This window comes from Magallana gigas, chromosome 3 (assembly GCF_963853765.1).
Source record: "Magallana gigas chromosome 3, xbMagGiga1.1, whole genome shotgun sequence".
Taxonomy (NCBI): Eukaryota; Metazoa; Mollusca; class Bivalvia; order Ostreida; family Ostreidae; genus Magallana; species Magallana gigas.
In genome coordinates, this window is record NC_088855.1 from 8,039,632 (window position 1) to 8,148,451 (window position 108,820).

At 33.5% G+C, this 108,820-nt stretch overlaps 8 protein-coding genes and 6 non-coding genes across 21 annotated transcripts; 9 read left to right on the plus strand and 5 right to left on the minus strand.

Annotated features, from left to right (window-relative positions):
• Window positions 1-7,282: 7,282 nt before the first annotated feature.
• LOC105345379 (large ribosomal subunit protein eL22) lies at window positions 7,283-9,398 on the minus strand. Its single transcript, XM_011453508.4, has 4 exons — window positions 9,254-9,398; window positions 7,990-8,112; window positions 7,609-7,730; window positions 7,283-7,479 (listed from the first exon to the last, which is right to left on the minus strand). Exons 1-4 carry the CDS (start codon window positions 9,260-9,262, stop codon window positions 7,335-7,337), a joined length of 399 nt encoding a protein of 132 aa, XP_011451810.1. The 5' UTR covers window positions 9,263-9,398; the 3' UTR covers window positions 7,283-7,334.
• A 53-nt stretch (window positions 9,399-9,451) lies between these two features.
• LOC105345381 (AP-2 complex subunit mu) lies at window positions 9,452-14,597 on the plus strand. Of its 3 annotated transcripts, none has more exons than XM_011453509.4 (11): window positions 9,452-9,568; window positions 11,155-11,248; window positions 11,492-11,757; window positions 11,952-12,034; window positions 12,126-12,261; window positions 12,485-12,632; window positions 12,727-12,855; window positions 13,044-13,179; window positions 13,315-13,412; window positions 13,560-13,671; window positions 13,777-14,597. In XM_011453509.4, the coding sequence occupies exons 2-11, from the start codon at window positions 11,175-11,177 to the stop codon at window positions 13,909-13,911; spliced, it is 1,317 nt and encodes a 438-aa protein (XP_011451811.1). In that variant the 5' UTR covers window positions 9,452-9,568; window positions 11,155-11,174; the 3' UTR covers window positions 13,912-14,597. The 3 variants fall into 3 exon arrangements, with proteins under 3 accessions (XP_011451811.1, XP_011451812.1, XP_011451813.1); XM_011453510.4 differs by having other exon boundaries at window positions 9,539-9,568; window positions 11,142-11,248; XM_011453511.4 differs by lacking the exon at window positions 9,452-9,568 and adding an exon at window positions 9,607-9,634.
• Window positions 14,598-15,912: 1,315 nt separating this feature from the next.
• On the minus strand, window positions 15,913-18,482 carry LOC105345378 (uncharacterized). The gene is made up of 6 exons (XM_011453507.4): window positions 18,242-18,482; window positions 17,781-17,846; window positions 17,217-17,302; window positions 16,858-16,975; window positions 16,578-16,636; window positions 15,913-16,353 (listed from the first exon to the last, which is right to left on the minus strand). The coding sequence occupies exons 1-6, from the start codon at window positions 18,440-18,442 to the stop codon at window positions 16,248-16,250; spliced, it is 636 nt and encodes a 211-aa protein (XP_011451809.1). The 5' UTR covers window positions 18,443-18,482; the 3' UTR covers window positions 15,913-16,247.
• A 12,096-nt stretch (window positions 18,483-30,578) lies between these two features.
• On the plus strand, window positions 30,579-40,986 carry LOC105345377 (transcription factor hamlet). 4 transcript variants are annotated; one of them, XM_011453503.4, is made up of 4 exons: window positions 30,579-30,809; window positions 34,973-35,075; window positions 38,603-38,672; window positions 38,887-40,986. In XM_011453503.4, exons 1-4 carry the CDS (start codon window positions 30,740-30,742, stop codon window positions 40,750-40,752), a joined length of 2,109 nt encoding a protein of 702 aa, XP_011451805.3. In that variant the 5' UTR covers window positions 30,579-30,739; the 3' UTR covers window positions 40,753-40,986. The 4 variants fall into 4 exon arrangements, with proteins under 4 accessions (XP_011451805.3, XP_011451807.3, XP_011451806.3 ...); XM_011453505.4 differs by lacking the exon at window positions 30,579-30,809 and adding an exon at window positions 31,456-31,593; XM_011453504.4 differs by lacking the exon at window positions 30,579-30,809 and adding an exon at window positions 32,709-33,180.
• Window positions 40,987-49,878: 8,892 nt separating this feature from the next.
• On the plus strand, window positions 49,879-49,950 carry Trnah-gug (transfer RNA histidin (anticodon GUG)). The gene has a single exon. It is a non-coding gene; the product is annotated as a tRNA-His (tRNA).
• Window positions 49,951-50,280: 330 nt separating this feature from the next.
• Window positions 50,281-54,237, plus strand: LOC105345375 (complement C1q-like protein 4). Of its 2 annotated transcripts, XM_034483422.2 has the most exons (4): window positions 50,281-50,397; window positions 53,353-53,397; window positions 53,498-53,602; window positions 53,750-54,237. In XM_034483422.2, exons 1-4 carry the CDS (start codon window positions 50,307-50,309, stop codon window positions 54,184-54,186), a joined length of 678 nt encoding a protein of 225 aa, XP_034339313.2. In that variant the 5' UTR covers window positions 50,281-50,306; the 3' UTR covers window positions 54,187-54,237. The 2 variants fall into 2 exon arrangements, with proteins under 2 accessions (XP_034339313.2, XP_034339315.2); XM_034483424.2 differs by lacking the exons at window positions 53,353-53,397; window positions 53,498-53,602; window positions 53,750-54,237 and adding exons at window positions 50,493-50,597; window positions 50,745-51,207.
• Window positions 54,238-56,330: 2,093 nt separating this feature from the next.
• LOC105345373 (serine dehydratase-like) lies at window positions 56,331-60,200 on the minus strand. Of its 2 annotated transcripts, none has more exons than XM_034483426.2 (8): window positions 59,986-60,200; window positions 59,468-59,671; window positions 58,931-59,083; window positions 58,778-58,853; window positions 58,249-58,288; window positions 57,817-58,044; window positions 57,408-57,532; window positions 56,331-57,090 (listed from the first exon to the last, which is right to left on the minus strand). In XM_034483426.2, the coding sequence occupies exons 2-8, from the start codon at window positions 59,639-59,641 to the stop codon at window positions 56,903-56,905; spliced, it is 984 nt and encodes a 327-aa protein (XP_034339317.1). In that variant the 5' UTR covers window positions 59,642-59,671; window positions 59,986-60,200; the 3' UTR covers window positions 56,331-56,902. The 2 variants fall into 2 exon arrangements, with proteins under 2 accessions (XP_034339317.1, XP_034339316.1); XM_034483425.2 differs by having other exon boundaries at window positions 56,332-57,090; window positions 59,468-59,663; window positions 59,986-60,199.
• Window positions 60,201-63,510: 3,310 nt separating this feature from the next.
• Window positions 63,511-63,582, plus strand: Trnah-gug (transfer RNA histidin (anticodon GUG)). The gene has a single exon. It is a non-coding gene; the product is annotated as a tRNA-His (tRNA).
• A 6,181-nt stretch (window positions 63,583-69,763) lies between these two features.
• Trnah-gug (transfer RNA histidin (anticodon GUG)) lies at window positions 69,764-69,835 on the plus strand. Its single transcript has one exon. It is a non-coding gene; the product is annotated as a tRNA-His (tRNA).
• Window positions 69,836-72,368: 2,533 nt separating this feature from the next.
• Trnah-gug (transfer RNA histidin (anticodon GUG)) lies at window positions 72,369-72,440 on the plus strand. Its single transcript has one exon. It is a non-coding gene; the product is annotated as a tRNA-His (tRNA).
• A 3,602-nt stretch (window positions 72,441-76,042) lies between these two features.
• Window positions 76,043-79,865, minus strand: LOC105345374 (serine dehydratase-like). The gene is made up of 8 exons (XM_011453500.4): window positions 79,759-79,865; window positions 79,260-79,452; window positions 78,948-79,100; window positions 77,998-78,073; window positions 77,849-77,888; window positions 77,379-77,606; window positions 76,684-76,808; window positions 76,043-76,419 (listed from the first exon to the last, which is right to left on the minus strand). Exons 2-8 carry the CDS (start codon window positions 79,437-79,439, stop codon window positions 76,232-76,234), a joined length of 990 nt encoding a protein of 329 aa, XP_011451802.3. The 5' UTR covers window positions 79,440-79,452; window positions 79,759-79,865; the 3' UTR covers window positions 76,043-76,231.
• A 4,256-nt stretch (window positions 79,866-84,121) lies between these two features.
• On the minus strand, window positions 84,122-84,199 carry Trnaq-cug (transfer RNA glutamine (anticodon CUG)). The gene has a single exon. It is a non-coding gene; the product is annotated as a tRNA-Gln (tRNA).
• A 105-nt stretch (window positions 84,200-84,304) lies between these two features.
• Window positions 84,305-84,376, plus strand: Trnad-guc (transfer RNA aspartic acid (anticodon GUC)). Its single transcript has one exon. It is a non-coding gene; the product is annotated as a tRNA-Asp (tRNA).
• A 6,161-nt stretch (window positions 84,377-90,537) lies between these two features.
• LOC105345372 (protein unc-93 homolog A) lies at window positions 90,538-101,614 on the plus strand. The gene is made up of 4 exons (XM_011453497.4): window positions 90,538-91,121; window positions 94,696-95,789; window positions 99,099-99,369; window positions 99,879-101,614. The coding sequence occupies exons 2-4, from the start codon at window positions 94,710-94,712 to the stop codon at window positions 100,106-100,108; spliced, it is 1,581 nt and encodes a 526-aa protein (XP_011451799.3). The 5' UTR covers window positions 90,538-91,121; window positions 94,696-94,709; the 3' UTR covers window positions 100,109-101,614.
• Window positions 101,615-108,820: the final 7,206 nt, after the last annotated feature.

Here is a 108,820-nt window from a genome sequence, read left to right on the forward strand (position 1 = left end):
AACTTGTTTACAAATGGAGCACTTTGTTTAAAATCTGATCAACAAGGCTGGTTTTCACTTGGAGTGCAAGACATCGGGACATCCCTTCCCTTTCTCTCATGTACATTTTGTCAAATTAGTTATATAGGCCATAAATTCATATGGGTAGCGTGTTAATGAGTGACATAATCGGTTTCTGTCAGATTTTATTTGTTGGGTAAAATTTGCGATGTCCATACAAACATGCATACGATGGCGTCGGAAGCAAATTGAAAGGGGGGGGGGGGGGTTGACTAATCATCAGAAATCTTGACAAGCAAAAACAACCCAACAAAACCTATTTTCCAAAATCATAAAATCCATGTGTGTGTGTGTGGGGGGGGGGGGGGGGGGGAGTATACCTTAAACTCCAAAAAAAAACCCACAAAATTTTACCTACCATAAATTTTTCCATAATATGATGAAATTCCTATTCCGTTGGGGGGGGGGGGGAGAGGGAGGGCTGGTATAATTTTACATTTTCAAGAATACTATTTATATTTCATTCTTTTTAAGGTAAATCCAGGAACAATTATGTTTGCTGGTAGAAAAAGTAGAGGGCTAGCTCCTCCCGGATGCTATACATATGTGTCTAATGGTTAGGTTTAATTAACCCCCACCCCCCCCCCCCCCGGTTCCGACGCCTTTGCATAGATTGCCACTGATTGCTACATGCAGATGCACACGTTTGCACCTTACGACGGCGGGAGTTGTGGCACAATGCAAGACAGTCTCGAGTCCTCGTTCTGAAGGGCGTTTCAATCACTTAGTTATGGTCGTAAAACTGTTTTATCGCATAGATTCACAGTCGATTTACAACACAGAGGTCATCTGATGAGTCTTTCGCCTCATCCTAGTTTTAAAACGCTGTGGAGATGCGTCTCTATCTTTAAAATTCCACAGTGCCATGACCACCCCAATCACACCTATATACTAATAGGTGCATTAAATTGTTTTAACATTCTTCTGGATGATGGCCATGAATTGGGTCTATTTTTATCATTCGTCGGTGTTCTTTACGTTTCCTTATTGCACCTGGAAGTTAGTATTGAATGGATTTATCGTGACCTTAATTTATTTTTAACTTCCAGTATTAAAAATGTTCCTGCATTCTTGAAAAAAAATGCAGACTGTTGGCGATATCGATGGGTATGCGGAAATATATCTGACTCATTAATAAATAGTAGTGCATAAAGATCATTCCCGTTTGCCGATGGGGCCTTTTTGTTTCATAATTATATTCACTCCCAACGTCAGTCTTGTGCAGCTACACGAGCATAACGGGGCTTCATATATAACAAGTAGGTCACACATGTCAAGTATCGAGCGGAAAGACAGGAACTCTATCAATGAAAACAGAAGCATCAGCCTACTACTATCAGTATGTCTTGCATGCTGTAGCCTTTATGTTATAATTTTCTTTTGTCTGTCATTTGATTTCATTTTGACTGTATGCCAACATGGTGATATCAATAAACCATTAAATATCAACAGGTTTAAATGATATAGTAAATTACGAGTATTTCTTTACCCAGTAAGAAAGACAACTCTTATAACAAAATTCATTTTGACCAAAGGTGGAATGTTACAGTAACAACATCTTTATTTTATGGCTCGTTAAGCTCTTATTTCTGAAACATAATATACTTGTCAATGAAGATTTGTTCGCACTTTAAAAAAAAAAAATTCATGTAAAATAATTGAAAGCAAGTATTCTTCTTTGAACAACAGAAACATGCCAGTTCAGAAATAATGGAATTGAATTGAACATATTTTATTGATTAAATCAAATGGATAAGACACAAGTTCTAAATAACTTAGATAGTCTTCTCAGAAATGATACTTAAACAATGCGTTAAAGCATTCCACCTTAAAACTGTATATAGTTATAATTTATAAATGTAATATAGAGTAGAGCGGATAATATGCAGCTTTGATGCAATTCCAATTTGTTGGGGGTAAAATAAAATCATTCTTTCATGTATTTATGCCCCCCCCCCCCCTTCAGCTATGGGGTCCATGGTTGCAACTTACATGTAACTATGTTCTTCACAATTCTTTCAATTTTCAGGAAATATTGTAGCCCTTGAAGAATAAATTCGCAGTATCAAATAATGAATGTCATTAATACTGAATTGAACAATAAATACCGGTACTGTACCGGGTAATCATTGTCTAATGTGCAGTATAAAAAGAAAAAAATCATGTATATCATATGATAGACCATTGCTTAAAAAAATGCATACACGGGGACTTGACGTCATATTTTTATTAAAGCTGACATGAATTCATTTATACGCATTATTTCCCTTTTATCTCCGACTACCGCCATATTAGTAGTCGATATCTATTGTTCTGCTCATCGCTATACACCTTCTATATAAAGCTGAGAGCACTATTCATGCTTCACCGCATTCAGGTATTTCATACACCCGAACACGTTATCTTGGACGAAAAGACGTGTAGAAACGCGTTTTGAAGAAAGATAAAATGACAACCACTGCACTGACAAGATCTATCCAATAAACGACGAAACTAGACAGACTGAAATCCAGGCGCAGATACTTATAAAATTTCTCGGTAATTGTGGACCGTTTTCCTGTGTATGTTATGTGTTAATCGCACATGCGCAAGCAACACACTGTGGCAGATCGAGCAGTCAATGATCATAGGTTTTAGAAACGGAGCGCTTTTGTAGGAAGGGGTGGAAACGATGTTACGTTGTTACTTTCTTGGATTTACTATCATGTATTGACTGTGTTGGATGTAGTGCCGCCGGGGTTTTCAAAAAGACGCAGACGTTATTCACTCTGTATGAACGACACACGTGTTCGATGTGAATGCGAAGTAAGGCAGCACTGTCTGTGCAAAATAATAGATATTTCTGGGAAATCCGTTCACAGAATAAATATATTTTGTATTTCATTGATTGTTGTTTTCTTTATTATTTGCTACAAACATTTTACTACAATGTGTAAGTCTTGCATTTAGAAGTCCGTGCAACCTGAATGCAACCGACCGTAACTTTCTGAACCGGTATATATACCCCAGTGGCAGTAGAGGAGCGTTCGAAACTAATATGGCGACCAAATGCTTTTATGAATTCATGTCAGCTTTAAGCTCGTGCCTCGTTTTTGTTTACACATTTGAATATGCTGACATAAGCTGTTCTCCCTGAGTTTTCTAACTGCAAGTTTTATGACCATATTTCAGCAGTGTTTAGTGTGTTCACTTCTTGCTTTGTTTAAAATAATGTATTTTTCCTTCAGTAACTTAGATGTAAACAACTTTGTTTACACATCAAAGAATATTACAAGCTATGTATTTTGCTTACAGATCGAACTTTGTCAACCGGTGTTAAATGTTGATTGACCATTGGTAATACTTTTGCTAATCGATGTAAATGTTAACACTGGAAAAGTAAAATTATTACGAAATCCTGACAAGGCCCCTTAAATGTATCTCACACGACAGGTGAAATAGTAGAACCATTTTAACTTAAAGCTGACATGAATTCATAAATACGCATTACTTCCCTTTTATCTCCGACTACCGCCATATTAGTTGTCGATTTCTATTGTTCTGCTCATCGCTACACACCCCCTATATAAGGCCGTGAGCCCTCGTCATGCTTCACCGCATTCAGGAATTTCATACACCCGAACACGTTACCTTGGACGAAAAGACTTGTAAAAACGCGTTTTGAACAAAAATAATATGTCAACCACTTCACTGGCAAGATATATCCAATAAACGACGAAACAAGACAGGCGCAGATACTTAAGAAATTCCTCAATAATTGTAGACCGTTTTCCTGTGTATGTTATAACATCGCACATGCGCAAACCACACATTGTGGCAGATAAAGCAATGTCATTATCGCATGGATTTTATAAACGGGGAGTTTTTGTAGGAACGGAGAGAAACGTTTTTTCCTTCTTGGATTTACTATCATTTAGCAACTGTGTTGGATGTAGTGTCGCCATGGTTTTCAAAAAGATGCAGACGTTATGCACTATGTATGAACGACACACGTGTTCGATGTGCATGCGAAGTAAGGCAGCACTGTCTGTGCAAAATAATACAGATACCTTGGACATCCTTTCAAAGAATAAATATATTTTGTATTTAATTGATTGTTGTTTTCTTTATTCTTTATTACTACATTTTACTACATGTACGATGTGTAGTCCATGCATTTAGAAGTCCGTGCAATGTGAATGCCTCGATTGGAAAGCAACCGACCGTAACTTTCTCAACCGGTATATATACCCCAGTGGCAGTAGAGGAGCGATCGAAACTAATATGGCGACCAAATGCTTTTATGAATTCATGTCAGCTTTAAGGTAGTTGTGTCAAACAGCAATGTGACCTAGGCATGTCTACTCTATTTCAATAACTATTCAGCCATACCTCTTTCACCCCTGCGACAATAGCAACTTCTCGGGCCTTTCCGGCAAGCTCGGAAAAACACCTCGAATGTATTACCTAAGTGTCCATGACAACCCCTCCTTTTTATAAAATTTGATATTAATACAACACATTTTACGATCTGTTGAGATGTAAGCTAGACTTCATTAAAGTAAATAATTTACCCTAAAATATAACACAGAAGCGACTTATAAGGATTTCTCGCCGATACTTATTTTAATGGGAAGCGACTCCATTTTGTATAAAATTCTAACATCCGTTATGTTAATACATTCGAGGTTTTTTTTCAAGCTTGCCGGAAAGGCCCGAGAAGTTGCGATTGCCCCTGCGAATGTATTTGGAATGTTGTCTTTATCGTTGCTAAGTATGTAATAAATCCAGAGGTGCTCGAATGAAAGTTCCCGAGACTTCACCGAGATTCGTTCAGTTCCTGTGAAATTTCGAGCGGAAGTATAAGTGTTCATTTTCAAGGAGCATTCTGCATAAAATAGTATAATCTGTTTCACTACTGATGCTATTTCTAGGTCAGGCGCGGATCGAAAATTAATCCTATGGGGGATCTCTATTAAGGCATATTAACTGTTGCAACAGCAGACAAAAACTATTTTTTTTGTATTGTCACATTTATTTCTAAAACACATTTTATCCACCAATTAATGAAGATAAAGTTTAAAATCAATAAACCTCCATGTTTATGAGAAGCGTAGTGTAGCGGAGATGTAAACCTATAGATTTTATACTTGCTTACAAATACCTAGATTCTATGAAATAGACTATAAACACGAGGCATGATTTATACTGCGAAACTGAAAGGGTCAAATGAAACCACGTGGTCTAAAATTTAAATGACAGTAACATTCGCAGGGGTGTCTTTGATATCAAGATTTGTCCGACGTTTGAGCCAAGACTACGCAATCGGTGCATGTTTCGCTTGAAACCGCGTCATTTTCAACCTGCTTTGACGCAAGAAATAACCACGTTTTACCCACAGGGGCTTGGTTGTTGGATATTGAATTTCCTAATTATTTGTTCCCGAAGAAAAAAATTATTAAAATTTGTAATCTTATGTGTATTTCTGTGTATAGCAGTAGATAAATTCACTGAAACCCCCCGTTTCAGTCATGTTAAAAAAGTGTATTCAATGTACATTAAGGAGGCTGGGGGGTCAAAATATAATATAATATAAAACCATCAGATTTATTTGAAAATCTTATATGCGATTTCTAAAGCTATTAACTACTATTTGATAAAGAATATTTTCATTTATATGGATATAAAATTTCATCATTTCCATAATCTTTATATGGAGCTCTTCTTTTAAAGGAGATCAATATTGTCTAAAATGGCAGCCACCCCCAGCCCCCTTAAAAAAGGTAAAGGGACGACACTCGCCATCTTGGATTTATAGGGGGTCCTCGTTTCAAGCTATGTTTTAAACAAGTTCTTTCATTTCTCCAACGATTTCTGACAAGATCTAGATTGGAAAATATTCAGATGACTTATTCCTATCGTCTGACTACATCTGTATGCTGCATAATAAACACATCGTTCCGAAATGTACTATATACTTGACAAACTTATCGAAAGCAACTGAAGTTTACTTTTGAGTGACGTAAATTCTCTATATAATCACTGAGATGTTCCGAAAATGTAAGATAAATCTAGAGAGAGCAAAAATTCCGCGAAAAGATATTCCTCTTGGTTTATCCAATGCTTTCGGATCTCCTCAGTGATTACATAGAGAGTTAGCATCAACTTCCGTTGCTTTCGATAAGTTTGGCGAGTATCTAGTACATTTCGGAACGATGTGTTTATTATGCAGCGTACAGATGTAGTCAGACGATGGGAATAAGTCATTTTAACATTTTACAACCTAGATCTCGTCAGAAATCGTTGGAGAAACGGAACTTGTTTAAAACATAGCTTGAAACGAGGACCCCCTATAAATCCAAGATGGCGAGATGCATCTAAGATTACCAATCTTCATAAATTTTTTCTTCGGGAACAAATACAAATTAAGAACTTCACTATCCAACAACAAGCCCCTGTGGTTTTACCGAGAGTCCAAGGTCTTGTAAAAATGATTTTATTACAAACAGAAAATTCAATTCGGGCAATTTCTCGTATGATCATTAATTTTCCGACTGGATTTTTAATCATATTATACAGGGATGTTTTAAAATTCAAATATTATAGAATATCATTCCGTTGTGCTATGAATTTTACTATCCTGTAGAAAAAAATGTTTCCCCTATAGAAAATGAAGATTTAATAATTGATGAAGCAAGATATCATAATTTTAAGTGATTGGCTGTTTCATCACATTTTCAAATAGTGTTTAACACATGTGCAAATTGTCAGACTTTACTATGCAATAGTAAAAAATTTTTAAAGGGGGACAAAATTGTGTCTGCAGACAGACGGATGGACAATGTTATTCCAATACACCCCCCGTTACTTCGTTTTCAGGGGTATATAAATGTTTCCCCTATAGAAAATAAGGATTAAGTAATTGATGGAGTAAGATATAATAATTTTAAGTGATTGTTTTATTACACTGTCAATTATTGATCTAGAAGGCCCTAACGACATCATTTTGTTTCTTTTTGGCAATTAGCATGTTTAGAATAAAAATTCTGGGAAATATACATCTGTGATTGTCACGTTGCACTGATTTGTATAAGCTTTATACTGCTCTGCGCCTTGTGACATTGAAATAATACAGCATGTGCATAGACTTTTCTTTTAGCATTAGACATTTAAGTAGCATCATCTTTGTTATGCCACCTTCTCAAGCTCACTTTTTATACACATATATATAGAAATACACAAGTAAAAGCTGACTATATTTTATTGTACCAACTATGTACAACATATAATGCAGCCTATTCATCTTCATCTTCCTCCTCATCCTCATTGTTAATCTGGAAGTACCTGAGCTCGTAAGACTCCTTGTTGTTGGCAACTACTCGAAGCCAATCTCTCAGGTTGTTCTTTTTCAGGTATTTCTTGGTCATGTATTTTAGGTACCTGTAATAAAAAATCACCAATACAATCAATTTCCATCTTCATATTTTTTAATTTCAAAATCACTTTTAACTTCAGCTGGATTCAAAAGTAATGGTCAAACAACATTCAATGGGTTCCGTTAATGTTTACCTCTTGGAGAAAGGAATATCAGAAGTGAGATTAATCTTGTTCTTATTCCTCTCTAGAGCCACATTATTTCCAAAGTTTCCAGTCTTTCCATTTACTTTGATCCTTTCCTGGAGGAACTTTTCCTGTGAACGACGAAAAGCAAATCCCACTGGATTAGGGAAGGTAACCCTAACCCTGACTAGGGAAGAAAACCCTAGTCCTACTTGTATAAGTACATCTCAAAGCAAAAGTAAACCATTATTTCAGGAACTTGATTTTGCTGTCTGTACAAGTTTAACAAACAACTCAAAACAAATTCATAGTCGATCTCTAAACATAAAACTATGAAATTTAATTCCAAAATCGTTCCTTTTAATTTGTTGCAAAGAAATTGATACATACAAAGTTGCCAACATCCATTATTCCATCTTCCACTGGATGAGTGCAGTCAATGGTGTAACGCAGACTGGTCTTCTTCTTTTTGCCCTTTCCTGCAGGCTTGGGCTTGCCAGATCTCTTGACGTTCTACAACATAAAATATACCACTAAAATAAATTGTTTAAATAATATCTTATAAAAATACAGTTCTTGCAAGAAAAGTGGGGTGGGGTTTCAATATTTCAAATTTATTATTTCATCCTGCCAAGAGATGTCAGATCCCCATTAATAGTACAAATTCTTAATACTACTTGAATGATAATTGTTATTTCTTGTTGTTGATAATATAGGCTTGCTTTAAAGTTATTCCTTGACCGGCACTGTCTGCACAATTACTGTGTCAAGTCTGGTACAATTACTAGATTTAGCTACGTAACTTGATTTACCTACATAGCTTTATTTACCTACCTAAAGAAAGTTTAATTAGCTACCTTTGTGCAATTTTGCTTTTTAAGTAAAACAGACAAAAAGTCGCAAGGAACTATCAACGTATATTAGTACTATGTAGTTTTATAAAAGCAACCTAGAGCAAAAAAAGTTACAAGATTGCTGCTTTTGAGCAATTTTAAAAAATACATGCATTTCTATTGTTTGAGTAATTGTATGGCACCTTCTGTGCGATGAGGCTTGGATAAGCGTGATTACTTCACATTGTGCTGAATAGTTACCAATCAATTATCATGTTAACCAGAACTGTTCTTCTTTGTTATTTCTTTTAAGAAGTAGCTTCTTCTTTGTTATTCCATTTAAGAAGTACTGAAGTAGCTGTTTGGAAACACATAAACAGTTCCACATAGCTCCAAAACATTTTGAACTTTGACAGCATTTGCGCAAAAAGAACAACATTTGAAAGTAATTTTATATGAATTGTTTTCAGATCTGTTCAAAGTTTAAATCTATTGCTGCACTCAGGTGGAACTTTTTCTATAAAAATGCTCATTTATGTCAAAAGTATGATTGAGTAGCTAAATAAACCTACTTAAGGTAGGTAAATAAAGCTATGTAGGTAAATCAAGCTACGTAGCTAAATCTATAGTGATCGTACCAGACCTGTACATAAACGGGTAATTTTTCATTAAGGTTTGATAAAATATATTGTCCTTTCCTGACAATCACAGTCATACAAATCAATAATAAACGTTTTGAAATAATTTTACAAAGAAAATTGACATTAAAATGGACAGGAAAAGAAAAATAGTTGATAATTCTTCGTAAGCTGATTTAGCACCTGCGGCATGGCGGAGACCTCGTGTAAGAAAGAACGAAACCGAGACAAAGCGGAAAATCGGAACAAATCCTATAATTTAGAACCAAGCCTAGATTCCTAGTTTTCCTACATAGAACCGAGAAAAAAGTGTTTACTTGTATTTAAAAGGCATTTTTATGAAATAATATCGTCGAAAAACTTTGATAAGATTTCCATATTATAAAATTATAGACGAAACAAAATATTTTAACAATGTCCGGAATCTCCGGTCATGTTTTTCTTTTAGAATCACTCATTATTCAAAACGGAAGTGTATCACCGGATATTGATGAAAAGGTGAGACAGGCCGCAATAATTTTCTAGTTTTAATAAATTTTGGGATATATGATGCATGCCTTTGAAGTAAGGTGTAATGTTGTGGTTGATTATGAGCTTTTAAAATTGTCCTACAAATAGTTTTGATCTTTCTGCACGATAATTGATATGTATGTGTGCTATTAATTTGTTAATGGGGGCGTTGCTCAGTGTATATATTTTATTTTCTTGTAAATTGTATTTCATATCCTTACGTTATTAAACAAACAAATGAAGATATCTGTTGGTAAATGTTGTCTTATGATAATAAAAACCCAATTGTCCCAACTGGAAAGAAGACTATTATAATATCTGTATTTGTATTAGTCGAGCTATAATCTGATAATTTTGTGAGTGAAAATCATTTGCATATGGAACGGGGTTTGTGTTACAAAAAGCACAATTTAAATGGTGGATACTTTGGGAAAAAAAGCTTGAATGCCATTTTGGATACTGCTTTGCTTTATCAGTGAAATTTTCATTTAAATTGTAAAACTAGACATATGTGCTGTTTCACCATTAAAATAGTAGGTTAAGGTACCTTGGGAAAAAAAACCCAGGGAGGATGCCATATTGGATATGGCCTTGCTTTATCAACGAAGTTCTCATTTAAATTGTTAAACTAAACATATGTGCTGTTTCATATTCCTTTATAAATTATTCTTCTTTAAGATCTCACCTCCAGTTTAATTCATTAACAAACTTTATCTATTTCTCACATAAACATCCAAAATTAACAACACCTTGGCTTTTCTCATAACCATCAAATTGTGTAATAGAGATCTCACAAGCCGTATTTCCAGTTCTGTAGGAGCCAAGGAGTTGTCAATTTATTTTGTGGAGATAAATACTTGGAAATGTTTGGATTCCATGTCTATCTCCTACATGTTTTGATTTATTTAATCATTTTGCTCTTTTTCTTGAACAACAGATTAAAAAGATATATGAAATCCTCTTTTAAAAAAATTTCCCTCTAGTATCACCTCTTGCTTAATATTTTGATATTCATAAACATATTTGAATCCAATCTACCTGCTTTCACTAGAATGAAAAGGAACAGAAATCCTCTTTTGAAACTATCACTTCCGATTTCATTACACAGCTAAAAATGAAAAATTTATGTGGACTTGCATTGCAAATAAAATTAATGTACCTGAATGATGTTGAAAAAATATTGTTTGATGTGTCATGAGAACTTCCAAATAGATTAAAAGATGTCAGATTTTCCCATGATAAATCTTTGTAAGAAATTTGTTTTTCTCGGTATTAAACAAAGACATCAATTTCAAGTGTTCTTTTATGAAAGGTCTGGGCTTTTAAGAAAATCAACAAAATGTGATGTTAATTGGAACCTGGGATAAACTATATATAAACATCCATTAATCATACTTTATTTGCCTTGAGTTAATTAATCCAATTGATGCATCTGTTATTCCACTGAAACGCTAAAAGGAGCTCAGAACATATGAATTATTTATTGCAAGTCATGTGATTATTATAATTTCTTCTTCATTTATTATTATGAATTATTTTGTTTAATCTTTTCTTATTTTAGTAATTTATTGTAGGAAGCAAAGAAGATGACGAAATGATCGGAGGGTTGTTTATATACAACCACAAGGGGGAGGTCCTCATCTCCCGCGTGTACAGGGATGACATAGGGTAAATCATTTCTTCATATCCATAAACTGTATATTGATTTAAAATTCTTTTTGTACCAGTTGTTATTTCTAAGAAAAAATTGAATTACATATAGTACCTAACAGATGTAAGACATCACAATAAATTTATCTTTTTGAATATTATACATCCTGTGTATAAAAATCATACAACTGAGTATTTATGTACTGGTTGTCATATTTACTGTTTAGTAACATAGAAATGTCACTTATTTTTTCATTTTAGGAGAAATGCAGTAGATGCTTTCAGAGTGAATGTCATTCATGCACGTCAGCAAGTGCGATCCCCTGTCACTAACATTGCACGCACCAGCTTCTTCCACATCAAGCGTTCCAACATCTGGCTAGCTGCTGTCACCAAGCAAAATGTCAATGCTGCCATGGTCTTTGAGTTCCTGCTCAAAATGGTTGAGGTCATGCAGTCTTATTTTGGGAAGATCACAGAAGAGAATGTCAAAAATAACTTTGTGCTGATCTATGAAATATTAGATGGTAATTGAAGCTTTAAATAATGATAAACCCATAAAATCAAATTGTCTATAATATATGATGAAAAATGAAGTGAATTGACATTGAAATTATGAATATTTAAAGATGTGCTTAAATGAATGAAAGTGATTTTCTACAGAAAGTTACGGTACAAGCAATTTGCAGACATATGATCAGTACTTTTATTTGCCTTATAGAAATTTTAGACTTTGGATATCCACAAAACACTGACACAGGCATACTGAAAACCTTCATCACACAACAAGGAGTCAAATCTCAGGTATAGAAAAAACAGATTAAATGAACTGGAATTTGATTGAACCAGCTGTTGCTTTTTTTTTTAATGGAAAAGTCTGTTTTGCTTTCAAAAGAGTAAGGAGGAGACCAGTCAAATTACATCACAGGTTACAGGACAGATCGGCTGGAGAAGGGAGGGAATCAAATACCGTCGTAATGAACTCTTTCTGGACGTTCTGGAGTCTGTCAACCTGCTTATGTCTCCTCAAGGTTTGTCTTCCACATGTACACTATGAATAGAGGAATATGGAAAAATACATGTACAAGTATAGAAAAGATATCATGCTTATTGTATTCATCTCAGATTATGATTATGTGTTCATTTTATCTAAAATGTATTGATGATAAAATATTTATTTTCAAGTTGAAACAAAAAGTCAAATCAAAGAGCCTTGATTCAATTGGTCATTTGTTTATATCTGGTACCTTATAGGTCAGGTCTTGAGTGCCCATGTAGCTGGAAGGATTGTCATGAAGAGTTACCTTAGCGGGATGCCAGAGTGCAAGTTTGGCATCAACGATAAAGTGCTAATGGATACTAGAGGACGAAGCAATATGGATGAATCTTCTTCCAGAACTGGGTAAGCTTAATTGCATGGAATTTGCCTGTGACTGTGTCAAAGCCAGCTTATCCCTAAATTCTCCACTGAATTGTTTTTATTTTTTATCTCGCAGAGCAACCAGTGGAAAAAGCTCCATAGCTATAGATGACTGCCAGTTTCACCAGTGTGTTAAGCTCAGTAAGTTTGAGACTGAGCATAGCATCAGCTTCATTCCACCAGATGGAGAGTTTGAACTCATGAAGTATGTATTTTTAACTTGCAGTTCTTTTATTTTAAAGAACTTTGTGTCTTTGGTGTCAAGAAATGTCAATTTTTTTTTTTAAAACAGAGAGATACAAAAATAAGTTAGTGTATGAAATAATTTTGTGTTGAATTGTGAATTCTTTATACATGTAACTCATCCACCTCCATCTCTGTATTTAATAACAGGTACAGAACTACAAAGGACATTAGTCTGCCATTCCGTGTTATACCATTGGTGCGGGAGGTTGGACGTTCCAAAATGGAAGTCAAGGTCGTAGTCAAATCCAACTTCAAACCCTCGCTACTGGCACAAAAAGTAGAGGTAAAACTCATATTGAAGAAAAGGGATCAATCAGATTATTGAAAAAAATTGAAGTAATAGATTGTTGTTAATGCTGAACAGAAACTATATAAAACTTGTAGATTACATTGACTATTCATAAGATTCATTCTGTAGGTACGCATTCCAACTCCATTGAACACCAGTGGTGTACAAGTGATCTGTATGAAGGGACGTGCAAAGTACAAGGCTAGTGAGAACGCTATTGTGTGGAAGTAAGTGTTATGTTTCTTTCAACAGTCAGCGCTATTGCATTTTCATAAAGGTTTGAAAACACATTATTCATTCTGTATAAATACACACATAGGAAATTTCAAAATTTACATTTACATTGTGAAGTGCATGAAAATACTTTAATTCAGAATTAAAAGAATGGGTGGGATGAAGGAATGCCAACTGAGTGCTGAAATTGAGCTTCTGAACACCAGTGATAAGAAGAAGTGGACCAGGCCCCCCATCTCTATGAACTTTGAGGTAATGCTGAAACAATCACTGGTGTTTTTCACCTCTTAATACGATACTCTTTATTAAAAAAAATCCTCGGTCAGATTTTACAGAGTTTTGTTTCAAATTTTAAAGGTTCCTTTTGCTCCTTCTGGATTCAAAGTTCGCTACCTGAAAGTATTTGAACCCAAACTGAACTACAGTGACCATGATGTGATCAAGTGGGTCAGATACATTGGACGCAGTGGACACTATGAAACCAGATGCTGACCAAAGACTGTCCACACACACAGATTGGTCAACTTTGTCGCTATCAATAAATACATACATAGGTAGACGGATGATTGCTGAACTGTATCTATTATCAAGGGAACTGATGTTGTCATGCTTATTTTTAGACTGAGATTATGTTTAAATGAATATTGTATGGTTGTAGAGAATTTCTCCAGATAGTGGTGACTTGGTTACATCCCTTTAAAAAACTATTATTAACATTTTGGTTTTTGAAACATGAATGAATTGAATTTGAAACATTTGCATATTCCCTCTTAAAGTAAAATATGTCTGTGTATTAGAAAGAAGATTCAGTGTAATAGATATATTATGTTTTGTAACTGATCTATCTATAGGAAATGTTATATTCATGTGTATTTTAAAGTGGGTTTCAACAAGGAAGCAGTTTTTCTGTATAGAAATCAAGGTATTAAAATTTGTTCCTCTATTTGTCTATTGGTAGAAAAAAAACTGTTAACTGTCAGTCATTATTCAATTTAAATTAGAACTGCTTTACAGAATTGTTGCGGAGCATAATGATGATAAGGAAATATTGTAAAAAACAAGATTCTTACTAGAGCAATGCTGTTGTTTGGCAACTTTGAAAATTGTGCATATTATGAGTTGCGGTATCTATAGAAGTGAAATTCTGAATCATTATTAAATAAAAGTTGATTCCCAAATTTTCTCTTATTTTGATCTTGCCTTAACTTCAAGGAATGTGGTCTCTAGTTTGTTTTTAAGTTTTGATAGAATATAGCTTTAAAAATATGTATAGCCTAGAGACTTTAAGGCTCTGAATGTATGAAAGGTATCAAAATATGTTTGTCAACTGCAAGCAAGGACACATACAAAAAGCAGACAAGCTCAACCTAATGCTGGAGTCAACCCCAGCTTAAATTGCTGATAAGGATCAACTATTGAAATTTTTGGGGTGTTTTTGCTTAAAGTGATCCCTTCATCTGTGTTTGAGGTTTGCTTTACATACTTAAAAATGAACAGATATTAAAACTTGTAGCAGCCATTAGAAACCTTGAAGTAACAAGTACATGTATATGGACAATGGCAACACCCTAGTGCCGCAACACCTGACACAGGTCTCCAATCTCCATTTTGGAAGAAGGCTTCATGGACATGAAACACTTTTTTTTTTACTCAAGTATAAGAATGGGAGTAAAAAAAAAATGATTTTTGAAAATTTTGCTTTTTTAATGTTGCCCTATCATAAAGGGTTGTAATGATTTAGATTCCTCTTAATCTTGACATGTTTAGAACCAAAAAAGGTAATAATTGGCTTGGAAGTTCAAACTGTTAAAATTTTAATGGTTGTCACAGGACAGCAGACGAAGACCAATTGCCCGAGTGACTCGGGTGACCTAAAGTTGCAAGTTAAATATAAGTTTAGGAGTTAGCAAAGTTTCCAAAAATCTGTGCACAAGTTTCTTTTGACATGTCCAAACAAGACTAACAGAACTAACAAAACTAACCATTGATAGACATTGGTGGTTTCAATATGCACCAAATGGGACATAATTCTTAGTTGGTACATTGTATGTAGTGATTCAGCACATCAAATCCTGGAATTTAAAAATAAACTCACCACTGACCACTCACCACAATGAAGTGTAGTTTAAATGAAACAAGAGATGTTTGTAAAACACTTATACAGTGTATATCCCCCCCCCCCCCCCCCCACCTTCCCTTTGAGACCTCTGCGAAGATAATGAACGGAAACTGCAAAATATTGAAATTTTTCAAAGTCCAAGGGGCTTTATTATATATATATATTAAACTCTGTCAAGAATTGCTCGATTGGACATAAAATCAAATTTGACCTAGATATTATTATGATTAATCTGTATATCAAGACAAATTTCATTAGAATTTACAACATCTGCAAAGTAAATGGATGGAAACTGTTGGTGGACCGACAGACAGCAGCAAAGCAATATGGCCTCTGTTCTTCAAAGGGAGGCGATAAAAAAGTAAAATTTAAACACATGTAACAAAAATATTTTTATTTTAGAAATATATTTACCAAATATAACATGCATATTGTATTTAATTTTTTCTTGTTTAAATATTATCTTGCATGTTTTAAACATTCAAAATAAAAGTATCTTAAAATGTTCAGCATACATGTAAAGTAACAACATGTATACATTCACTATATATACAAAGTCATGTTAAATCTATATATCAAAGATAAAGTAGTAGCTCACAAGAACTTTACTTCTCAGAAGTGGACACCCTTGTGAATTAGCATGATGTAGGTACATGTTTAGAAAAACACTTTCAGATTGTCTTATGATGAAGGTGGAACCCCAGCTCTGTCAAACAGGCAAGGTTTTCTGTACTGTCTTGGTTGCTACTGAGTAAAATACTTTGGAGAAGAACTTGAGTCCTGTCTGACCACCAGGGATATAACTCACAATGTACCTATCAAGTTAAACCATTTGATGATACATTAAGATAATATATGATATTATAATAAGCATTATTTAATCAGAAATTTATTAAAACATAATCATTGAAATAATATCTTTTTTAAAATAATTAAGCAAAAAAAATATCAATGGAAGAAAGTTTGCATTGAAAATTGACTTCTGTTGGATTAAATTGTATTGCTTCATGTTTCTTATGATGAACACTTATTCACTCACCAAACTAAAGTGATTACTTGGCATATTGCACATACTACAGTCAAGATAGTGCTTTTTACCTAAAACAACAGATTAATAAGATGATATGCATTTGTTCTGCATTAAGTTTTCTTAAAAAGATGAGCTTGCATAAAATGGGATATTCCTATGTAGAGCAACATTATACTGATGAAGATATTTAATCAATATCAAATAAGGAACAAATCCAAAAAGTTTTACTTTATGTATTGATCTATGTAAGAGGATCAAAGTTTTTAATATGATTGCTACATGTATTTACCCATAATGAGAAGTATAATGTGGCTAGTATTGTTCCAATGTAAGCTGTTGTAAATGGTAACCGTGGAACTGAGAACAGGTGCTTTATGTGGTTCATCGGTCCCCAGAGGAAGGAAAAACTGAAAGAAATGTTTAACAGTTCTAATAATTGTATGATTCTTAAAAAAAAAAAAAACAATGATTCAGAATTAAATTCATTTTATAGTATTTTGATTTATTTCATCTTCAAATCTTTTATTCATCAATTACAATTTAGTTTCACTGTAAAATTATAAAGGCTACAGAGATACAGAAATAATCATATACACTATTATCCTTTTGCTTTATAAGAACATATACCAGGTACATAGATAAATTTACCTTGAAATAGCAAATAAACTTCCAAGAGTGTAAAGTGTTGCAAATTTTTTAGGCCTGATAATCATCACAGGAATATAAAGACTAGCCTGAAAATGACAACCAATTTTTACATGTAATTCAATAGGCTGAAAGTAAATACATGTATCATAAAACTATGGCTCTCCAAGAAAGACTTATAATTTCTAGGCTTCATTGAGGGTGAAAATCTTAATGTTTTCATCTTGACAATGGTCAAATAACCTCATGTCAGGATCAGGTGTCAAAATTTGCCTGAAAGATCTACATAAGATTACAGCTGATTCTATTACCAGCTAATATACCCCACCCACTTTCCAAAAAAATGTTTGGAGGTGGGAGGGTGTTACGATCATCTGTCTCAATTAACACCATTCAGTGGAACAAACCATTCTGATACTGGTAGTTAACATCCATGTAGGCATGCTAAAAAGTGCATATCTGAGTACAAGTTGTATCTATTTCATTTATATTTTGTATTTGAAACCATAAAATTCATTTAGTTTTCTTTCCTAAAACAAATTATTTTAAGAGAACACTTATATTCACCATTGAAAAACAGAAGGTTCCCATCAGTAAAAACATCACAAAGCCCAGAATTCTCTGTTTCTTGGACTGAAAAAGAATATCATTTCCTCATTTAATACCATTAAACATGTTATGAACTACAGGTACATCCGTACATTATAATTTTATTAGACTGTTGTATAATTAATCCATTTCTTGAGAACAGCTCCAAACCATGCAGGCACGTAGCATCGGGGGGAGGGGGGCCCTGCCCCCCCCCCCCCTCCCCCCTACTTTCTTGCACAGCAAAGATTTTTCTTAAATTTACATTAAAAAAATTGAATAAACATGGAGTTGCCCCCCCCCCCCACACTTTTAGGTGACCATGTAAAATTGAATTGAAAATAAGGAAATAATCAGTGAAATTGAAGTTAAAGATATACTTAACCAAATGATCTCACTGTAATACATTTTAATATGGTACATGTTTCTGTGTATCTTACCAAACTCGGCATACACGGGTCTGCTTTCGCCTGGGTAAACCAGCCGTTTGCCACGTCATTTGACTCTGAGACATCATCTGGGGTTTGGTTCTTCTTCTGGAAAAAGTTAAGTTTTCCTAAATTAAATTTACCAAATCCCGATCCGCTATTTTGGTCCCCCTTTGATAAATAGCTTTGAAGATTCGTATTTAGATCTGTCATTTTTTGGTGGCGAACACACGCAGGATAATCTTTTAGAACAGTAAAAGAAAAAATTGAACTGGCACGCAATAGAAGAATCCGGGATGTTCCTAACCATTTCTTATTATCTGCATGTACACCATGCTCAGTTATACTTTTCATTGTTACATGTGAAAAAATAAAATAAAAAATGATAAATAAATGTAAATTTTGGTACCATTCTAAATGCTATACAATGTACACGTAGGGAATTTCTGCGTTTGAAATCACTATAAATTAAAGTTTTCAAGTCAATGTTCACACGAATATAAAACTAAGTATTGCAAGTTTTGCTTAGAACATATTCTGTTGATTGCTCAAAAGGATCAGAAACAAGTTCTAACAACTTACTAGTTCTTTTCCTTAAATATAACAATAATTGTCATGCATATATATATAAATTTAGAACAATAGAAAATTATATATTATAATATTGATATACACAAACAAATTATTTAAATCTCAAATATTCGTCTATAAACTTAAAATTATGCACAGAAACAATTAACAATGCTTTTTTTTTAAACTATGTAAATGTAGGTTGTCGTTACCATATAAAAGTAAATTAGTGTCAATATTGAAATCTACATGTAGCATACATGTAAATAATTGATCAAACACGTTGTTTCTCGCTCTAGATAGAGATCTTAGCGATGTTGCGTCTGGTTAAACAAGTGTACTTTCTTATTTTGGATCCCTCTATATACTCACTCAATTTACGCTTGTTCTTATTTTATAAAATTTGTTGAGAATATCTTCGGAAACCTACGAATTAACTGGCTCGCATGTACATGTATCTACAAATTTACATATTAAGACGAAAAAAATACAGCGATTCATCACGTCATCACATTAATTACAATTAATCTACCTCTGCGCTATAAAATTCTAATTTATTTGTAATTTATGTACACTAGACTGGTATCCTATATTTAAAAAACCCTGTTAAGTTCCGGAAAGCATTGCATATGTAATATATGTCAATTTTAACACATTTACTCTACAGAAGTCTCTCTACATTTTAAATGTATTTCATAAATCAAAATTTGCATGTACCTTCCTTTTGATTAAAAAAAAAACCAAAACATTTTTTTTAAATGTGTATACATGTACTTTGATTTTCCTTGGGTAAAAAAGTTCAGTTTTTAATAAAAAATGCTTGAGAAACTAAATCCACATGTTTACATTGTATCTTTATTTAATTATATATTTAAAAAAAAAGCCATAAAAAAACAAAAACAACGAACCATGATCTTTCATCAAAGTGTAATAAGAATTCTTTAGTTGTTTTTGTGGGGTTTTTTTTTTTGGGGGGGGGGGGTGTTTTGTTTTTGTTTTTATGGTTGTCCTGCATATGTTACATGCAAAAGATAATGACATCCCCTAACCAATAAAAACCATTTTGTACAATAATACAAATTCTGTATAGCAACTTAATCTTAGCATATGTAGCGTAGAATTGCTTGCCCAGACATTTCCGATCGAGTTTATCGGAGCTCCGCGGATGGCTCTCCAACGCCGCACGTGTCGATGTTTAATGACTTGGTGAATAAAACTGTTTATGACTTTCAAACAAATCACCAAAGAGAGAAAACACAAACTAATTGACATCAATTTGTGCGTTTCCCTTATCATAGTTTTTGACACAGGTAGGAAAATGTGATTACGGACGCATGAGTGACAAATTCAAACCTAGATCTCCCAAACAGATAAAAGTTTATCAATTCCTATCAAAACATACACCTTTTAAATTCTGTAGATCCTTATCTAAAAAGCGATGGAGATAAATGAATCATATATTTTTCATTAAACTATATTCAGGCTCAATCTTACTTTTGAATTCTAGAATTTACATTAATATCCGTTTGAAAGAACTATTTGAAATAGACTTTCAGAGAGAGAGGACAATGTTAATTATACACCTATGTATATATAAATGCATTGGAAGGCTTTATATCTTTACTATACCATTTCACTACATATCAATTTCATCCACTCAATTCATATATATTCCAGAAGATACAATCTAATTTTCATTATTAAAAAAATCAGCGATTTGTTTCATGCCTTTCTACAGGTCTCTAATACATGTATATCAATTCAGTTTGAGGCTGGAGAAAGACCGTTTGTCATATCTTCAACATACAGAACTAAACCCACCCTCGTCGAGTCTATACCCTGGCTGCAGGTCCTGCTAATGACAGGGAGAAACCGTCAGGATTTGACCCTATTTCTCTGTATTGTGTCTCTGTTGAATAACGTGTAAACAGTTTATCCTGCGGAATGTCGATGTCTCTATCAGGAAAATGTCACCTGTCTCTCAAGGCCGGTTTCTGTGCATCGGAGGCCCCCGACAATCCCCGGGACCACCCAACCGGGTCACAGATTCGACAGAGCCCAAATGTCATATCTTAACACGCATTTGTAGTCATCCTAAACATCTCCTTATCTGTGACAAGATCCGAGTCTAAAGAAATCAAAAATGTTTAGAATTGGACGCAATTAAACTTTGGTAATCCTACGTTGGTTAACGATGCCTCTATTTAAAATGAATGCAATTATACATGTTTGGTTAAGATCCGAGCAGATATCGGCAGTAAGATGGCACGGAATGAGAATTGAATAAGCGTCATTTTGTGATCACGAATCAATCTGTCTTGTGGGTTGTCATCTTTCCGTCGAGGTAGGGACCTCTCTGACAGAGAATTCAACTCCTATCTAGTTCAACGGGGTGCTGTCTGTCACAACCCTGATGATCGGGGTGGTGTGTGTAAACCGTCCCCCCATAAATCACCAATTTGAGGCAAGCTTTGGAACTGACAAAATGAAATGAACTGACTTTTACTTTTATGTTAAGAACTGTGCATACTAACATCTTGAAATCGCCATCACTTTGCACCCGTGTATATTTCAAAATTTCTGCGAAATGCTTGCAATTAAAGTATAGATTTTCTTTACAAATCAATTAGTACAATTATACCCTGAGTTTCAATTCAATATAATTACCGGAAAATACAACTATTTAAAAAAAATGACTGAAAACCAAAAGTCCAAAATTGACAGGATTGTCATACTATTTTAGTCTGTCCCAAGTTATTGCTTCCACCACCTTTTGATGATTTTTAATAAAAATTCACATACCTGTGAAAGAAATATAGTTGAAATCGATAAAAGGGAATATATACAAGATATCTTCATTGAACAATTATTATTTTTTCACCCATAAAAGTTCACAGGAACGAAAACAAATTTCTTACGGAGATTTATAATGGGAAATGTTTACATCTTTTCTCCATTCGGAAGTACTCGGGACACCTCGCGCAATTTTTCAACGTTATCATCCGGGCTTATTAATGGCTGATGCATTGCAAAATCCCCGTAGACTTTCTATTTTGGGATGTGTATTAAAACCTGAAGCGGTAGAGCTAGGGGGCGTTTCAAAACAGATAATCTGGGCATTTTTCATATTAGTGGATAAACTTAGTTTGAGCGCAAAGGTAAATTTCTGATTATCGATATATCAAGCAAAAAGTGGTGGAAGCAAAAAATCGGGACAGAGTATAGATTATAAATCGTCAAGCTAGACATATAATAATATAGAATTAATATAGCGTGTTTGTTTTCACAAGTAAAATATAATATATTTCGGTAACTTTCAAATTAATTACATAACCTTATTATGTATATATAGAATATATGTAACGAGGACCCCATCCGTCCGGTGAAACAAAACTAAATTTTGCTATGAATGATCAACGCCAAATTATAAGAATAATTTCTACTATATACATGTACAATGTACTAGTATACCCCCAGATAGCATGACTTTGTTGGGCCAACGTTGGCCCAACAAAACCAGTTACATTGGCCCAATGTTGGCAAAAGATGTTGGCCCAATGTAATTTTGCTAATCGGCCCAACATTGGCCCAACATGTTGGACCGACATCGGCACAATGCCACATTTGTCATCTTCTGATATTGGCCCAACAGTGGGCCAACGTACGTAACATATGACCAACACTGGCCCAACGGTGGGCCAAGGTATGTAACATATGACCGACACTGGCCCAACGGTGGGCCAATGTACGTAACATATAACCAACACTGGCCCAACAGTGGGCCAATGTACGTAACATATGACCAACACTGGCCCAACGGTGGGCCAAGATATGTAACATATGACCAACACTGGCACAATGTTGGGTCAATGTTGTTCCAATATAGGTGCAACAATACAAATGCAACAATATATCACAATTTAAATGATGGATTTATTTTGAATCCAGAGTGCACAAACCATGATAAAAATAATCCTTGAAATTAAATGACGGCCGTCCTTTATTTAGCTAGCATATGTTCACAGGGTAAATCTATATCCACACTTTTTAAACTTAGTTACTCCAAAATAGAATAAAGTAATAATTCACTCTCTTCTGTTTGTTTTGCTTCATTTATATCTTCATCTGTTCATAGTCATCCAAATAAAACACTGGTTTTCAAAAACATCAAATTTCAAAGTCAGTTGAAAGTTCGTCAGACTGGAAGGGGGCAGCTTGCACATATTCCCTTAAAAAAAAATACAAATATTCAAAAAATGAAAGAAACATTTATTGAGACGTTAATGAAATTGGCTTAATAAATATCTGCAGTTATTTGAGATAAATATAATACTTACATTTCTGTTTTATTCGCTTGACTGTGGCTATACATTGAGCAGACTGTTTAGATCTGTCCTACAAAATGCTAAATGGGAGCAGGTTTGGCCATCCCAACAGATCAGATATCACAATAACCATGGAAACTGGCCAGCCTCACGCTGAGAAAAGTCTGTCTTAATTGCTTGGTCAGTGAATGTGCTATCTCTTATCTCAGGATCGGCAAATTAAATTCTACACTTTAGAACAATTATGCAGCTGAATATATTTGCAGAATTTCTTCATTTTAATTTTGGGTTTTCACAATTTTAAGCTTCTTTAAAAGAATAAAAATTAAACTTGCATATTTTAACATGAGAGTATGTACATGTAACTATTGACTGTATATTTAGCTTTTAGTAATGATTCTTTCTCAAAACATGGTAAAAAGAAATAATAAAAAGACATGTATAAACATAAAACCACTGTTGAAAAGTTTATAATGTGTGTTTTGATAAATTTAATCGACCAACAAACTAATCAGGAAATAAAAAATGTAATTAACAGACGTTGGATCGTTGTTGGGCCGATATCATGTCTCACTGGCATTGATTGTAAATTTACAACATTGACCCAATATGTTGGCCCAAAGTTGTGTTCCCAACTAACATTGACTCTCAAGTTAGTTGTGTCAAGTGTACATTGGTCCAATGTTGGCCCAACGCTGTCTTCCCAACTAACATGACACTCAAGTTAGTTGTGTCAAGTGTACATTGGCCCAATGTTGGCCCAACGCTGTCTTCCCAACTAACATTGACTCTCAAGTTAGTTGTGTCAAGTGTACATTGGCCCAATGTTGGCCCAACGCTGTCTTCCCAATTAACATTGACACTCAAGTTAGATGTGTCAAGTGTACATTGGCCCAATGTTGGCCCAACGTTGTTAAGCCAACGCCAACCTTACAACCTACAGCCAATGTTGGCCCAACAAAGTCATGCTATCTGGGCCTGGCAAAATAAATTGATGTTTCGGCTAGAGATGGAAGGATACTCTTAAAATATTTTTTAGTTTCTAATTGATTTCTATCAGCTGCTTCAACTCTGTAATTTGGGTTGTTTTGGGGGGGGGGGGGTTTGGTTTTTTTTTGGGGGGGGGGGGGGGGGTGGTAGTTTTTTAATTTGTTTTACCAAGAAATTGATAAATTTACGAGGCGCTGTCTGACAGAAGGAATTATTAATACCAGCTGCAGTCTTTTTCTAGCCTTTCAATACTCTTAGCAATGCAAGTTACATGAAAAATCAAAATCTATTAACATGTCTCTTCGAATTCTTTTTAATTAGAAAGAACTGCCAATAGTTGCAAATGTACGTATACAGTGTGCAAGTAAGACAATTTCACAATAAGCCAGCCTAAATACACATGCTTCACAATGAAAAGAAAAATCTAGGTGGGCGGGATTACAATGCATCATTTTGATTTATTCCTAAACTAATTGACTGTACATATATTTGGTAATTAAACACACAAACTATCGTCTGTTTTGGTTGTGGCAGTATTTCGGTGCTGTGATTTGGCGGGGGATGACAAACCGTGGAGGGGGTTATCTAGCCCATCTGACATCCCGAACCCGATAACAAATAATCCTCAACAATAGACTAATGACGGGTCGGAGCTCTGACAGGCAGGTCGCGGCAAAAACTTACCCAGAATGTAACTCGATCCCGCGTGTTACCCAAGTCAGGCTTGTGACGGGGTAGATTGATGCCTTTATCAAATTCCATGTGTTGTTTAATTTCTTATTTATCTATAAGTATTATCACCGGCCTTTAGTAATATTCACATCTAGGGATTCTTACTTGAGGAAATGCAAGGTGCGATATATCCGCTCCTTTTTTTGTGTGCAAGGGACTCGGAAGTGACTCCATTCCACAAAATTTGTAATCTGTACAATGTACTGGCATCAAAATGTGTATTTAGTTTTGAAACTTGGTGACATGTAATGTACCCCATTAGCAACCAATTTTTAACAGAAAAGATGAAATTATCTTGTCAGTGAAGATTTTTCTTTTGATCATATGAAGTGTCATTTGGACCTTGATAGCGATGTTAGAATAGATAGTAAGTTGTTTCTCGTATATAATTGGGAATGGACTCCTCACGCCGGCGAGTGGGCTCCAATTTGTGTGGACAAGATGTCCAGCTAGTCAGTCTCTTGTCCAGTTTCTGTCCTCATTAACACTTAATTAATTGTCACATAATGTCACCCTACCCATCACTCCGAATATCGCTCCAAGACTGAAATCTGGAATACTGGAACAATTCCAAGAATGGCGTTCGTAACATACATGTATGTAGCAGTAGCATATATAATTTAAAGCTATTATCAGCACTTATGCTAGTAATTATTCTATTGGTCTTGAGTCCTGAAACATCCAGGAAGATCTCATCAGTGTCTGATTTTAGCATTTTCTTTGGTAAATGTTTAAGAAAATTTGGAAAGCACCATGTCTCTGAGTGTTTCCAGCAAAACATTTGAAATAACACACTTCAATTCCAAACCAAGATTTGATAGATTTTAATGTTCACTAAACGATTATAAACTTTTTTAAGTTTTAGGCCGAAAAGATCAATTTTGTTGTTGACTGTGATGCCTGATTCAAAATCTACAACAACGATCTTGGTCTTTTCGGTCCATTGGGTGGGCGATGGTGAATTATGAAATATAACATTTCCACATTGAGCAGCTGTTGAGGTGTAAACAATGATTTCTTTAGCCATAAACCATTTGTTTTTAATATTTTCATATATATCACTAGGCAAAACTTTCTGTTTCCAGGAAGTCAAAATAGAGTCTGAAATGGTGAACAATCTACCATTTTGAAATTTACAAATTATTTTGTCACAAAAGGTCTGACCTTATGGAGAATACTAACAGCAACTTTAGTCCGGTCTTTAGTGGTCGTGTATTATGGGTAGGACTGACACCTGCTAGAGATTACAAATTACCTCCATTGTTTAAGGTATAATGCCACATTGATTTAGCACCATTGCCCTATTCGTTTTCTGTTGCCTGGAAACGTTTTGTGTAGTATTTGGAGGGTCAAGACCTTGATAACATTGTAAGCTGTTGTGACAAGCGTCCTCTCCGTAAAACTAATTATATTTACTTTGATAGTGTAACTTTGCATTCATTAACTCAATCATTTTGTCGTATCGTCTTTTGCTTGATGATTGAAAACTACAGTATTTTTTTATGATAATGGTAATTCACTAAAAAGAACGATATAAACTTTTTTGTGCACATATGTATACCGGTAAACAAGTAATGCACAATTTATTTGATTTTCTGAAAATTTTTTAGTAAACAGTTACAGAATTCATGTAATTCACATCTAACAATTTGATAACGTTTTCAAGTAATGATAAAAGGAAAACCGATGCCCGGTGTACCAACTGATCTTAATTTGATTGCAAAAATAGGGAAACACTAGTCAACTCTTTCCTTCATACCAGAAAAAAATAAAATCTATTAAAAAACAATAAAAAGACCAATTTGTCGTAATGAAAAGGAAGATAGTTTTTAGATGAAAGAAAAATTATGAAGAGCAAGTCTCTTCTCGCGCGAACCATGGGTTTCTAAGTTACAGGAAGTGAAGAAACGCCATCACCACCCTGACCTAGTCCACTTCCGGTAAGATGTTTTTGCGGATCTTCCATAAAATGTCGGTGTACAAGCCCCCTCCTATTTCTGTCTCGACTTGTACTTTACTGTCGGTGTTCAGTAGAATGACGATAACCTACAAGAATGCAGTGGTGCTTCTAAGTGTGGTAAAAATACGTAAGAGCAGAGAGCAACATATAGTATTTCATCTGTTCTTAGAAATACACTCATCCCACAATTAAATAATGCTTGAAGATACTTTAATCTATTTATTTCCCGGTATGTTGAACTTAAGAGGTATATCATGATTTATGAATGATGACATTCTTTTAGACGAATAAGCTTCTTCTGTCAACCCATTGACCACTGCTCATTTGCAGCGTCGCTCACCTGTAATCACATGATACCAAACAATATTAACATTCTTCGCTACCCGTCATTTGATATTCTTCCATTACAGGTATTTACCACGCCCTTTCTTATATGACTCAATATTTGTTCTTCTTCATTTAGTCACTTTAACGTCTCTTTATAAGTTACGAGGTTTTCCTGTACAATAATATTAGCATTATGGCAAAATATAGTGCATACTTTCGCCTCCCTAAAATTATTTTAATATTTCAAAATTAAGCAAGATGGGTATTAAACCTCCATACAGTTAAGCAGCAGTAAGTTTTCTTTAATTTTTAATTCGAAGATGATAGAGTATGGTTGGAGTTTACCCGACTTTGGCCTTTTGATGTGAATTGAGCAACGGGTGTATGATCTAGGTCCCGTTCTTTACCAGAATCAATTAAGACGCCATATTTCAATGACAATATCAAGTCTGTGATGATTTTATGGGAAAACAACACGAATAGCCAAATGTGGAAAGATTGAAGTCCATCACGGTTTATGATTTTGTAAATGTTTATAGAAATTTGAATAGGAAGGCAGAGATTGAGCCCAGACAAATTTCGCCGGCGGTATTTCCCTTTCTTAAGAGATGAGGGGGTAATACCACTTTCCCCTCCCTCTTCATTCACCTGGGTCCTGTCTGATATCTCCAGGAACAGATAGACAGATGTTTTTCTTTGTTGAAGAGGAGAATTAAGTGCTCATTTATGGACAGAAGTAATCGTCTCTGAATCAGTTTATCAGTGAAAAGTCAACATGGCTAGGGCTCCCGTGTTGACACATCTCTAATAACACCTGAAAAAGATTCTACCTGATAGCTTTGTACATTTGATTGGAATATTTCATTGTCGATTTCGGTGATTATTGGGACCAGATATGAGAAGTCCTAATGATTTTCATTGTCACTAACAAACAAAACCAGACCGATGCTAATTTGCAAGATAAATATCGCATCACTGTGCAAATTTGGGATGAAGCTGGATAAAAAGAAAACTCACCGAATCTTTTAAGTTATGATTCTGATCGCAAGTGGTCGTGAGTTAGGAATGAAAATACCCCCGCTTCCTCCTTACTTCTTTATGGCCCACTTGAATAAGATTCCCGCAATAAACACGGATATCTCTGATGTCTTAATATACCATCCCATAAGGACAAATATATCCGCCAAAAACACGTGATATCAATTTACATAAAAACAATAAAAACATTATTACCCACAATTAGAAACATTTTTATGCTGTTATTTTGTTATTCATTTACTAAACAGTTTTTGGAAAAATTAAACGAACGGATGTCTTCAACGCATTTTATTTTCAAGTCCAAATTACTACATATATAGCATCTGGTTGACGTTAACATATCTGATTTTTTTCACTTTCCCCCCTTTTTGTCTGGCAATAGAATTTTTTTTTCCTCAATGATAATATTCTAAAATTGGCTTCATGCATTTCCTGAACAAGCCAGTTCCTGCGCTGTAAGAATTTTCTGTTTACTTGGCTCATTAAAAAAAAGGAACCAGTGTCAGAAATCTCGTTTATATATCGTCTTTCAAAATTACCTCCCGTAACCTGCCTAATGTTCCATGTTGACATGCTCTACCGTTGTGGCATGTTTTTTTTTTTTACAGTGGCCATTGTATTTAGTTTTTCAGATACATTACTTCTATTCGTCGATGGAATCTCGCACGAATCAATATCATTTTCAGTGAAGAAAATAGTCCCACTATTACTTTCCTTTTGAAATTAAATTTTGCCAATGCGTTTCAAATATCACCAGTTGAAAAAATACCACGAAACAGTTACGTCAAGTAGTTGTAGTATTTCTACTATGAATATAAAGAAATAACAAGAAGCATTTATAGAAATTTCAGATACACTACTGTGACCCCTCTTATCAAAGTGCGTGATCTATGAGTAGAGATGAGAAAGTGTGTTATTACTGAGATCTAGAGTTATATAGTACTATATGCATTCATGAACAGGTCACAAAACATATTGTACTTTAACTCCCCCTTTATTTAAAAAAAAAATAAATAAATAAAAAATGAAATGTCCCTCTCAAGACAACTACGTAACAATCACCAACCAAGGATAAATTTCCCTATCTGTCAGCAGGACCCATGAACATAGCTAATATTTCCTAATTAATCCATTTATTGTTTCCCAGTTTACCATGCTCGGCAGACCGGAAGCTGTCCACTTAATTTTAAGGATATAAAGACTTAATTCATGGTACCAGAATACAGGAACCGTCACTGCAAGTATCAGCAATTAGCTGACCAGTTCAAGGAAATACTTTTGGCACCATAGAGAGATATCCATTTTTTATGAATCGTATTAGATATCACGAGATATCACGAACGAGAGAGAGAGAGAGAGAGAGAGAGAGAGAGAGAGAGAGAGAGATTTACCTTTTTAAAGTTTCTGTGATACTTTATTTTTAATGTGTATTGAACACTGTCATAAATCAATGCTGTTTGAATATCGACATAGAACAAGGTTCATTTCATTATTCTAGCTACATGCAATAACAATGTTCAAGGCGTGTATCCAGAACCGGCCCTACTTCCGTTTGAATATTACCTGTAATACAAAATTTTCCAGCATTTTTTCATACTTTTTTGGTCAACGACTGTCTCTTTCTCTCTCTCTCTCTCTCTCTCTCTCTCTCTCTCTCTCTCTCTCTCTCTCTCTCTCTCTCTCTCTCCTGATATAATTTACATTTTGCAAAAAGATATATTTACAAAATCGAGCAAAATATATTATTTACAAAAAGGCATGTTTAATATCATATTCTTCAAAGAACTCAATAAACTGGGTTTAACGTGTATATTTTGTACTCGTGTAATATATCGAAATAATAACATAAAACATATGTTTACTATTGTAAATATATTAAACAGAGCAAATTATACTTGATAATGCGTCTACGGAGGGAATTATATATTTTTCATCATAATGGTTGAAAGTAAAAAAAAAACAAAAACAAAAAACGCAGTCATATTGTAAGTTTTACGAATTTGTCTAATAAAGGAGAAAAGGGTTAATTACAAATCTAACCAATTAGATACACATTTCTAAATTTGATATATGCTTTTTCTGATTATAAACATAATTCATTTAGCACGTCTTCTTTTTTACATATATATAAATATGACATAATTTAATAATTAGAATTTCTTGAATGTAAGAGGTTTCATTCGTCAAAACCTGACAATACAATTTGTAGAAATTTGGTACTTATACATCAAATCTGCGCTGAGTTAATTTTAATCACAGTTTTGCAGAAATGTCCCGTTGTCGGATGGAGTTAATCTTTGAAGTCGTGTCATCCACGGACGACACTGATTGGATGATTACATTGTCAATCAAACTCCGGTGAGATGTTGTCTATAACTGGATCTTTTGTCCCATGTGACAGAAGATCGTAATCACAGAACCGTAACCAGTAAGCGCGAACTCTCCGGATAGTGGGGCGATTATTCACTTACCCCTCTCCTGTAGAGCCAATCAACATGCACGCTGACCAATGATAACGGGACAGTGTTTTTTTTTTTTATTTTGCAAGATAACATTGTCGTCTGAATTATGGTTTTAGATCATTTCGACGGTAGAAAACCAACAGAACAAATTACGACACCATCCGGAGATAAGTTTGGTAAGTGATGTTTTATAGATTATTTATTACGACAAAGGATCTAGATAAACAGATACCAGACTTACATGTAAATAACCTGCGATTGCTTATTCTAAAACGTACGGTCATGTTTTTCAAATTTTCATGTTAATAACGAGTGTCTTTTGCATGAAATACGTATATTTCTTGTAAAATGAATAACGGTATATTGAATAAATCTAAACAACTCTCTAGAATGGATATGATCGAACACACTGAACTTAGGAAGCATCATAATATCCTGAAATCAATGTGTTTACACTTATTTGTACCTGCATATTAAACAAAAAAAGTATGGATATTTTGGGTATAAGCTGAAAGAGTGAACTTAAATTTTAGGAAGCGTTTAGAAACGAAACTTTGAAATATGTGATGAAATTTAAAAAATAAAATTTATTTTGAAAAATAACATTTAAAACTCCGAACCTTTCCGCTAAACGGTATTGTGTGTGACAGCGTATGATAGCGATGGTAAAGTTTTCCTGGGGCCCCCTCATCACCGGTCGCGAGGACTTCCTCATTATCTCAATTCATTAACAAGGATACCACTAATCAGTTCAAACTGACAAACTTCATGTCTAATTGAGATCTAATTACTTAATGATTTTGATTAACTGTTACCAATTATGTCTAATTATGAAGTGAATTCTGTTCACGATTGACACAAACATTTCACGGTGTAAAAACACAGCGGGATTTAAGTTTTTAGCTCAGTCCTGTCCAGTTGTTTCACCTGACCTAATCAACACTGTCAACTGTGCTCCTGGTAAGTCACAGAATAATTACAATTAACATCAAATATGTAAATATCTATATCTTTTCTAAACGATTTTATGGGAATGAAATATTTTCAATCATCTTTTTTGGTCGTATTATATTACCAATACCTTAAGGTCTACCCGATTATTTATCGTTTTATGCATAAACAATTATTATAAATTCATGGTTTAACGAGTATCGGAACACTTGTACCAATTCCGTTAGATTCAATTCAAGGATAAATTATTAGAAAGTTTAAGATAAAAATAAAAGGATTCTTCATTTTGAGATTGAACCAAAAAAAAAAAGATTTTTAGGTTTTAAAATATCATTAAAATAAGATAAATTCTAAAAGACAATGTAGACCTTGCAGCAGCAGCTGTTTGGGCTGTAGGGTCAGCATCTGTCCGGGTCATTCTGACCGGTCCGGTCGTGCGACCCTATCTTTTTTACACGACTTCTTTTTTCTTTTTTATAAATCAGATCCCACCGCGGTGCATCAAGGGACGTGCACAAAGCTTAATCGCTCAATAATTGCCGGTCATCTTCGGTCAACTTGACTTGTTCCGTAGAAATGTTATTTGCAGATCACCTGTCAAAAAAAATGAAATATTTTTTTCCATGCAGCGAAATGCACTAAAAAAACTCCATAGACGGAAATGCCACTGAAACTTAATAAACAGCAAGCCTGAATTGGTTGCTCATGTACTGTATTTTGGCCAAGATGAAAGTCAATTGAGTTTTTAATTAAGATTTCAATTTATAAAAGAACATGTATACTGTAAATAACTGTATACAAAACTCTGAAAAAGGAAATGAACTTTGATATATATTTTTTTCTGATATGCTGTTGAGTAAATATGAGGGTCAGAGGGAGATTTGGGGTCATGGGATGGACATCTCGGGTCATGGGAAGGGTCATTTAATGCCGATCTCCTCATACTGACCATTCACTGATCTCATTCCGAGTTCATTGAAAGACGGCGATTTATCCTATTAACTGTCATCGTAAATACAATTTAAACTCACTGCGACAAATCAAAATGATTTAATTTTCTTCATCTTTTTTTTTAATTCACGAAGTCTGTTGTGTGATACAAATACAATTGTCCATGTGTTGATATCAATTCTAAAAAGTGCTCTGAAGTAATGACAATGCTGAAAATTATACACACTTACTCCCCCGTAAAAATAGAATACAAAACAAAACCTAACCTTCTTGAGTACATATTTAGGCAATGACATAAACATGGGAGATCTTTTAAGCCTTAAACATTATAGTCAATTAAGAGAAAGGGGTTTTCCGGTTGCATCGCAAGAAAAAGAGCCTTGCAACTTCACATTGCTGAGACGTTACTCAAAGGACGTACACAATTGAAATCCACTTGACGACAGGCCAAATTTACGCCCTCTAGGAGTTAAGATACCAACGTTAAACAACGGTATTGAAGTCAAAATATTAAACAAGAGCTTCTTGACGCTTCACAGTGTCAACTCCCCATTCCGTAGAATTTACAGTCTGATATCATGAGGCTACTTGACAGATTCGCTTTGTTTGAGAATGAGAGCCAAGACAAACGCTATCTCCCAAAAGGTAAGTCTCTTCGGGTACCTGTACTTCATTCTGCCCAGGGTAACAGATCTCCCACTTTTTCTCGGTTCCCAGAGTTAGGTATCTAAACAAAAATTGACAATTGAAATCGAGGAGAGGGGTGTGTTCGAAAGTTTTGTTCACAGTGGAATTACATTAAAAGAAATACTAAAAATACATGTCTACAATAGAAAACAATTAGAAAATTTACAAACGGATTTCGTAAGTGAAATATCGTATTTACTCACGGGCAATAAATTCCAGATCTCGAGAGCAGATGGCTCTCTACAATAAAATTTACAACTCTTTAATGTTTTTTCATGTCAACAGCTATTCTTATATTTCACGAACGAAAGAGAGAACAGTTTGAATTGATAAGCTGATGTGATAAGATGCGCGCAATCTTAAATAGACCAAATGCAAATCCGGAAAACCTAAAGCAGGTGTGGGTTTGGTTCTGATTGTTATGCAAACTGCGGGTTGGTGCATCTTCAGCCATTATTATGCATAACAAGAGATGGGTCTCGTTAGTGTAACTCTTCCCCATTTAGCTGATCCTGTCCGCATCTGTCTCTACAATTAACGATTGAATTTCCCTAAAACTGAAAAACCCACATTGTAATCAAAACGACATCTCTAAGTTACCGCCATGCATATCTATTGCTCCAACTAATAATTATTCTTTTCATTCAGAAGATAATATTTTTTTGAATGAAATATCAATTTAGTAAAAGTTTGATCATTGACTTTAAAATATGGAATTATGGTTTAAAAGACATTAAACTTTACTAGCCTTGTTGTTAACCATTGCAATATGACTGGTGCCGCCGCATACTCCATACTTTCTCTTCTGCCGTATGGGGAGAACTGTAAGGATCTAATGTATAAATTATAGAAAGAAAATCAGGAAATACAATACAATTTGAATCGAACGAAAGACTCCAGCATTTGGCATCACCATTTGAAGGTTGACGAACTTTGATATTTCCATCACAATCGTGCGCTGATGTTGTGCATTGATAGACTTAATGATGGGTTATGGACAAAACAAGTTTTTTTTTAATATGGTGGGAGCAACTTTGCATTATAAAACAATGAACAAAACTAAAAAAAACAACTCGAAACACCCAAACGATGTTTTTGTATGGTAACAGGAAACAAAGAGCGAAAGTGAAAATATAGGTGGAAATGAAAAAGATGGGAAATGCTTGTCAACAAATGCACATAAATTAGTCATCAATTTCTATTGTCCGAATTTGTTTAATTTATTGATTAGAATTTTAGTCTTATCTGCCGGAGGCATTTGCCAGGGTAATCCCGACACTTGTTCATTATAGTAAAGTATCTCAGTACAATGTTTGCCCGATAACAGACCAAAAGTGAAGTGGGGTTTTTGTGTTGAAATGACAGTATAAAATACAGGTATGGTCTTTATTACGTACCACTGCGGACCGCTACATCTGTCTCGCCCAGCCGGGAATACACCATTAAACTCCTCTTCACGACAAACCAGCATTTTCAATAACACCACTCGAATGTTTGCCTTTTTCCTGCCCAGATCCTGACAGTTTTTCTCTTATCTTTATGGCGCATCGTAAAGGACGAAAAATACAACCAGTCATGGCATAAAAACTTTCAATTGCTCTGTTTTAGTCTAGATCATCCGGGTCCTTTCATCTGATTAAGATAAGGTATTCCCAAATACTTCACAAATTGGTAGTTTTGACTTCTGCGAGTGATACACCCAAATACAATTAGATTGCAGTATTTTTATATTCAGTGAAATCTTTTGCAGGATCGAAGGATTCTGAAAACGTCGCAACTTTAGAGAAGAAAGAGGGAATGGACAATCTGTCTCAGACTTCCAAAGACAATGAAAACCAGGATGACGATCAGAGGTAATGTTATAATAAATATTTATATGTTGTGGTGACACAATGACAGTGAAATAATATATACATGCAAACATCTCTTGATACAATACGTATTCCTTTTTTAGGAAGGTCGGGATGCAATGCAATAAAATATTCCATAACTCAAAATAAGTATCGTTTACATAATATATTCCAAAAATGTGTGACTTGGTGTTGGTGAGGATCAAACACTTTTGGGAATATAAAAGGAACGATATTTATTTTGAGTTAATGAATATTTCATTAAATGAGTAACCTATGCAAAATAACGATAGACATCTAATAAAAAAAATTATGAAATTAATATAATGAAAAAATAAGTAAACATTTTGAAAATCTTTTTGTAATCAAAATTAAGTTTCAGTGCGGACTTATAAAAAAGTACATACTTATGTAGATATAGGTTCAAGTATTACATATTCAATAAAAGCTAAAAGAGCACTTCAAGTGCATGGTAAATAATGAGAAAAGGAAATATTTCAGTCAATGCTCATCATTTTTTTAATAACCGCGATTAGATTGCAATTTATTCGGAATAAGAGTTAAGCTATCGATAATTTACACAAAGAATTCAGACCAATTTGTGCCAGTGCTATTCGAATCTCTTGACTTTATCTCTGAACCGGCACATGCTTAAACTGATGGCATATCGTGAAGGGTCTAAAAGCATGAAAAGCTAAATTGCGATTTAACAACACTCGATTGAGTTTTAAGTGAAAACATAGTGAAGATTTTTATCTTGTCGTACGACACTTTAAATTCTGTTTTGTCATCGTCGTATAAAACACCGGCCGATTGACACTTGTCTAAACAGAAGGCAAGGGACAGGAAGACGACATCAGAGATAGGTCGGTAGATACTACCGTCAGTGATTGCGTGAACCCTGTTCCGATCCCAGCCACTGACTGAGGATAGACTTATCCCTTTTTTATTCTCTTATTATTAAGTTGTCAATGTCAACTTCCCAGTCTCTTGTTCTCTCTTTGAGAGAGCATACAATTCTAAACAAAGCTGCACATATTCTTGATTCTGTCAAGAAATTGGTCCCCCAACAACAAACTACTATCAGGAATTCCTTGGCTTAAAATACAACCCGGAGCATCTTGTCAATGTCTAGTCATCCACCATGCACAAAACACAGGTAGAATTAAAGGCAACGGAATTCTATTTTTGATTGAATTCTTTAAAGAGATGATCAAATAAATCAAAACATCAAACAGGGAAATACTGAATCATTTCACCTTATTTAAACGTTCTCTTCAAAAATATTACACTTCTATTAACATAATTGTAGATGTTTTACGATTTTTTGCATCTATCTTTATTTCTATGCGACGAAAACGTTTTCACCATTCCCAAAAATTAATTATCTGTAAATCATGTTAACCTTTTGAAATTTAATTGAAAAATATAAGGAAAATTCTTTACACCCAAATCATAAAAAGATGACTAGGATCTTCAAAAGCCCAACACATTCCTTGTGACCAGCGAGATATGGAATTGCCCCTTGCTTAGTGCACATTCGGAAGTAAAATTGTGTTTGTTTATTATTTTGCGACATAGTTCAGCGCATCGTTTTGCCTAGTACGTGGTAACCTTTTAAGTTTTTGATCAGCGGGAATGACTTGGTATTAAACACGTGCGGTATATCCCTTTGCCATCCGATCGTGAGTTGACTTCATTACCTGCCAGATCTTCTTCACGCAATCAAATCTGGTCAACTTTAACCGCTACGCTATACCTAATCCTAATCCTATTAGACTGATTTCAGCTAGATCTATTAAGCACGTAAATGTTTTTGCCAATCAAATATTTTATCATCTAAAAACATTCCAAAACACTGTTTTGAAGAGTCCGCCAAAACCAAATCCTTTTCAGTAAGGTTGACCAACAGTTCTGGAATGGTTGGGACAATAACACTGCTATCCCCGAACAAGGATCGTTTCGTTGTGATCTCATAGGATGTAATCAAGATTAAAAATACATCTTTGAGGATCAGAAAGTCAGATATGTGGAGACGATAAGAAGGGATGTATTACATTAAATAATCTCCTCTAACAAACGCGCATAGTACCGAAAGATTGACAAGGACTTAATGGTTACACAAGAAGACACCAACGGGAGCTCTTCAACAATTCATTTACAATGAAAATGAATCTGATATATCTATTTCTGTCTTTAATTAAAGACCAAGAACTGCAAGTGTTAAGTTATGTCAAAAGTTATATCTGTGTTTGAATTTATAAGCTATTTAAGTAATCGTTTTGTAATACCATACCTCTCGAACCATTGCATGTTCAAAAAACACACATCATTCTATAGTATTGGTATCAGCTTATGATAGTTAAACTTAAAGCAACATTTTTTATGGTTTTATGATTGGCACTTTTAAAGGACCCCTCAACTCCGAACTGAACACGACATGTATTCTTTCATTAAGTCTTGTAAATGTTCCCATTATCTATGTTGAGGTCACCAGTGCGCCAGGAAAGTGTAGGGTACATTTTTGCCACAAGGCCTCTCAGGTTCCAATAGGAAACACATCGGCGTATTGTTCTATTGTTAAGGAAGCGCATTGCTCTGTTGGCCTACGCATGACGAGACATGGTTTTTTACCTTAAGCGAGCCCACCTTTGCACCCCGATGAGTAAACGGCTCCGTTGAACCGACCAATGAGGGTAGGGGTGTTAAACGACTCAATAACATGTCAATTGCTCCCGTCAAAAAAACTTTGTGCGCATTTAAAGGGCGTGGGTTCAGAACTAAAATCAGTCTTACTTTGAATTTCGTGGGATAAACATGGTCCAACCAAGGTAAATTCTTTTTTTTAAAAAAATTGTTTGAATTTTCAAACAAAATTAGGCATGGAAATATTGGCGTTAAAGAAAATAACAACTTTTGAAATCATTGTTGGACTTAAATATAAAACTTATAATGGTGGTATTTAATTATATTGATTCGATATTACTTAAAATAAGGAGAGGGAAATAAATTTCAGTTAGTTTAAATTCAGTAACTGAAAATTAAATACATGTACATGCAGTTACAATTGGATAAAGTGGTTTAAAAACATTTAAAGATACTTAAAAATTTCCATTATAAATATTGTACCCAAGGAACTAAATTTGGTAGGTAATTAACTACAAGTGAAAGCGATATGGTGAATTTGTTTTTTAATATACTGTTCTTAAAGAACTGAAATGAAAAAATATTTAAAAAAAAAAAATTAAATAGTCAAATAAAACAAAATATGTCAAACTTTTCATATTTACCACCATAAAACAATAAAAATGTAAAAGAAAAAGTAAAAAGAAACTTATAGAGATTTGATAATTCATAAATAAAGAAGAAAAAACAAGATGTTAGGTAACAAGAACTTTAAATACATGTAATTAAAAATAATCAAATCTTTATTCAGTCGAAAAGAAACACTTAATACACGTAACAAGAACTATGAATAACAATGAATAGCTAAATCTATATTTTAAATACTTTGTTTTGTAAATTTTCAGTATCATGGATCGCGAGGAAAAGGACGATATGGAGGCAAGCTTCCCTATGGAGGAGTCCAACTTCCATAAGGTAATAAACAAATTTAAAGATTGCCGGTATTGTCCCACGCTGGGTCAAGTAATCCGTCTTCCTACACACTTTAAAAAACGACAAGATTTCCTTCTTTTTGCGGTTTGGAATAAAAATATTAATTCTTAAGTAAATAAAAGGTTCCATGTAATCATTTTTATATTGTAAATCATTAGCCATATTTGCTAATTTATTGTTACGTTACTCGTGACAGGGAAACGTTGAAAGTGGACGGAAGTTTTGCTGTGAAAATTGTGATAAAGTTTTTACTGACCCAAGTAATCTACAACGCCATATTCGGTCCCAACATATTGGAGCCAGGAGCCACGCCTGTGGAGAATGCGGAAAGACCTTTGCAACATCTAGCGGTCTGAAGCAGCATCAGCACATCCACAGCAGTGTCAAGCCATTCCAATGTGAAGTCTGTCTCAAAGCCTACACCCAGTTCTCCAATCTCTGTCGCCACAAGAGAATGCACGCCGACTGTCGTCAACAGATTAAGTGTAAGGAATGTGGCCAGGCCTTTTCTACGGTGACTTCTTTGAGTAAACATAAAAGATTCTGCGAAGGAGCTCTAAGAAATGGGATGCAGCTGGGATACAGCCAAATCGAGAAAGAATTGAGCGGCGTTCCTTCAGTTGGTGTAGCTCCTCTGAACTCCGCACTGTTACTAGGCCTTTACCGCCACCCTAGTTACCCTCCCCTCTATCATCCAGCGGGGTCCACGTATCCATCACTATCTGGAAACTTTTATAGCGATGTTCCCAACTCCTCACTTGCCTCATTACCGCATAATCTCACATCACCAGAAGAGTTTTTCAAATATCACAGAGCTCGCTTATCTTTGGAAGTGTCGCAAGGTCATTCCGGTAGAAACTCAGTTGAGTCCAACCTGTCAAACAAATCTCTAGTATCACCGAAAAGCGATTACGAACAGTCCACTTCTGATATTGAGCTAGATCACTATCGATCTTCTCCATCTGAATCGAATAAAGCTGTGCCTAATTTTGATACCAAGTTGTTTCTGAAGAAAGAAGAGGGAAACCACGTTTCAGAATTTCCATTCCATATCTCCAAACAGAGCACAAGAAAGCGGGTATCATCGGCGTCCTCTCGTTCTTCCAATGAGCCTATTTCAGAAGATGATGGCAGCGACCAACCCTTGGATCTCACCAAGAAACCAAAAACGGAAATTGCTACACCAGACAACAAAAGAAAAGCCCATGTTTTTGGATATCAGCTTTCACCAGATATTCCAACTAGCTTCCCATTTAGAATGAATAATCCGTTTCTTCTGCAATCACATATTTATTCGAAAGAGTTACCACACTCATATGCAGATTTCTCTCACTATCTACCCATTTCAAACGGAAGCTCAACATTCACACTCTCTCAAATTGGACAACAGAAATTGGACCAAGAAAGAAGAAATGGGATTGCAAACCATGGATCCTCTCCTGCTAATTTAGGGTCGTTTGCATTTCAGCCAATAAGCAAAGCACGAGAACGCTATTCCTGTAGATTTTGCGGGAAAGTCTTCCCAAGGTCAGCCAATTTGACCCGCCACTTAAGAACACACACAGGAGAACAACCGTACAAATGTAAATACTGTGAGCGCTCCTTCAGCATTTCTTCCAATCTTCAAAGGCACGTCAGAAACATCCATAACAAAGAAAAACCTTTCCGATGCGAATTATGTGACCGCTGCTTTGGTCAGCAGACCAACCTAGATAGACATGTGAAAAAGCACGAAACAGGCGGTGAAGATCTAAGGGATTCTCCTGTTGATCCGGAACTTCACGACAGTCGACCAAGTTCTACCGAAATTCCAAGCGATGTTCTCGTAGAAAACGTTAAGACAACCGACATTTCCTTCCATGATGACATCAGCGACGAGGACATTCCAGATGAAGATTCTGAGAGTGAGCCAGATCCCGAAGAGATGAGGAAAACTATTTTGTCAGCGAATGAAACTCAGACCAAATCTGCAAACAGTGAACACGTTAGAATCGAAACAAATGGGTTTGCAAAGTATCACCATTTTGAAATGCAGAAAAACATTGTCGTTTGTCCCTCGTAACTATACAATATTTACTGTTTTTTCTTTCTTTAAGTATTCAATCAGTTTAGTTTGTGTTTTATTTTTTTCTCTCTTGCTGCCATTTATACGATGCTGTGATCAATTATATGTATATGACGTACAATTTTTGTATAGTTTTAGTCTTATACTATTGTGTTATTATTTATTCACAAAAGTGTTCAAATGTATATATTTATTGTTGTAGTGCAATTAGTTTTATAATGTTAGTAGTTCTAAACAGATCGAAGTGCGCCTAAGTTTAGCTTCAGAAACTTTTGTTGTCATATAAAGTGGCAATGAGTATGGACTTTCACTAATTGATAATCAACTCTTAACTTTGCCTGATGATGTAGATAAAATGATTTATGTATATCGTTACTTTTGGGTCATGTATTTATAACTTCAAATAGTTATTTCGTTCAACACACTGATGACACTATTTATTGCAATATATAAAACTATGAAATAAATTTTTTTTCTTCAGAAAAATGTATTTGATTTCATTCAATTCTTCTTTTATTTTATATTTACGTGATTACGAGAGCGATGAATGGATGGATTAGGGAAATAGCTAAAGCATCATGAAAAATAGTATAACCGTAATTGTTGATACAGATTAAAGGGAAAGATTCTGATAAATTATATTCGGAGGAACTTGGTCTACTTTTTAAAACATTTTGCTGAAGAAAAAATGAAAAACAAAGTTCATAAACATGACACCGAAGAGTTTTCTGTATGCATTAAATGACAACCAAATTTATGAAAGCTAAATCTACTGGAATATTTTTTTTACTTTTTAAAAGCTCAAAAATATGTTTGTTCTTGTTCATATATTTTTTTCATGAACAGAACTGTATTTTTAGAAAAAAAATTAAATTGTATTATTATTTATTATAAACGCTAGACGCCTTTACTTTGATAAAAATATATGATTTACTTTCAAAGTATATGTACATGTGATCAAATAATAAAAAATGTTCTGTTTATTTACCCATACACCCCTTCCTATCAATAATTTACTCAACAGACAGCTGAGGAAAAATAATCGGAAGAGGGGGCAACCTAGCAACATTTGAAATCAAACATCGTAAATTTTTTTCCTTCGAGTTCTTTTTAGCGCCATTTTCTTGTTCCCATAAAGTATCTTGTCATGTAGTCGTCAATTTGAGAGATTTATGGCAGACTTTAGAAGATCCCTATCTTTCTAAGTAGTTGTGTTCTTGCGATCCACTTATCCGTGATGACACCAGTAAAGGCAAGCCTAAGATAAGACCATATTGGTAAACAAAGAAAGACAAGGTTTGCATCGCTTCCATTTTTAGAGTGAATTACAAGCGGAATCTTCTTTGTGACTAAATTCTTACAATAAATCAAGCTTATCAACTATAACTATCCTCAAAAGTATATATTTTATGGACATCTCGGATAGTTTGAGATATTTTAGATTTATATTTAATTTTTATTTGACCTCTTTATCTCAATTAAAGAATTACTATTGTATTGTAATTCCAAGTTGTGACATCAATTAAAAATAAAACTCCATTTATTCGTAAATCGTGTAGCTTACTTCCAAGTACCGAGAACTGTATACTGAAAAAAATGAATTATAAATATGTTCTTACATTACTTTAATATGACTTTGATTTTCATGTTATTCAGTAAAAAATATTAATTTTACAAGATATCATTCACCAATACATTTATCTAATAAAAAATAAAAAAAAATATTTATTAAAATCCTAGTTAGTGTAGAAATAAAGACACTACATTAGTATATAAAATAATACAAAAGACATTCAATTTACATTTATTGAAATTTGATGCTTTCTTTGGGCATGGATGTAGCTAGCATTGCAGAAAAAAATTCAAAAAATACATAACCCTAACCTTGACCTCTAACCCGCGTTGGCGCGTAACAAATTGTTCCCGACAATATCTGGTACATGTACCTTCGTAGCCTGTATGAGTTGTATTGTTTACTGAAACAATAAAATCCTTTCTTTGGTGATTCATGCGGGGTATGAAGGTGGCGACATTGCAGAATAAATACAAAACCCGCGTTAGCGGGTTATATAATTTTTTCTGCAATGATTGCTACCTTCATTACCAGCACGGATCATCAATGAACACATTTTATTGTTTATATTTACATCTTTCTTTTAACAAATTAATAAATTGATTGTAAAAAAAGTAAGTTAAATTAACTAAATTACTGAAAATGTACATCATGTACGTAAGCTAAAAGAAACAGCCAAATCGTATTCTAAATTAATTTGAGTCTGACAACATCATAATTATTTCGTGCAGTCCGGGATTTTCCTTAGGTCGATCGATAAACAGAGCGTGTAGATTTCAGTATGGCTGTTTCTTCAGATCTATGAATTAACTATAAGTGTGCGTAAGAAATAGAGGGAATTATACTCGGTAGATGTAAATATATTTACATTTATGTCTGAATCATTTTTATCAATTATCAATAAAAAGTTAATAAATTATCATAGTTCATTAGAATGTTACACTAATGGAAAAACCCTTTTTTATGTGAAAGTTACTATGGTAGCTACAACTACAAGGAAGTTTGAGATCAGTCCGTGCAAGCCCGTGACGTTTGTTCTGTTAATGTAGCTTTAGTTACGATGAATAAGCAATCCGTAAATCAACACCAAAAGTGCAAGAGGACATCAAAGAACAATCTAAATATGTTTCATTATAGCTAATTGAATTAAGCTAAACAATGCATTTGATAGCATTTTTAAATGTTTAAGAAATTCGTTTATTCATTGAACGCGGTCGAATTGTTCCATTGATTCGCCAAGATATCAGTCTTGTCAGTTTTTGTTAGAATTTTACATTGATATTTATTTAGACATCACACCTTTTCAAAGTACAGCCTATCAGTATACAGTAAAGCTCATTTAGTACGAACACGGTTATAGCGAATTCTCGGATAATGCGAAGTTTTTTTTGAGTCCCCAGTAAAGTTTTTAACAAATCTTTGCAAAATTTTACGGATATAACGAATTCAGATATAACGAATTCACGGATATAGCGAACTGATTTTGAGTCCCGATGAGGTGAATTATAATGAAATTTAATATTTTATAACGAAGTTCTTTACAGTTTAAAAAGTTTGCACTACTATTTAACATAATAGTTTGAATAAATTTATTTCCATGTACATTTTTCAATTCCTAATCCGATTATTAAAGGTATCAAAGGAATGTATTTTTATTTTAAGCCCCAATTAGCAAAAAATATAGTCTTGTTAAAGAAAACATGTATATAGTGAATTCGCTATAGTTATTATTACAAATTCGTTTTACAGATATAATGAATTAGGGATATAACGAAGTAAATCCATTGGTCCTTAGGACTTCGCTATAACCGAGTTTTACTGTATTATGACATTAAGTAAATTAACAAGTACATATTTATACTCTTTTGAGTTAAAGTAGGGGGGGGGGGGGCTATACCCCTGGTCAAGTGTTCCACAGATCATGATAACGCACGTTATTCAATTTCTCTGCTCACCTGATGGGTCTTAGTGACACACGACGACGTCAAAAAATAATAATAAAAATATTCATTATATATATAAATAAACATTATTTCGTCAAACATTTACCTATTTTAATGATTTTACAATTGTCATATCATCAGATTTTTTCCATATAAATTTATGATCATCATCTACATATTGTAAATATTTTTTCTTGAATAAGATTATGATACGAGTAAAAATTTGTAAACTGTTTGTTTAACGGAAATTTTTCTTTTTTATATTGATTTTCTTTATCACTATATATTGATTTTTTTTAATTTTGATTTGAAAAAAACCCCGGTCCATGCAGTACTTAACGCTCCCAAAATTATATGAGGTATCATACTCGCATGTAATTTGAAGTGAATTGATCACTTTGTCCCTTTTCTTTTTTACTTTATTAAATTATTCATAATGATATGTGTAAACATTTTTTGTAAATTTAAACTCAATACTTTAAATGATATGGGTTTTATTCTACTTAAATCTTGTTCAATAGATGAAATGACTTTGATTATTATGAAAATAAAAAACATTACACCTTTTTGAACGGAAGGTAACCGACTTACAAAAAATGTACAGGGTGAATAAGATTTAGTGAAATTTGTGAGGTCTAAAATGGATTTAATCAAGGTTTGATTTATACGACGTGATTAACAATATTTAAACTTGTATTTTGAAATCTTTAAATAATTATTATAATGATAGTTATTTTAAATTTACCCTTTTTAGACCACGAAACTTGATACGTTAGATGCATTTACACTCTTTCATATTAACATGTGATATATGCTCGCCTCCTGGTTTTGTTAAACACCTCTATCTACATCTTTGCTCGGTATTACACTGGAAGTCTTAACGATGATTGAATTAAATACAAGTTTAAATGAAAAGGGATGCGTTACCATTGCACCAGAGTAGCTCTGTGTCCCTTTTAACAGCGATGTTATCTTGATATCTAGATGTCACTTAGGAGAGTTAGTCTTAGTGCACATGCAATCATGGAATTAATCATCCAAATTATCAGAACAAGGCTGTTTAACCTCTGTTTTCATATAATTCAGAGAATTATGAAGATGTGTGGTACGGATTTCCGATCTAGATGTTTAGCTATCCAAAAGTGTTTCTGATTCCACCCAACGTCTTTATACATCGTTCACGCCCGTTTGCATCATTATGATAAGTGAATGATGATTTGTTGGCACAATTACTGAATATCCTTCTCTATCGTTTATTATCCCTCACTTATCATGCATTTAATATTATGTTATTAAAGTGCAGGTAGAAAATTATAATAATGGCATAAAAAAATACAGCTTGAATATCATAAACAATTGTATAATGATTCGATGAACGAAAAGCCTGTTAAATTTTTTTTTTTTTACTTTCTTTTAATAAATGAACTGAATACACATGCCGATTATAACAATACACTTTGTGTCAATCACACGATCCTTCAGGGGTGGTCCAATTCTACTGGTCTGTCAGGCAGGCAGGCATACAAGGGGTAAACAGGTACGATAAATAGATAATTTATTGTTTATATTAAAGTACAACAGTGACATTTAAAAGACACATCCGAGGTAGATAGATGATAAGTCTAATTTGACACACAAGGGATTACCAGTTGTTTTCCGGGATAAAGACATGACTCATTTCCGTCAACGGTTCTAGTTGCTAGCGTGTCCTCTCATTGTTTTAGTGTCAGTTTGCACAAAAAGAGGACAACATGAGAGAAATTTAACCCCCAAGTCAAGGAAACGTAAGATTCAATTAACTTGAAATATATATGCTCAGAATACGAAATATAATACTTAGAGTATATCTAATTATCTATTTATGCGACGAATACACTTCAGAAAAATGACGCGGTCCATTTAAAGTTAACAAGGTTGTCATTACAAATTTTGGCAATTATTCTAACACATGATTATTTAAAAAAAAACAAGTGAATTCTGTTATCAAAGTAAAAAAACAATTATAAAATTATAAACTCAGTTTTTGTCAACATTACGAAATGTCACATTTTTTGAAAATAAAGAAATATAATTATACATTTTTGAATACTTTTATATTACCAATGTAATATAGATTATTTAATTAAATATGTATCTTAAATTCAAGTGAATAGATCAAAGACCTGCATATACCAATATCTACAAAAAAGTCAAGTGTGATTTACAGCCATAGAAATGATATACAAATATTTCAGCTATATACATGTATTATAGATTTATCATAACAAATCTATATTTTATAAAAATTATAAACTTTTTTTGGAATATATCTTTGAGGTTTATATAAAAAAGAAACGTATCTGAACATGCGGTAACAGTAATTTGGTATTTGGTATAATAATAAACATATTTGGTAAAATGACCGTTTGTCAGTAAAGAGGAAATTCGGTATTTTATTATTTTGAAATATAAACAATTATCCTTTTTTCTGGATAACGATTTAATGAATTATTAAATCTATATTGGGTACTATATTGTAAAAAGTGAAATTTTACGAAAATGCACTCAAAATTGGTACAATCGATACAATCAGTGGAATAATTTGCATTGTGTTATTTGAAAACCAGAAACTTTATCAGAAAAGAAAATGAAAAGTTTTCTGAACATTTTACAGGAAACCTCTTCTGAATAACATTACAGTCAAATTATTTCACAGGGTAAACGGGTCATTTAAAACTTGAATGGAAAAATTGAACTTAATGCCACTTGTTTTATAAAAGACAAAACTGCAATGACTAAAAAGAGGCAATTACTTGTGTGGGCTGTTGTAGCCGCAACAACAAATTACTAACCATTTTGGAAACATATTCGAGAAATAGCCACAGGTATATGCATGACCATTGGACTTCGATAAATATTGTAGTAAATCTTATAAATGTAAGTATTATAATCAATTATACTCGAATTGTTAAACTCCTTTTTCGTCAAGAAAATTACCAATATCTCATGAAAAGTAGAACATTGTTGGCTTCTGCCCTGATAAGGTACTGGTTTAAAGCAAATTCTTGTCTTGTACCATGTATCACTACGTTGTTTCATGTGTTGATATTGTGACAATACAATGCACGGGTTAAAATTGATACTGGGCGAGAATTTGTCCTATGCCAGTAGTATTTCTTCATCCTTTCTAAAAATATTGACGAAATTCAAAACTTTAGAATATCTGGTATCACAGTTAAACTAAGTTATTTATTCAATCGTTATACAAATTAAAAAAATTAACAAAGATAAAATTGTAAAAAAAAAAGATATAAATAAATGTAAAGATAGATCACAATTGATTTTACTGCTGTCAATAAAACTTGTGGAAATAAAAGATTAATAATATGGATTTTTAAGATTTTATGAACTATTTAATTAATGGTTATAGAATAGGAACTTTAGTCATGGTATCTTTAAATTATACAACGGTTTCTCTAAAATATCACAATGTAAATTTCTCCAACAATGTACAATATTCATATTAAAAAACATCAAAATATCAGGACCATTTTCTTTATAAACGTGTTAATATCTTATTAGTAACATATAGGTTCGACAAGATGAGAATGATAATGGTATGTTGTATTATAATCTGTGTGTTTATTTACATCCAATTTGATACATACATATCTAGACAATTTTTTGCCATTCATCAACTAAATGTCAACAACTGGTAGGTCTGAAAAAGTGATTAAATGGCATAAAATAATAACAAACCCTCGATTTCCTTCGTAGATAACACTAGCTGATAAGAACAAGTGAGCAACACGTATTGCATTTACAAATACGGCGTATGTACTTCGAAGTATGTATGTGAACTGTTTCAATATTGCAGTAACAACTTTTGCATATCAACAAATTCATGAAAGATTTAACCACATCATTCCTAGATTTAACAATAAAATACATCTTTATCGTCATTAAAGAGAAATGTTTTACACTTGACCTGTCTAAAATTAAATGTGCTATTCCAATAAGTTTACTGGCAATCAATGATAAACAAATCACAAACCTACAAGAACTACTAACTTGACAAGCAAAAGGCATGCAAGTGATTTGTTGAAAATTTGTTGAAAAGTTTTAAATTTGACAACCAATTCTTTTGATGTATTTTTAAATCTTGGAGTATGTGTACTGATATAAAATATGTTTCTGTAGAGTATTTGAAACAATGTTGATTTGAAAATATTTTATTATCATACATTATATATTGCAATATTGTTAATTTGAAGAAATTTTAAGTAGTCATTGTCAACAGCTGTCAATATTGCAAAGTGGTTAGTACTAAATGTGCTCAATCATTGTACATGTACTTTTTTTCAATATACTTTAAAATCAGTAGTTATATTCAGTAGTTATACAGTACTGTACTTTATTGCAAAAGAAATGACAACCCTCATTGCAATCATACTCACATGTGATCTCTTTCAAAGGTGATGTGGTCTAGCAATAAAGAAATGATTACTTAACCGACAATGTCGTTATATGTTTTCAATATTGCATGTAATCCAGAACATTACTCTTGTCGTCATATGTTTTCTAATCTACAATTGACAAGAAAAGGTTTTAATCAGTCGAAACAGATATTATAACATATCAATGTTATGGAAATGTTATTCTTGCTTCAGAATCATGTGGTCCAATAACCATGAAGCAGTCTTAGACTTAAAGAGGCATGGTAACGATTTTGGTCAAATTCTATTTTTCTGTTCTTATTATTTACAATGCTTTAGGACTGCATTTCTAATGATCAAATTAAATTTGAGAGTCAGTCTTTAAGTTCTAAGGAAGATACAGAGCTCAAAAATTTGTGTCATGTAAACAAGGCTCGTGTCCTGGTTTTGTTTATATAGGTTCAATATACCAATAAAAAATCTTCTTCAAGCTGATTTTTCTATCTTCTTATTCTTTTTAAGCATAGATAAATAGTTTCTAATGTTTAACCATTCATTTTAGGTCTAGAATTGGAGGTTTTACTTCAAAGTTCAAAATGTAAACACTGTAACTTCGGCGCTTACAACTTAACGAATGACACTCAAATTTTGGTTGCCTTTTAAGAATGCATCACTGAAGCACTGTAAACATTAAAATCGAAAAAATAATTTTTGACCAAAATCGTGACCATGCCCTTTTAAGTCAAAATTTGTAGATTGCCTTATTTTCTTGAAAGTAAAAACAACAAAACATAAAATGAAATACTATAAAAATGTGTCTCTATATAATGTTGTTATTAAATACAAATTTCAAGCATAATTTTATGATGAATATTCGATTTATAGATGATTGAAATTTGGACGTAGATCAAAAAATGATTCACGATTCTGGGGCCTTATCTTAATTTATTTTATCTCATATCACTCCTAGTAACGAAATGTAATTTACAATTGTTTTGTTATTTCAGATCCAAATTTAAAACACTACAAAACTGAAGAATTAAAAGTCTCAAGATTTCTTGTTGTCTTCTTATCAGCAGTGTAAATTAGTTAGTGCATTGGGATTTTGTTTCAGTATACTCAAGTGGCAAGTGTTAGCGAAAATATTGATTATAGAAAACTCAAGTTTCCGGTACCAACAGCTGCCAATATAGCCGTGATCGTATAGTGGTTAGTACTTCGCGTTGTGGCCGCGACAACCCAGGTTCGAATCCTGGTCACGGCAGTGGCTGTGCAGTCGCTGATACGGCATGGCAGTCATTTTTTACTCCATAGATTTATCAAAACCTTCAACTGTAATAACTATTGTGTGCCAGTTATTTTTAAAGATGTATAAACAAGTTCAGTAAAAATGCTAAGTTGATGCACCGATTAAGAGAATTTCGTTGCACTGAATACCATGATATGATCATGTTGTAAAATGGTTTATGTAGAGAAACTCCTGACTAGTCATACAGACGTTTTACAAATATAAAAGAAAAATCACATAATATTCTATTCCAAATATATACAGCTTTAATCATCATTCACTGATAAGAATACACAAAGGTAAAATTGATAATACAGCTACGTGTTTCAGACATGGTGCTTTTAATCATTTCTATATTTATTTTGCTCTGTAACGGAGCATCGGGAGACAAAATATATGAAAAACAACTGGAAGCTCGCCTCTGTAAGTAAAACAACTATTACTCAAATCGACATAAATAAATTGCAATATTTCTCTTTATGCGATTTCTTCTTATAAAAAATTATGCAATTTTATAGCTAAAACCGAAGATGATATTAGAGATCTTCGATCTGGTCTGGAGCTCCTAAAACAGCAAAACAAACAACTACTAGCCGAGCTTAAATCTCTTAATACAAAAGAAAGTATGTAGAATTATCTTACAAACCACGAACTTGACCCATTTTTCTTAAATTGGTAAATTATCAAATGATTGTATGATTATATACTTTTACTATAGAGTTTTATAATTGTCAGGTAAGATATATGCTAATTTTCAAAATTTGTTTTAGAACGTCTTCTTTTGTCAACGCCATCTCATCAACAGTATGTAGCGTTTACAGCCAAGCTCAATAAACAGTACAACTCCTTGAATGACAGAGAGACTGTCATATTTGACACTATCGTTACCAACGCTGGACAAGGCTATGACGAAAACACGGGGATATTCGTCTGTCCAATCAGCGGTTACTATCAATTCGCAGCTACTATAGTGTCAGAAAGCGGAACAGATAAGAATCTGGACGCAGAACTAATGCACAACGGGCGACAAATCGTGCGACTACATGCTACTGTGTATGGATATGATGAGGGAACACAAGTCGTGAATATATATTGCGCTCAAGGAGAAAGAGTTTGGATTCGTCATTTAATGGGAGCAGGAGATTCCGCCATAATTCCGGCTGGATTCAGCACATTCTCTGGAGCACTGCTGCATGCTGATCATTAATGGCATAAATTTTATCATAACATTTTTTTTACAGTAAAAAATGTTTAATCTTAATTGATTGTCAGAGGTTGGTTAGATCTAAACGAAGGATTATTTTCTAGAGAAAAAACTAGTTTTCGATAGGATTTTCTTGAAAGCAGATATCGGTCGATGACATTCAAAAAAAGAATTAAAAAGCATGAAACTTATTTTTAATGGATAATAATTCAAATGTTGATGATAAGACTGTAATAGGAAACATTCCGTCGATGTTCTGCATTTAAAGATACACATAAAAGACAATTCCCATAAGTCTAACGACAAAATTGAGAGTTAAATGACAGATGATTATTAAAATAAACCATATAGTTAACATTACCTAACAAACTTACTCAGTTTTACTGACAGTAAATATATTACACTTATGATATTTAAAATCATCGCATTTCTATCAGTTGAACTTGACAATACATCGTAAGTTCCCAAATAACCTTTGATTTGGTCTTACTATATATGCCATGCCAAGATGTAACGATATAATGATATTGATGCCTTCTGTCAGGTTCTGTGTTTTCGTTTTGCACACACTAAGTTCAGTCCTCGCATAAACCGGTGATCCGCTTGCATAGCCTCTGTTAGAGCGACTTTTAAATTTGAGACTCACATTTACAGTTGAATGGATGAAATTGGAAACACGTATAACGGAAAACTGTCAGGTTTTTTCTTTCAAATAAATATATGATTACAATTGATTGTTGTAAATTGTTTATTAATAAAAACGGCATTAGACAAGAAAACCGAGTTTATACGTTTCTAATAGTTCGCTGTGTTTTAAAACCAATTCTTTCAAAGCAGAGTTTCAACAAATATAATAGATATATTCAAAGCTTAAATTGAAATTAAACTTTGATATCCCCAAATATTTCATTTCAGATGTTTAATACAACTAGATTTGGACAGAACGACTGTTGGGGTTTGTTTTCGAAGACATATATTGTATATTAAGGTCAGATGCAACCTATCTTCCATTTTTTCTATTTATTTTCTATCTCCTCAATGTGAAAATTTCCACTTCGTAATTCTAAAATTAAATTTCCATGTTATATGATATTTTTCTGTTTGGAAAATATATACTATGAATTTATATATACATTGTATGAAGCATTCGATAGCTTTTTGCGTGCTGTTATAAGAAACATTCAAAACGTTGTAACTAAAAAAAAATCTGGTAATGTTCCTGAATTTTGGGTATTAACAGGTTCAAATGCAAATAAATAAAGAAGAGAAAATTCAAGTAATTAGTACAAACAGCTGCAAAAATTTCGCGATGTGGCTGCGACAACCCAGGTTCGAATCCTGGTCACGGCAGAGGCTGTGCAGTTACTGTTACGACATGGCAGTCATTCCTTGTTCTACAGATTTATCAAAATTTTCATCTCTAGAAATGTTTTTGCTAATTATTCTTAAGGTGTAAATAAAATAAATATGCTTGGCTCCACTCGAATGATCACAAATTTCCATTTAATTACCCGTGGTATATCATTGATGCCTGTACGGGTCTTTTTGAATGAAAAGTGTCAATTGATTAATCATTGGACCAAAGACTCTGGTCATCTATGAGTCTTTTCCATAGGACGTAAGACAGACACATTATTCTAAATTAAGTAAAACATAAATTTAGAACATTAAATAGTGATGTATTGAAATTAACTCTACAAGGGCAATAAACGCAAAAACGCAAATTAAATTGTCATTCTGTCATTTTTAACTCATTAACACTTTAACACATACAAAAAAGTAAATATATCCTAGAACACTGTTGACAGTTTATCTAACTGCAGTCCTTACCAATTAAACCTGACAAGTTTTATCAATCTAGAAACGAAGACCATACGACAAAATGTATGTTACACGTGTAACAAATCTCACAAAGTTGATGCACCGATTGCGAGAATTCTATTATACCATGGCCATTTAATAAATTGTTGTAACATGGTTCATGGAGAGGAACGAGCGACTAGTCAAACAGGGGTTTCATATAATAAAAAATCACGTAATAGTTTATTCCAAATGTAGACAGCTTTGACAACTTTACTGATAAGAATACACAGAGATAAGTTATATAATATAGCTACGTATTTCAGACATGGTGCTTTTAATCATTTCTATATTTTTTTTGTTCTGCAATGGAGCTTTGGGTGATAGAACCTATGAAAAACAACTGGAAGCTCGCCTCTGTAAGTGAAACAACTATTACTTCTACCGACATTTTGAAAAAAAAACAATGTTTCTTCTATATGCAATGTGTTCAAATTAAAAATCATCGCAATTTTATAGCTCAATCCGAAGCTGATATAAAAGATCTTCAATCTGGTCTGGAGCTCATGAATCAGCAAAACAAACAACTACTAGCCGAGCTAAAAGCCCAGAATACAAAAGAAAGTATGAGTATCATCCTAAAAACCATATGATCTTGACTACCTTTTCTATTCTTTAAATGAGTGCAGAAAGACAATTGTTCTTAAACTCGAACTTTACAACTTAAATTAATAATTGTCGAGTAAAAGAAATGCTCAATTTTTGTTTTAGAGCGTCTTCTTTTGCCAACTTCATCTCATCAACAGTATGTAGCGTTTACAGCCAAACTCAATAAGCAGTACAACTCCCTGAATGACAGAGAAACGGTCATATTTGACACTATCGTTACCAACGCTGGACAAGGCTATGACGAAAACACGGGCATATTCGTCTGTCCAATCAGCGGTTACTATCAATTCGCAGCTACTGTAGTGTCAGAAGACGGAACAGACAAGAATCTGGACGCAGAGCTAATGCACAACGGGCGACAAATCGTGCGACTACATGCTACTGTGTACGGATATGATGAGGGAACACAAGTCGTGAATATACATTGCGCTCAAGGAGAAAGAGTTTGGATTCGTCATTTAATGGGAGCAGGAGATTCCGCCATAATTCCGGCTGGATTCAGCACATTCTCTGGAGCTCTGCTGCACGCTGATCAATAATGGCCTAAATTTGATCGTAACATTTTTACAATAAAAAATGTTTATTCTTAATTGATTGTCAGAGGTTGGTTAGATCAAAACAAATGATTATTTTCTTTTAAAATCTAGTTTTCGATAGGATTTTATAGAAAGCAGATATCGGTCGATGACATTTAAAAAAAGAATTAAAAAGCATGAAACTTATTTTTAATAGATAATAATTCAAATGTCGATGATAGGACTGTAATGGGATACATTCCGTCGATGTTCTGCATTTAAAGATTCACATAAAAGACAATTCACATAAGTCTAAAGACAGAATTGAGAGTTAAAGGGACTGACACGATTTCATATCAAAAAATTTATTTTCAGTTTTTATGTATAAAATGGTTTGCTGGCGCATTACAAATAAGTGACCAACATATTGAATGTTAAAGTCAAGTTACATGTACAAGCGAGATACAGAGGTGAGAAAATTGTTATGTAAACAAAGCTTGAGTCGTATGGTTGTTTACAAAAAATGTAATGTAGAGAATTACCATTTCTTAGAGAAAATTACTTGTTAAAAAACAATTTAACTAATTCAATATCTTCATAAATACTATTATCAACAAAAGAAAGTTATATTTTATTTAACTTTCACCAATACAATACATATGTAAACAATGAAAATAATCGAGCTTTGTTTATAAAACAAAGAATTATAAACTCTGTATCTTGCTTATATCTTGATATTACACTTTACAATTTTAACACAGCATTATTAACTTCTTTATTTATCATAATAAACATTGAAAATGGAAAAATAAAATTTGAACATTTTAAGTCAAATCGTGTCGAAATGACGGATGAATATTAAAATAAACTACATAGTTGATCATTTAACGAACTTTCTCAGTTTAACTGACAGTAAATATATGGAACTTATGATATTCAAAATCATCTCATTTCTATCAATTGAACTTGACAATGGATAAACAGTTCCCAAATAACCTTTGTTCTGGTCTTACTATTTATGCCAAGAGGTAACGAAAAGGTGACATTAATGCCTTCTGTTACATGGCTAGAAAAGAATGTGGTTTCGTTTGACTAAGTCAAACACTAAGTTCATTCCTCGCATGAATCGGTGATCCGCCTGCATAGCCTTTGTCAGAGCAACTTTTGAATCTGAGACCCACTTCTACAGTTGAATGGAAGCAATTTGGAACACATATAACCTAAAACTGTCAGTTTTATTCAAACAAATATATTTGTACAATTGATTGTTGTAAATATTTTCTGAGAAAAAAAAACGGCATCAGACAAGAAAACCGAGTTTATAAGTTTCTAATAATTCGCGGTCTTTTGAAATCAATTCTCCTAAAGAAAATTTCATTTCAGATGGTCAATCCACTGTACAACTACAATGTAGATTTTGACAGAACAACTTTTAGGGCGCCCTTCTTTTCGAAGATATGTACATGTACTGTGGTTTTTTCCCAATGTTTTTGACCACAAATTTGACGTACATGTACCAATCTTATATTAATTTACCTAACGTGATTTCAATATACTACAAGTATTTGAATTTAAAAGAAATGACAAAGTAACATACAACAAATACTGTACCGGATAATTATACCAGTGCCTAGGTGGCATATCTGCACCCGTCTAAGGTGCATTTATCAAACTTCAAACATGTTTATGATAGACCATTATTTAAAGAGTTTATAACCAGTTTAGCTATATGATGCACTGGCGTCGGAAGCAAATTGAAGGTGGGGGGGGGGGGGGGGGCTAGACTAATCCTCGGAAAAAAACTAATTCCCAAAATCATGGTAATCCTAATCCGTGGGGGGGGGGGGGGGGGGAGTATACCTATACTTCCAAAAAAAATCTTACCTTCCAAAATTGTTTTCCCCCAAATCATGAAATTCCTAATCCGTGGGGGGGGGGGGGGGGGGGGGGGGGGGGGGGGGGGGGGGTCCTATAGGATTTTCATTGCTTCATGTAGGAAAAATAATTTACCTAAGTATGCCTGTGACTTCTCAATCTTTCGAGGTAAATTTAGGAACAATTATCTTTGCTCGGAGAAAAGTGGGGGGGGGGGGGGGGCTGAACCCTTTATGATGCTATGTCCTTAATGGTTAGGTCTAACTTTGCTAAGCCCCCCCCCCCCCCTAGCCCCACCCCCTCTCTCCGGTTCCGACGCCTATGTGATGCATCTCACCTGTCAGGAGATAGGATTAATAATTTTTATAGGATGATTGGAATATCTTACCAGAATAAAATAACTTCTATTAGAAATTCAAATTCCGATAGGAAAACTACCACAAGATTAAAAAATCCGATAGGAAATCTATATTTTCTGTAGGAAAACTACCTTTCTGAATTAAAGTCCTGAAGGAAATACTTTTTACTCAAGAAAAAAAAATTCCTATAGGATTTTCATTGCTTCATGTAGGAAAAATAATTTACCTAAGGGAATTTTCCTTTTCCCTGTCACGTGAGACACACATAAAATAAAAGAGGAAATATACTCTCCAGGCAATGATCTATCATTTTGTATGTATGGCTTTTTACGAAACTACATCTTACAAATGTAAGCAAGTGCAAAAATTCCACCTTGGCACTGACATGATTAACCGGCAGAGTGTTAACTGCTCTTGAACTAACCTAAATCTTAAAATGGAAATTCAAAACATGTGTTTGACATTCAGTGTCACATTTTATTTATTACAAAAACTTTTACCAATCATTACAAGTCAAATTCTTTTTTCCATTTACTGAGAGCATCAAGGGTGACAGCGCTGCCCCCGCAGACGACAATCAGCGCTGACTTTATTTCACCGAGCTGACCCTGAGTTTGAAGGTCCTTGAGGATACCACTATAAACAGCAGCCAAACTGGCACCACATGCGGGTTCCACCAACTGTCGATGATCGTCTGAAGAATTACAATGACAGGATCTTAGGGTCCTGTGGCGGATAGTTATAATATGAAATGATATGGTAACTATTATCGTACTTTATTTTTTTACATTAAATATATTGAATTTATCCATAATTTTTTTATTCCAAAACCGAAATAAAAAAACATCGGCTTATAAACTAGAAAACACTCGACTGAGCCAAAACTGTTAAAAACAAAGCCTTAAGTAAATAATGTGTCTGACTGGAACTCAAATTCTTTCTTATGAATTTTAGTACACACAATAAAACTTGATCAAATTTACACTACCTATTTCAATGTAAAAATCTTACCTGCAAACTTAAGACAAGCATTAATAGCTTGTTTGTCTGTACAAAGCTTTGATATGACTTTATTCTTCTGGCACAATTCAAACACTTTTGTGCATGGAGTGAGGGCCCCAAGACATTTTGCAACGCTGTGAACAAATCGTATAAAATCGTATTTTATCTATTTAGCGAATATTAAACTTGAATTCATTTACCTTTATTTTTTGTAATAACCAACAATGATATTTCGTCATGCATTTAAAGTCGGTCGTTTATTATTTTTTCATCATTACAATGGAATTTTTGGCTAGCTTTTGATACATTTGCTTTGAAATACAAAAAAGCATAATAATTTTCTAAAAGATACAAATCTCTTTTTGAATTGACGTATCAGTCAGAAAAAAAACAATACAACTTTATTGAGTTTACAAACCTTGTAATTGCTGGAATGGTGGCCACCTTGTTTTCTCTCAGTGACACATTCAGACAGTCAGCTCCTTCAGTCTCCATTGCAACCACTGGTATGTGGCCCCATCCAACTCTCTGCATCCCTTGTATGACCCCACACAAAAGTCCCCCACCTCCTACCGAAGCCACTACAACATCAGGTGGGCAGGGCAGCTGCTGCTTGGTCTCTACTATCAAGGATTCATGTCCCTCCCTACAAGTATTTATGGATCATGATAAGAGAAGACGGTGGTATAAGTCATATTTCTCACATGCAAAAAGAGCATCATTAGTATATCAATTCTTTTTGTAAAATTTTAGAACATTTTAAGATAATTTCTATCAATATAATTTGTGTGAAAACAAACAACTAGAATATGTAGTGACAGTTCTTTAATTGACTCACAGTGCAGCTTACCATATATCTGGATGGTCACATGGATTAACATACAAACATTCTACAAGGAAAAGTACATCAACGTTCTGAATGCGTTAAATGAGAGTAATATTCTTTCTTATTTCATATTTATTTCGATTTCGTAATGGAAATTGTCAATTTTTTTCTACATCGACTGATTTTTTGTTTAGATTATTCCTATCTTCGTGATTATATCCAGCAATAAAACGTTACAACCTTGATTCTCAGTAAAAACTTGATAAATTGACTCGTCGACTGCAGGACATAGTCAAGTTTTAATAAACGCAGTGGTTTTTACCTGATCAACGGCTTTTGCGAGATTTTCATGAATCACTTTCTATTTTTTGTACGGTCCGTTTAGTGAACAATATTGTTCATTTCTTGCACGGAACGGTGCGGTTCGTTTTAAAGGAGTAGTAACACGTTTTAAAGTCTATAGTTGTTTCTCGTTGTAGGAAATTGCAGAATTTGTTTTATCCGTTTTATGAGTTTCCATATTTTTTACAAAAGTTAAAAGGGTTAAATCTACCTGGATCTTTGGCAAGAGTCATAGCATACTGATTTGATTCATCCCAAACACTGCCTTGGACTTCCACGGTTGCTTCCTAAATAAAAATAAAGAACCAATAAAATACATCATACATCGAGCTACTTTATACTTTTTAAACGTCATAAAAACAACCTGGTCTCTGATTTTCTGTGCCATAAAGTCCGGAGTAGTTGTAGGGAGAACAATGGTTGCTGGGAGATTCAAAAGTCGAGCAGCATAGGCAGCTGCTAAACCTCCGTTTCCACCTGAGGCACATACCACCCTCTTACAGCCCTTCAACACAGCCTGAAAACAAATGATGACGAGAAAATATTGAGGAATAAGATATTTTCATAAGACTGAATGATATATCAATATACGTTACGCTTATCGATTTCCGTGGCCATTTTTGATTGGACATAAAAGAGCTCTGTCTGTTTTTAAAAAATGATCAAAAATTTAAATTGTATTGTTTAAATATATGGTTTTTCTTTACTAGATAATATTTTATAGCAAAACAAAAAACTCAAGGCCATCGCCTGATCAGTAATTTGTTGACAACCCAGTCTCCTTAAATTATTGCAGAGCTCCAAATGATACAAATATATTCATGGATCACAGCATAACATGCAGCAGTTACTTTGCGTTAAGTAAAGCAACAAGTTTGGAGTTGACAGCGAATGCACAAACCTTCTGACACAAGTTTCCTATTCCCCTAATCTTGAAGCTTCCTGGCACTTGCAAATTTTCAAGCTTTAGGTAAACTTTGAACCCAGTACTATTCGACAAAGGTGTGCTCAAGATGGCTGGAGTTTCGATGTAAATTGGTCTCTGGTGTATGTCATCGTGCTTTAAAGCATCCATCAAAAAGTGTTCCGATCTTTAACTGAAAAATTTTAATGTTATAAAATAGTATCTATTAGAGAAAATCCATATATTTAAGCAAAACAATTTGAATGTTTGATTAAATTTTTAAACAGGGCTTTGTTTTGTCTAATCGAAAATTGCCACGGAAATCCAACCTTTTAAGAGTAAGATATGCGAAACATATAAAACTTTTTGTGCACAAAATACCGATTGATGCAATATTTGAATTATTCTATTTTTTTTTTCAATGATAGAAAAAATAAGTTGAGAATGCTTTACGTTATGTCGATTTCATTTTTACACTGCTAAAGTATTAACATAAATTTACAAACCAAACTGACCGTAAATTACGAAAGCTGTTGATGTTGTTTTCTCTTTTCGTAAGTATAAAATGGCGTCTGAATGTTGAGCTAGAGGGAGCTACTGTAGCTGTAAATGAACGGTTGAATATGTTTCACTTCTTCCTTTTTGTCACGGTGCATTGATTACGCAGTTTAGGTGAGGTAAACGCCAATTTTAAATGTGCAATTTTTCATGTGCATGATGCTTGAATTATAAATGCATAGGTTCATCATAAATTAGGTCACGCCGCAGACATAACAGAAGGTAATAGACAAATAACTAGACGCGATCATGTGGAGAGCAACGAATAGGTCTTCTGTCGATTTTGAAATGTTATTCTACAATCTTAGAGTTTTTTAAATCCCAAAACCATATACAATGCATATCAAAAGTCTCATTAGACACTAAATTGCATTTGCAAACACCATGACAAAAAAAAAGAAATCTTGATCGTTAGACTGATATAGAGAACCCAATATACATAAAAAATAATTTTCCGTCGAATTTTCGGGAACACTCCTTTCTGATATTAAGTCAACCAAACCTTCATGGCGCCAATTACCTTAATCTATCATAGCAATTAGAACATATTTACATGATATTTTCAACTATGCCTTATATTGACAGTGTAAACTTCACTGAATTGAACTTATAATCAAAAGAAAAAAAGAAAGAAAATGTTGGGTTTTTTTTTAAATTTTCACACCTCTTTGTGCATTACCAATTGAGTATATCTCTTAACTTATTTTTAAAAAGAACCTTTTTAAAAATAAGCATTGGTTTGATTTGTGTGTTAAGAAATAGTCTAAACAAGTAAGTTTTAAAAAGAGTTTATATATATATATATATATATATATATATATATATATATATATATATATATATATATATATATATATATATATATATATATATATATATATATACCATTTATCAATACTATTATCGCGTAATACTAGAAAAGCCAAGTGGGACTCTACAAACCTGAAAGATTTACTGGTTAATGATGCAGTGAATAAAACTACACTGTATTAGAATTTTCATTCGTCTCTTCTGTTGTTTGCAAATTAAAAGAAATCAAAGTTAAGTTCGATTCATTTGAAACATAGGCATTAACAATTTCAAAGTTATGGAAATGCTATCGGCAAAGGGCATCTGGTCTAATGTTATATATCTGATGTACGCCATGATAACCAATTAAAACATATGCATCAATATAAATTAAAACGACAAAAATGCTTTAAACTGATATCAACAAAAGTCAAAAGTGGAGACTTCTAGCGCAGTTAGTCCGCGAAAACACTGTGTCTGTACCCAAGCGCAAGGGTATTTGCGATAATGATAATCTGTAAAACTTTTATTCAAGTGGTCAATTAGTATGTCTGCCAATATGATCGTGATTGTATAGTGGTTAGTACTTCTCGTTGTGGCCGCGACAACACAGGTTCGAATCCTGGTCACGGCAGTGGCTGTGCAGTCGCTGTTACGGCATGGTAGTCATTTTTATACTCAATAATGCAATCAGATTAGGATCTGTGAAATGCTAACCTTAAAATAAGAATATGTTAAAATATATAGTGAAGCTTAAATATTTCGTTTTTTCCTAATTATTTTTTATTATGGCCAATAAAATCTTATTCAAATTTTAAGCTAGATTAAAGTTGGATAGGCAGTTGTTGACCATCTAGCCACTTTGATTACTGGGATACTGGAATACAGTTAATGCACTAATAGAAAAAGAAGATTGGGGACTAGGCAAGTAAATTGCCTATAAAAGGATGAATAAAGAAGTGAAAAATAATATTATTAGTTTATATGATTTTTTTTCAAAACATTGTTTTAACAATCTATATTTAACATAACATTGATTATAACACTTAGATATGTTCAGTATTTGAAATCAGGTGTTTGGTAACAAAATCGTCATTTGTACAATTTTAAGAACTATATTGCCTTTTATTTTAATAAATAAATCTGTGCTCCGTAGTTTGTCTCTGTCTTAATAAGGTCTAATAAAAGGACAAATTTAAATCAACAAAAAGTGATGACCCACTATACATAAGAAATATCATGTTGTTTCCATATAATTGAACTGCTTAGGAAAATAAATGAAAGTATTGGCCAAAGTGGATCATCAAAATATTCATAGTAGTTTTATGGGCACCGCTTATCCATTATTTAATATTTACATTCAGAGTACTGATAAAAAAGATGTTTCTCCACAAACTTTCTGGTACTATATTCTAAGTCGCGGAAGCGAAGTAACTAACATGTTAATATGGCTGTTCCATGTTTTTTTTATTTCATTGACTGAGAGCGTATATATTGGCTTTACAGCGACAATACACATATACATGTATGTCATACAAATAGACATCAGTATAAAGACAAATAAAAGCTTTGAATACCTATTAGGCTGTTTAAAATTAATTCTACGTTTAACGTCACATAAAAATTAAAACCTACGAGGGAGGGAGGAAAAAATAAACAAACAAAAATTTCAAACAAGTGTGTTTTTATTGAAAGTGACCTGGAGAAGATCAGTGGAGACAGAGGCCTAGTTGAAGAAAGTCGCCTAAAAACAAAGTCCGCTGGCGATGAGTGTCCTATACCCCCCAAGGGGCACACAGGAATAAGTCAAGTAAGTCAAGTCAAGCAGTGGTCTATCATTTGGTGTACATATTTACGAAACTGCATCTACTGCTACCTTGGCACTTCCATACAAGTTTATCTGGCACAATGTTTAATGACGTGTTTTTACAACATTTTGAAAATACCTCTTTGTAGCATTCAGTGGGAGAAAAAACCGCGATGTAGTTCTTTACTATCAAAAAAACTGCAATATTGTTAACTGCAATTGCAAAGCCAAAGGAATTATCTCACCAGATTCCGAACCGGGTGGCCGCGCCCACAACTTTAAGAACAAAGCATTACACAATCACGGTTCTTTAAGCACATAAATTTTGGCCACCTAAGTTATTTAGCTATTTGCAATTTGCTTTGCTGTTCATTTTCTTGTCAAAAAATACACTTAATTAATACCTGACAATAATATCGATAATAGGAAAATGTACAGTTTTAGAGTAACTCAATAAACTTGATACCCCTTTAAGTTTAGAATTTAGTATACATGTAAAAATGAATACATTCTTATTCAAAGATAAAACAAACATGTAGCAGTAATAGGAAATCAAAGATAAAAACAATGCTGACCTCATATAATATGGAATATAATCATTAATCTACGCCATATTATGAACAGTAAAGAATAACAAATAATGTTCTTTAACCATCAGTTACTAAACAAATATTTCAATTTTAAACAATAAAAACTTTTGAAACTACATATAAGGAAAGTCTATGCTTAAATTTTTGTGTGGCGATAGAGACCTCTTATCAAAGAAATGTTACCATAACGGTTAAACACACAAGTATGCTCTTATAGACTGTTGGGAGAGGAAACCCGATAATGTTAATCGTAAGAACTTTCATTTGAGTAGTCATTGCCAACAGCTGCTAATAAAGCCGTGATCGTATAGTGGTTAGTACTTCGCGTTGTGGCCGCGACAACCCAGGTTCGAATCCTGGTCACGGCAGTGGCTGTGCAGTCGCTGATACGGTATGGCAGTTTTTTTTATGACTTTGTAGATGTAAGTAAAAAGCTGTAATATCAATATTAAGGTGGCTTACTACACGTTGAAATATTTTCTCAAATCAGCAGAAAATATTTGATTATGAGAAGTATTTAAGTAAAATAGGTAAAAAATGTGCAACTTTGGATGAAAAATAACATTTTCGAAAATTTAATTTAGTAAACATGAACAAAAGCTCCGGGCGGATTCGAACTCTGAGGTTCAGAGGCCCAATACTTTAACCACTGAGCTACGACGATATACAACCCAATCGAACGATATAAACAGTTTAACAAAACATATAAATCGCCATCTTGTGACGTAGTGTCTTAAAAAGTATAATTCTAAGTGTAGTGAAGTACCTTAAGTAGAAAAACACATCATCATAAAAAGGCTGACCTTTGATCGAAGAGACTTTCCGTTTTATTGAAGAATTTTATCGACTGCAACATGTTACTTCCATAGCCGAGTAGATAGTGTTTCACTTGTAATTTCTCCCCTGAAGTGTTACCTAACAGCGAATCGCAATGGGTTAAGAGCGTAAACTATAAATCTGTAAGTCGTAAGTTCGGATCTCGCTGGGGTTTTTATATTTTTTACCATTCCCAAAAATTTAAAAAACATATTTTTTGGTCAAAAAAATTCTAACCTGGTGAAAATATATTAATTATATTGTACTTTTATACACATTAATATTGACAGGTGTCCCATACACCTTATAAAAATGTTACGTTAGTTTTAAAGATTGAATGTTTTCTTGCCTGTTACACCTTGTAACTATTTGTACATTTTACACTTGTAGAATATTTTTGAGGTAACTATGAATTTGAAGAAGAACGATACACGACATTAAATTTGAAAATTGCTTATAGTCTTGATTCTTTAGCATCATACATGTAACTATGTCTTTATATTTATTTACAATAGAATCGTCTTATATTTTAGATTTACAGTTTTGATAAACAATCATGACAAATAATCATATGACCTTCAGTTCCATCTGCGACAGGTCAATTTACATTTCAAAAGACAAACTTGTTATTGATTATATTGCAAAATGTTAATATATAATAGTACCTTTTGATTCAATGGATTGTTTGGTGATTTCTTTGCATCGTATCTAATCTGATAATTGTTGAGTATGCTAAAAGAGATTTGGCCTCATTTACGTTGTTTTTTGTGGTACATTGTAATAATCGCTTCTTTTGCAATTATACATGTATACCTATAATATAAGGCTTGACAAGTATAATCACAGGCACCCACAAAATATGAAACATAAGGTAACGAATTAGTAACAAGACTTTTTTTTTCGGGGGAAGGGCAGAGGGTGGGATTGGCGGTTGCCATGCCGTAGCATTCTACTCACATTTTTAATTCACATTGTATGGGTTATTATCAAATAAGACTGCCATGCCGTTACAGCGACTGCATATTCGTCTTAAGGATGACGTTTACTCAGAATGAAAAAAAATTCCACTGATGATAATGAAAAACCAACTATTGCGTGTTATAGACCTTTTATTGTAGTGTTATTTTTCATTTTCAAAAAAGTAGGTCAATGACCTACTTTTTGAGATAATGGCCATTGTATATTTTTGGAAAATTAAAGGAAAATCACTTAAACTTTTACACTATGATTGAGATTTTCTTAATTGTGAAAATAATACAAATTGCTCAACACTTTTGAAAATGAAATACAATTTATGAATGGCAGTGACACTAAATACATACAACGCATTAAGTTTTCCTTCACAATTTTTATAAATATTCCAGTCCGAATTACTCTATCACTTTTCAAATTCCTACCCATTTTTGATCCAATTTTACAAAAAATTGAATGATGATAATACAAAAACATTTATAGTATTAAACTCTTTATATTGATCTTATTCTGTTCGCATACAATTTATATAAGGTCAATGATCAAAATTTTGAGATATGGTGCCTTTTCTCGTTTTTAAGCATATTTCAATATTTTTTAAATTCATGCCAAACGTTTATTATAATGAACAAATGAGGTAAAACTACTAGAAAATATGCAAAACTATATAGACTAAAACATAAAATCTTAACTTTTAATATTAGAGTACTTCCAAAATTGTTTTAGCAGAAAACAAAATCTGCAAAATTTAGTCCGAATTTCCTCTGTTTGGCTAAAAGTCTATTTTTGTTTTGGTATAATTCCATAATATAGTAGAAATATCGAATGTTATGTCAATAAGAATTCATTTCACAGATACGTTTTGTGTTTAGAACAAATTTTACTCATGACATTGAACTTTATAACAATCCGGATTCGAGAACTCAAACCCTGAGTAAACAACACCCTTAAGATAAAAACCTCAGATATCAAATGGGAACATTCTTGAAGTAACTCAAAATTTCTGTTAGCTTTTTTTTGATAATAAAAGTCAGTTTTCATGTATAAATGAATACGTTATTATGAAAATTAAGAATAAGAAGTAATCAATTTTTCACATGAATATTGTAACTTTATAACCCCATATAAAATAAATAATATCGTACATAAAACAATGCCATTGAATTTACCTAACAGTCCGATTGAGAAGGATATCAGTACTGTAAACACTGGTAACGGTCTCATATTAAGAAGCTCACTAATATCGGACTGTCACAGGTAAAATCTTAGACTTCTGGTGCAAAGGAATGACATCACAACAGTGTTTCAATTAAGCGTTATAAGTAGAAGGTCAAGTAATTATGCAAACAGTCTAATATAATTTGTCAAAGATTTTTTGAATACACGATGATACTATTTATATTTTGTATAAATTAAAGAGGTATGATTAGTACACCTTACTTATAAGTAAGTTTCAAAAGTTTCTTTTAGACTATTTCTTACTTTCAACTTGTTGCCTAATTGAGCAAGATACATGTATCTTTATGTGTTAACTGCACATGAAGTTTTAAGGTAAAGAGTAGACAATAACCGATTTCCCCACACAACTCAAGGTAAAAATATTATATATGAAATGTACATTAGTACGTCTTTCGTCAAGTAACTCAAAATTGTTGCGTGGACCCTGAGGTCCACGCAGAAAATATATAAGCGAGGTTAAACCGGATGCTATGGGGAAAATTCAGCCTGCGCATGAGCTAGCCTGGTTCCTGTGCGTAATGGGTATAGCTCAGGGAACCAGGCAAGCACAGGTTTATCTGAATCGGGATTGGGATTCCATGCCATATGCACATATAAGTTCAAAGGCGCTGTAATTGTAAATTTGTCGGTAAACACTACAAAAACAAAGTATTCTTTTTAAACAGGTCGAGACCACTATATTTTGTGACGTCGGCATAAATTTGCATACTAAATTAGCCATCTGTTTACTTTTATCGACAAACCAATCAGGTGAATGAGTTGCAAGGCATTGTGGGCTACTATAAGTTTCAGTGTATACAAAGCGTATTGAAAATATATACCATTTTAAATTGTCATTTGGAAACTCATTTTGAATGATTTTTCAGAATTTATGAAATTTATATGGACACTTATGTCTGAACTTCAATTTCTATGCTCACATTTAAAAAATATTGCATATGAGGACTTATATCAACCTATTTAAATACCCTATTGTCAATGTTCAAAAGAGAGGTACAGGCGGTTCAAGCATATCTTTTACAAAATACACCATAGCATAGCATAGCATTGCAATCTCATAGCATATCATTGAATTCTCATAGCATAGCATTGGAATCTCATATCATAGCATACAATCTCATAGAATCGCATTCGTCATATCATACCATAGCATTCCATAGCATAGCATACAACATTATTAAAACTCGGTTTTAAATGTATTTATTTGAGAAAAAATATAAATGTTTACAAGATAGATTTGTGGTAAACTTTGGCTTCTTATTATTTTACTTCGAAATGTGTAGAACTCTTCTGTGTATGGAGGCATTGTTCAAATCTCATAGCATACCATACCATAGCATAGCATACCATATCATTAAGCCCTTCATTTCAATTTCTCATAGCATAGCATACAAATCTCATAGCATTTAATAAAAATCGCATACCATAGCATGGCATTAAATTGTAAAAGATATGCATGAAATGGCTGTACGTCCTATTGAATTAGAAGCAGAGAGTAGCGTTTTTTCACGAGATACCCCATATTTGGGACAACATTAGTAAAATGCGCGTTGATATTTTCCTCAGGGACATTCATCAGAATGCTTATGGACAAAATACTATATGCTGTATAGCTTGCACTTCTGCATTTGTATATTTGTGCATTTCTACTACCGTAGCTATTCACGTATGTTAAAAATGTACAGTTACCTGTATTTATTTCTAGTGCACAATGATAAAATCACCAATACACAATTGTGCAGTTTTTTCTTATCAAAATCTATTTGTACTTGTATGCGTATGTTTGTCAGTCGTTTGATACTGATCATTTTTTGAAGCAACAATTGATCAACTACAACAACATTATTTTGCAATGTGAGCATGGAATAAAGTTAATGGTACGTAATCTTTCCTTTTTTACCTTCTAAAGTAAAAATCAAGATGTACAAACATTCCGGCAAGCAATTAAATATTGTGAATAAAACAGACAAAAACCATGTGAGTTTGTTGAATCGTAAACACGTTGTAGACCGTCATGAATTGCAACTCATTCACTGGATTGGAGAATCTGTTTGACGAAAATACTGTCACGTGTTAAACAATGCTATCCATATAAGGTAGTGTACCCGACCTGTTAAAGAAATGATCGGCATGTGATAAACTGTCAGTATTAGGTAATGTAATGCCGAAACTACAGCATTCATCAAAAAGCATAATTTATAATGTTTTGTTGTTTTCCGAATACACATGTAGCTTAACTTTACTTTTATAGAAGGCAGGGCTAAAGTACTTCCCGATTAAAATTATTTAAGCATTTAAGTATGATTGAATAATTATGTCACTGTATAAAAGTTTAAATCTCAAGAAAAATGCATCAAAATATGAAATTGATTTACACATTTATAGTATAGCTGTCACTGCATAACGTAGTTGCATGTAACAAAGTAGTGCGAAGCGTAATGTGTGCGCAAAAATTAGAATTCGCCGAATGCCTGATACTATACATGCAATCTTCATTAATATAGATCATAATTATTTTAGAAGTATGAACCCTTTAATTACATTCTGAGATTAAAAGTCAACTATAGATATATATACGTAATACAACGTACAAATTTAGTGGTTAAAAGCAGGGAGCTAGAGTCGGTGGAATCTGTGATAATTTTAAGGCTTTCACGTTTTCGTTGGAAACACATGCAAATGGTCCACGTATTGCAGTCCTTTTTTAAAGGACAGCAACTTGTTTCTTGTTTTAGTAATCTGGAATTCGGTTTATGTACGTACAAATGAATACGTCCTCATTTAATGAACAAATAGAATAATATTTACATGTTTCAGTGTCTTTGCCTGTGATAACACTTTGTATCGATTTTGTACTACATAGTCCAATAAATTCAAATGACGTGTAATTGGGGTGCAAGAGGGGTTTGCTTATTTATATTATAATATTTAATCGTACAATGGCTGAAAATTATATAAATATAAGTAATAAGGAACCATTCTTTGAATATTTTGAAGTGATGATTTCGGTCGGGGCTTGATCAAATCTATTTTATAGGTCCTTCGGGCTTTATTGGGTTTGATCACGCCCCGACTTAAATTATCATTTCATAATTCTCAGAGAATGATTCCTTATTTCTTAAATAAATTTATTCATAAGATATAAAAGCAATAAATCTATGAGAAACTTGCAGCAATGTTAATAAAAACAAAGATTAAACCATTTCTAATTTTAGATAATGTACATGAATTCATAAAGTAATTCATATTAATTGAATAATAACCAAATAACTTTCTTTAACCATTAGATTGCAAAACCATAAGCTAAAACTACAAGAACGTTTGAAGTTATAGAGATGTATACAAAAGCGTATCTTTCTTTTTTTTTTGGAAACGCGATAGTGACCTCTTATTGAAAATGTTGTCATTCAGCTAGTTAATTAAGGAAGCAAGTTCTTAAAGACCCTTGTGAAAGAGTATTTGCGATATTGTTAGACTAAATAACTTTCATTCAAGTGGTCTTTGACAGTATCTGCCAATATAGCCGTGATCGTATAGTGGTTAGTACTTCGCGTTGTGGCCGCGACAACCCAGGTTCGAATCCTGGTCACGGCAGTGGCTGTGCAGTCGCTGTTACGGCATGGCAGTCATTTTTGATGACCAAACCAAAGAATTCCCCCCCCCCCCAAAAAAAAAAAAAATTAGAATGCTTTGATAAAACAATAGCGACAATTTTTCCTCCGGCAAATGTAATGGATATATGCCAAAAACAGTTCTGTACGAAAAAAGGTTTTAAACGTTACGGTAAACGACATTTACATGTTCAACTATATCGGTGTCACTCCGTTTTTACTTTAAAACTCGTTAATTTTACGCTACTGTATAACCAAAACGCCTGATATCATTAGGTTTGTCTACAAAATTTATATACACAAAAACCAAATGTAAAGAATAATGTCGCACAATCTTTTTGTGCGAACGAAAATAATTTGAAGGACGTTATCCATTTATGCATGTTTTAACAAACTTTGGATAAAAGAAGCCAGCAGACGTATATATAACTAATTTTAAAAAATATGAAAATTTTATTTTCGAAAATTAGTTTTTAAACTTAGCTTATGATTTACTTTGAAAGTATCTAGCTGCACATTTAAACTCGCAGATCTCTAGCTTAATTAACTAAAAATTTGGTAAACAGAAATAAACGACAATAATTGTGATAGAATAGTCATTGAAACAACCTGACTATTTTTTCAGGTACCAAAGCTTATAGAAGTTTTTTAGTCAAAATTTTGTATAAATTTAAGAAGTATAATAAGTATACCTTACTTAGTAGCTAGTTTCTAAAGTTTATTTCGACTATTTCTTACTTCTAACTTGTTCCTTAATACAAATATTTTATTGGCACAAACACAATTACACTAATTGTCAAAGGCCAAATATACGCATAAATAGGTATTGTTTTATTACATATTAGTATAAAAGATTATCATTACATATCATTAGATATCATTATATCTCACATTCACATGGGAGGAAAACAGTTCTGACAATTAAGTTAATGCATTGTTTCTGTATTATGTACATTAACTTTATGGTATAAATGAGAGAGTTATTTTCATTTTCAACACTATTGAAGATTTATTATTGAAACAGAACTTAGCCATTAGGATATCTGACATTTTTGAAGAATTATTTTTAGTATGTAAACATGTATATTTCTTTCAAAAAACCTCAAATGAATATATTTAGAACAGCTGAATAAAAATTGGAATTCATCTTCAACTGCTCCAGCTTTAAAATAATTACAAAGTCTTTCTTGCGTTGGAATAGGTAAGTGTCTACCTTTTTTATGGCAAGATTATGTGAACTTAATTTTAAACTACTAAAAACTTATTTCTCTACTTTTCTTTTTAAATACATCAACATAAGAACACCGTATAAAATCATCAAAAACAACTTGATAAAATCTAAGCTTGGGTGAATATTGTTTAAAGGGGCATGGTCACGATTTTGATCAAAAATTATTTTTTCGATATTAATATTTATAAGGCTTTAGAAAGGCATTTTAAATAGGCAACCGAAATTGAAGTGTCTTTGTTGAGTTATAAGCGAGTTACAGAGCTTTAAATTCTTCGCTATGTAAACAAAGCGTTTGTTTACATTTTGAACGTTGAAGTAAAAATTTCAGTTTTAAACCTAAAAAGAATGTGTTAAACATTAAAAAAAAGTTTATCTATGCTTAAAATAAATAAAAAGATAGACAAATAAGCTAGAAATTTTTTTACTGGTATATTGAACCTATGTAAACAAAAACAGGGCACGAGCCTTGTTTACATGACAAAGAATTGTTAGCCCTGTATCTTGCTTATAACTCTACGAATGACTCTCAAATCTTATTTGATCATTTAAAATGCTTTTCTAAAGCATTGTTAATAATAAAAACATAAAAATAGAATTTGACCAAAATCGTGACATTGCCCCTTTAATGTCCTTCTTCATTAATCACTGGTCTGTTATTCTTTGTTTTAAACTTCATAGAAAGAGTTTCATTGAACTGCCTTTGTAGATAATAGATGAAACCCTAAATTGTTAATAGTTGAAAGTTTCAAGGTAAGGGATAGACAATAACCGATTTTTTCCCATACAACTCAAGGTAAAAACGTTATATATGAAATGTTCACTAGTACGTCTTTCGTCAAGTAACTCAACATTGCTTCTTGCTTTAGTTATCTGGAATTCGGTATACGTGCACGTATGTATAAATTAATACGTACTCATTACATGAACAATAAGGAGTCATAAATTTATTTATACGATATACTAACAATATATCTATGAGAAAACCATTGTTGATTTGACAAAATATACATGAATTTATAAAGTAATCTATATCAATTGAATGATAACTTCATAACTTTCGTTAACCATCAATTTTTAAAACATAAACACTAGAGAGATGTATACAAAAGCATACGCTTATTTTTTTTTTTGAAACGCGATAGAGACCTCTTATTGAAAATGTTATCAAAAAGTTAGTGAACAAAGGAAGCAAGTTCCTAAAGACTCTTGTGAAAGAGTATATATGCGATATTGTTAATCTGAAATACTTTCATTCAAGTGATAATTGACAGTACCTGCCAAAATAGCCGTGATCGTATAGTGGTTAGTACTTCGCGTTGTGGCCGCGACAACCCAGGTTCGAATCCTGGTCACGGCAGTGGCTGTGCAGTCGCTGTTACGGCATGGCAGTCATTTTTATGGTGGAATGCTACACCAAAGTTTTATTTTATGCATCATTTGAGTATCATTTTTATTACATGATTCCGTTGTTCAAAGAAAGATGTATGCTCTTTATTATTTTATAAGAATTTTTTGTACAAAATAACTAAGAGTATATATCCTTCTTTGAACAACGGAGTCATGTTTCAGAAATGATACTCTAACGATCCATAACATAAAAGGTTGGTGCAGCATTCTACCTTAAACGCCTTTGTCTTTAGAAATAAATCTATAGTATATAGTTAAAAATTTACAATTTGTTATAAAGGATATCAATATGCAAAGTAAAACTCAAAAAAGGAACTTAATACTAGATATATGTTATGTATATTAAAGGGGCATGGTCACGATTTTAGTCAATGTTAATGTTCACAATGCTTCAGTAAGGCATTTTTAATAGGCAACCAACATTTGAGTGTCATTAGTTGAGTTATAAGCAAGTTACAGAGCTTGCAATTCTTTGCTATGTAAACAAAGCTTTTGTTTACATTTTGACTGTTGAAGTGAAAATTCCAATTTTTGACCTAATGAATGTGTTAAACGTAATGAAATGTTTATTTATGCTTAAAATGAATAAAAAGATAGACAAATCAGCTTGAAAAAGATTTTTTACTGGTGTACTAAACCTATGTAAACAACAACAGGGCACGAGACTTGTTTACATGACAAAGAATTGTGAGCCCTGTATCTTGCTAATAACTTTACAACTGACCCTCAAATTTCATTTGATCAGTAGAAATGCTTTCCTTAAGCATTGTAAATAATGAAAACAGAAAAACAGAATTTGACCAAAATCGTGACCATGCCCCTTTAATTTATACTATCTATTAATCTTTCTCTCATTCATCTGTCTGTGAAAATGTTTTATAAATTGACTACGCTATAAACTAGCCATCTGCATTTGACTTGTCTATCATTGCATTTGGATTTAGGTGTATTGCTGTATGTGTATAAGGTTCACAAAAGCTGATCAGTTTCTATAATAACACAATCAGTTTCTACAGACCAGAGCTATTTTAACAGAGTATACTCGTGGTTTCCAAACGTGATGCAATTTACGTATGGTTATTTGAACTGATATTTTTCAACTTTTTATTTTTACATTGCTAAACTAATATAGGTTTAATGAGCAAGTAAAATTCCATAGACACCAAATTACCAATATACCATTTATAGACATTATATTCTCCCTCACTACGTTCGTCCGAATGTAAAACAATAAAGTGGTAAAGGAATAAAACCAACAAGTACTACATAGGTACGCTGCTCGCCAGCGTTATTTTATTTACACAAAACACATATTAAACAACCATTTGTCAGCCAAAAATCAACATTTTCCATATCATCTGCAGTCATTTTAACTTCAATCGCTACTAGCGTGCGAGCTTAGAGTGCCACGCCACCGCATGGTCCCACTATTACCTGATCACGTGACCCGAAACCCATTTGAGTACGTATGAAAACCCATCACGCACATGATTTTAAGTATAACCACTTTTGTTTTTAGTGTGTCTCACCTGACAGGTAAGATATTTACCTTTAAAAACTAATATCCCATTGGAAAATAATTCCCATAAGGGAAATAATTTTCCGATAGGAAATATTCAAAATCCTATAGGAATTTCAAAAAATCCTACAGAAATAATACTTCCTATAATAACAGTATTTCCCACAGGAATCAAATTCAGACAGGTAGTTGTTTTTCTTTAGGAGATTAGAATTTCATTTCCTTAAATTTCCCATAGATTTCTAAAATTTTGTTCAAATCCTACCGAATTTTAATTCCTATAGGAAGTTCTTTTATACTATGGAAAACAAAAATTTCCTTGCGGAATTTAATTTTCAAAGGTATAAAATACCTAATTGATAAGTGAGAGACATCAATAACAAAAGTAGTTATAAACTCTTAATGTCATGATTTACAAAAATTATAACATATTTACATTTTACAATACATGCACCCAAGACAAGTGCAAAAAAGCCACCTAGGCACTGGCACATTTATCCGGCACAGTGTTAATGATCAACAAAAATTTAAAAATTCTGCAAAAAAATAAATTGATTAAAGACTTTAGTTCATCAATTTATTCTGAAAGTTTATTTAACGTTTCATTAAATATAGGCGTTAATGTTTTTAAATGATATCTAGTACATCTTCAATATCCAACAGCCAATTATTCATATGGCATAAAGAAGTTTGAATTTGACATTAATGCTAGACTAATTACTTTCTAAAACTCGAAAACTGACCAGTCAGGAAGGGCCCCGCTATGACAATTAATATAGAGAACTGAAAAAAAAACTTTGAATTCCATCCTCTTTATATTAACAATGATGAAAAATAAATGCCCGGCAGAAGATATAAAGAACTGGAATATATAAGATCTCGTGATTTGAAGTTGGATATGATTTTCATCCAACAATTAAAGTGCTTTTTTCTTGAGCCTTAGTGAGGGGATAAAACACACAAGTTGGATAAAAATCATATTATACTACAAATCATATGAGATTCTATTTATCCCATGTTTTATACACCACAATCAATGTTTACACTGTTTATAAAACTCCACATTATTTTACTTCATTATGCCTTCGCAAATCCCATTGTAAAGTCACACCTGTGGGATATCAAAAAAATATCCTATGAGTCATATCCACGGGATAAAGTGGGTTAACATGGGATGAAATAAAAAATTTTAAAAAAAACAAAGAATTGATACCAATTCAATGATACCTGGGCTTTGCCTCAACTTCAAACAAACATCACTTGCAGACACATGTGTACGGTAATACATATAACAGATAAAGACAGACCTTAGATTTTCTGAAACAGGCAAGATAATTAATCTCAGGGGATTAATTATCCTGCTCTCATCCATTTATTGAATTTAATCAGGGCTTACAGATGGAACATTTTCAGGTACTATTCTTAAGTTTCCTTTAATATAAACATAGCAACCAAAAACAACAACAACACCAAACATCCATTAAAAAAGAAAAAAAAAAGAATAAAAAAACTGATATCTAATAAAAAAAAATTTAAATTTATTGTAATTCATATATTTTTTTTATTTTACAGAATATAAGTATTTGGACTAGAATGAAATATATTCTTTATCAAATACCATCCTTTAAACTGAGGGGTAAAAATATTAGGGTGAATTCTTATACATAGTTAGGATTCTACCCCACCACCCCAGCTCCAAACCAGAAGACATAGAGAACCAAACTTAGCATCAAAATATGTATTTCTGCCTACTGAACTACCATACCAAATTTGAACTTGATTGGGCAACCATAAAAAAGTTATTAGAAAAAAAACAGGTAATTTGTGGACGGAAGAGTGACAGACGGACAGACAGAAGGACGGACGGACAGAGTGATTACTATAGGGCACCCGCAAATCCTTGCGGGCCCCTAATGAAAGGAGTAAATACTAGTATTGTTTTTTCACATCTCAATAATGTATGTGAAAGTGAGATCCTACATCTCTTTCATGTCAGTACAAAGCAGATGGCTAAACCTTTATTAAAACAAAGATTCCATTTTAAGACATTTATTCAAAACAGATTTCCCACTCTGATTCACAAATAAAACTCAAAATAAACTGTAGCTGCTCCTGGGTGAAATATCACAGAATAAAAACCCAAATTATGTATAGATACCACTACTATATCTAGGATATCACTAAATCCAACACCTGTTCATTTAAAAGCCACTAAAATCATGTTATAATTCAAAATCTTTCTTCCATTTACTGAGAGCATCAAGAGTCACTGTACTACCACCACAGACGACAATTAGTGCAGACTTTATTTCACTAAGTTGACCTTGAGATTGAAGGTCATTGAGGATGCCACTATAGACAGCGGCCAAACTGGCACCACATGCGGGTTCCACCAACTGTCGATGGTCATCTATAACATTAACCACAAACACTGATGATTTGAAGATACACACTTAAAAGTAAGATAAAGTTTAGTATCTTCCAGTCAAATGTTAAGTTTTCAATCATAAGAATACAGAAATGTGTTAGTTGTCTTAGTTTTGTCATTAAAAATACAAAAGGATAGAATTCATGTTCTCAAGAGAAGGACTCCAACTTTGAGCTTTTATGTCATGCAAAAGGATTCAGAATTTATTCATCGAGTTGTAAATACAAATTATTAAAATGAGTTTACCTGCATATTTCAGACAAGCATCAACTGCTTGTTTGTCTGTACAAAGCTTTGATATAACTTTATACTTCTTGCATAATTCAAACACTTGTGTGCATGGAGTAAGAGCACCAAGGCTTTTTGCAGAACTGCAAACAAAAACAATTCATATGTTAGCTTTTCTTATTTAATTAATAATAGTACAACTCTACATCAATGTATAAAAACTTGAACTTTTATCAATTTTAAGACAGAAATGCAATCAACATCATAATAAGTAACATGAATGATAAATGTTTTATAAACATTTTTAGAAGGAAACCAGTAATTTATAGAATTACCTCACTTTGTTATCCCTTAAAAAATCACTATACCATCTTGCAGCTTATGGTCAAAATGATAAATAATTTCATTTTCAATTTTTTATCAAGCTGGGTTTCAGATTCCTATTTTATGGTAACTTAAATACTATGTGAATTTAAAAAGTTTTAATTTTCCAAAACAGTACAGGCCCCTCTGAACCTCCCTCCCACCTAACAATCTGCAAATAAAATTGATATGAGACCATATAACAATTGTAAGATTAATTTTGTATGAAGCATAATAAGAATAAGAAATGCAACTTAAATGACATATTTTGCTTTTTCTGAAAAAAAAAAATCAGATAACAACATATCTATAGAAATTTGTAGCGATGTAATATTTTTCAACTGACAAACCTTGTAATTGCTGGAATGGTGGCCACCTTGTTTTCTCTCAGTGACACATTCAGACAGTCTGCTCCTTCAGTCTCCATTGCCACCACAGGGATGTGGCCCCATCCAACTCTCTGCATCCCTTGTATGACCCCACATAAAAGTCCCCCACCACCTACTGAAGCCACCACAACATCAGGTGGGCAGGGCAGCTGCTGCTTGACCTCCACTATCAAGGATTCATGTCCCTCCCTACAAATCAAAACATTAAACTAGATTTAAAATATTACTATATTGTATCTTGTTGAATCTACAGGATTACAAAGGGTTCATTATTAGGAGCTCATTGTTATTTACTTGTACATAAGAAATCAAAAGATTTTCTAGTAGATGGAAAAAACAATTAGTAAATCTGCACTCAGTTTTTAATATTTTTGCATTCTTTGTCTGTCAGCTCTCTAGATTTATAATGCATTAGAAAATGGAGATCTTACCATACATCTGGATGATCAAAAGGATGAACATACAGACAGTCTACAAGACAGATAGCAGAATATATTTATTTTTATCTAAAAGAACTTCAAGTACATTTTTATATTATTGCTTGGTTTGAAATTTTGAATTATAAAGGAGACGATTTTACCTGGATCTTTGGCAAGAGTCATAGCATATTGATTTGATTCATCCCAAACACTGCCATGGACTTCCACGGTTGCTTCCTTGAGAAGAAAGATAACTCTTGCAGTACAAAAAAGACCTAATCCTACATGTAAAAATGTTCATCCTCATATGGAACTCTGCAAACAATCTACTAGTATTTTACCACAAGTCACCAATATCAGCTTACATGTACTTCTGGAGTATAAAAAAAAATTAAAGAACTATATATGATATGAGTTAAATTTGGCCCCCATAATTCGCCATTTTTTAAGTGTTTCGGGTACAATAAAATGTTTATATGTTATATTTTAGAAGAGTTGCTGTAAAATATATTTTTCACCTATTTATTTGATTTATTTGCACTCACTGGCAGTATATGATGTCAGAAGTGAAGCTATTTCTATAATTCAATCAAAATTAGTCAAACAATTGACATTTCTCTTATCTTTTTATGAATGGAAAATATAGAGCGCTTGCTTGAACAAGGAACATTTTTTTGTCACTCACTAACCTTAGCTTGATACATCTCGGATTAAACTATTTTGTTTGTTCAAGCATGCACTCTATGTTTTCTAAAAGAAAAGCTGCCTGAAAACAAGTTGTTTTGTGCTAAAAATGGTGATAAAAGGTTGTCTTTATGATGTCATTTTTCTAAATTGTGGGCAGTTGAATCAAAATGAACATTTTGTAAAAACATCACATATATATCTGTACAAAGAAAACAAAGAATTACAGTAAAATGATGATGTTCATTTTAGGGGGCCATTTTAGGGCCATATCATATATAGTCCTTTGCCAAAACTACAAGCACACACCAAATATCCCTCAAATTCTTAGAGTTTACAAAATAATATTTCTACCACTGAAATTACAAAAGATCTACAATGTGTCTGTTAAAATATGGAACACAACTGAAAGAACAATTAAATGTACCTGGTCTCTCAGTTTTTCTGCCACAAAATCTGGTGTAGTTGTTGGGAGAACAATGGTTGCTGGGAGATTGAGAAGTCGAGAAGCATAGGCAGCTGCTAAACCTCCGTTTCCACCTGAGGCACATACCACCCTCTTACAGCCTTTGGATACAGCCTGGTGTCATTATCAACAACAAAAATAAATCAGACCAACATAATGATATCGATCTCTAATTGTGACAAGATATAAAATTTATGTATGAAGGTGTTTGCCATTTGATCTCCAAAAAAAGGTAACATTGAATACTGTTCATGTACTTATGAAAGAACTTGCCTTTTGACATAAGTTTCCGATTCCCCTAATCTTGAAGCTCCCTGGAACTTGCAGATTTTCTAGTTTGAGGTAAACTTGTAATCCAGCGCATTTGGACAGAGGTGTGCTCAAGATAGCTGGAGTTTTTATGTGAAGAGGCTTTTGATGTGAGCCATTTTGATCAGGGGCTTGAGCATCCATCTAAATGCCGTATCTAATACAAAGAGAATTTCTTATGAAAAAATAACACTTCTTCACAATAAACAGTGATGTATACAATGTTCATGGAGGTGGGTAGAATCATTGCTGCAGGTCTGGTCACTATAAGTTAGAGAAGCCCTCAGCAGCGGGTCCGTAGGACATTATGCGATTGTATCTAGGTCGCTGTATTTTTCTAATTTAAGGGGAAATCGTGTTGGTAACCTACTTTTTAACGCCATATTTACATGTTTATTTAAGTTTTAACCCTCTAATTTAAAAAAAAAATTTAACACATATTTACATAACAAAACAAACTTACTATTTGATATTATGAAAATAAAAGTTGTTGACGTTGGACGTTGGAGGAGTGTCTACTTTCGCTTTTTACAGGTAAGATTTTTATGAGACCCGATCCCGACAACAAAGTCCATTCAAACTATACAAACGTTTAAAAATAAATGCTGTTTGAAAAGAAAAAAAAAGACAACAAGGGGAAAAAAGAGATTCGACAGCAAAAGTAATTATAAGCAAGTGCATGTATTTAAATACTACTCACGTTTCGACCATATATTCTCTCTTTTGAAATTTAGACTATGATTAAACAGAAATGTTGATGACTATTGAACCTGATCATTTTTATGAATATTAAGATAAACATATTTATAGTCTGTCCCAAAAAATTAATGCTGCACATTTGGACGATTTTTAATATAAAAAAAAATACACATACCTGTGAAAGAAGTGCAATTGAAATCGATGAAAGGGAAAACTTTCAGGGTATCTTCATTGACAAATTATCGTTTTTCACTAAAAAAAAAATTCACAGAAGCAAAAACTGATTTCTTTCGAAGATTTATAATTGGGAACATGTTTACATCTTTTCTGCATTCGGAGGTCACTCTGAATACATCGCACAATTTTTTAACATTATTATCCGGGTACCTTCAACTCCTTTGCAATGGAAATTGAATTCCCCGTAGACTTGTATGTATTGAAATCTGACAAGCTAGAGGGGGTGTTTCAAGGGGGAAATCTTGGTAAATTTTTATGCTATTGAATGAACATCGTCCGAACCCAAACGTATTTATAAATATAGAACAAAATAAAAAATGTGCAGCATAAATATCTTGGGACAGACTATACACAAGATTTCACTTATTGTTTTGTCCTACACCCCTATAAAATTCCATTAAAATAAATTGAAACATAATAGAAAAGAACGGGGTTATATGGAATTCTAGGTTTGATATGTTGTAATACTCATGTATTTTCTTAATACATGTACAAAGAAGAGATTTAAGCTAGAAAGACCTGCAATTTTATTTTATATTTATCTTATTTATTATATATTATTAATATTATATGTCGTTTAAAAAGTTCGATATCTATTGCCAATTTATCATTTTACGCTTTTGTGACTCTGTCTGTAATTTGCCTGCAGGAGCTTACATATTAACTATCAAAACGGAATCCAGATCTACTGGTCCTAGGCTATATTAGTGTTCATTGGAGCAACTTCATACGTTACGAAGAACACAATCAGCCGGGTAATTGATGTTTGATGTCCGTCCGGCCGCTCCAAGGAGGAAAAACGGTGATGTATAATAGCTCCGTGCAATTGGGACCGACGTCTTTTGCCAAAATAAAACGTACCAAATTTCAAGTGTCTAGATTGAGACAATCTCGGTCGATGTACACGGGGATCGTGACGGGAGCCTTGAATTTAGTATTATGGCCTTACTATCAAATGACACCAAATAAATTATTCATTTGGCCATTTACAATTTGTACCAAACATTTGCAGAAAATTAGATTAGGAATCGTTTCCAATGTTACCCCAGAAACACAATTGCCGTGGAGATTGTGCGGGGAATTTCGATGCCTTACTTTCGCACCAAGGCGTGCGTACATTTTTGACAAGGACAATTGGAGAAACTCCTTCGTAATCTAATTTTGTCTTTAATTTTTTTTATTTGTATACGATCTTTTAAGATTATTTTGTCTTTAATTAAGTGTTTTTTGTATACGAACCATTTGACTCCCATGGACATATAAAATGTGTGTCATATTTGTAATATCTGATGATGGGATTATATAGAAATGAAGTTTAAGATATTATAATGAAGCAACGAGTAATCCAAGTATCAAAGAGTATTAATATCATATATGCTCTTACAACAAATAATGAAGTCAGTTACAGGAAATAAAATTGTTCAGTCGCCAATATTTTGTTCATCATGCACATGCTGTGGATATCATCCATACGAGGGTTGTCCATAAAGTTCGTGGCCACTCTTGATAAAAACTGACAAACATATTAAATAAAATGTATAAAATCACATTATCGTTAGATTCATGTTTTATTTGATTAATGTGCGATTTTTTAGATATCATAATCAACACATGAATAGGGATAATTTCATAAAATGCGAAATGATACTGAATTATACCCGGAGCATCAGATCGAAAATTTATGACATTACCCAAAGTCAAACACTACATAGAATCAACTTTTCTCAACGTAGTCATCGTTTTACTCGACACAATTAAATTTCCGATCTGATGCTTTGTCAGTTTTTATCTAGGTTGCCCACGAACTTTACGGACAACCCTCGTACATGTTTTATAACGAATACGCGGCAGTATACCATAGTATACACGTATACCGAGGCGCGTTCGATAAATAGATGAACAGTTATCTGACATTCGAGACATATCGGGCCTTTCCGACAAAGTTTTTTATTGTTGTTGTTGCCGGAAGATTGATTTACAAGAATAATAAAGACTGACTTACTCTATTGTTTAAATAAAAGGAAAGAAAAAACGTTCAATTTAATGATTCTTGTCAGAAATAAAATCTTATGCAGACAACATCATTTTGCTATAATAGATCGGTTTCCATACGAGGATCTGGAAAGATTTTCGGGGGGGGGGGGGGGGGGGGGGGTTCTAGGGGTAATTTTGTTTGCCGGGGGACCCGAGACCTATTTTCGGTAATTTTGCTATGTGAAAAGTTGGATTTTCCAGGGGGTGGTGAGACACCTAACCTCTCCCCCTTTTCATCCGCGCATGCCTTTTACTGACGACACTGGCTATTTTTAATGCGTGTCTCGCATTTCAAGTGAATTTTTTGGCGGACGGGATTAATTGTTTAGATGATTAAAGGAAAACTAAATAATGGTTTCATCTATAAAAAAATGAACAAATTTGACTTTCAGAATTAGTTCTTTTTTCGTGACCTTTAATTATTTGTATGAGCGAATTTCTTTATATTTAACCACCATGTACATGCACATGTATTATAGCAATCCTTCACACATAGCAATAGCAATTCTTCACACAACCCGGCATGCAGCTATTATAACAGTAATGTTATCATCTATAAACCATATGTGATCATCATCACTCACTGATTGGTTGCAGTTAATAAAATATAAATAAAAAAAAGCGTGCATGCACAATGGCGGTCCAGCAGTATGGAAAAAGAGGGTTGGGATAAAACAAAAGTTTTCTCTCTTAAACTTCTTTTCATCTAATGGTAGAACATGGCTAAACAGATTTTTAAACAAGATACATAAAGATTTTTGATGGTCCAGAAATGAAAAAAAAAAGATAATTTATTGTAAAGATTTTTGCACCCATCAATGGTACATGTATATTTTCACACAAAGTCTTTAAACTCATGGCATAAATTAAATATGTACATGTAAAATTTACATTTTAATCGATATCTGTAAAATTCACACTCAATAGGGTTCGATGGTCGTGACCATATTTAGACTGTATTGACCTCCTTTAGAAGAAGAGCACTATATAAAAATATAGAAAAATACCCGATTTTAAAGGGTAATATATAATGTATTTTTTCTATACTAAATGATAGTTTATCGCTAAACAAATCATATCTTAAAAAGTTTAGGTAGATCTGATACATGTAGTTAGTTTGTTGACCACCTAGCTTCTTTAGATCCGTGATTTTTCTATTGTTTCTGTAAATCTTAGGATTTGATATATATAATACCCATTTTATTGTGTTAAATCTACATTCTATTCTGTACAGTTTTATACAGATTAAATTGTAAACTTCAGTTACAACTTTAATGTGACACTTATATGCTTTTTAGATAACAATTTCAAATGGACTAAAACTGACAAAATATTATATGATGTTGCATGTTGACATAACTATCTTGCATGTCAACATCTTCATCTTGTATGCCGACATAATTAATAGAAATATTACTTGCACACTAGGGGCAGAGATATGCCACCATAATATTATATTCTCCCCAGATACAAATTTGTTTTCATTCATGTCAACTTTCACAGAAGAAAAGAAGAGAAGTGTATTTATCTTGTACTGTTCTCGCACAATTTTAAAATATTTGTTCGTTATCCTTATTATCAACATTATTTTTATTACATGTTTTATTATTCGTATTGTTTGAAAATTGCAAAAAAAAATGAGGTTCGTTGGTTTCTTAGGTCTTCTACGTATGATATAAAATACAAATGTATAAGATTCTTAAACCCATAATACATGTTTGATAGAGAATAGGTGACTGAAATACATTTAGCATTATAATGTCTGTTTAGAAAAAAAGCATGGATATCGGAAAGAAGGGAGGGGGATTTAACCTCGATCCTCCTTCCCTCCTTCCTCCGTATCCGAGTAAAAGTTTAGGTTCCACCGAGATTTGAACTCGGATCGCTGGATTCAGAGTCCAGAGTGCTAGCACTAACCATTACACCATGGAACCGTCATATTCATATTTCTGCTGACCTACATTTTCTTTGTATATATCAATGAATAACTTTCGTAGACTAAGACAGCTGTTATCCGGCATTTAATTTCAGTACATAACTCCTCGGTAGTATAGTGGTAAGTATCCCCGCCTGTCACGCGGGAGACCGGGGTTCGATTCCCCGCCGGGGAGGAAGTCAGTTTTTTAGATATCAGTTTCTTAATTACCCTAATTCATAAATTACAATGATGAAGGTGAGACGTGAAGTCAGCGGCCAATCAATGATTATTTCACCTTCTAACAAAGGAGGATTTGAGAGAATCTATCAAACTCTTCTATTTTTGAGGTGGAAATATTTAATTCAACAACATTTTAAAAAATAATTAGACCTATACAAGAAAAGAGTACTAATATATTAATAAATTACACACTTTCTTTCCGGAGAAAACTGCACTTTTCTGTTTACCAGCTTTACATCAAATAAAATGACATCAGTGACACATCTAAATTTTTCAAAACTTTCTGAATATAATCCCCCTGCTCTACTCCACCCGTAATTTTTCATGCAGTATCTGTTGCTCTAGATCTTTAAAGAACAACAATGTTAATCGACCCTTCTCTTTAAAGCCAATTCCGACGATTATTACATCATCAGAAGTCTGCTCAAACACCAAAAAAAAAAAAAAAATACCAACAACTCATTAAATCATTGTATGACTCATCTTGTTATTAAAATTGCACTTTAAGATATCCCGTATTTATGTGTGCAAGGACGATCTTATCGGATCACAAAATAACATAAAATATAATAACTGGAATCTTTTGACAAACATATCGTCCTTTTTGTTGGTATCTTTTTCTTTTCTCAATACATGAGTTAAAATGTCTTCAGACTATAGATTTGAATATCTTGACAGTGAATTATAAGAACTTTACAAGTTATATCACACTCATTTTTTTTTCTTCGATTTGACATGCTCTCTCTCTCTCTCTCTCTCTCTCTCTCTCTCTCTCTCTCTCTCTCTCTCTCTCTCTCTCTCCACTAAACCATAAACTAAGTTACAGTATATTAAGTTGTCTTCGCTGCGTTCCGATTCTTTGTAGTGATGTATCAGAAATATTGCATTATCTCTAATACAGATGGGCATGCTCTGTCAGAATCCTACTGTTCGTTTAATGGCTGACAGGCCCCTAATGGCGTTCACACGGCGGGATAAAAGAACTTGTACATGTACAAAGATTATGTAAAGGCTCAAAAAGCATCGCTAATCGAATCAGTTAGCCGCGTCAAATAAAAAAAGATACCCTGTGAATTGTGATCAATACAACCATTATTCATTATATAATGAATATTCCTATGGAATTTTCTTTTAAATTCTTATGTGCAGATCTAGACCCCCCCCCCCTCCCGGAAAACTCAAAGTTTAAAATTTTCATTGAAAATTACCGGACTAACTGAATTAAATTATGCATACATTTTAATAAAATGCACAATGGAAAGTGCAAATAAATAAATCGTTATCGCTTTTCAAGTTGTTTTGTACGCATAATACTACAGCAAGGAATTAAATGCCAGGTTTGCCCCTGATTAGATTACATAGCTATCATACACGTCATCCTCTGTTTTACGCGACGGAATGAGGACCCCGTGGGATTACTGTAGAGAAGAGATTCTATTCTTCCTCGGTATGAAATCAGGTGAAATTGCTATCATCCATCAGCCCACTTCCACCAAGAAGATTAGACTACTTGAGCACGTGGTTTTCACTTTATTTTTCTTTATTCAATGACATCTTGAGAAATTTGTTCGACATTAAAACTGGTCATGTAAAGTCAAGGGAAAGACACAAACAACTGGGTTTTTTTTTTAAAGAAAATCTTGTTGAAGTACTTCAGTCAATCTAGCGTGGAATCGGATTAACAAAAAAAAATCTGTCTCAGAATTTTACTTCATTTCCTAGCCTGAGGGTGAACAAGTGTGAACTACAAGATTTTGGGTAAATAAGAAAGATTTAAAGCTGGTAACCACTAAAAAGGTGCATACAATATCCCAGACATAATTAAAGTCAATCTGAATTAACCTCAACCTCTCTCTCTCTCTCTCTCTCTCTCTCTCTCTCTCTCTCTCTCTCTCTCATAGCAGTATATATATTTTCCAAAAGACCAAAAATAATGAGAGGATTGATTGATTGAGACCAATATGCATGAATTAAACAGATAATTCAGTTTATACCTGTCAAATGGCCTCTGTAATTCATGGTGCGTCTTGTTGAGAACATTGCGATAAAGTTACTATAATTATTTTCTTCATCAAGAAACAGCTGAAAAAAGAAATTTTTATACCCACGTATATCTAAAAACACTAAGATTAATACTTTTTTAATTTACAATAAAGTCTTTGAAAATGTGAAAAAAAAATCATCTTGCCATCTTCTGGTTACAACAAAAAGAAGGTAAAATTACTGATTATAACTCTTAAAAGTTAACATGAAAGCGTTTAATGGAACCCTATCCTCTATCTGGTGCAAGTTGTGTAATCCTCGTTGCAATTGTAGTTGCATTTTTAGCTCGTTTGCTAGATGATTACAGCATTATCATTTTGCAAAGAACGTTTTCGCGTGTTCGGAAGATCAAGCCTATATATTTTCTTTATCCCAACTTTACTTATGTGCAACGCGCACATTCTTTTCTTTTTTAATCAAAATCTGAAGAAGCAAATCATTTCGGCTATAGATAGTTGGTGTGCGTTGTAAGTCCTTCACAGTAAATTTGACAACAATATCTGGACAAGAAGAGTAATTCGTCGCTTAATAATGCTGCCCATCTAATTTATCGACATCAGTTTTCGCGCTGGACGGCGATTAACGTGATGGGAGTCTTAAAGAAAGGCGACAGTAGCCCGGATGTGACGAAACACGTTCCATCAAACAGTTGAATACAGCAATTTCCCAATCACCATTCCTTATTCAAAGATTCCCCCGCTCAAGGACGAAACCAGCATTCGTTTTCCTCACTAAAGGAAAGTAATGAAAGTATTTTACGAGCTGTCATCAAAGGAAGAATTGGTTTATCTTAATCTTAATTCCTTCCACCATTATAATTCGAGGCAAAAATCGAACTGTTGTCTAGACAGATATCTGCTGTATTCAGAAATCTGATGGACCAGGACTTGGTTTGGCAAGGGATACAAGGAGAAGTCACATCACGGAGGCAAAGTGATCCATCACAGGGTTAGGCAGCGTCCTCGATCACGCAGAAGGATCATTATTCCAGGCTAGGGGGGATATAGCTAGGAAGACGGGGGAGGGGGGGTGTCTCCAAACAACGCTCAATCTGTTGTCTTCATACCTGTACTTTTTATATGCTTGGTATTTGATTTCAGTAAAAAGGGATCAGATTAGGCTATCTCTGTTGCTGACGATATCGTTTAAGTGATAAAATATTCAGGCTATGCAAATGGCTAGGGGAATATCGAAAAGAGTAAAGCCCAACGGGTGAACGTTAACAAGTGTGCGACATTTGTGTTCGTATATTTCTCCAAAATTTTAGATTAAAGCCATGCTATTTAACGGACTATATCTGTTTAATGAAGACATGCAGTCTTCTTATTCTAAAAAGTCTGTCATGTCTCCTAAATGAAGGATTAGGTTTGATATTTCAAATATTTCATTAAACAGCCAAAGAGACAACTCCCGCTAATATATAAGCGCCAATGGCCTCACTATATATTATTACCAAACTTGTTTTGATTATCGGAATGCGATTCTTTGGGAAATGGTAACTATTTGTAATTGATCCAGATCCATACAACCACTAAAGCATTGTATGCTGATAAATGAAATGACATCCTGTTATTCTTTTTCTATATAAACGGTATATACGAGTGCACTTTATTGTTCAAGTCGTGTCTTGTCTATTGATTCCGGGAGAAATTCTGAACCCAATAACAAAATAGCAGTGTCGAAAACGGTTGCGCTGGTATCATAACAAAGATTGCTAGATTCCATAATTACAGAATGCTGCTAGATGACAAATTTCTGGTTTTTTGGCAATAGAGTACGCATTTCTAAGAAAATATCAAAACAGCGTAGATGATTTAATAGACAATATGTGCACTGTACGACAACCATCAAATTAGCTGTTGGAGACCGTCGCCTTTAAATGTTGAAGAATTTTGGAAAACTAGAGTTGAACTTAATTCATGTAGTTTTGTTTTCTGCTTGCATGCTTTGAGAACAAGTATCGTTTCAATCATGAATGATAAAGAGAAATGGCAAGTGGTCGGTTTTACGTGTCAGAAACTCTTTCAGAAGCAATGATACTATGTAGTCATATTTTTGTGGCGACTTAAAAAAAATCGAATATTATCACCAGTAACTCTGTATGAAATGTCACACAAATGTCACTGATCAAAACTTTTTAATTAAGGTGAAATTTAATGGAAATTCGGAGGAAAAAGAACAAAACAAGTTTATTACGTGGGGAAAATGTGATTTGAACTAAACATAGAGAAGAATATTTTTTTTTGGGGGGGGGTAGGAGGTGGGGTGGGGTGGGGTTGGATAGGTGGGGGATACAAAAGCAAGTCGATACCGTATGAAAGAAGAAAGACATATTGTAAAGACACATTGTAAGAATTATCAAGCTATCTTACAGAAATATGCATTACTTCTTATTTGTTACTTCAAAATTAGTCGAATAAACTATGAATAATATCTGACATCACATGAAAAGGATAGAGAAATGTGAGAAATGAATATGCTGTTATATCACTGAAAACTTGCAAGAAATCATTATGCAACTTATATTTAAAAAACCCGATGAATTGTACTATGCCATACGTTAATAAATATAAAGCTGAGGGGTCCTTGAAACGATATGACTCTATACAGGTAACAATATAGAAACCCCTTGTTACAGAGGTAATCGTCACTGCACAAGGGGTCGTTGAAACATATTGATACTGAACAGAGTGAGGGTTGTATACTAGCAGTATGTGTCAGCAAATGAAACGACGTTGGTTTATGTATGCTAGCATTAGTCGTCACCAAGTGAAACGAAGTTACGCTGAACAAAGTTGGGGTTGGTACATGTATGCTAGCACTGCTAGTTCACTAGATTTTGGAAAGTAATGAATTACATAACCATTACTTGTAATGCTAATTTTGTGGCATTACACATTACTAGCATTACTTTGAAAACATGTAATGCATTGCAATGCATTACCATTACATTTAGCATTACCCCAAGCCTGCCTAGCAGTATGCGTCACCAAGTGAAACGAAGTTGGTTCATGTATGCTAGCAGTATGCGTCACCAAGTGAAACGAAGTTGGTTCATGTATGCTAGCAGTATCTGTCACCAAGCGAAACGAAGTTGGTTTATGTACGCTAGAAGTATGCGTCACCAAGTGAAACGAAGTCGTTCATGTATACTAGCTGTATGCTTGACCAATTGTAACGTAGTTACTCTGAACAAAGTCGGGGTTGGTACATGTATACTAGTAGTATGCGTCTTCAAGTGAAACGAAGTTGTAACTCAGAACACAGTGAGGGTTGGTATACTACAATGTAGCAATAGGACCTGTGCGTCACCAAGTGAAACGTATTGATATTAAACAAAGTGAGGATTGATCTAACATAATTGTATAATGCGCAACGAGATAAAACGCATTATCACTGAAAAAGTGTGGCACTGTGCCTTGCCAAGTTAAAAGTATTGCTACTGACAAAAGGCAGGATTGGTATACAAGCAGTATACTGAACAATATTGATACTAAACTCTGCACGGTGAGGATCGACAGTCACTATGCGTCACCAAGCAGAGATAGACCGCGGTAGAATATCTCTGCTAACGATAGTTTATATAACAGCCCCTATTCCATCCCTTACTCTCCTCCCATCGCCACCCCACCCCAAACAAATAAGGATTGGGTCTAGTCTCGCAGTGTCCGTAAGTTTTATATGAGTCGTGCAAAAGAAACTATCAAAAGAAACTATCTATGCATTTAGCCTATAACTCATAAACACAAGGTTAAAATACCACCATTTTCACATGTACGACAGTTTTAAATTACAACTGCAATGTACATACAATGTATTTGAGATGTGCAATAATAAAAATCATCAATACCTGTATGATGTGTTCTATAATTGCTTTAGATTAACCGGTGTATACTCCATATACATTGATTCGATCGATATGTTCCTTTTTGTTTAATAAACATGATTAATTCTGGGAACGTATTTACATTTCATTGATTTCATCCCCTCTATGAGTAGCTGTTATAAATGTAAAGAAAATAGCGTGGATATCGAGGTAAACGCTATAATTTCCCCCTGTTGTCTTAATTCACATGAACTGTTATAAAAATAGCGATTGGGTTAATCTACTCCCATTAAAACAGCGCAAGAAGCCAAGGGGCTGTGAATCTATGAACACTGCATTCATGATAGTACGTCTGCCGCTTTGCACGAAATGCATATATTACTGAACAATTGGAGAAGGCGGTGTAGTATATATATAAGCAGCGGAGATGTATCCAGATTTTCCAATAACAGAAGTGCCGTAAAATGTTGTTACCGTTCGTTTAGTGGGATCCGCGAGTTCTCCCTCCGTTGTTGAGGTAAACGGGTGTTCTAGTGTTCCATAAAACCAAGAAAAAAGGAATCGGACATAGGAAAATGAAACAGTTTTTAAGGATGCATTCCACGGGATTGAGTCTAATGGTATCCGACCTGAAGTTCTTTAGGAAGCCCGAACGAGTATTAGGATTCTTTTGAGCAGGCCCTAATTGGTTTTGTTCATCAATTAACGTAATTTCTGACAATCAATAGAAGAGTCGGCCGACAGGGAGCTTTGATTTAGGATGAGCTATAAATGTTTCTAAGTGATTTCAGGAAGACAGCGTGAATAAAATGAGGAGTTAGAGGAGCAGGTGAGTCGTATAAACCAGATAAACCAGAGAGAGAGAGAGAGAGAGAGAGAGAGAGAGAGAGAGAGAGAGAGAGAGAGAGAGAGAGAGAGAGAGAGAGGTGGAGAGAGAGATGGGGAGAGAAATAGAAAGAGAAGAGAGGGGAGAGTAAGAGAGTGCATGAGAGAGATATTTTATATGGATATTGATGTTTAATTGGGAAAAAATCGTTAGTTCCAAGAAAGCCCTTTATTGTAAACAAGCATTTTATTTTTCATTATTGCTGAATGCCTGTCATGTTGTTCCGCCTCACAATTCATAAGGTTGAAATTGATTCCGCGAACACGGAGTACTTGTGCCCCCAAGGAAAAGAAATATTTGTTTTCAAAATGACGGTAGTTGGCTGTTTGCATGCTTAGGATCCTGGTAAAAATATTAGATATTGCGGTTTTAGTTAATGAAAATGTGATGAAAGTGACATACTATAGATATTACGCGGTCTTGTTTTGTTTGCAATGTCTTTAAAATTAGAGATTTGATTTTTGGGCTGAAGAAATCAGCATTTTTGGGTGTAAACAACTACATGTTTTCTATGCATGTACACATTTCTTGCTAACACATCTATGTGCTGTACAAAACACCTACATTCTTTGAACATGCGCGTCTACACGTGCACACTTCGAATATTCTCATTTATATTTACATATATAGAACATTATGACTTTCTCTTGAAAATCCTCTTTTCCCTTCGATCGTCTTTAAATCTCACAGCCGTTTATTTGATATCAGATGCAATAGCGTATATATCACACAATCTGAGGACAAATAAGCTTTTTATTAACAGTATAGAAATGATGCACGGGCTTTTGGGATTTCTGCTTCTTCAATCATTAAAGAACACTGGCAACCTAAATGGAAATTCGTAATCAAATCGTCGGCGATACATACAAAAGACGTTAAGCCAAAGAAAGTCTGGACAAACTCTTGGAACGGAGCGAGAGGCGATATCCCCGGATCGTCGTGTCGGACGAGGTTCTGATATTGAGTTTCGAGGCATGTCAATAGCGCCATGTTTTATGATTAAACTTCTGAATTCGCCGGAAGCACGGCCAATAGTTTTCCAATTTGTACCAATCTGACAGGCTGATATTCAGCAGACGTTCCTCTAATCCAATCCAAGAATTCCGATATTTTAATTCTACAAAATTGTCCATTTAACTCCCATCATAACTGTGATGTTTTTCTTGTTTGGCGTTTATCACTTAGAGACGTACTAAATGAATTACTGTATCCGTAGAAGACGCTGATGTTGGTAAAAACACGGCTTCAAAAACCGATTGCCTCTAGAAAATTTTATTTAGAGGGAAGGGTAAATACAGGTGAATCATTCATATATCGGATTTAAATGCTGTCAAGATGCACCCAATTTGTTTTTGAGTGTGTAAGTATACAATGTACATTTACAGTGTATGTACGTAATAATTAATAAATAAGAACAGCAAAAAATCTTATTAAGACAGTCATAAAATGAAGTAATGAGCAGTAATGAGCATGGCTCTTTTGATATATTAAAACTAACATACACACTCGTATAAAAGTACAAGATTGTGTTTATTAAGCACTTTCAGGCTTCACAGTAATAGAAAATTTTACAACAAAATATCTGCCGCCGCATCAAATGCAAAACCGCCAGCACGCTTTAAACACCTCTCTGCACTAACAGAAGAGTCAATTTGATTAGAAGCAACCGATATAGTAATGAATGCTGCAGTTTGCTATCAAAGTCATCTCTAAATCTTAAATATCATACCGGGATTTCAGAAAATTAAAATCCATGATACTTGTGTGATTTGTCACGAACTATGTGAAGAAGCCACTAACAATAAAAGTGCAGATCATATTTCGTGGCAAAACAATAAATATTTTGTCGCTATGAGAGAGAGAGAGAGAGAGAGAGAGAGAGAGAGAGAGAGAGAGAGAGAGTTTGTTTTATCTTCAATGTGATGTTTTTGCACGTTCATTTATGAATCATTATCATAAGGTAACTCCTAACTCGGGGATTGCAGGCACACGGACTAAGCCAGCTCTTCGTATCTATGAAAAAAAGATATTATTCTAATTTTGGGTACGAAGATCAAAACGGTTTTTATTAGCCCCTGTCCCTGTGTCTGCAGGTTAGAATTTTCTCTACTGAGCTATAAAGGTAGATAAACACAGTTACATGTCTTGGAAACTTTTTTGATTATGTTCTCCCTAATTGTTTATGGACAGTGTGTGAACCTATCAACCTCATTTTTCACGATATGAGGTGGTATCGTGTTTTAAGTGTGCAAAAATTATGACAATAAAGCTCGAAATATCGTTAAAACAAATTCCAAATTATTTTAAGGTAGCTCACTACACTTTGCAATACGTAGATAGCATGATGGATATGCATATATATCATATACCTAGAAGTGTATCAGCCCTGATACACGTGTTTTGGACTAGGCGAGACAGCAACTGGAATTAAGCGGCTTGGGCCGATACCAGCCGCTCGGGCTGATACTAGGGCCGAGATCAAAACAACAGTGTGATATTCTATATGTATATATCAAATTGGCGAAAAATTGTGCAATTTTGGATCAAAAATTATTTTTTCAAAAATTTAATTCATTAAACATGAACAAAAGCCCCAGGGTAATAGGAACTCATGATCTGTGGTTCACAAGCCAATACTTTAACCGCTGAGCTATGGCGATATACAACCAAATCGATTGTTACGAACAGTTTAACAAAACATCGCCATCTTGTGGCATAGTGTCTTAAAAAGCAGAAGTCTAGGTGAAGTGAGGTACCTTAAGTAACTGTTATTTGGTATAATTTTGCTCTAATGAATAGAATCTTGACAAAAAGATTAATACGCTTTTTTCACAATAATGTACAAAAATATGAAGTAAAAAGCAAAATCTGCCACATCAAAACGAAACCGTTTGATATATATCATCAGATGCTTTGTGTCTCATGGTTACAGAGACCAAAAAATGTAATGTTTCGCAAAGTCAATAAATCTGTATAGAAAAACATCATATTTCATATCAGAGGTAAATCAACCCGGTCTGATTATCGGTTTATGATTTATGTTGCAAAATTTGTATGATAAAAGAAATACATTTGGCAAAGTCAGCATAAATGGGGAAAGAAGGCAGAATGCTTTATGATGGAAATATTAGTGGTTTTGAGGCGGGCTGTTACGTCAATGAGATGCCAGTTACATGTCGATTCACAATTCATCCACAAAAACATTGAACGAACAAAAGAGTGAAGTACAGCGACAGACAGTGCATCTATGAATATCTCAGTCAACAGAATTCCTCATGAATTTTCTGTAGCCGATCCTAAAAAATCCTTACATTAACAGAAAAGTTAATAAGCTTAGAAATCGCTCCAATTCGTGATTTTCGTCTTTGACCCGAGTTTACCGTTATAGTTAGTTTGACATTTTAGAGAATAAATACTGTGAATTACTAAGTATTGGATTTTCAAAGAGTTTATCAATAATGAATAATTACAATACCAATAAGAATAAACAATGTTTTAATTGTTTTATTTTTCAAAGGATTCGTGGACAAGATGGCGACGGGGATGTCCAACATGGAAGTATGCCGGGAGAAGCTGTTAATGGCGTCCCTGAAGGCGCCGTCCCAGCAGCACATCAATGCCAACCTCCTGGTTTCCCTACCCGACTTCGACAAAAGTCGACGAAGAAGTACTATACATTCCTACACCCTTTCCAATTATCATAGCCTTCCTCATGATCCCGAAACTCTCCGAACAGTGCGCGAAATGAGTCATGGAAAAGCACTGAAGAACGTTATAGTCCTCGGGATCGCCTTTATGTTTATTTTTACGGCATTTGTTTCATTGCAAGGACTCCAAAGCTCCCTTCATATTGAAAGCGGTGTCGGGGTGTTTTCTCTCTCTAGTATCTACGTAGGAACTATCATTTCCTGTTTCTTCGCCCCATGGATTATCCAACGCTTTACTACAAAATGGACGATGGTGATAACCTTTGTATTTTTCACGGGGTATTTCGCCGGAAACTTTCATCCCGAACATTACATGCTCATCCCACTGGGCGCTCTGTTAGGCCTGCTGGCAGGCCCTCTGTTTAGCGCCCAAGCGACATCAATAACAACCATAGCTTTAGCATATGCGGAACATTCTCACATCTCGGACCAAGACCATGTCATTAATAAGTTCATGGGTATTTTCTGTGGACTGTATCGAACCAGCAACATCTGGGGAAACCTTATCACAACACTCGTGATTAATAAGAACACCACTGGAGCTGGAGAGTATCAACTGAACCATTCGAACATCTCTTGTGGGTCGCGATATTGTCTGAAAAATAATAGCTCAAACGAGGACCTGTCTCAGGATCTGATAACAACGATAGACAACAGCACAAAAGTGATGCTGCTCAGTATCTACATGGGCTGCGGGGTGATGGGGATAGTCACACTCATCTCTCTGTTCGACCAGCACAAGCGAAGGCGGAAAAACCACCATTACAATGACGACGAACTGACGTCATCAGAAATATTTTTATCCACATTAAAGATGTTCAAGGATTCCAAATGTCAGCTTCTGATCCTTATTGTGGTGTTCGTGGGGCTTGAACAGGGGTTCATGTTCAGCGATTTTACTCAGGTCTAGTATCAGAGCAATTTAATAAGTATAGCATCACATTAATCACAATGACAATATTGATCAAATTCTGTGGAATCATTTCATATAGTTAGGGTGGTGGGGACGTTTTGGGGGTTGTAAAAAGTTATTGGTTTGCAATGGTGGTGACGTCATTTGGTAAACAACCGTCCCGGTGAAAGTAATATCTAATGTCTAATATATGAAAGCTCAACATGTCAAGTTTCTGGTATTAATATAAACCGTAATTAACAGCCATTAAATGCGAACATATAGCAAAATTTTACGATCAGTGTTGATTCAACAGTACGTCTTGAGGTGTCCGTCGCTGATTTTGTATTTCCTTATCTTTAAGAACAATTATAAAAGTGATCAACAGTAATACACGTGTACTTGATGTTTCGATTCTTCAACCGTTCGCTTCCAAACATTAAAACTGTATAAAAACATTGTTTTCCCCTTGACTGAATTGTCACACCTTCGTCGGATTAAATATGGCACTCGACTGCCAGGTATATCTCTATGTCATTCTGGTGAGAATTAAATCAATTAATATTCAGCAATATGGCCGACGGTTTTTCTAATCATCCCCATATTTCATATTATTTAGTATAGAAACCTAGTTCCGAAAGTTCTTAAATATTTGGAGTACTTGCTCTTTTAAATAACTTAAATAACTTTGTCTGGAGCGGAATAAAATGGCAGCATCAAGATTTGCTAAAACTTCTGCGGAGGAAACGGAGAAAAAGTTTAAAATGAAATAGCAACAACACATTGTTAGTGAACAAGGGTGCAACAAAGATTTTCAAAGATGAGAATGTGAAAATTTTGAAGAGAACGCCTGTATTTAATATTGAACGATATGTAAGGCCACTTTTACGTTTTTTGATTTTTGAAAAGCATCGCTTCTTGTGAAATAAATGTCTCACTTGATTGTCCTCGGGGAAAACAAAACACTTATTAGGATCGTTTCTGACTGACTATGGAAATATACCGGGTTGATCTTCGCCCCGTCGTCTATGGGATTAATCACCCCAATAGTCTGTCAGTAACAAACCTCATAAGTAATATTATACTGCAATGTAAAAAAAATTTAACCGTTTTGTGAGACAATATATAAGTACAAGATTACAAATTAACATTAAAAATAAATGAACGATGTGATCTATAGTGATATCGCAATGTGCTACTCACCATAAAGTATTAATAAAGGTATAATGGATATTGCTGATAGAGATATAAATGCGAATGACTTAGATAGAAATGACCTCTAAACGCACCCTTAATGGAATATCTTGATAAAAAAAAGAAAGAATGATACAGGAAGTACTTGGCATCGACTTCCTATCGCTGTTCGTTACTGTCAGATTCTTTGTGACTTTATAGTATCCTTTTAGTACTAGCGTATGATGGACAGCAGCGAGATAAAGGTTATTTACGGCATTGCAGTAAATGAAATCAACATGATCAATTTCGAGTTTTTGCATACTATAGGACAAATTAGGCATGCAAATTTCAAATTAACTATATACATTTATATGCCTCTTGTATATCGATATTAATTTATTATTCTGTGTTTTACATAGTTTTTAAATGACATCATTACAATATTTGGTCGGCATAAGCATATCATTGTAAGATTAGAATATGATACATTACTTTCACCCAAATTTTAAAGTATTGTTTTTTTATTTTTACAAACGATGTTAAAATATTACTCATATTGACATCTACCAGAGCGATATTTTGTTTGTTTTCACGCGATTCAGTTAAAAACAAATGTGCTTTGGTATCCCTGAGAGAAAACAGCTTCCACTTATGGCCCGATCTTCGTACATTATTCATTAATTTCCTATGAAGTCCCCGGTAATATTTTGATTAAAATGTTCTACATGGAAGGAATGTCTGCATGCGTGTCTGGGCCATGTTAAATGGTACAGTGTACATCAGTTGTGGGAGGCTAATTATCAGACAGGGAATGGTATTTTTGCATGCAATAATCTACGGCTGGCTTCAAATAAGCAGACTCCATAAACACCACTCTGTAGACACTTCATACTCTGAAGGTACAAATGAACTTTTTACTGGTCTAATTATTATTTTTTAGGGACGTCAATGCACACCGCATGCTACTTGTTAACGCATAATGACGCCATACAAAACTGTTGTATTTTTAGAAGTAGATTGCAAAAACCGCTCTCTTTGATTAATTCGACACCTACTCCCCCAGTTATGGCTTAACACAAAATGGTTGAAAACGTCAGAACATAAAATCCGACACCGCCTTTGGGCTCCATGTAAAGCGGAAAAACATCGCTGAACTGCAGATACGGCATTATATAATTGTTGTGGTGTGCTGGTTGAAAAGGGCATATTTTCCTGTGACGATAAAGCGTTAATCAAAACGGTCCAGTTATAATCTCCATAGCTAAACCATGCCGATTATGTTTCCAATAAAAATCATGTTATCGATTCAACAAGTTCTTTTTGCCCTAGATCTTGACATAAAGGAGTCTTATTTGGTGCTTCACGCATATCTAAACACCGTAGCTGCACGAATGTAAAGCATAATTTAGTTTCTGAAAAGATATCAGGTCATGAAGGATTAGAAAATGAAGTCAAAGAGCCTAGATTGTGCAATAATGAAATCAATCAGGACAGCATTGATTTTTCCGGCCCGAACGGAAGTTATCAAGTGCGAATCGATGTTCATTCTCAAAACAGCACCTCCTCGTGTTATTTGCACTGAGCCCAGAATAAAGGAACTAGCTGTTTTCTAGAGCCAATTATACAGCCAAATTCTCCTGACACATTCTGACTTTGTTGCTGAAGTGTTCTTGACACCTGTATTAAGCTAACTAGTTGAAATCTTCTTTACCGACGTGAAAAATGGAAAATATTTGCGATGTATTCAAGAAGAGTTTTGGTTTCCTCCCATACTCCTGTGAATAAAAGCATTATCTCTAACCACAGAGAAGGCGTATTTTAACCACTGCAGTAAAAGCTATCCATTATGATTGTAAAAGATATTTCAGAGAGATACATGTACAAGTATTTAAGAGAGAAAGAAAAAAATAAACTACACCGGATTGCCTTTGAAAGTTTCAAATGCTGTTATCTTCAAAAACTGTTTGCATGTTTGAATCTATGAAGAGTTCAAGGAGATACAATGTAGATTATAACATAGAGATGCATCAAGTCATAATTACATTTCTTACAAGGCATGGGTTCAATGTCCTTTGTTTATTATAACCTACTTCATGATTTAACGTCTAGTAAATAAATGAATGATTTTCTTACTTGATTTTGTAGGCTTACATAGCTTGTACCCTGGGTGTGTCTCAGATAGGCCCAATCATGATGTGTTTTGGGGCCGTGAGTTCCATTAGCTGCATTCTGATCGGGATCGTTGCCAGCCGCCATATCAAACGTTTCGCATTCATCGTGGCCGGGGCCACATTCAACGTCGGTCTCCTGATTGTTCTGTGGCTGTGGAAACCCACACTGGACGACGTCCCCAACTTCTTCGTCGTGGCGGGCTGTCTGGGTCTCTGTGACGCCATTTGGCAAACACAGACGTACAGTAGGTTTATAGAACGCGTCTCCTATTTGTCCTACATGTTAAGAAGCATCACGACATGATCTCTTAAAGATAATCTTTAGCTACAAATTTTGTTATTTCCGATCTCATGTACAGTATTTGTTTCTGTATTTGCATATTATGCAAATACAGAAACAATTCATTGTAAATGCAGGTGCAAGAAACGAAGTCAGATGTAAAAAACATTAAAGAGTTTTCTGAATTAAAATGGTGGAATCTTTTTTGTTTTAAATGAAACAGATAAACTGAAAGTGTGCTTATTTATGAGTTAATGTGTTAAAAATTTCAAGGTCTTCGAAAACATTGTTATTAATTAATAAAACGGACCTTGAATGTGTATGAGTGCGTACTTCTCGAGGAAAAGGATACAGCAATACCTTTACAATTCTAGATCTCATTTCAGTACGTTAGTTCATTACAATAATATTTCAATAACTTTTTATATCTCCCTTCGGATCAGTTCTAATGAGGATATTTCTTTTGTGTTGCAGCTCTCTTTGGGGTTCTGTTCATTGACAAACAGGAAGCTGCCTTTTCCTGCTACCGGATGCTGTACGCCACCGGATGTGCAATAGCTTTTGGATACAGCTATTTCTTGTGCGTTCAAACTAAGGTCATTGTGTTGGCCGGAGTGCTGATACTGGCTCTGTTTCTGTACTGTGTGATAGAGATGAAGGTTCAACTGCAGAGTCAACATATCAGGGATATCGTTGCTCTGTAAGTTTATGTCAGAGATTCCGTAATCTAGAGTGTATGATGTTGCAGTTTAAAATGTGATCTCTGTTATATATATATATATATATATATATATATATATATATATATATATATATATATATATATATATATATATATATATATATATATATATATCAAGAGTCAGTGAAAAGTGATTACCAACATCGGGGCTTTATGAGCGATATGTTTGTAGTATGTTATTCCAGAGTTCTATTTGGCCGTATAATATGAGTTGAATTTTGTGATGTCGGGTATCAGAGCTCTGTAAGTAGGTTACTTACATGTCGGAGGTACTGATAAATTCATAGCTCTATAAACACCGAGATGCTTTTTTGGATACGAAAACTCGGAAAATGACGTTCTGCAATAGTATGATTCTATAAGTTAGATTTAAAGGAAGTGAAAATTTTGTGAATATAGTGCTCTGATGTCATGGCGGAGTGAGTAGATTTAAGAGCTCTTTGAATAGATTTCTCTTACATTATGTCACTATGAGCAGAAAAAGGAGATTTTAGAGCTTTGTAAATAAAATTTCTCTACTATCATAGCCATGTGAATAATGAGCAAAGGAGATATATAAGCTTTGTGAAAATAAATCTCTTTTAAATAGCATGGCTATGGGAACAAAATAGGGATATTTAAAAGCTCAATGAATATAATTCTTTAAATTCATTGCTATCATATAGTAATGAACTTCAGTGGATACCGGAGCTCTGTCTGTTGATGGAGAAGGCTGATGACTTGTGTGTTAGGTGTATCTCGCATTTGGTTAATTATGTGGCTCTATTTGAATAGCTATTAATTAATAGAAATAATTAATTACTAGCTCTTTCTTAAAAGTATGATTCTTTCTTCTTTGTCAGTAGATTCTAATCACAATTCCTGTTTTTTTGGGTATCTAAAAAATAACACAAAACCATTATACTGTAATGTTCGATATATCAAACACCGGCAGAGGTGTTGTCATGATTCTTCCGAAAAACATGACTGTGAGCAGGATCTCGCAGGTCGGAATTCCTATGTCCGTCTTCAATGAAGTCTTCGGTCGGGGTGTAATACGCCTTTCAAACTATGATTGCCAGACTGTGCTACCAATTATTGCTCTTATAATTTTTTTTTTGTTTATCTTCTTAATTTAGACAAGAGTGAGCGGTCTGAAAGGATTTCAATCTGATATCTTAAAATTAAATAGGGGACCAAACCTTTGTACCATTTTGTTACCTGTAGATGGCCTATTGTGATCATTTAATGTATTGAATCTAATTAAAAACGTTTTTGGCCATAGGTTCAGACTGTGTTTTCAGGGATGCTTGTACATATATTCGTGTTGTACAGTTTTAACGCCATTGTTCCTAAGAAGTTTGCAATCGTTGTAAAACTGTTCATTTCTTCAACTATTTTGTATTATTAATTCAAAGTCTGAGTACAAGTTACTGCATGATTTATTTATTTTTATTCCGAATAAACGATAGAATTGACAACAAGCGTTGTTTTAAGAATTGTTTTGTTATTCTGCATAAGCTGAGGCAAAAATGTGCTCATATTCTTTATAAGCAATAAAATGTAGTAATTCAATCTGGAAATTCTAATATGATGCTAATTTTCGACGATTTTGCCTCTCTTTTCATGGAGAGAACTGAAAAGAGTTTACTATCATGTCTCTTATCATGTATTCATCACGAATTCGACAAAATTTGAAGTCATTGCAAGTAATTTTAGTAGATTTGTCAGTTATGAAGTCTACAATCAGAGATTTGAAATAAATGAAAGCTTGGCTTTTTTGCATTTTTTAGGGGAGAAAAGACTTACAAAAGTTGACTTTGTAATTGTGTTGGGAAGGGTGTTTCATAATGTGTTGTTTTCTGCTTGCCTATTCTGTTTATTGACGCTGTTTGGATTTTTTATTTCGTTGAAAACAGATCTGCAATTATCACAAAGAACGAAAGCAAGTAGTAATAGGTCGTCTGACTCAGGTGATGTAACCCAACAAGTTGTTTTCTACACTCAGATTAAGGACGATGTTGAGAACCTTATATTAAATAATTACTTATTACGGAATCAAATCAAAGTACTGAAGTACTGACGGGAGTTGATTTTATCGATTATCATATATTTTAAAATCAACTTATCTTGCGTGGCAATTAGTTTCTAGTCTGTATTTAAATTACGCACTTTTTATAATATGAATTAGAAATTAGAATTTTAATTAGACTTTTCAGACAAGAATTTAGAGAAACCCCATATGAATCATGTTGTGTAATATTCAAAGAAGATTTCAAACTTTGTATTAGTAATCGAAACAATTCTAAAAATTGTATGGATCCAAGCACTATTGATATTGAACTCCAGTCTCGTTCAACCAGACGCTCGGCTGTCTCCGTTAAACTCCGACAAGCAAGAGAGCCTCACTGTTTGTCGGAGATTTACGGAGACAGCCGAGCGTCTGGTTGAACGAGACTATATTAAACTCTGGCGTAGGAATACACGAGACTACATAAATATCTAAATTGTTCGTATTATATAACATCTTACTATTTTCAAAGTGTTTATATATAAGTTTCCTTAAAAAACAATGCTTCAGCAAAAATTACGTCGAATTTTTCTATTATATTTAAGAACTAAGTCTTGTCAGCGGTGATGATTTGTGCTTAGGTCCAAACACTGTTTCACTTTCGGTTTGCCAGAGTGACTGCATAGGAGAGTTGATTAAAATCAACTCCCAAAAAGTGCCTATATGTCAATTAAGAGGCAAACTTCGCCTTATAAATTAGTTTTCTATTGTTATATCTTACTAATATGAACCGTGAACTGAAACGTCAAACATTTGACGTTTGACAATTTTTAAAATCTTATATTTTAAAAAATAAAATGCATTTATCAAAATTGCAATTGCCAATTGGCTTTGTTCCAAACAATTCTGTTTATCACTTATAGCAAACACTATCGTTCACAGTAATTTTTTTTCAACTGCTGCCCGACAATCAAAAATGTGGGTTTTTTTTCAAAAGTAATTATAATGGCATTACATGAATATTGAATTTTATAGACGACATATCCATAAAATATACTTATACACTGAGAAGCCAGTACAATTAATCTTAATTCAACGATGAGTCCTGAAGCGTTTGTCTCTTTTCATTGTAGTGTTTGTTCGATTCATAAACAGTTACTTGTAATATAACAAATGAATGAAAAAAAAATTATAAAAAAATGACCAAATAATGTATTTAATCATGATAAATATGTAATCGAAAAATGACCAAATTATGTACCTGTATGTAAATATAGATATGTAGCCTAAATATTGTTATTGTGTTTTTATTGTATCAGTCATTCTACAATGACTTTTTTGGAAATTTCGTAAGAGGACAAACATGTCCATATAAAAATTCAAAAAAGTGAACCAAAGGTGTGACTTTTAAAAATAGAGATAAAAGCTTAAATCAGGACATATTTTGTACATCAATAATCAAAACGTATACTTTATAAATAAATAATTGTTTAAATACATTTACACTTGTTATAAAAACTACATATACTGAGTAGTTTGCGTATACAAAACATCGAATGCAAGACCACACTCGATACGAACAACTAATCAAATCTGCAAGGACCTTGAATATGAGTTTGCACAATTAAAATAAAATGTTTTTCTTCATACCAATAGAGTGTCATAATCATCATACGGTATATTAATTTTCTTTAAAATACTGTGCATCTATTTTTTATTGTACAAAGTGGACACATTGTCTTTGCAAGCTGTTACCCCTTAAAGGGATGTATGGCCTTCTTGTACAAATGTGGACTAAACTGTAAACATTTCTTAAATTCACTGATAGATGAAAAAAAACTTACCAAAATTGTTGTCAAAAGATAAAAAAGCAATAGGTATGAGGTTATACATGTTTTTTGCATGCAAAGTCTCGCAGCTCGAGACTTGTCTTGAAGATTTAAAAATCAGACAAAAAGTATGAAAGGAGTTCATTGGTGTCCTCTCTACAACCATTTTCTGAGAAAAAAGTTGATTTGAAGTGGCTAAAAAAAGGCATTGTTCTGTTCTTGTATGGTCAGTTTTGGGCAGAAATAAGCCAGTTCAAGAAATGTTTACATTTTTAAAACCCGATATTGAAATAGTATATTTATATAGATTGGGAAAAATATGAAGAGGACTGGATAGTCGCGGACATTTTAGACAGATGTCCATTTAAAGAAGAGCTATCTTTATGTATTAAGTTTTAGATTTCAGGAAAACAAATTTTGAAACTGATGTATATATATGACTATTTCCTTTACTAAATAAACGTTTAGAACGCAAGAAACCATATTTAAAAATCGAAAGTTATCGGATGGGTAAATTGTCCACCATCCAGACAATATTTAAAAATTCTCAGTTTGATAATCGTTAGGTATTTCGATAAACGCTGTACCCATGTACAAAATCTTTTGTATAATTTTGCTGGCTTTCCATAAGAAAGCTTTGAGGTCTTTAAAAATGTACGTAATCTCATTAAAGACGTCGTCTTTACCACACACTAGTGTTATCCAGAATGTATGGTTTGTTATGGCCATACATCTGTGTCTAAATGTGAGGAAACGTTTTGTCAGTCATATGCCTTGAGTTCAGAAAAACGAAAAACATGAACGATTTGGACGTAGACATTTGGCAAAGGGAGGTAAGGAGTATGCAAATTAGTTTCTTCAGCTAAAGAATTACATATTAAGCATATCAGAAGTATCTTGCTCTGCACTTTGAAAAATCAAATCAGTTTAATTCCGAAAAATTTAATTCATTTCCTTTTTTGATTTCACTTTAAGATAACGTTACATTTTTACTGACATGTATTCATAAGAATCGTTTAACTATCAGTTTAACTGCAAGTAAATATTTTCAATCCTTCATAAATTGAATGATATCTCGCTTTTCTAATTTCGTCTGTGTAATTGACCAATTTTTAATTTTGCAATACATATTCACTCTGCATAGACAGTTGATATACCTGTTGAAAATATACAGAAGGAGGAAAGCTATTTGTGCTAGTTATATGTTTTAAAAAAAACAAACATTTTTTTCACATATTCTTCCATTAAAATTTGTTTGTTTGAACTTGACAAATTTCGATTGTCGCATGATGTCATTGGGAGCATTAATTCCGGAATATTTTATCTTATCGGTTATTTTTTAGTGTTGTGTGATGCATGGTTTTGCTAATATTTCTTGATTTAACTTATGTTTTACACATTTTAAGCTATGTAAAGTGAAATAACACTAACGTTTAACAGTTCATAGAGAGTATTATGATTTGAAATCGCTGAATTCAATGAAAAACTGATAAAACCGTACATAGGAAAAGTTTTTTACATGGAAAGGTAAACAAAACATCAAGGGTGGAGAAACCGTATGTATATTGACAAAGTAATATCACTAAATTTATAAAACAAACAAACGCAATCATATATTTCTCAATATAAGGCAATTAAGACAACAAAGTGTGCGTTTAATCTTTGATTTAAAATGAATGAATCAAATAAATTAACGTAAAGTACATGACCTTTCATACACAACAATCCTATGAATATCACTGATCTCCATTTGATTATGAATTTTTTAAAATCTAGGATTGAGCTTGGATGACTAAACTAAAAATGAAGATATTTGTCTTTTAATTACAACTATCACTGGTACTGACGAACTTAAAGCCTTGAAAACAAAGGAGAATTATCTCTCTTAGTCCTGTTTATAATATTTGCTGTCGATGGTCTATGAAAGCTGTGGCTTAAAATGAAAACCTAATATAAATCTGTTTAAACCAGGAACTTATCATTTTAAGTTTAGGAAATCTTTCAGATTTGACACTAGCATATTAAAGGTACGGTAAAACTACCGTGTACATTTTTGTACTTTAAAAATTATTATATCATGTTAAATTGTCCTGTTATAAAGAAGGAAGAACTTTGACGTATATTGACAAAGTAATATCAACATAAAACGAAGAAGTTAGCAACTTTGTTGTATAATATTGGGGTATGGTGGTTTGTTTCAATGATCGTTTTAAAATGTTTGTTTTAAGTAATTTGTGTAATGAATGTATGCATTAGTTGATAAAAAAGATAAATTAATGAAAAAATGAGTAAAGTCCCGAGGGTCTAGAGTCCCGGGATGGAGGGGGGGGGGGGGGGTGTAGTACACAAACACACGTGACTCTGACTACTATTTAGGAACAGTGTATGCACAACATATCACTATTATATGCATGTAAATATGATTTGATATAACATGTGCAAAGGATGGCAAAAAGATTCACTACATTTTATCTCGCTTTGAAAAGGAGGCTTAACATAAAAAAGTCACCCACAATAGGCTGTATATTTCTATCTATCTAGTAGTAGTAGTAGTAGTAGTAGTCGATTTTTCCACAAATGATAGATTATGATGTTTTTGAATACATCGCTAAAAAGATCAAAAGCAAGGATTGGAATCTTAATTTCTTTTTTAACATCAGACAAAAAAATATATTTGCATATCCATTGTCCTTTCCCACTATAAGTCCATACGGAGGAACTGCAATTATTTTTTCTATAATCGCAATTGCTCTGTCTGTATACTATGACGTCATAAAGATGTGCACTAAATAATGATTTATTTCGATGTAATATTATCAACAGTCCACTCTGTTCGTGTGGTAAGATAGAAGATACGTACCATTATTTTTTCACATGTAATAAATATAAAGATGCTAGAAATGTTCTATTTAATGACTTTTTCAAATTGTAAATCTTAACATTGTCAATACTCATGTTTTACTTTGGGGTGACAGTTCAATAAGTGACAATGAAAACAAGCATTTATTTACATTAGTTTATAATTTTATCAAAAATACTGAGAGATTTAACTGATCTTATAACTACTAGTACACCGTTGTTTATTATATACATGTTAATTGCATTTATGTATACGTCCATTTTATCCACTGACCTTTATTTATGTTGTGTACACATATATTGTATTATATCTTTGTATTGGGGGAGGGCTGTCTAAGTTATGGAACTTGTGCCCAATCCCAATTGTATTTTTGTACAATAAAAATATGTTCAAATCAAATCATGTGACATCAAATACTTTTCCATGACGTTATAGATTTAAACCACCATACAATACATCATGTGTTTTTCTCCAACTCCATAAAATATGAAGGCTTTTTTTCAAATGTTAAAACATGTTTTATAATAACATTTTAAAGGAATTACTGTTATGACATATCATTGATTCTGTAAACAAATCTTTGTGAATTAAAAAGATACATTACAGTCTGAATGTTTATTTTTGATGCAAAAGCTAAATGTCAAGATCTATGCTAATACAGGGTATTGCAAGTGGTAACAATAAGTATTGTTATACTTTCATGTTAAATACTGAAATCTGATTGGTTAAGACGCAGTTAATAATATTTACTATTACCCTCAGCGTTAGCAACGCACTTGGCAACGGGTAACATTAAAAAATGTTACATGCGCGAAAATTATGCGCGTACGGTTCGCTGTAGAATTCACGTTATTCCTATATACATGTAAAAGCAGTAAAATTTTCTTAAAATTTTTAAAAAAGACATTCAGTATAACAAAATAAATAGTGCCTGTTTGGGAGGATAACAGTTGAAATTGACACCCCTCGAAAACCATTGTCAATCTCCGCTTCGCGTCGGTTGACAATGGTTTTCTCGGGGTGTCAATTTCAACTGTTACCCTCCCAAACAGGCACTATTTATATAATAAACAACGATTATTTAGTGAACATGGCGTTATGAATAGTAACTGCTCTGTTGGCATATTTTCCGTGAAAAAAGATCAAAAGCAAGGATTGGAATCTTGATTTCTTTTTTAACATCAGACAAAATAATATAACTCATATTTGTCAACATTTCACCAATCAATTGAATTATCTTTTCAATGCATTTTTGAATTAATTTTCACTTAGGGTGTACTATTTCAGTCTTATTTAATTCTGCATTAACGGATTATCATTTTTCAATTGAAAAGGATTTTTGTGTAATTAAAATAAAACTTGATACTCGTAAAGCCGAACGATGATGTTTTGCTTTTTATGGATATTTAGATGAGAAGCAATTTGTAAAAGAGTATGGGGCTCCAAGTCGTATCGACCTATCCTTGGTTAAAGAAAAAATATTTACCGAAACAAAAGCGGTCGTTTGAAACGAACATGTCTTATGTTAATTGTTAAAAGTTTTACCTGAGTTGTTAGACAAACCATCTTATGTATTTATAGCCTAAATGTTATCCTTGAACTACATGTAGGTCGAAATACTTACCTCTTACAGTCTGTATGCCATGGTTCATGCAGGTACTTGTATTAAACAATGCTATTTCTTTACTACTTGCAGGCTTAAATATACCTTGGCAGTCCGATATTAGTGAGCACAATAGTATTAAACTTATATTCTACAATAGTGGACTGTCTATGGTAGTAAAGGTACAGACATTAAGGTAAAGTTAACGTTTATAGATCATATATGCCTCATCATTCTTCGATATTACAATTTTATTTTTCAAAACAAATAGACCTTAAAAGTATCGGATACTGATACCTTATAGTTGTTTTCTGTTTATATCTAATTATGAGCTGAGATTGCAAAAGTATGAAATAATCATAGTTTTTCAAAGCTTAACTGAGGATTTACAT

What these genes read in the sequence shown, in the direction of transcription:
- LOC105345374 (XM_011453500.4), bottom strand. Translation starts at nt 79,439, where the DNA reads ATGGATGCTCAAGCCCCTGATCAAAATGGCTCACATCAAAAGCCTCTT. An exon ending in CAGAAAAACTGAGAGACCAG is followed by an intron (nt 78,074 to 78,947) that starts GTACATTTAATT and finishes TTTCTTCTCAAG; the next exon opens with GAAGCAACCGTGGAAGTCCA. An exon ending in TTTGATCATCCAGATGTATG is followed by an intron (nt 77,607 to 77,848) that starts GTAAGATCTCCA and finishes TTTGATTTGTAG; the next exon opens with GGAGGGACATGAATCCTTGA.
- LOC105345373 (XM_034483426.2), bottom strand. Translation starts at nt 59,641, where the DNA reads ATGGATGCTTTAAAGCACGATGACATACACCAGAGACCAATTTACATC. An exon ending in TGTGACCATCCAGATATATG is followed by an intron (nt 58,045 to 58,248) that starts GTAAGCTGCACT and finishes AAATACTTGTAG; the next exon opens with GGAGGGACATGAATCCTTGA. An exon ending in ACCATTCCAGCAATTACAAG is followed by an intron (nt 57,533 to 57,816) that starts GTTTGTAAACTC and finishes ATTTGTTCACAG; the next exon opens with CGTTGCAAAATGTCTTGGGG.
- LOC105345379 (XM_011453508.4), bottom strand. An exon ending in TAATGGATGTTGGCAACTTT is followed by an intron (nt 7,731 to 7,989) that starts GTATGTATCAAT and finishes CGTCGTTCACAG; the next exon opens with GAAAAGTTCCTCCAGGAAAG. An exon ending in GATATTCCTTTCTCCAAGAG is followed by an intron (nt 7,480 to 7,608) that starts GTAAACATTAAC and finishes TTTTTATTACAG; the next exon opens with GTACCTAAAATACATGACCA.
- LOC105345381 (XM_011453509.4), top strand. Translation starts at nt 11,175, where the DNA reads ATGATCGGAGGGTTGTTTATATACAACCACAAGGGGGAGGTCCTCATC. An exon ending in GATCTATGAAATATTAGATG is followed by an intron (nt 11,758 to 11,951) that starts GTAATTGAAGCT and finishes TTTGCCTTATAG; the next exon opens with AAATTTTAGACTTTGGATAT. An exon ending in GAGAACGCTATTGTGTGGAA is followed by an intron (nt 13,413 to 13,559) that starts GTAAGTGTTATG and finishes ACTTTAATTCAG; the next exon opens with AATTAAAAGAATGGGTGGGA.
- LOC105345378 (XM_011453507.4), bottom strand. Translation starts at nt 18,442, where the DNA reads ATGACAGATCTAAATACGAATCTTCAAAGCTATTTATCAAAGGGGGAC. An exon ending in ACCCGTGTATGCCGAGTTTG is followed by an intron (nt 17,847 to 18,241) that starts GTAAGATACACA and finishes ATTCTTTTTCAG; the next exon opens with TCCAAGAAACAGAGAATTCT. An exon ending in CATTATACTTCTCATTATGG is followed by an intron (nt 16,637 to 16,857) that starts GTAAATACATGT and finishes CTGTTGTTTTAG; the next exon opens with GTAAAAAGCACTATCTTGAC.
- LOC105345377 (XM_011453503.4), top strand. Translation starts at nt 30,740, where the DNA reads ATGGTTTTAGATCATTTCGACGGTAGAAAACCAACAGAACAAATTACG. An exon ending in AACCAGGATGACGATCAGAG is followed by an intron (nt 35,076 to 38,602) that starts GTAATGTTATAA and finishes GTAAATTTTCAG; the next exon opens with TATCATGGATCGCGAGGAAA. An exon ending in AGGAGTCCAACTTCCATAAG is followed by an intron (nt 38,673 to 38,886) that starts GTAATAAACAAA and finishes TACTCGTGACAG; the next exon opens with GGAAACGTTGAAAGTGGACG.
- LOC105345375 (XM_034483422.2), top strand. Translation starts at nt 50,307, where the DNA reads ATGGTGCTTTTAATCATTTCTATATTTATTTTGCTCTGTAACGGAGCA. An exon ending in ACAACTGGAAGCTCGCCTCT is followed by an intron (nt 50,398 to 53,352) that starts GTAAGTAAAACA and finishes TCTGCAATGGAG; the next exon opens with CTTTGGGTGATAGAACCTAT. An exon ending in ACAACTGGAAGCTCGCCTCT is followed by an intron (nt 53,398 to 53,497) that starts GTAAGTGAAACA and finishes GCAATTTTATAG; the next exon opens with CTCAATCCGAAGCTGATATA.
- LOC105345372 (XM_011453497.4), top strand. Translation starts at nt 94,710, where the DNA reads ATGGCGACGGGGATGTCCAACATGGAAGTATGCCGGGAGAAGCTGTTA. An exon ending in TGTTCAGCGATTTTACTCAG is followed by an intron (nt 95,790 to 99,098) that starts GTCTAGTATCAG and finishes TTGATTTTGTAG; the next exon opens with GCTTACATAGCTTGTACCCT. An exon ending in TTGGCAAACACAGACGTACA is followed by an intron (nt 99,370 to 99,878) that starts GTAGGTTTATAG and finishes TTTGTGTTGCAG; the next exon opens with CTCTCTTTGGGGTTCTGTTC.